Source organism: Uranotaenia lowii, chromosome 3, assembly GCF_029784155.1.
Source record: "Uranotaenia lowii strain MFRU-FL chromosome 3, ASM2978415v1, whole genome shotgun sequence".
NCBI classification, from domain to species: domain Eukaryota; kingdom Metazoa; phylum Arthropoda; class Insecta; order Diptera; family Culicidae; genus Uranotaenia; species Uranotaenia lowii.
Genome location: NC_073693.1, coordinates 21,887,980 through 22,032,158, shown reverse-complemented (window position 1 = coordinate 22,032,158; position 144,179 = coordinate 21,887,980). Strand labels below are relative to the sequence as shown.

Genomic DNA, 144,179 nt, shown 5'->3' with positions numbered 1-144,179 from the left:
ATCATAAACACTTCAATACTGATCGTGAATGGTGTTGATCTTTTGCAGATCATTCTCTGGGATCAATCATGACAGTCTAAAAGCATAGTACCCTAAACAAAAAATTAAGAACCAAATTAAACCAATTAGAAATCAAAACTTCTTCACCATTTCGTGGGATCAACAAACTCGTGTTCCAATCATATTGGTAATCATTCGAGTTCCCCGTAATGGCTTCATCAGTTCAGTTTGATCATCTTCCAAAAGTTTCAACTCCATCTCAGTACTCCCAGAACGTTGACACCCCTTTCGGCGAACAAGTTTGTCGTCATAAATTTAACGACCCATCATCGGACCCCTCGGCTGTGTATGTGGTGCCCTCTTCAGCTTAAATATTTTTAAAAAGGGCAGCAATCAAATTTTCGAACAAGATTAATTTCCTCGAAATGGTGACATAAAATACAGAAAAAAAAAGAAAACAACTTTTTATTATTATTGCGACGACGAGGACCCTCTAGCTAGAGCCGTGTTGTTGCGCGCTCGCAGTAATAAATGATCCAATGCGGTGAGAGTGCGACGAGCCGCCTGTCGAGGAAAAGTAAATAAAATTACATGATGAAATCGACTTCGGCGGACGAAGGCGCCACTTGCATGACAAATCGTAAATAAAAATAGAGTGTGTTTTTCTCGACAGCTCGCGCCGCGCTTCGCTTTAGTTTTTTTTTTATTTTTGGCGCACAGCTCCTCAAATTGACGTTTGTTCTCACTCGGATGTGTGAGTGTGTTTTCTTTTTTTTTTTCAAACGACACCGACGTTTTGGACCAAGTTTTAAGTAGAACTTGGCCGGCTGCCTGCCTGCCGGATAGGCAACGCGGAACGCTACTATTATTCTATCAAAACACAACGCAGGTATATATAGTAGTTCCTAATGCTAAATTAGATTGCGTATCATTTTTAATGAGTTATTAGTTCTACTCAGGTTGCGAATAATTTTCAGAAGTGGCCTCGTAACTATCATGGAGTTTCTTGTACCCAAAAATTATCACAAGGTAAATTAGATTCCATAGGCTTGATCGATTATAACGAAATTTGTTATCCTGTGATCTGTCCCTCTTTGAAACATTTCCTGGTCGAAATGCATCAACACAGTAAACTTGATTCTATATTCCTCATTGGCGCCTAAAATTGTATGCCCTTTCAGTGGAGGAGAAGACTCATAAAAAATTTTTTTTAACTCATGCATTTCTTTCCGTTCCATTATTTGGAGAAAGACCTAAAATAAGGTTGCCAGAAATTTTTCAACACGTATCCGGACGATTTTATGTAAAAACATTGCAAAATCCGGTCATTTGATTTCAAAGTTGACGACAAACAATGCGAGCAAATTTTCGGAAAACCCAGAAATAAATCAAGAAAAAAATATTGAATAAAAGAATTTCTCATCAAAACTCACCAACAGATTATAAATCGTATTTTAGGCTTCAAATAAACATTTTATGATTATTTTTATAGAACTTGGCCAAGAAATTTCGTTTTGGAAGCATAAATAAATTTTCCTTGTTTGTTTTTCCAAATAAAGTGGATAAATCTGGGCAACATCCGGGCATTTTTCGATGAAATCCGAACAACTGGGCCGGACCGGACTGTTCCCAAGTTTTGTATTAAATATTGTTAACCTAAATTAAGGTTGCCAGAATTTTTCCCACACGTATCCGGACCGTGCAAATTTGAACTATTTTATTTGTAACCTGGCTAAATCCGAGAATTTCATTCCAAAATTTTTAACCCTAAATTTGGACAATATCCGGACGCTTCTTTCTATCGTAACATATGGGCAGATTTAAGTTGTATTTTAGCCTTCCAAGAATCCGTTCAAAAATGACTCGATTTGAGTTTTTTGTTTAGTGTTGCAAATAAATGAAACATTCCGGGCGAAATTAGAACTATTTTCAATAAAATCGGGCATCCGGGCCGGACCGGGCTTTCCCCAAGTGTTGTTTCAAATATCCGGGCAAGTCTGGGTAAAACCAGGAAGCTTAGGGAAAGGTCTTAAATCATTCTACTAACCTTCCCTGGTTCAAAAATCTTGAATATGCCCAACTGATTGATAGGCAGACATACAAATAAATTTTAATATACATTGAAAGATATAAGATCGAATAAATAATTTATCCAAATTCGGGCAGAATTCGGACCGATCAGAAAATTTTGAAAGAGATCCGAAAACATACTTTTCAACTAATTTTCCAAAACTATGCTAACTAATTGCTATGCTAAACCCAACGCTTGTCGATTGATTATTGATCAAGTCCACAGCTTATTATTCGATTTTTCATCCATGAAAGTGGTTCAACAGATGTACAAGCTCGAATAAAAAAAATTAGAAAGCTGTGTAAAATTTCAAATGCTGTTATTTTAACAAGACGGCTTCAATTTGTTTCTAGATACAAAATACAATACCTTACTTGTTACTTGTGAACTGGTAAACTTGGTGAATTTATCTGGTTTATTTTGCTTCATTACTTTTACTAAAGAAGCTTTTTAACATCTTTGGAAAAGTCAGAGAAACCAATTATTTTGTTCAGTTGGCATTTTCACGTATCATATCTGTTTTTATAGAAGAAAATTTTGTTTTTCATGCTAGTTTGAAGCAAATAAAAAACAGCTTTAAGCTCAAAATTTTCGTTGGGACTTTACACACTTTTCAAGGCTTAGCTTGTACATCTGCTCATCTGTGGTGTTTCCAAAAAGCTTGGTTGATTTTATTGATTCAATTAACCATAATAGGGCGGACTTACACAGTAAACGAAAATTACCGAATTCGGTAATTTTTTTACCGAAATCCTAACATGTGTAAATCGTTAAACTGTTCGGTAATTTTTTCGGTAAAAAATAAACGAACATCGGTAAATCGACTCTTCATTTACCGATGTTCGTTTATTTTTTACCGAAAAAATTACCGAACAGTTTAACGATTTACACATGTTAGGATTTCGGTAAAAAAAATTACCGAACTCGGTAATTTTCGTTTACTGTGTAAGGAGTGTATTAAAAAAAATGCAACACTTTGTTTGGTGAATAACTTTTGAATGCATGAATGAAAATTGATGAAATTTTCAGCAAATCTGCTTAGTAATGTAATGTTCACATGTGCGAATTTTTTGTGACGTTCTGTCAGTGGTTTACAAAATAGCGTCCAATGAAGAAGTTTATCGACTTTAATTTTTGGGCACCATGTGCGCCATCTATAATGCATACTATGAACCACCATTTTTTTCCAGATCAAGGCTTATTTTGATAACGTTTTTTGTTTCTTTTAGCTTGACCTTCAAAATTACTTAAAATTTTGAATTTGGTAGAAGTTATTACAAATTTAGCCGTCTGTCTTCCTTTGGCACAAGAACAGCATATTTGACTTCCCAAGAAATCAAAAGTACCATAAAACAGATACAAAAAAGCATACTCAGCCCCATCATTGATATGAAGTACGTTCCATACAGCTCAAAATTTAAGTTTCTACTGATACTTTCAAGTTTCAAAACAAGTCTTAATGACATTCTATTCAGCTGCCAGCGCGCTTTTAATTCAGCTTCCAAAAAAATGTAATACGACTATAAAAATTCTCTCTCTATCTTGATTGCACCCTTGGCATCGGTTAATATCACCTTCTCTCGATTATTTACTATGTTATATCCTACTATCCCAAGCAACCAAAAGTTCGAATATCACTTAAGGAACGAACTAATAAGTTCATATATAGCTGTACAAAAGTTCTGTGGAACTTTTTTGCTGTTCAAAATGCTTTTTCGAGGTCCATGGAACTTCATTCTTTATCAAGTTCAGCCAATACTCAAAGAAAGCTCTAAAATACTGTCTCGGTTTCTGTTTCTACTTTTTGGGAACTTTAAAGTTTGTATGAAGAAAAACAATCTACTTGTTACGTACTTTCAATTTTTTCAAAATCAAGTAGCTATCAAAAGGGTTGCAAGTCTTTTTGTACAGCTCAATAGTTCGTAAAAAGTCCCTGTTGTACTATTTTGTAAACTTGAAAGTTTTTAATTAGTTCCAACGGGCGTTCAAAAGCAACTTCGCATTGGATTACCGGGAAAAACTTTGGAATTTTATCTCATCACCGGGAAACCGGGAAAAAACCGGGAATTTCGGCACATAACCGGGAAAATTCTTATGTTAGGAAAATTTTCACGGAGTTTCAAAATTATTTTTAAATTGATTTATGAATTTAAGAGCAGTTTTCGACAATCCCGATATACATTTACATGAGGTAACACTTATTTTCGTTCATTAGAAACAAACAAAGTTTAAATAGTTTTCCTAACTCATTGCGGAACAAATACGAGATTTTTTTTTGCTCTCAGCAAGTTTGCTATACTAACAAGCATATTTCAAATGTTCTAAATTTAATAATTATACTATAATCGACAAAACTTAACACACAACGTTTGTAACTTAATGATACTATGTTTGTATAAATTAGTCCAGTAGTTTCTGATAGATATATAGAGTGTCGACATTCGGTGTTTCTCGGCATAGATTTTTTCGCGGCCCTTATGATGTTACCTAAAACTTTTTATGTTCTCTACTTTACGACTACCAGTTTTAGTTTTCGGCTTCAAATGGTTCAGTATTCGATAAACACGTTTCATTAAATTATTTCATGCAAAAACCAATTATTTTGGTAGCGTTAGGTTTCTTTAAGCAGTGTTACATTTTTCTTACTAAAAAAATATCTATTTTTCAAGAAAAAGATATTTTTTTCAATTTTGTTGTTTTTGTTGCTCTATTTTTCGCGAAGCCTATATCGCAAATGTTTTGATTATTTTTACTTTTCCAACGTTAAATTTTTGCCTAAAGCTTCCTGAGCTGGATTTTATTGTAAAAATCCTGTCGAAATCTGAGGTCTCTAGTTCAGCCCTGTCTTATTTACAATTTTCAATATTTTCAATATAACTGCAGTAAGAAAGTAACTAAACATTTCCCTGCAATCGAATGATTTTAAGTTTTGTAAGACAAATTCCTATTCAAGTTGACAAGATGATTTAATATTATATTTCGATGTATTTTCTAAACATTTCTATATAAACTGTACAATTATTTTTCTACAACTCAACAAATTTTAGATAAACTGGAATATTTATAGTGGCTCAAAAGAACCTCAAAACAGTGAAAATTTAAAGATCGAGTCAGCTGAACCCTTTCTAGACAAATTGTTCGAATTGTGGAGCAAAACAATGAATATTCCAATTTCGTTGGATTTGTCTAAATATTTATGAAAACATGTCAATTTGATGCGAAAAGACAACGTGTTGAAAGACGTCGAAGTGTTTGTCATGATTTCATTCCGGTTAACAAGTTTATAAAAGAATTGTTAGACATTTTAGGCCTTTATCTTGAATTTTTTTATTCGCCTTGATTTTATATTCAAAAACGAGTGTAACAAATACCGAGAAAATCATCATTTTTAACCGGGAAAAAACCGGGAAAAACTTTGGAATTACAAAACGAAAAATCACTAGCAACCCTGCATTTAGTTCCGGAAGAACTTTTTAACAGCTTGAAAGTGGGAATTAAGTAGAAATAAAGAACCTGAAAGTCGTTTTAAAAAAAAATCGTCACATCGAGTAAAATCGTTGCCTACTCATGATGTTCATATAGGGCAACAAGTATGGATCTCGACTTTCAAGCGGTGAGCTCGGGTTCGAGGCTTGGTAAGAACATGTTTTTAAATGTAATGTGAGTTAGTAACAAATATGGTTGATTAATATGAATCAAATTAGTGGACTTGAGAAGGCAATTGAAAGAGCGGAAGAGTAATTTTTTAGATTTTTTATGCTGCTTATAAAGTGGATTTTGAAGCTGGTTAAAAGTTGTTTGACGATTTATGCGAACTTTTTGTCAACTTTAAAGTTCGTTTAACTACTTAAAAATTGAGCTGAAAAGAAGTTGTATTAGCATACTCGATTAAGCTGATCAAACCTGATAGAGGTATGTTATCCGAACTTTTGATTGCTTGGAATGTTACTATGTTATCGCATCAGAATGGTCACTCAAGTATCAACTTACTTATTGAAAAAAAAAGCTTGCCCGGCTTGGGGATCGAACCCCAACCTTCGTGGTGAGAATCGAACACGCTACCACGCCTAGATGTTGTCTAATTGAAACAAAACTCGACGTGGCGATATGATTTCGTTGTATACCTGCAGGCGCACCCGCCCATCCCGACAGCCTGCTAGCGAAGAAGAAAGGTTTATCTTCGTAACATTCAGGCGATCATTATCAACGAAATGTTTTTGGCTAGAAACATGCCAGGTGCTCGCTAAAGAGTTCGTTTTGCTGGCCATTACGAAATTTTTCAAACTCTCTCCTCGCTAGCGGTCCAAATATTTTGTCCTCGGCTTGACCACCGTATTTTGTTTATTTTACCAGCGGGCAGAATTTTTACCTCGAAGAAGTTAAGCCAGGCCTGTTCATCAGTCAGTTAGAAAAATTGATCTTTTTATGACTATCCCTATAGAAATTTTCGAATTGCGCTTGATAAAACTTCTCACATTCCTTAACCTCATTGAATAGTTAACCTTTGGTCGAATAGTTGATTTTTAGCTGTTTTTGGGTCTCTCACTGGGACGATACCTAAGGGTCCAGCGCCGATTGACCGGCGCATAGGGCTGAGATAAAAGATCTCCACTGCTGGCGATCCGGAGCCAGCGTCTTCACTTGCTGCCAGCCAAGGTTCTCGTCAACTGTGCGGATTTCAGCGGCTAGACTTCGCCGCCACGAGCTTTTGGGCCTGCCTCTTCTTCGATGCCCATCTGGATTCCAGTCAAGCGCCTCTTGCAAATCTCGTTTTCATCTCTTCGCAGCGTGTGCCCTATCCATCTCCACTTACGTTCCCAAATCTCGATTTCTAGCGCCTTTTGATGACACCGGCGATGGGACGATCCTGTCCTAAAAATTTTGTCAGTAAGATCCTTTATTGGACGCTATCTAAAAACCACTTGGCAGCTTGTGACCAAATTCTTTACACGTATACATTACATTACATTACATCATGTAGGTTCGAAATCGTATGCGAAATTTAACCGATTTCGTATCGATTTACATGGAGAAAAAAGTGTGGTATTTCCAACAATAATCCACTTATATTCAATCATATATCTGAATGATTCTCGATCAACTATAATTATGAAAATTTCAACAATACATATAATATACAATCTGATTTATTCCGTACATTTAACAAAATATATAACACACTTAACCATGGTTGTATGATTGATTTTGTGCATTCAACTATAAATATAATAGATTCAACTATAATGTACGATTGATGTTATACATTCAACAATAATTATAGTAGATTCAATAATATTAATATGATTGATTTGATTGTAAATATGAAAGATTCAATTATAATAATATGATTGATGCAGTTGTAAATATGGTAGATTCAACTATGATATTATGATTGATTTAATTTTAAATATGATGGATTCAATTATATTTCTATGATTGATTCAAAGAGGTGAACTATAAATATAATTTTTTAAACCTTTTATTTTAAACGGCTCAATCCAGTAAGTTTAAGGAGTCAAGATTAAATTTGTTTTTGCACTGTTTACATTTCTAGCTTAAACTAAATATTAGTAACAGATTGTGAAAAAGTCTACAGAACCAGATCGATAGCTTAAAAGAATAGGTAGAATTCGGAAAAGTAAGTTAAGGCCATCGTAGCCAACACATCTCTAACAGGTACATAAGGTTGCTTTCCTCGAGACCTATGTGAATTTGTTAATTGTGCTTTGGCGATCAAGTGGACCTCGCACGACCGAAACTATAAATAAATATCGTAAATTTAAATTCTGTTTGTATTGGAAATTATCATACCTTATGAATAATTTTATGGCTACGTTTTATTTTCTTTTAATTTATTATTTCTGCATTTTGCGAACTAGATCGTTTTATAAGCTGACCGAAAATCCCGATATCTACGTCCTGGTTCCTCCGCTGTTGTTCTTTTTGCATCTTGATGCATGGTTGCCCAGCAAATTGTGCGTCTTAACTAAACGGTTCCGGAAGACGTCCTTAGAAGTCGGTGCTTCCGCACCCGGCGAAGATTGACCTTGTGGAGGAAAAAAATTACTCAATATCATGAAATCAGTCTATCACTCGCTTTACCGACCTTACTGACTTACAAATACTAGTTTCCTGTTAGGAATCTGCCATGATCACGTAAAGGATCGTCGAGACCCACGTCGGTTTCTCGGGCAGTCAGAGTAGGTGTAACTTTCCAATTCCAGGAACTTTCAGCCTACTACACGACCGCTGCCAGAAACTGGTGGAGGAAAATGTTTCCCATCGCCGAAGAGCGCTTAAAGAGCGCTTAAAATTTAGCTGATAAACACTATAGTATTCAAGTATCACACAATCAATCATAAAAACATAGTTGAATTTACTATATTTATAGTGCAATACCTAGGATCAATCATGCATTTTTAATTGAATCTGTTGTATTTACGGTTGAATCAATTATACCACTACAGTTGAATATATCATATTTATTTTTAAATGTTAAAGGTCAACCAGAAATGTATAGTTGAATGTATTATATTTATTGTTGAATACCCAAAATCAATCATACAATTTTAGTTGAATTTATCATATTTACAGTGAAATCAATAATACCATTACAATTGAATCTATTATATTTTTAGTTAAATGATTTTAAGTTTTGTAAGACAAATTCCTATTCAAGTTGACAAGATGATTTAATATTATATTTCGATGTATTTTCTAAACATTTCTATATAAACTGTACAATTATTTTTCTACAACTCAACAAATTTTAGATAAACTGGAATATTTATAGTGGCTCAAAAGAACCTCAAAACAGTGAAAATTTAAAGATCGAGTCAGCTGAACCCTTTCTAGACAAATTGTTCGAATTGTGGAGCAAAACAATGAATATTCCAATTTCGTTGGATTTGTCTAAATATTTATGAAAACATGTCAATTTGATGCGAAAAGACAACGTGTTGAAAGACGTCGAAGTGTTTGTCATGATTTCATTCCGGTTAACAAGTTTATAAAAGAATTGTTAGACATTTTAGGCCTTTATCTTGAATTTTTTTATTCGCCTTGATTTTATATTCAAAAACGAGTGTAACAAATACCGAGAAAATCATCATTTTTAACCGGGAAAAAACCGGGAAAAACTTTGGAATTACAAAACGAAAAATCACTAGCAACCCTGCATTTAGTTCCGGAAGAACTTTTTAACAGCTTGAAAGTGGGAATTAAGTAGAAATAAAGAACCTGAAAGTCGTTTTAAAAAAAAATCGTCACATCGAGTAAAATCGTTGCCTACTCATGATGTTCATATAGGGCAACAAGTATGGATCTCGACTTTCAAGCGGTGAGCTCGGGTTCGAGGCTTGGTAAGAACATGTTTTTAAATGTAATGTGAGTTAGTAACAAATATGGTTGATTAATATGAATCAAATTAGTGGACTTGAGAAGGCAATTGAAAGAGCGGAAGAGTAATTTTTTAGATTTTTTATGCTGCTTATAAAGTGGATTTTGAAGCTGGTTAAAAGTTGTTTGACGATTTATGCGAACTTTTTGTCAACTTTAAAGTTCGTTTAACTACTTAAAAATTGAGCTGAAAAGAAGTTGTATTAGCATACTCGATTAAGCTGATCAAACCTGATAGAGGTATGTTATCCGAACTTTTGATTGCTTGGAATGTTACTATGTTATCGCATCAGAATGGTCACTCAAGTATCAACTTACTTATTGAAAAAAAAAGCTTGCCCGGCTTGGGGATCGAACCCCAACCTTCGTGGTGAGAATCGAACACGCTACCACGCCTAGATGTTGTCTAATTGAAACAAAACTCGACGTGGCGATATGATTTCGTTGTATACCTGCAGGCGCACCCGCCCATCCCGACAGCCTGCTAGCGAAGAAGAAAGGTTTATCTTCGTAACATTCAGGCGATCATTATCAACGAAATGTTTTTGGCTAGAAACATGCCAGGTGCTCGCTAAAGAGTTCGTTTTGCTGGCCATTACGAAATTTTTCAAACTCTCTCCTCGCTAGCGGTCCAAATATTTTGTCCTCGGCTTGACCACCGTATTTTGTTTATTTTACCAGCGGGCAGAATTTTTACCTCGAAGAAGTTAAGCCAGGCCTGTTCATCAGTCAGTTAGAAAAATTGATCTTTTTATGACTATCCCTATAGAAATTTTCGAATTGCGCTTGATAAAACTTCTCACATTCCTTAACCTCATTGAATAGTTAACCTTTGGTCGAATAGTTGATTTTTAGCTGTTTTTGGGTCTCTCACTGGGACGATACCTAAGGGTCCAGCGCCGATTGACCGGCGCATAGGGCTGAGATAAAAGATCTCCACTGCTGGCGATCCGGAGCCAGCGTCTTCACTTGCTGCCAGCCAAGGTTCTCGTCAACTGTGCGGATTTCAGCGGCTAGACTTCGCCGCCACGAGCTTTTGGGCCTGCCTCTTCTTCGATGCCCATCTGGATTCCAGTCAAGCGCCTCTTGCAAATCTCGTTTTCATCTCTTCGCAGCGTGTGCCCTATCCATCTCCACTTACGTTCCCAAATCTCGATTTCTAGCGCCTTTTGATGACACCGGCGATGGGACGATCCTGTCCTAAAAATTTTGTCAGTAAGATCCTTTATTGGACGCTATCTAAAAACCACTTGGCAGCTTGTGACCAAATTCTTTACACGTATACATTACATTACATTACATCATGTAGGTTCGAAATCGTATGCGAAATTTAACCGATTTCGTATCGATTTACATGGAGAAAAAAGTGTGGTATTTCCAACAATAATCCACTTATATTCAATCATATATCTGAATGATTCTCGATCAACTATAATTATGAAAATTTCAACAATACATATAATATACAATCTGATTTATTCCGTACATTTAACAAAATATATAACACACTTAACCATGGTTGTATGATTGATTTTGTGCATTCAACTATAAATATAATAGATTCAACTATAATGTACGATTGATGTTATACATTCAACAATAATTATAGTAGATTCAATAATATTAATATGATTGATTTGATTGTAAATATGAAAGATTCAATTATAATAATATGATTGATGCAGTTGTAAATATGGTAGATTCAACTATGATATTATGATTGATTTAATTTTAAATATGATGGATTCAATTATATTTCTATGATTGATTCAAAGAGGTGAACTATAAATATAATTTTTTAAACCTTTTATTTTAAACGGCTCAATCCAGTAAGTTTAAGGAGTCAAGATTAAATTTGTTTTTGCACTGTTTACATTTCTAGCTTAAACTAAATATTAGTAACAGATTGTGAAAAAGTCTACAGAACCAGATCGATAGCTTAAAAGAATAGGTAGAATTCGGAAAAGTAAGTTAAGGCCATCGTAGCCAACACATCTCTAACAGGTACATAAGGTTGCTTTCCTCGAGACCTATGTGAATTTGTTAATTGTGCTTTGGCGATCAAGTGGACCTCGCACGACCGAAACTATAAATAAATATCGTAAATTTAAATTCTGTTTGTATTGGAAATTATCATACCTTATGAATAATTTTATGGCTACGTTTTATTTTCTTTTAATTTATTATTTCTGCATTTTGCGAACTAGATCGTTTTATAAGCTGACCGAAAATCCCGATATCTACGTCCTGGTTCCTCCGCTGTTGTTCTTTTTGCATCTTGATGCATGGTTGCCCAGCAAATTGTGCGTCTTAACTAAACGGTTCCGGAAGACGTCCTTAGAAGTCGGTGCTTCCGCACCCGGCGAAGATTGACCTTGTGGAGGAAAAAAATTACTCAATATCATGAAATCAGTCTATCACTCGCTTTACCGACCTTACTGACTTACAAATACTAGTTTCCTGTTAGGAATCTGCCATGATCACGTAAAGGATCGTCGAGACCCACGTCGGTTTCTCGGGCAGTCAGAGTAGGTGTAACTTTCCAATTCCAGGAACTTTCAGCCTACTACACGACCGCTGCCAGAAACTGGTGGAGGAAAATGTTTCCCATCGCCGAAGAGCGCTTAAAGAGCGCTTAAAATTTAGCTGATAAACACTATAGTATTCAAGTATCACACAATCAATCATAAAAACATAGTTGAATTTACTATATTTATAGTGCAATACCTAGGATCAATCATGCATTTTTAATTGAATCTGTTGTATTTACGGTTGAATCAATTATACCACTACAGTTGAATATATCATATTTATTTTTAAATGTTAAAGGTCAACCAGAAATGTATAGTTGAATGTATTATATTTATTGTTGAATACCCAAAATCAATCATACAATTTTAGTTGAATTTATCATATTTACAGTGAAATCAATAATACCATTACAATTGAATCTATTATATTTTTAGTTAAATGTGAGAGGTCAACCAGGAATGTATAGTTGAATCTATTATATTTATAGTTCAACGCCTAGAATCAATCATACAAATGTAGTTGAAACTATCATTATAACAATTGAATCAATTAAACCATTACAGTTGATTCTACTATATTCATAGTTGATTGTGTAAGGTGCATCAGCAGTTTGTAGTGGAATCAAATATATTTATAGTTGAATGACTAAAATCAACCATATAATTGTAGTTGAAACTGTCATATTTAAGGTTGAATCAATTATACCATTACAGATGAATCCATTATATTCATAGTTGATTGCGTCAAGTCAATCATCAGTTTGTAGTTGAGTCTATTCTATTTATAGTTGGATGCGAAAAAATCAACTACGCTTTGATGATTGGTATAACCAGCTCAAATAATGAGAACAACTGTGGTCTTTTTCCTCCGTGTAGCGCTCGAATATTCTTTTTCGGAAACAATGCCAATGTTCACTATTCTGTTTTCGAGCAATCGAACAGAGGTTATGAAAATCCAACCGTAAACCGACCGAATTCGGATCGTTCTAAAGCGTGAATCTGCATGCCATTTTAAAAAATACAAATGAACTTGAAAAACATCCATGTTAACTCGTGGAACCAATAATTATGTTGATGCCAAAAAATTCACAAAAGAAACCGGATCTTGATACAGAGACAATGTGAATCAGTCTCCTCTCCCTTCAAGATACCAAAATAAACTAGTGATGCGCGAGCGCTCAAGAGCCGCTCATTTGAACCGGTTCTTCAAAAAGAACGAACGACCCGTGGCTCTTAAAAAAAGAGCCGCGGTTCAAAAATGAACCGTGACCCGCCGCTCAACACCGATTGAAATATTTAACCGCTACAATATGCAAGAGCGGAAAGTGGAGAGCCGTCCGTTCTTCGAATCAAACGAGTCACGGTTCGTTCGTTCTTTCCAAAAGAGCCGGTTCAAATAAACAGCTCTTGGTTGCTCTCCCATCACCAAACAAGCAACACAAACTGAAGAGCGGAGAACAGCAGAAATCCGTTCGTTCGCTCTCCCGAACCAAAAGAACCGAGGTGGGTGGTGGGTGGTTAAAAAAGAGCTACAGGACGGCTCGAAAAAAAAACCGAACAGAGCATCCGAGCCGAGCCGTTTATTTGATCAAATTGAACGGCTCTCCATACTCCGCTCTTGCCGTTCAGATTGTGAACCAGAGTTGAGCGAGTCGCGGTTCTTTTTTGAGCGGTTCTTTTTTGAGCGGTTCTTTTTTGAGCCGTTCTTTTTCGAGCCGTTCTTTTGCGAGCCGTTTTTCGACTCTTTTTGAACCACCACCCAGCACGGTTCCTTTGGTTCGAGAGAACGATCGAACGGCTTTCTGCTGTTCTTCGCTCCTCAGTCTATGTTACCTGTGATTTGATGGGCGAAGAACCAAAAGCTGCTAATTTGAAGCAAAAGCAGAAAAACACACAAAAGAGGGATGCGATGGATTCTTTGATTTTTCAGCCATATCTCGTGTTCCGTATACGTATTCGTATACAAAATAAACAAAATTCAGACACTCGAAAAATGTGAGCCTATAATGTAATTTTAACTTTAATTTGGGTAATGTGAGAAAGCTGCTAAAGTGTGCTAGAGATAAATGAACGAAAACTGAGGACTCCAGCGGACATGATTCTGTGTAATTGAACATGTTTTTTTTAATAACATTAAACATTAATCCCGAGTATATATTCGTAGTTGAAGTTTAATACGTAATGTTGCTTTGAATTTAGCACTTTTAAAAAAAGTAATTTATAATTTTCATTAAAATGCTAGATATTTTAAAATATTAATTACAATTTCATAATATTTATTCAATGTTCAAAAATATTTATGGAGTGAGTATGTCCACGTGGACATAACTCAAACTCCTACCCCCCTCTACACGAAAATTTCCAAACCAACCCCACCACGCCCTTCCCTTAGGTTAACCACGTGGTATGTGAACGGCTCCAGTGTTAGCCGCGTGACACGGTTCATTTTTGAGCCGTTCAAATGAACCGGCTCATTGAATTGAGCGAACGACTCTGAGCCGCTCATTGAAATGAGCCGTTTTGCCCACCTCTAAAATAAACTCAACGAAGCCGCATTACAACACCCCCTGGATTCTAAAACCATGGTTCATCAATCTCGGCAGTCAATTGAAGTCACCAACCAGTCAACCAACAACCAGTTGAAAGGTTACGCCACGATCAAGTATCATCCATTACCCCAACTCGTCCGTCGTCATTCTCTGCATCGATGACGACGTGATTTTTTAATTCATCGCCTATACAACAATTCCGAAGACCGCTCGCTCCGGCCAGCCTTCTTCCTTCAATAGGTAGAGCCGAAACCGAACCAGCATCTTCTGGGTTGATCTTGGTGGCTCGAAACTTTTTCTCCTGCTGCTGTTAGTGTCAATTTACCGCCGAACGAACGAAAGATTGAAGCCGCCGCGCCGTGTTTCTGCTTCAATTATGCGAACAAAAGAAGCTTGGGATGGGACTGGCGACGGCCCTGAGTACCGAACCAAGGCAACCAAACTACCGGCATGCCATTTGTTATCTTCCCCTGATCGGTTTTTGATTCCTGGAAATCATCAGGGAACGACCGCAGTCAGCCAGCAACAGCAGCAGCTTCGAGACGGAGATCGAACGGTGTGGTTCGTAAAAATCCCGATCTCATCTTGTAAGGTTTGGATGTTTCGATTTCGCTTGCTCTTCTCTTTTTACAACGCCACCGCAGGTTTCGAATTCCCTCAACCCAAGTGCCCGTGATACTCCTTCATCACCTAACACACCTAATCCGGTTTGATTCTCACCATCGTCATCTCATCATCATTGGTTCTTCGGTTATCGAAGCAGCTCTCAGATGAGTTCTGCTATTCGCTGATGCATCTTCGATTGATCAATCACTTTTGAAGGTGTGCACCGCAGACAGCACCCAATCAACCCGACTGATCGACTGGCTGGTGATTGGTTGAGAAAACTATCTACGAATGTTATTTGGGCTTTTTAACCTTACTTTACAGTAAGTTGTGAATTCAAAATTTCGTCATTTAAAAACAAATGAAATCGAAAGATTATTCTGCTTATAATGATAGAAAAACATTAAATACCTCTTAATTGAAGAGCTTCAAAATTGTTTTCACTAGCACGGACATCCATTTAACAGGACATGTTGGTGCGTGTACCGATTTTTCAAAAGAGAAAATATTTGGGGAAGTGTTGATGTGCACGTATTTTTGACTTACAGATTTCTCAGATCGGTAAATTAAACAGATTGAGCACTTTTTGAATGTAGAAACTCTTTTTTCTCGCTCGTTTATAATTCGATAAGTCGTAGGCAATGTAGCGATTCTCAGACCGTTCAAAGCGGGGGTGTGTTCAACAAAACAGTATTTTGTGCGACTGAGTTCTGCTGAATAATTGGTGTCAAAAACCAAAAAAAAAACTTAAAAGAGAATCGACAATAACTCTTCGCTCAAATGGAGCTACGAGGGTAGCCGAGTGCTGTCTTCCTGATCAGAGCAATTCGGTACCATTTCGCTAATAATTATCATTAGGTTCAACGAAACACAAGAAATAAATTGTGTCGTGTGATGGGTTGTGGTGTGTCTAGATCGTGGATTAGCGTAGATTCTAGATTTTTTTTTCTTCTGCTACAGCAAATGTTACATGTTGTTGTGGATTTTAATTGTCTTTCGCCGCAATGAGGCGTTCGATGGCAATTAAAATACTGCTTAGAGAATATGTAAACAAGCGCTTGTCAAATCGATCACCGGCGCGGCAGCCGGACTGTGCGTGCGTTAACCAAGAAAAAATAATTGAAAAAAAACCCACAAAACAGGACACTGTGCGATTCGGCTACTCAGTACGCACACATTGTAACAGACGGATTAAGATGTCGCCATCGATGCAATGGCGTGCCAGATTTGATTTATTTTCAGCTTCCGTGCTTCCTAGAACTCGTCGGCTGCTGCTCAATTTGGTGACGCGCCCAGCGCCACGCTCGATGATTCAGTTTATTTTGCTCCTTCCGAATCCCGCAATCAGTGCCAATTTTTGCAACTCAAGTCGACCACAAGTAGACGGCCGTTTGTCAGAGATCGGCGGCGGCGGCGTTTCCCGGCCATTGGCCAAACGAGCGCGAGATGCTCAGACTGCACCAAATTAAGTCCGCCAAAAGTGGGTCCTGCCAGGCGCTTTGAAAGTTGGTTGCACTTTGATGATTTCCTGCCATATTTTCGAAATGAACAATATCAAAAACAGCATCCCGTCATGCCTGGTCCGGTCTTGATTGGTCCCGATGTGGAATCAATTGACAAAAAAAACGACGCCGCTCAAGTGTGGTTTGGCAGCAACCACTAGGCGGTCCACCAGGCCCAGATGATTCACGATCTTCACAACAACTGACGTCACAACACAACACACAGCGGCGACTTCGCTTATGAGAGGATTGACAGAAACGATCGATGACGCAGATCTTGTTGTAAATATATGGTGGAAAAAGTTGTGCGAACGCCAACCAAATGTGATGATCACGTGGTTACTCGAATATTTTTCGCGCCGTAAACAAATCCAACGGTCGACGGTTTGAATGGGGAAATGTTTTCTTAAAATTGTTGACTTTTTTCAAATCCGTTAGCCAGGAGCTTTTTGTAGATCAGTGTACTGCTCCCATTTATGGAGGATAAAATGTTCCTCTCCATGTTTTAGAAAAATAATGTCATGGTTCATGTCCCAACTCTCAATAAGACTTTGGAAGAGTTCCTCGAGAGAAAGGACCATTTTCTGGAGTGGCCGGATCGTAATCAAGATCTGAATCTGAAATTTTAAATGTTATTTTTGATTCGCTGCCTACGAAATATCATCCGCGCTTGGTGGCCTGGCAACTGGATCTCAAACGTGGAACTACACTGCCGGTGTCATCAAAATCGAGATTCGAGAACGAAGTGGCGATGGATTGGGCACACGCTGCGAAGAGATGAAAATGAGATTTGCAGAGAGGTACTCGAATGGAATTCAGGAGGACATCGAAGGAGAGGCAGACCCAGAAACTCGTGGCGGCAAAGCCTAGTCGCCGGAGTAGTGGAGGCCTTTTACCAAGGCCCTATGCGCAGGAGAATCGACTTGGGATCATTAAAACCTTGAATAATTCATTTTATTGAATGCCAAACCAAATATTCGACACGTATTGAACAGGTAGACTACCCAAGTAATACAAATTAAGCCAACTAGCATTTGAAAGTTTAATTATGCTTTTATTATGGTATTTTATATGCAGCTAGTTTTATAACTGTGTATTTATTATGGTCATGAAAATGCTTAAATTTTTGATTCAACCATTTGTTTCCAGGTAGTTCTGAAAACACTAAAAAAGCTTTTACTGAACATACTGTTAAAGTTGCTTATAAAGAGTTCTGAATGCTCTATTAAAACTTTGATAAAACATAAATTAAGAAGTTTGTTTCAAGCTTTTCTTTACATTTTTTATAAAGGCACGCGGTGTTTGATTTTAAAACCGTAATAAAATTAAGAGACAGTTCTCGATCAAGATGTCAGAACAGGACACGCTCAGGCTATATTGCACATATTTGAATTGGAGCTTCACACATTTTTTATAAGTCATGTGTGTTATTTATGAGTTGAATAATAAAAAATTATAAAAATCTGAAGTATTTCAAATTACCGAAAGTGGTTAGAATGTCCCTACAATATTGAGTATTGAGTGAAAGAGCCCAACTAAATGGTAGTAGCAAAAATTTGATGCTTGACGCCATCATTAATCTGGCGGCTTCCGCTTTTCTTTTCAAAGCTTAAAATTACTGCCAATCTCATGAAACATCCACAATAAGGGTATTGGGAGAAAAGCCTAAAGTAGAAGAAGTCGAATTTGCTATCTGACTCCATCTTTAAATCCAACATGGTGGCGTCCGCTTAACTTCAAAAAGCTGAAAATAACTTAAATTTGTATGAAACTCCCAGCCAACAATTTGGTAGGTATATCAAAAGATATACATACATCTATGTCGATAATAACCATCGTACATGATGTTAGAAAAAAGCATATACCTACCAAAAGTGGAGGCGATATACGTACATATTTTGATGATTTTTTGGTTTACGACTTCGACAATTAATATACAATGTTATTACGATGATTGATTGACTTTGGTACGTTACGTTGCATTGGTGGTATGTTGTACGTTACATTATACCATTCGATTCATACACATTTACGATGATGGGATGATTAACAGTTCCAACCACACTTTATGCGATGTGTATTTTACCATTTTACGACTTGAAGCGATCTGATGATAAATTAACGATTTAAGTCACCCTTTATGCGAGGTGTGTTACGGTCTTATACGATGTTCAGAGATTTGGACATTGATTGACAGCTTAAGTTACACTCTATAGGAGGTGTGCTGTACTCTTGTACGATGTTCAGAGATTTGGAAATCGATTGACAGCTTAAGTTACACTCTATATGAGGTGTGCTGTACTCTTTAACGATGTGAAGTAATTTGATATTTGATTGATTGTTTAAGCGACAATTTGTGCGAGGTCTAATGTAGTCTTGTACGAAATGGAGCGTAAAAGGATATTTGCCCTCCTCTGTATGTAGCATGTTATGTGTAGTATTGTGATTCAAATACGATTCTGGAATAATGATACGCATGCTAATAAAATACAATTGAATTTAATTATTATTCACGTTTTAATTACCGAGTTCACAATTTTTTTTCCACATAAAAACTATCAATTAAAAAATCCAGCATCTGGCAAAGCACCCTTCTAGTAAAATTCTCGCTCATCCGGGGGTGATGCTTCGGATGAATTTAAATTACTTGTTCTGTTCTTCATTGCAACGTAGTCTAGTTTCTCTTCCACAAGCTCGGGACAACATGCGCGACTCCAGTAGTACCTGTCAGGACAAATTTAACTTTAGTATTATGGTCGATTCTCAAATCTGATTACCACTCACCTGATTCATTTTACTCCAGGGGAATTAAAACAATACTTCGACATCGATGAAAGCGAAAAGAATCTTCTTCCGGGCGATGAATCTCCGAGAATAACCGAAGCCGACATCCTCAGGGCTGACATGCTGGATCTAGCTTCAGCCTACTGCTGCATTTTTTGCGATGATGATTGCACAGTTAAATGCCGCTACTCATTATGTTACACTAAGTGACATTGAATCGCCCCTTTATGCGATGATTGTTTGCAATACTTAAAAGTGAGGATGAACGATGCTTATGTAAGATTCTTTACGACTCTGTCTGTAGTCAATTACGATTTCGATACAATATTAATTTATGTACGAGTAACATGCGCTATAAAATATCTTATGTGATTGTTATAAGATTTCATTTGACATCGGCCGTACTAAATACGACTTTATCCAACATATCGAAACTTTATCGCATTTCATTTGGTTTTTAACATCTTCTACGATGAATATACGACATTGTCCAATGTAAAGTGTATATATTTCCGATTCCGATTCGAGTCGCAAAAAAAATTATTCTAATTAATAGGATATGAAAATTTAAAAAATATTTTTAATATTTTTGAATTAAAATTTAACAGGTTTTAAGAATTAATTTTAGCAAATGAATAAAAGTTATAGATTTAAAGACTTTCAAAGCGAAAATGTTCTTTATCTCATTGAGGAAAATTCGCAACAAGGTATATTTCTATGAATATTAGGTACCCCTCCCTTCTCTCAATGGGGTGATAGGAAGGGGGGAGGGAGGCTACCTTACAATTTATCATACAACTCGAAAACTAATCAAGATATTGGAACCAAATTTGGCATGGGAAGGTATTTGGATACGAAAAATAATTCAATGGTTATTCGAGACCCCTCCCTCTTTCCAGTAGAAAGGGGGGGGGCCTCTTTCATAATTTTTTACATAACTCAAAAACTAATAAAGCAAATGGAACCAAATTTAGCATGGAAAGGTATTTGGATAAGAAAAATATTTCTATGATTATTTGAGACCCCTCCGTCTTTCCAGTAGGGAGATATTAAGGGGGGAGGGACCTCTTTTATAATTTTTACATAACTCAAAAACAAATTAAGCCAATGGAACCAAATTTGGCATGGGCGGGTATTTGGGAACGTGACATGTTCTAATGATTGTTTGAGACCCCTTCCTTCTTCCAGCGCGGAGTAAGGAAAGAAGAAGGGGAGTTTCATACAATTTTTACTGCATAACTCGAGAACTACAACCGCATATGAAACCAAATTTGGCGTGGAACGATATTTGGGTACGAGAAATGCTTCTATGAATATTTGGTATCCCTCACTCCTTCAAAGAAGTGGATGAAAAGGAGGGGAGAGGTCTTCCTTTCAATTTTCAGTATAATTAGAGAGCTGATCGAGAAAATTGAACCATATTTGGCATGTGAGGGTATTTGGAGACGAGAAATGTTTTAATAATAAATAGAAGCCCCACCTTTTCTCAGCGGAAAGTTATAAAGGGGGAAAAAGGGGCTTCCATACAAATTTTTTGCATAACTTGAGAATAAATCGTGCAAATGATACCAAATTTGGCATCATAAGGTATTTGAATACGAAAAATATTTTTAGGAATATTAAGTTTTCACCCCTTTCATTAAATGGGGAGAACGGAAGGGGGAAGGTACTTCCTTTCAAGTTTATGCATAACCCAATAAATTACAACGCAAATAAAACCAAATTTGGCATGGGATGGTATTTCAATACTAGAAATTTTCCTATGTGAAACAATTCCTTTCTTGCAGTAGGAGGATAGAATTGGAAATATAGGAAGGGAATCAGTTTTTTATCAGTTTTTAGAACATATCAAGCAAAAACAACCAGATTTCATAAGTTAGATTGTTTGCGTAAGATTAATTTGAGACCCTCCTTTTTCAGGGCGAAGCTTAAAGAAACAGATTAAAATTATCATATTTTTAACACAAATTCACAGATCAAGATTCAGAAAATTTGTTTAAGTCATCTTTGTATTGCAATTCGAAACTCCAGCTGTAGTTCTCATTTTAAAGCGGTTACTCATGAATTATGTTGTTATTTGATTTAAAATAATGCCAACAAAACAATAAAAATTTAAAAAGTTTCTGAAAATAACATTTGTTTTTGAAAGGTGTAGCAAAGCACACCGGGTCAGCTAGTTTGTCAATAAAAATGAATTTGTATTCCATTTTTTTAGTTTTTAAATTGTTTATAGAACCATCTTATTGAAAAATGACCACTTTTGTGAAAATTTATGTTTAAATGCTGAACGAGCATTTGAAACGAAATGTGATTTATTTTATAAGTCAACTCTGAAGCATCTTCTATTTATATAAAAATGGATTTCTGTCTGTCTGAAACTGAACTGATTTGCGTGAAACTTGGCAAGTGAGGGTATTAGAGGCAGGGGGAAGTTCCTATTATGGTTTGAGACCCCTCTCTCTTTCATGAAGTGGGGGAGGGACCTCCCAAACAATAGACAAATGTTTGCATAACTTGAAAACCATTCAAGCAGATGGTATCAAATTTGGCATGTGGTGATATTTGGAAACGAGGAATGTTTCTTCGAATATTAGGTACCCCTCCCTCCTTCCAGTGTGAAGATAGGAAGTGGGGAGTGGGCCTACCTTACAATTTTTTACTTAACTGGAGAACTAATGAAGATATTGGAACCAAATTTGGCATGGAAGGGCATTGGAACACAAGAAATGTTTCTATGGATGTTTTTGACTCCTCTCTTTTCCAGTGGGGTTAAAGGCAGGGAGGGTGGAGGGGCTTCTTTACATTTTTTATAGCATAACTTGAGAACTGTTCGAGCAAATGGAACCAAATTTGGATTGGAGGAGTAGATGGGGAACGGGAAAGGTTTCTATGAATATTTGATACCCTTCTCTTCTTTTTGTTGAGAGATGGAAAGGAGGGAGGGAGCTCCTTTAAATTTTCCAGCATTATTGGAAAACTTTTAAAGTATATGGATCTAAATTTGGCATGGGAAGGTATTTGAATACGAGAAATGTCTCTGTGATATTTTGAGAACCCTCTGTTCTTCCTGTGGGACAATTTTAAGGTGGGAGGGTGCTCTTTCACAATTTTTTTACATAACTCGAGTCTTGAGTACTTATCCGGTAAATGGAACCAAATTTCGCTTGGTAGGGTATTTTTTTTTTTACAATTTTTACAATTTTTCGCATAACTCGAGAACTAATCGAGCTAATGGAAACAAATTCGATATGGGAGGGCATTTGGAATCGATAAATAGTAATATGCGTATTCTAGACTCCTTTCTCCTTCAACTGGGAATAAAGTTAGGGAAGAGTAGAGCTCTCATAACTCATAACATAACTCACATAATTGTTTTGCATAAATCAAGAACCTATCAAACAAATGGAACAAATGGGAAATCATTTGGGTACGAGAAATGGTTCTATGATTATTTGAAACACCATATTTTTCCAGTGCGTACCTACATAAGGTATTTGAGTACAAAATATGTTCCTCTGGAATTTTACAGACCCCTCTGCCCTGCAGTGTGGAGAGGTGAGGGACGGAAAGGTTCCATTTAAATGTAGATGTATCGCTTAAAACTCATCAACCAAAAAAACCAAATTTTATATGAGAGTTCTTAATAAAGAAAAATTCCTTCTTCCAGCTTTTGCGGATGGTAAGGGGAAAGGGGTGCTTCATACAAAAAACAAAAAACAATTTAAATAAAATCTTAAAATTTCATTTATTTTTGGAAGGTGTTGCAACGCACACCGGGTCAGCTAGCTCCATATAAAAGCAACGGTCAAAGGTCCAAAAACTCGATTTTTGTCCAAATTTTTTTTCGAGATAACCTATGCTAAGGTTGCCAGAATTTTTTTTAGTTAAATGCGCGTATCCGGGCTTTTTTCAATAATATCCGGGCAACCGCGTCGGACTTGCTTTTTCAAATTTCGTGTTAAATATCCGGGCAACCGGATAAAACCGGGTAATCTGCCAACCTTAACCTATGCTATGCTATAGCTCAGTTGGCAGAATACTTGTCTGCGGAGCCGATGTCTATTAGCTCGAGCTGAAAAGTAAACATCAAACACAAATGTATCGGATAGGTTTCTTTAATGACTGTCTGCCATCGTTGATGTAAGGTCGCGAACAACATAAAAATGTAAAATCGAATATAATCGAAACAAAAAAAAGGCAATAGTTCGGTTTTTTTTGTACGGGATTTTCATCCTCTGGGATGATTCATCCCTAATAGTTCGGTAATTTTCACCAAACAACCGTTAAAGTTCACTGAAATGTCTGTAATTATCACCAAAATTCCGGTACAGTTTACCAAATATCTTTGAACCCTTCGGTGTTTTTTACAGAACGTTCGTTAATTTATACCGAATCCGGTATTTTTACCGGACAACCTGTATTTTTTACTAAATAATAATCGTTAAATTACATCAGGAAACTACCCTTTTGAAAATGGGTAATTTTGACTTCGGCGTTTCCACCAATTCGGTATTTTTTTACAGAACTTTCCGTAATCCATCCGTCGGTTCCGTCCGAACGTTCGCTTATTCATACTGAATCCGGTATTTTTACCGGACAATAATCGTTAAATTATATCGGGAAATAATCCTTTTGAAAGTGGTTAATTTTTAAGTTGGTTTAACCACGAACATATTACACTGAAGCAAAAACGTAGATGTTTTTGTTTTTATTCGATGCTAAAAATAGAGATGATAGTCTAATCTATTAATTTTTTTTTTTTTTTTTTTTGTACATTTAATCTATTAATTACCAGCTACCTACCTATATTATTTTTTTTATTTTCTAAAAGACTTAAAAAAATACGCATTAAAGGTTCCATCCTTAAAATTTAATGTTGTGTTAGGTCGCTCGGAGGTCATTAGGTACCAAGTTAGTGTAGCTATAGCTAGAGCTAGAGTTATTGGAGTGTGCTAAAACAACGCTCATTTATTTTGATTTCGTCGCCGCCGCGCGTTTTGCTCTATTTTTAGGCGGCTTGAATTAATAGCATCGAATCAAACACTTCTCTTAGCTTCGACCGAAACGTGTAAACACCACCACCCACCTCATCTGAAGCGAAGGAGGTCTGTGATCGGGATAGGTTTTTTTTTGTTGTTGGAAAAACAATAACAAGCTTGAGAACCAATCATAATTGGGTGAGAAATGACTCATGGCTGTGGTACAATAAATGGTAAGATTTTATCACTGATGCTGTCAGTTTGCGTTTTTTGCTGTCAGTTCGACAAAAAAGGCTACATATTTATCTCAAAAGTATCCTTAAAAATTATGTCGAAAAGTGGGAATCGTTCATCTCAAAATATCGAAGGGAACTGTCCGGGATTTATTACCCTCAGCTGTTGTCGTGCAGCAATGTGTTACAGAGTGTAAAGTTGCTCAAACTGAAATTATGTAAACAGACAAACCAACTGCCAAATGAGGTGTGTAACAAATGCAGCTAATCCTGTGCGACACACGTTCGTCATTTTCTGGTTGGTCGTCTACGGCCCGCTCTCGAAGTCTCGGAGGCAGGTCGAACCAGTCGAGGTTCCCAAAGAACCTCGTTCATTATGCTGCCCCGAAAAGCCGCAGCTGGCTCCGCGGGAATCAGGCAGACGGCCAAACTGGCTAGTCGACGGAACGAAACGGGACGCACGGATTACTGTAGACATGGTGAACGAGGCACATAAAGCGCGCACTTCTTACACACTATTTACGTGATTCTAAATAGCCGGACTCTGAGTGTGGTGTGGAGCTGTTTTGTTGCACCACAGGTATTTTGTTTGTGCATGGCATGACAGACATGGCGATCCTACACTGAAAGGCTTCGATAGTCGTGAACACGTGCAGAAATCGACGCCCCCAACCAGTTACTTGGTTTTTGTATTGGAGCTGTTCTCCAAACGGGAGGTCTGCGGGATTTGAGGGTAGGGCACGCAGGCGCTTGCAATAACTGTCAAATTCGAAGAAATGCACTGAAACAAATATGAACTCTGTAAAATTTAATACTCTTTGATGGCTTCAAACTTCAAAATTCTTCCTTTTGATTCGCCAACTGTCAGTGGATCTCTACTTATTGGGAAAAAGGTTTTTCTGAGATTTCTCTTTGACGCTAGACTTCATTTGCAAATCTGACCGCACTTGATGAAGCGGAAAGTTTAATTAGCATTCCGTCGGGTATGAAATTCGATAGATCGGACTCGATCTTCATTTCCACTAGACTCCGTGGCAAATCACAAGATGTTGCAGTACCAAGCAACGGGGCAATCTGATTCACTGACAAGTAGCTAACTCACATCATGTGCCCGGTCTGATTGACCACTGAATAACGGCTGGTCTACAATTTTAGCATTCCTTTTGCCAAGACGCTCCAGACTCAGATTTCCACCAGATCATCATAAACCGGACGACAATCCCAAACAACCCTATCTGCATATTCTCATCGATATCCGGTTACCACTTGGCTGTCCCTAACTCTAGCTAGCTAGCTGGCTAACCTGCCGTGCCACTTGTTCCTAGTTCCAAGTACAGCAACAGGTCTCCCGTCATCCATTATCAGGTATTTTTTCTTTCCTCCATTTCTTCCCACATCCTTCAAAGTGCTGGTCTGCCGGCAGAGACACATCGAAAAAAAAAAAGATTCCCCCGGTTTGTGTGTTGATTCATAATTAGTTTCTATTCCTCCCTTTCCCGTCGCGACAAACCTTGATTACCTATACCTTCCACGCCACACGGTCCGGTCGATCGTGCTTCTGTGAATGAATGTCTGGGATCCTGTGTAAGGGTCCCGGAATCCCGCTGCTACTAAGTAAGACCCTTCCCGATGTGCCCGCAATAGGACTCTTCAAATTTCTACCTGTATAAGCGCATTTTTTGCTTTCTCGGTAGGCAAACTGCTGACAAAATAAAAATAGGGGGAGTGAAATATGGCATACACAGTCGTCTTCTTCTTTTGAACACATACAGACTCAAGGTTTTTCTTTCCTTAGCTTCAACAAGTGTCTTTGTTGTCGTTAGACTTCTACTGAGAACTGCTTCCTGTAATTGCGTCAACAACAAGCTCTGCACGGAGGGAAAATTTCAAACTATTTAGAACGTAAGATTACAAATGAGAAAAAGTGACATAAATTACAAAAATGAGAAAAATAGCAAAAATGACAGAAATGACTAAAATGACTAAAAAAGCCCAAATGACTAAGATAACAAAAATGAAAAAAATGACAAAAGTAACAAAAAGGACAAAAATGACAAAAATTACAAGAATATATGAGAAAAATTACTAAAATGACTAAAATGGCAATAATGACAAAAATTACTAAAAAGCTTCAATGACTTAAATTACTTAAACGACAAAAATGACAAAAGTTACCAAAATGGCAAAAATGTCAAAAATGACAGAAATGACTAAAATGACAAAAATGACAAAAATGATAAAAATGACTAAAATGACTAAAATTACTAAAATGACTAAAATGACTAAAATGACTAAAATGACTAAAATGACTAAAATGACAAAAATTACTAAAATGATAAAAAATGACAAAAATGACAAAAATGACAAAAATGACAAAAATGACAAAAATGACAAAAATGATAAAAATGACTAAAATGACTAAAATTACTAAAATGACTAAAATGACAAAAATGAAAACACTGACAAAACTGACAAAAATGACAAAAATGACAAAAAGTCAAAAATGACAAAAATAACAGAAATGACAAAAATGACAAAAATGACAAAAATGGCAAAAATGACCAAAATGACAAAAATGACCAAAATGACAAAAATGATAAAAATGATAAAAATGACAAAAATGACAAAAATGATAAAAATGATAAAAATGACAAAAATGACAGAAATGACAAAAATGACAAAAATGACAAAAATAACGAAAATGACAAAAATGACAAAAATGACAACAATGGTACAAATTCCAAAAAAGACAAAACTGACAAAAATGAAGAAATTGACGAAAACGACAAAAATGACAAAAATGAAAAAAATGACAAAAATGACAAAAATTACCAAAATTACCAAAATTACCAAAATGACAAAAATGACCAAAATGACTAAAATAACAAAAATGACAAAAATGACAAAAATGACAAAAATGACAAAAAATTACAAAAATTACAAAAATGACAATAATGACAAAAATGACAAAAATGACAAAAATGACAAAAAGACAAAAATGAAAAACATGACAAAAATGTCAAAAATGACAAAAAGAAAAAAAAGACAAACATGACAAAAATGACAAAAATGACATAAATGACAAAAATGACAAAAATGACAAATATGACAAAAATAACAAAAATGACAAAATTGACAATAATGACAAAAATGACCAAGGAATATTTAAATAAGGTAGTGTCGAGAGCCATATTGGATTTTTTTTTGTGACGTCACAAAAACGACTGTATCGAGAATTTATATGCGAATGGCAGAAATTTCGAAGAAAAACATGTTTTAGAACGAAAATGAATTCCAATTTAATTTTGATTGTGTTGTAAGACTTCTATTTCACTATGTTATGAAATTTTCTGGTCCTTTGAAGATTGCATTTTGTTTTTTTTTTTCTCATTTTAATAATGAACGCAATGCCATCTTGAAGCTAAAACGTTCAAAAACGAAGAAAAAATCTACTTTAAAAGGTCTAGCTGGTAGTTATTGAGTGTTCAACTGATTGTCATGATTTTTATCTAATCGGTTTACCATATTCAATTCTTATGTAGAACAATTAACATTGTTAACTCGATTTACTAAAGTACCAATAAATAATTGTGGTTTTGTATAAAAGTTTGTTTTTTGATAACTTTTTTGTAATAAGGATCTTAAACTGCACTGACTTGATCATTTTCATGGAAGACTTTGAACTAATTTTAAAGTTTTGCAAATTTAGGTAGGGAAAATCCACCATTTTTTCTAACTTCGATGGTCTATTGCATACAAAAATTACTCGAAAATCCAACATTTTTCATACCGATCTTGAAGAGCAAGAATCATTCTGGAATAACAGCTATAAAAAGTGAAACATCTCCAGCAAATTCTTCAAATTATTAACGAAAAAGGCAAATTTCCTAGTAAATTAACAGATTTTTCGTGATTGTGACGTCGCAGTATGTACTAATACAAAAGCAGGGCTGCCTCGACACTACCTCCTTTAAATATTCCTTGAAAAATGACAAAAATGACAAAAATGGCAAAAATGAAAAAAAATGACAAAAATGACAAAAATGACAAAAATGACAAAAATGACAAAAATGACAAAAATGACAAAAATGACAAAAATGACAAAAATGACAAAAATGACAAAAATGACAAAAATGACAAAAATGACAAAAATGACAAAAATGACAAAAATGACAAAAATGACAAAAATGACAAAAATGACAAAAATGACAAAAATGGCAAAAATGACAAAAATGACAAAAATGACCAAAATGACAAAAATGACAAAAATGACAAAAATAACAAAAATGACAAAAAATGTCAACAATGGTACATATGCCAAAAAAGACAAAACTGACAAAAATGTAGAAATTGACAAAAATGACAAAAAAGACAAAATGACAAAAATGATAAAAATGACAAAAATTATAAAAATTACAAAAACTACAAAAATAACAAAAATGAAAAAATGACAAAACTTAAAAAAATTAGAAAAATTACAAAAATGAAAAAAAAATGAAAAAAAATGACAAAAATGACAAAAATGACAAAAATGACTAAAATGACAAAAATGACAAAAATGACAAAAATGACAAAAAATTACAAAACTTACAAAAAATACAAAAACTACAAAAATTACAAAAATTACAAAAATTACAAAAATTACAAAAACTACAAAAATTACAAAAATTACAAAAATTACAAAAATTACAAAAATGACAAAAAATGACAAAAATTACAAAAATTACAATAATGACAAAAATGTAAAAAAATGACAAAAAGACAAAAATGACAAACATGACAAAAATGTCAAAAATGATAAAAAGACAAAAAAGACCAACATGACAAAAATGACAAAAATGACAAAAATGACAAAAATGACAAAAATGACAAAAATGACAAAAATGACAAAAATGACAAAAATGACAAAAATGACAAAAATGACGAAAATGACAAAAATGACAAAAATGACAAAAATGACAAAAATGACATAAATGACAAAAATGACAAAAATGACAAAAATGACAAAAATGACAAAAATGACATAAATGACATAAATGATAAAAATTACGAAAATGACGAAAATGACAAAAATGACAAAAATGACAAAAATGATAAAAATGACAAAAATGACATAAATGACAAAAATGACAAAAATGACAAAAATGACAAAAATGACAAAAATGACAAAAATGACAAAAATGACAAAAATGACAAAAATGACAAAAATGACCAAAATTACAAAAATGACAAAATATGACAAAAATGACCAAAATTACAAAAATTACAAAATATGACAAAAATGACAAAAAGTGACAAAAGTGACAAAAATGACAAAAATGACAAAAATGACAAAGATGATAAAGATGACAAAAATGACTTAAATGACTAAAATGACAAAAATGACAAAAATGATAAAAATGAAAAAAGAAAATAAAAAAATGACAAAATTGACAAAAAATGACAATAATGACAATAATGATAAAAATGACAATAATAACAAAAATGAAAAAATGACAAAAATGACAAAAATGGCAAAATTTCAAAAAATGACAAAATTGACAAAAATGATAAATATAGTGAAAATGACAAAAATGACTAAATGACTTAAATTATAAAAAAAGAGGAAATTACACAAGGAGAGTAGAAAAATGACAAAAATGACAAAACTTTCAAAAAATGGCAAAACAAACAAATATGACAAAAATGACAAATATTACAAAAATTACAAAAATTACAAAAATGATAAAAATGATTAATATGACAAAAATTACAAAAATAATAAAAATGACTAAAATGAGGTAATCAAAAATTACAAAATATGATTCTAAAAGACATAACCTTTTAAGAATGCTTGATGTTACCAATTCTTTTTGAATTTTTCGGCTGATTTACTGAAATTTTAATCTTATCTAATTAAAAAAAAATCTGAAATTATCTTCTGTAAGAAAATGTCGATGTAATTAAAATATATTACAGATTTTTTATCAAAATTCTGTTGTTCATTTTCCTAAAATTTGAATAATTTTAGTGTGAATGCCAGAATGACGAATATTGAATCCCAGATGGGAGAAACGGTTCGATTTTCTCTCGATCACTAACAGAATTGGTCTTGAATTGTAAAAAAAATTAAACCAATTTCAAACCAAACTCTCAAATGAAGATAAAACTGAAAATAATGTTAAGAACTTACGTCATAAAAATATAAACTAATAATATTTTTTCTTTATTATTTTTCAGGTACGTATACTCACTCATTATTAACAGATGGATTTGCAGTTCGAGGTAAATTATAGATAACATTTCAACGAAATGAACCTGTCAGAGGACAGTTTTTCTGAGTGTGTAGCTCATAAAGAAGATATTTTATTTGAACAACTGTACTCATTTTGTGATGTGTTGTTGTCAAGCTACAAAAAGAACAGCATCCGATTCGTCTGTAGTCACCTGACTGAACTAATAAGTCTGTTGATTATCTTTTTTTGTTATTTAGACACCACAGGTTTCTTTCTGTGGGATAGAATTTGTACTTTTGTTGTAATAATCTACCTATCCAGTTTCCACAAGATATGGCAGCCGAATATGGCGTTTGTCTACTGTTAAAGCATGGATCACTACAAATCTGGACGCATTAAAACGGGTTTATCTCGGAGCTATATAAACGAAATAAAAATGTTTTGTACTTGAAATGTAGGGTTTTTATTGCACTTTAAAAGAAAAATAATAAAACAATTATTCCGATGTTGTTTTGATGAATTTTCGAACTTTTGGTTGAGTATCACTCATTATAGTTTGAACACTCTATTCGCTGACCTCAGCGGCCATTTTGTTCCACAATCTCTTCATCTCTGCTTCCCGAGTCGTCCTACCATTCTTCTTCATCTTCTGCTTGACAATTGCCCAAAATTTTTCGATAGAGCGGAATTGAGGGCAGTTGGGTGGGTTGATGTCCTTTTCGACAAAATCCACCCGTTGACCCAATACCACTGTAGAACCTCCTAGCTGTAGTGGCAGCTTGCCAAATCTGGCGAAAACTTAACTAGTCCTTTGTGAGATCTAATGTACGAAAAAAAAAGTTTTTCAGGCATTCCTCCTTGTAAATTTCGGAGTCCATGGTCTTGTTTTTCACAAAAACCGGAATTTTTCGTCCGCAGCTGCAAATACCTTGCCAGATCAAACACTTTCTTGCAAACTTATCAGCAAAAACGAATTTGAAGTTGCCGGGGACATCACCATGACCAGTGCAGTGCACCACTGCAGTGGCTTTACATAATTTTTGGCCAGAAAGCTGCCCAAAATCCATCTTCACGTACGTTTCGTCATCCATGAGGATGCATCCGTCGAACTTCGTTGGAATCTTCTTGTATAACTTGCGGGCACGTCCTTTGGCTACTAAATTCTGCTTCAATGTCCGGTTTGGTTGCTTACTGGTCCGATAGGATCGTATTCCTTCGCGTAGACGAATTCTGCTGACGGTGCACCGGTCGGCGTTGAATTTCTTGGCAATGTCATAGTCCGACTACCCTGTGTTTTCCTTGATCGTTCTCAACACCTTCAAATGCAGTTTCCGATCCTTAATTCCACTATGACGCTTGGTATGAACCTGCCGATCTATAGTACGCATCTCACGGAAACGTTTGAGAACGCTACACACGGTTGATTTGACCATTTTTAACGATTTCGCGATTTTTGAACCCGACCACGTCGGGTTTTTGACGTGGGTGTTCAAAATTTATTTTCATCTCGCGGCTTCCATCACGTGTAACTTTTTTGAAACAAAACGAATCGTAATGAAATTTTCAGCACTGGTAGAAAAAACATTCCTCTATAAAGTGCTGCCAAAACATTCCAGATCCGACAACTAGGAGCACTATGGTAAAATAAATAGTGCGTCCAGATTTGTAGTGATCCATGCTTTAGCAAATAACAGTTCACGTGTACGGAGAAGTAGAACAAACAATTCCCAAGATAGTTTTTTATAAATTTTTAATTAAATTATTAGTATAATGAATTCATAGGTATTTCCAGATCAATAAGGTATCCAACACAGGCATAAAAATAGACAGCAATACTACCCTAATCAAACCGCAACTGTTTGTGGGTTACGATCTCTTAACACGTGAAAAACCTTAAGTAATTTTCCATGCAGAATTAATCTGCAACATATTTCGTTACCCGGCACAGCAATCATGTAACGATATTAGTCGAAGATCAATAAATTATTTAGCAGAAAAAAAAACATGCATCTAGTTATACACCATTCCCATGTTTTTTTTTTGCTCTCTCTCGATCGCTACGGGTAGCTACAGGCTTAAGCCTTCTATCTAGAGGAGGCCCGTTTACAAACGGTACTCTGGTTGATCGTTAATGTAGACATTGTGTTCCAACCTGAGTGCATTTGAATCAGCATAAACGCTAGGCTGCATCATGGCTTATGTTGACTGGATTGCTGAAAAAAAAAACACAGCACACACAAACCAACCAGCTGTCAATTCACAACTCCGATCCTAACCGTGGCTGAAGCTGGAAGAGAATCTATTCTACAATTAAAATCAGGTTTCACAATCCATATCTCGAACATGGGCCCCTGTAAGCGCTCTGGGTTTCAGATTCTGTCTTCCCCAGACACAGTCAGACCTATGTATGTACCTACTCTTGCTAGGGTAGATGAGTGTAACTGCAACAAAAACAAGTCTGGTATTGAGAAAAAAACCGCCATGCGTCCACTACACTTTAGTAGAATGACCGTTTGCTGCCAGTTGTGGGTAGTGGAAAGATCAGTTACCGTCACAAGTCCAAGGGGGACCCAAGGGTGTCTCCAAAAGTCCCCCCCATCTTATTATGGTCCCAGGCACATTAAAAGTATCAACGAGGTTCGAGTCTGGGAAAATATTAGGTAGAGGGCAGCCATGCCAAGGCGGATAAACGAATTGGCGCAATCGATCAGGTGGGTTGCTCGTGGCCCCTTGAAGTTCTGAACTGGTACCAGACTCAAAAGTGGAACCTTAAACACGGTACACCCACAACGGAGAAAATTCAAATTCTGGTTCAGAATACTACTTTGAAAAAGGTCAATAAAAAGTCAGAGTGTATGATTGCTTATGCTTCACTCGAACGACAAGCGTGTATCGGTCACACCGTTATTAACGATTGTTTCTGAGATGGAAGCTTTTCTTGATCTGACATTCTAAATTTCGCAAAACTTGGTGACTCATCAACCAAACAAAATGTGTGTAACGGGTGTTAAAAAAAAATGAGTATTTTTTCAATCACATATAAAAAAATTGTTATTTTTTTTTCATCGATTTCGGTCTTTTTTATTAATAACATCATGTATTTTCTTCAAAAAAATGTCAGTGAATGTTTGAGTAAGGGCCGTGGTCTGATGTTCGACGCAACTTTGTCGCGATGCTCTCACAAGAACGTTGTACGGCACTTACGTCCATATTCCGGATACAATTCTGGATTCTTGTAGTCAGTTGCTTCGTGTCCTTGGCCCTCCAATTGTTTTTATACACTAGGGCACTGAGTGAGCCAAAGAAATCCTCTATTGGGAGGCACTGGGGCAAGTTTGTTGGGTTACGATCGTTTTGGACAGCGGAAAATAGCTTTCGTCATCCAGAACGAATAACGTCCCGCGGTATTTTTTGGTCATCCACCGACACTGTGATTTAACCGTCTCAATCTGCTCCTCCGTGTACTCCGGCGACCTCGTCTTCTTCCTGCAGACGATTCCTTCCATCTTGAGGGTATGATGGATCAATACGTGGGAGCAGCCATATTTCCGACCGGCGTCACGCAGGCTGGTTGCGTCCTTGTTGTCAAACAGCTTCTTTAACGATGTCTTCCTCTGCTTCGTCATTATCGTCACCGGACGACCACTTCCGACCTTCTGCTCCACGTTCAGGGAACCCAGGATACGATATACCGTACTGACAGGTACATTTTCTTCCTTAAAATGTGCCACCGTGAACTTTTTTCCTTGCTGGAAATGCGTTTCGTAGAGCCGTACAATGAATTCGCGGAGCACGTGCTGTTTCGACGCTATCTTTGCTTTGACTAAATTCAAACTAGCAAAACCAAACACGCCTACTGTTTCTGGGAGCCCAAAGAGCAATTTTCTTGGAGAAAGAAATTTTACGCTCTTTATTTGAGTTACTGAAAGGTATTGAAAACATTCTCATTTTTTATTTAACACCCGTTACTTGAGTAAACAATTTTGATGTTCAGGATTAACTTCAAACAATATTGTCTGATTCTGAGTTCGGAACAAGAATAATAATTTTGAATTTTATGACTTCATATTCTGAATTACGATGCTAAAGTAAATTTAAAATTTAAATCCCCAAATGGGGCTCGGGCACCAAGTTTGTGACAGACGCTTGCCGAGCTTATTTTCAACTATTCGGCCAAACGAACGGTCGAATATTCTATTTATTTAATTTTTAATGAAAGAAAAATAAAAGCGATTACAGTGAAAACCCGATTTTATCACCCCCATGATGAGTTTTAGAGTGATGAATCGGGGAGAGTGATAAAATCGGGAGATTTTGAAAAAATGATTTTAATCCGTCATTATCTAATAAATTACTGCAAAAAACGTATATTATCCCAATTGAACAGTGTTGAGGTTTTGTAGTAGATATTCCCTTTTTGACATACTACTAGTTATAGGACCTTTTTTACATCAAAACATCATACAATATTGGTTTTACTCATCTTTAAACACCTTGTTTCGACCGGTGGTATCAGAAAAATTAAATGATCTTTAATGGTTCAAATCCTAATAATCTAATTATTTCTTTTGGTTATAATTTACTGAAGATAAGATTCAAAGCTTCCGTTTGAATCGAAATAAAAAAAAAGAAAATTTATGTGCCTGTCACATATTTCGTCTCTAAAAATGCTTGGATGACTCGAATGATTTTCCTAAACTGGTTCCTCCAGGACTTCGTACCAGCAGTACGCAAATTTTCAGCTTGGAGTGAAATAAAGCGTACAGTAATCCAGTAGTCATGGGAGAAAATTGGAATTATTTTAAATAACGAACTCGAAGATGTTGTTCCCTTGATCCATTTGATTGATGTTAACAACCGCGATGAAACTATTTTGCCACAGGACCCTGAGGAGGGATATGTAAGTAAAGATTTTACGGATGAAGAAATTCTGAACATGACGCTGGATGATCAGTCAGCATTAAACGAGCCCCTCGAATCATTGGAGCCATTCAAAATTTGGGATGTAGTACCAGACTCAGAATCAGCGGCATCTACCCCAAATGATTCATGTAAAATTTCAAGAAACATAATTGATGTTGAAGCTGTACGTATGTTGGACAACATAGTTGATTGGGCTGGTGCTTTAGATCTCTCTATAGATGATGTCATCTTCTTGCAACGTATCAGAGAGATTGCTTTGAAGAAAGCTCAAACAAATAAAACCAGCTTTAAGATTACTTGAATATGTTCTTTCATAACATTATATTTAGTTATAACTGTATTCAACAACTTTGATTTAGTTTAAAATTGTAATAACAAAAAACCTGTTTAAAACTAGACTTTTTTGTATGAAAATCTTGATACGTCCCTGATCAATCAACTTCACTTTCAATATCGATGTCATCAGTTCTGTCCTTTCAGAATGATTTCAACCCTAAGATGTTCAAAGGAAATGAAAAAAGGCGATATTTAGTATTTTTGCATTGAATTAAAAAATGATGACAAAATCGGGTGAAAAAATGAGACAAAATCGGGGGTAGACAAAATTGGGGGCAGACAAAATCGGTGTGTGACAAAATCGGGTTTTCACTGTATTTCATATTCCTCATATTTCTGTTATTGTAATAACATTCATGTTTTGAGTCAATTATTTTCAACCAAGATCTTTTTCAAAATGTCACTAATAACTTAAAGATAACTTGTCGCTTCTTGAGCGTTTATCACCAAAGAGATTTAATGCCTGTAAAATGTCGAAACATCGAATATCGAATTAGATGAAGATCGAATCTGAGTAAGATATCTGCAAAATAGTTGTTAAAACAACGATGAACTCTAAGCTTAAGCTTGTCATACTTACTACTACACGTAAGCAGGCGATTCAGGAACATTTTTGAAAAATTTGTAAAAAAGGGCAAATCTGTACAAAATCTAGGCGTTATTTGAAAACTTACAAGAGAAAAAATAAAGACAGTTACTTGAAATTTGAAGTTTTAATTGAATCACATTTATGTTCATTGTGAGTTTTTTTAAGTCGTCTTTGAACACAAGATCAACAAATTTTCAAAGAGAAATTTGAGTTTTTCATTTGATTTAGCAAATAATCTGAATGAATCCGTCCAGATTTGACTTTTCTCGAATTCTTTATTGGATTTATGGCCAAGCCAGGATAAATCAAGGAAATCTGAAATAAACAATAGATAATCAAAGTACAACGCGGAACTTGTCAGCACTCTCATGTACGATTTACAGTGAAAAATACACGGAAACACAGAATGTTTTCCTCAAAACCATAAGTTTTTTTTATGATTGTGTAGCTTTTTCATCATTACTTTTGGATATTTTATCAATTATCCAAAAGATTTGAAAAATTTTAAAAGTCTTATATAGATTAAATTTTCAAAGTAAATGTTCGGCCTATTCGGTGAACCGAATATTCGGCTTAACGGTTTTTGGGCGGTATCCGGCACCAAATATTCGGTATCTACATCTCTACTTAGTTGTTTTTTTCAAACAGAAGAAACTTAAAAATATTAGGAGTTGAGATGGTTACCAGCTCTGAGGTTTCAAAAGCTACACGAGATATAAGACCTAAAGTGAGACTTGATACCCAAGATAAGACCTGAGACATGAGGCAAGTGACCTGCAACATCAGAACTGGAATCTAAGGCTTAAAAATTAGACTTGAGAAATGAGAACCAATTCCTGATGTCGCATGCCTCTTTTCTCATATCTCAGATATTATGTCTCATGTATCTGGTTTCAGGTTTCATGTCGTATGTTTCTGGTCTCAAGATCTCATGTCTCAGGACTCAGGTTTAATATCTCAGATCTCATGTATCACGTCTCATGTCCCAGGTAACATGTCTCAAGTTTCAGGTCTCATATCTCAAATCTCAGATCTCAAGGCTCAGGTTACATGCAAGGTTGCCGAAATCACAGAAAAATCGATCATTTCACAGAATTTTGAGCCAATTTCCATCACAGAATCTGTGTCATAGAACACAGAATTTTAGAAATATTCATAAGTTTCACAGAATTTTAAAATTTTGGACGTTTTTTTTTATTTAATTTTTATTTGTAAGTATGAACCTTCCACTCCCACCGGCGTGTAAGAGATTCCCTTTTCTAGGCCTCAGGGCGGCACGCTTACAATCAAAATCGCAGGGAGCTTCCAGAATGCACTCAGAAAAAACCCCAAAATTGCACTTCTCGACAATATTGTTTTTATTTATTGTATGCACTGCACGGATTTTTACAAAAAAGGGCACGATACCTGGAGGGCCAAGCCCTTTGTGGATGCTGCCGATCCTGGTAAGAGGTGTCGGTAAGGCTGACGTAGACGCGTCAGCTAGTGGACTAACCGATGACGATGGCGGACCCTTTTCCTCCAATACAGCGTCGATCCGGCTTGGTTTAGTTAGACAGTGGCCTTTCAAGTCACGGGTGGTCCACTGTCTTGGGTCAATCGTGGAGTTCGGGGATGTACAATCGACCGGTACTTCCGATCGTGAGTTAACCGTGGTCGTGGCGGTTATTCCCGTCGCTATTGGTGGAAGAATCGAATTCCGTCCACTCTATACTGTGTCCCAAATAAAGGGGTCCTGTATTAAGAAATACTGACGTTAGCGCGCGTCCTTTTTGGCGAGAGCAAAATGGCGGATGAGCGGCGGTTGGCTTACCTGGTGTCTGGCTGTTATTTGCACTTTTAAATTTTCTATTTGCTTGTGTGTACACTGCGGTGGTTTTTAGCAAAGTGAGCCAGCACCAGGAAGCCGCATTTGACCGGCCTTGAACCGCGAGTTTCGGTCGATGCTCTCGCTTCGCGATCGCTCGTCGTTCGTGGTATCGTCGGGGCGTCGCTGTCGATCGTGTGAATACCCGGAAGCATCAACTATCCAAGTTGGCCCTCTGGTTGTGAGATGACAAACCAATCTGGCTGCATGCTGTTGACGTTGTTGCGCAGTCGTTCGTTGCTTCGAAGGCGGATTTTTGGGGAAAAACTTCACACACACTAGTCACTCACTGCGATATTCTACTGATTTTTGCAAAAAACTACGTTAAACCGCGATAAATCTCTACCACCTCGATGGAAGTGTTATCTGACGCTTACATATTGTGAATATGAATTTTGAATAATTATCTTTGAATTGGATAAAAATGATAATATTGATAATTTTAATTGATTTTTCCTAAGTAAAATGCAAAAAAGACACAATTTGACATTATTTTTGAATGAAATTAATGGAAAAAGTATCACAGAAAACCGCCACAGAATTTTTGGGTAAAATCACAGGAAGTCAAAATTTTTTTTCGTCAAAACACAAATATTTTTTCGATAACCTTGGCCTATGTGCCATGTCCCAAATTTCTTGTCTGTTATCGATTAGCACAGATCTTTCGACTGTTTTTCGCAATTACAACCTATTTCACCCAGATTTCGGTATTCAATATGCTTTTTATACACGGAAAATATCATCCGTTTCAAAAAGGGCTTCAGGATTTTTAAAAATATTTATAGATTTCATAAGCAAGCCACACGGTAGCACGCTTTAAAAAATTTTCCTCGAGAGCCCCTAGCACACATGGCTGGTTTAAACAGCACTATCGTTACCTGTCACCTGAGAACTAAGGGTTATACTGAGGCGACAAGCGTTGTCGAACCAACTTCTTGTGCACGCGACACAACTGCTCTCATTTACTCCTCATGGCAAAAGTGCAGACCTGACATACTGAGCGCTTTGGAAAGCACGACAATACAGATGCCAGGGTGTTTTTTGGCGCGACAAGATAAAAATCCAATAGGAATATTTTATTTCTCGGTTCTAAACAGTGATTTAGGGTTTTAAGCACATCTCAATCACAGATCAATCCATATTTGTGATAATAAATTAAATAATATTCTAATCGGTGAGAAAATTCTCATGAATTCTTAGCTTGCAGAAAAATAGCAAGGAAATTTTACTGTTGTAATTCCGGCATTCTCGCAATCCGGATCATGATCTGATGAGCTCTCAATGGCTCCCAAAGAAAGGAGACGATTCCAAGCATTATCAGATGTAGAAAAGTGATTTTTCGTAGTGAAATTCAAAGTGCCAGTATATGGCATACCAATGCATGCTTTGCTTTGCTTTCTTATTGAAACGCGGAACGCAACGCGTCGCTTGTCGCTCCAGCATAACATCAGTCTAAGGTTGATGTCATGCTGAGGCGACAAGCATCGCTTTGCGTTCTAAGTTCCAATAAGAAAGCAATGCAACGCCTTGGTATGCCATACTGGCGCGCCATGTCGCTTTGAAATTCACTACAAATTATTCACATCTGATAATGCTTGGAATCGTCTCCTTTTTTTCGGGAGCCATTAAAAACTCATCAGATCATGACACGGATTGCAAGAATGCTATTGTGCTTAAAACTCAAAATCACTGCTTCAAACCGAGAAAAAAAAATCCCATTGGATTTTCTAATTGTCGCGCTACAAAACATCCTGGCAACAGCTTTGTCGCGCTTTTCAAAGTGCTCAGTATGACAGGTCTACGCTTTTTCCATGGAGATTTAATGAGAGCAGGTATGACGTGTGAGAACGTCGCAAATCAACGCGCTGCTTGTCGCCTGAGTATGACATCAGCCTAATACACAAGGTTGCGCATTGAAACCAAAACTTCTCCAAGCTTCGTATTTTGTGTGAGACGTTTGAAGATTGGCGCGTTATCAAAATGGAGTACTAAATATGACGGCCGTGTTAGATTAATGTCCCTCTCTGTGAAAGGTTCAAATAGTGCTTGCATTGGTCTACGTTGAACTTCATCTGTGCCTCTAGTAGTCTTTGTCTTTTGTAGTTGATCAGCCACTGTTGTAAGTTAACCTCGGCATCGGCGTTGAAGTTCCCGACCATCTAATCAACGGATCATGCTTCTGAGGTTCTCAAGCCTTGTAAGCCGTGATCAAATGCGCTATCCCTTTCGTTAGTTTGTCCCTTACTTCGGGGCGGTCGATTTCTGATGGCTAGCGTGTCTGGTTTGTAATCAGATGATCGTGGATCGAATCCCGCCGCCTCCAACTAGGTGAAGGAAAGTTTTTAAGTTCACGGACGTTAAAATAAACACACACAACAGAAAATGTAATAAACGAAGAAACAAAAATGGAATTGTAAACTCTACTGAGTATAAAAGAATGAAAAATATTTCTATGGAGTATAAAAGAATGTAAACTCTAAGGAGTATAAACAGAAACGTTGGTCATATAGTCTCTGTAACTGGACCATAATACGCGGCAAGTTTAGGCAGTTTCAACTGTGCTAAAAATAGCATCGGCGAATAGAATCAGAAGAAGTAGAACTTACATCTTTGTGGATGTTGGACATTAGCGTGCCCCAAATGCCCCGATATTTGAAAAAGTTATGCGCTGCAGGCTTAAATTGGTTCTAGGCCTAGTACAAGGTCTCATGCCAAATTTGGGCCAGATCGGATCACGGGAAGGGGTCGCTCAACGAGACTAAAGTTTGTATGGGATTTTGGGACAGTTTGTCCGGGAGGAGTCTTCGGATGAAATACTTGTCATAGTTTAGGCTTTAAGAAAACCCGTTTTCAAAAGAAATAGGTCGAAGGGGACTAAAGTTATTCATGAAAAACTGGATTTTCGTGTTCCTCTCAAACAAAATGTCCCAAAATTCCATACAAACTTTAGGGTCGTTGAGCGACCCCTTCCCGTGATCCGATCTGGCCCAAATTTGGCATGAGACCTTGTTCTAGGCCTAGTATCAATTTGAGCTTGCAGCGCATAACAATTCACAAGCTTGAAATTTCTCATACAAATTTGGGGCAGTCTATTGGACATGCTCTTGATTTGTTGTTGTGGCCTGTTAAAGGGTTTTAAATAAGGTCTAATTCCTCCTAATAGGTTCCTTCCTTAGAACCTAATAGGTTCTAAATCCTCTAAACTAATTCCGGTCGTGTTTCTTCACTTAATTTTGGCAATAATCACCCTTAAAAACTTTTCGTACCACTTCCCAAAGCTAAAAATAATTTCAACCTTATTGCAATTATGTTCCACTCAGAGTTCAAGCCGCTGAACCAAGAAAATTGCAACTCGGCTCCGGAACACTGATTAGGATGTGTTTGGTTGACGTTATCCACTAGAGGTGTTCTGACGAGAGGAACTTTCAGCGTCGATCCGGTGCCGGATGGTGTCGTTTGAGGTTGATCATCTGCCTGGACAACTTTCAGTTTTAAGCTACTGAAATTCGGATGGTAGATTTTATGGTATCAGTACCAATTTTTGCTGTTGCTCATAAGATCCGTACGGTGTTAGTTAAGGTTGAGGCGTAGATAATGGTTAATTAATTGCTGTCTTTCAGAGAAGTGTTATCCCAGTTTGAAAACTATTCCCGAAAATCGAGCAACATCGGACACGAATGGACCAAACAGATTGAAAAGCTGCATTTTTTCCGATAGGGTAAGAAAGCTGTCAATTTTTATCCAAGCAAGAGTCATGTCGATGATATTTATAGTCATTGGTTTAAAGGGTGAAACGGTCAAAATTTGGTCAAGGGAAAATTGTGTAAATCGGTGAAATTGTTTATTTAAAAAATCAAATTAAATTTCTTTTTCAAGCTTAATTAGTATAAAATTCAGGAAAAATATTCAGTTCGACTTCCGCTTTTCCAAATCCGAATTGCCGAGCCTTACGCTTAACCCCTGCCATCAGATTTTGAACAGCCACCTTGTCCATCTTCTTCGCCGCAGAAAGCCAGTTTGCCTTGAACTGCTGCTCGTCCTTAGCAGTTTTTTGGTCTTCTTTAGGTTCCGCTTGACAATAGCCCAGTATTTCTCAATTGGGCGGAGCCCTGGCGTATTGGAAGGGTTCTTGTCCTTGGGAACCACCTGCACGCTGTTGGCGGCGTACCACTCCATGGCCTTTTTACCGTAATGGCAAGATGCCAAATCCGGACAAAACAGTATGGAACAACCGTGTTTCTCCAGGAAAGGCAGCAGACATTTATTCGAACACTCTTTCACGTAAATTTCTTGGTTGATAGTCCCGGAAGCTATGAAAATGCTGCTTTTCAAGCCACAGGTACAGATGGCTTGCCAAACCAGATATTTCTTCGCGAACTTTGACAGTTTCATGTGCTCGAAAATATCTGCTATCTTTCCTCTTGCTTTGCCGTATAAAACTCCTGTCCCGGAAGCTGTTTGTAGTCGGCTTTGACGTAGGTTTCGCCGTCCATTACCACGCAGTCAAACTTCGTCAGCATCGTGGTGTACAGCCTCCGGGATCGCGCTTTGGCCGTCGTATTTTGTTTATCATCGCGATTTGGAGTCACTACCTTCTTGTAAGTCGATAGTCCGGCTCGTCTTTTAGCTCGATGCACGGTTGTAGACGATACACCCAGCTTATTTGCGGCATGATGTTAGAGATGTTAGGGTTTCTCTTGAAACTACCGGCAACTATCTTTGTCGTCTCAGCGGCTTCCGGTTTTCGATTTCCCCCCGATCCAGACTTCCTGGCTGTCGACAAACGTTCCCCAAACACTTTAATTACATTTGTAACGGTTGATTTGGCAACTTTTAGCGATTTTGCCAGCTTTGCGTGCGAGTAGCTCGGATTTTCGCGGTGCGCGAACAAAATTTTGATACGCTGCTCTTCTTCCTTGGACGGCATTTTGACAACTGAAGAGTGAATTCCAAAATCAAAATAGGAGCAACATTCTACACACACACACACCTTCAAAATGAGGGGTGTTCAGGTTTTTTAAATGCAAAATTGAAAGAAATATGTCAAGTTGATATTGACCAAATTTTGACCGTATCACCCTTTACCTATAGAGTATTTCCTGAGACAGATTGTGGTAGGGTAGCTTTTTGTTTTTGTTTTGAAAAATGTGAACACCAACTAGTCGCCATTTTGATCTTTGATGATAAGCACTGTTCAATGCTTTCTTTTAAAAACTTCTTTAATTAAAAGCATAAAAAAACCTTCATGTCTCAACTAGTTATGAATTTACAAATCATTAAACAAAGAATTTATATGCTCCTCACCAAGATGTGCTTGCAAAACCACTCCAATTGCATTGCCAATATCATATCGTTACTATCTGGTCATTGAACATACGTAATGTTGTTGTTATGTTTACCCTACCACAATATGCCGAGAAAATGTAAACATGAGGAATCAGCTGTTCGTCTGACAAGTGGGGAAATGCCTTATTGGCTAATTTTCAAAACAAAAACAATGACTTCGGATTTTCCAAAAAAAATTCTGTTGCCATTTCGTTTTTGCAGAATCATCCCCAAAATATACACCAGAGCGATGACCAAATGCCGACACTGTATCAGCAGCACAACTCCGTCTTGGTAGATTGGAGCAGATAACGGGGAGCTGTCAAAAAATACTTTGACATGTTGACAATGCATCATCTGTGTTAAACCCCGGCTTTTTGTTTGCGCGGATCGCGCTCGAATATGGTCTTGACTTCGAAAAGGATTGTTTGTACAAGGTCTTCAAGTCGCCTGTAGATATAGGTACATATGTTGATGTACTGATAGAGCGCATCGTCGTTCGCCTGGTTTGTTATCACTCGACCCGTTCGTGTAACGCTACAGAGTTACAGAGGAGTGAATAAAGTAGGTAGGTACCTGATTTGATTCGCGCGATACTCAAAAAAACACAACAACACAATATTCCAGCGCTTAGAGCTGAGTTCATTTTCCCAAAATAGAGATGTTGTAAAAGCGGAAAATTTGTTTTGCTGCCGGCAAGAACACAGTCGGCAGTAGTCTGTCAGGCAGGAGGCAGTCAGTGTTTCGCTAGTTAGCCGGAAGAAGGTGCCGCTGCTGTTGTTGTTTTGCTTTCCGACCGCGATATCAGAACCATATGCGTGGATGATTTATGGGAGATGTGCGCGCTCTGCTCTTGTACTAGGCAGGCAGGCAGGCAGGCACGAGCATCAAGTTCGGTTCTGTTGATGAACCGGGAGGCTGTCTGTCTGGGCTTGAGATAAGATAAAATTCCCCTCAGATTTTGTGCCAATTAAATAACCTCCAGTAACGGTGTATTTTAGACTCACGGCAAAAACGCGAAGCGCGTGACTTGAAACCCCCTTTTTTTCAAGGGATCGTTTCCGAGTGAAGTTTGGCGAATTTTCATCTACAAATCTCTGCGTTTGTGTATTCCAGGCAGCTGCCAAATCGAGTATAGGTTACATCAGCGAAGCAGCCAGACCAGACATCTCAGGTTGAGTAATCTTGACAGCCTGTGTGCTCAAGCTGTGGGTTGATCAACGCCAGTTTGTTCCTACGCCTACTAGATTTGTTGACGTAGCCAAGTTTGAATCTTTAACTTCCCGATCTGGAATTGTAAATTGTTTTATTAATAACCAAAACAAGAATTAACGCATCTATCAAGCACTTTTTAACATAACTAAACACCGAGTGTAACCGATTTATTATCGAGCAAATAAAAGTAGTGCAATTACAAAAGCTTCATCAAACAATTCCACTCTAATAGGGATCAATTGTACACGAAAAAAGAGAAACCGTAAAAGCTTCGGCCGTTGTTTCTCGTCTCGTCTCCTTCATTATGTATTTACTTTATTCGGAACCATTTGCGAGCCATTAGAGGCAGATAAGTGAATGTTATCGATGTATCGTGATTGAAGCAAGAAGGAAAAAAAACAAAAACACCATCGATTGATATCGGTGGTCAGGTGCAGGTAGATCATAAAGCGCTCGAAAAAGTATATAAATTTGATCGGAAAATCGGAGGCTGATCAATCGCGAATCGGTGATTGGTGAAGATGAATGAGGGCCACGCACTAGCTGTTTTACTGACTCGTGAAATCGAACGAAATCAAAACAAAAGAGAGGCATCATGTCTTAACTCTAAGCACAGCGCACACGCCATTAGTCCATTAGTAGCCGTTCAGGTAGTAGGTGATAATTGATCTTTTTTGAAGTTTGATTGGCATGAAGCTACCCTAAAGAGATGGTTCGAAATCTATCATGACGACAGCTGCCTTTAAGAGATGGTTTATCATGAAATCTATCATGACAAACAAATTTTGCTGGCTTTGATCGACATCAGATTTTGGGAAATCTATCTAACTTCAACTAGAATCCATCCACCTTATTTTTCTTTTAGAGGTTGAATATTTTCCTTGCAGAAACATAGAAACAGTATTGAACCATTAATTTTTTTAGTCCGATATATAGTTCTTTGGACAGAATTCAGTGATCGAATATTCCGACCACTTTTGTCATAGAAATTTATACCATCATTCCACCCACCAATGTTGGTTATTTGGAAAGTATATTCCGAAATCAAAATTTAAAAATCAAGTAATAAAATCCATAATCTGAATCTGTAAATCAGTCTGAAATTTGACGTTAAAAAAACTGAAACTCTTTCTTATTTTTGTTTTTTATACCAAAAATAAGTTCTAAGGCGTGAAACCGCTCCGTATTCGAAACACTTTTAGACCGGTTGACATAGAAACTTCAAAAAGCTATGTTTATGCAGAAAGATGAACACCCACAAATCAGACTCTCCAATAATGAACTTTCTTGGGGGAGGAATTATCGGTATAAGATTCTATGCCAGACCGGCATAAACAAGCTTTCTAATAACTGGCATTGTCCTGCAGTGCGTTTTTTGGTAATCTGCAATCAATGACAGAAGGACTACGACAAAAAACTTTCATTTGCTAACCGACTAAGATGGTGCAGTGGATAAGATACCGGACTGGCAAACCGAGATGATGTGTTGCAAAGAGTTCGATTCCCATTATATACTTTTTTTTTGGGATAAATTTTCCAATTGAATGAAAATCCTCTTTTTTTTTGCTTTTCATATTTCCTTTGGTTTAAGAATCGCACTCCACTAGCTGAAAAAGGAAATTTCAACCTTGTGTTTACAAATTCGAGCAGAAAATTTACTAACCCAGTCAGAAAAAACAGACCCCGAAAAAGGTCTTGTAGACCACCAAAGAAAAAGTTTGATTTTCATTGTTCTAGCATGTAAACATTGTTGTAAGTTATCAACATTATAATGACACTCGAGCGGATGACAATCACGCTGAGCTTAGCACATGTGTATCAATGGGAAGTACTTAAGATTGTGTATCAGGCTGGTGCTAATACACCACACACTCCAGCGAGACAGTGTCATTGCCCGGTTGATCTCAAGAGTTTAATACACCAACAATACTCTTAAAAAAGTCAATTCAATTCAGCCACACTGCCAAACAAAGGTTTGCCAAGAAATACAATATAAAAATGTTTTCGAAAAATCATCCTTTCCAACCATTTTTTTTTAAATTTTCAAGTGGTCGTTTAGGATGTCAAAAAATTTATAAATTTCGAAAATTAACAAAATTACCCCAATTAATATTTTAAAATTATCAAATATTGCCTTTATTGGCAATGATGCCAAAATTTCAAAAAATAAAAAAATGACACCAACTCGTCAAAAGTAACAAAACTCCAAATTGACCAACTTGGCAACTCTGCCAAAATTTCCAACTTGAAAAACTAAATAAAAAATGGCAATTCATTAAAAATTTCCAAAGATGTCAAAAATGACAAAATCGACCAAATTGACAACACTGTAAAAATTTCCTAGTCTGAAACAAATTTAAAATTTGGGCAAAAATTGTGTAGATTAACTTAATTAATAAAGGTGCCGAAATTAGCATAATCGATCAAATTAGCAACATTTTCCAAACTTAAAAAAATCGAAATTGTTAAAGTTGAAAAAAAAATAATTTAACAACATTTGACAACATTTGACAACACTTCGTAAATTTCAAAAATTGACAACACTACATAATTTAAAAAAAATCCCGATTTAAATTTCAAAGGAAAATAAGATAAAAAATTAAGGAATTCGCAAAGAAAAACAAAACTGGCAACCTTTCCAAAATTGCAGGAAGGCGAATTTCATAAAAATTGTTAATAAATACAAAATTTACTTATCAATGGAAAGCACTTAAGATTGTGTATCAAGCAGGTGCTAATACACCACACACTCCAGCGAGACAGTGTCATTGTCCGGTGGATCTCAAGAGTTTATGCACTGAATACACCAAACAATACTCCTGAAAAAAAGTTAATTTAATTCAGGCGCACTGCCAACCAAAAGTTTGCCACTTAAAAACGTTAATCAAACGGATGTCAAAAATTTCGAAAAATTGACAAAACTATCCAAATAAATATTTCAAAATGGTCAAGAAATGCATAAATTGGCAAAGATGTTAAAATTAAAAAAAAAATAACAAATTGTCAAAATTATAAAAATTGCAAATGGACCACTGCCGAAAATTCCCAACTTGAAAAACTAAAAAATTTGCACTCAATTGTCTAGATCAAAAATTTTCAAGCAGCCGAAATTGACAAAATCAACCAAATTGACAACACTGGTAAAATTTCCAAGCTTGAAAAAAAATTAAAAATTTACAAAATGGGCAAAAATTGTGTAGATTAACTTAAATAACAAAGGTGCCAAAATTAGCACAATCGATCAAATTAGCAACACGGCAACAATTTACAAACTTAAAAAAATCGAAATTGTTAAAGTTGAAAAAAATCAAAATTAACAACTTTTGACAACATTGCGTAAATTTCCAAAATTGACAACATCACAAAATTGACAAAATTTCACGAATTGGTAAAATTGAAAATAAAAATAAATATTCCATCCGAAATTTGTTGTTCGTTGTATATATATGTAGATATAAAATTAACGAGTTTGCAAAAAAAACCCAATTGGCAACCTTTCCAAAACGGCTAAAAGCCGAATTTCACAAAATTGTTAAAAAAATTAAAGTCAAACAAAAAAGAATAAAATTTCAAAAAACATCGTTGATTTAGTTGACGAAATTTGAAACAAAAATTGACATCCTTGCCAGAAAAAAAACCAATACAAAAAGAATAGCTAAAATTGACAAAACTGCTAAAATTGAACCAAAATGACCAAATCAACCAAGTTCAAATTAATTGAAAAAAATTTAAAAAAAGGTTTAAATTTTTTCATAGTTTCGAAACATTAACTGAAATCATTAATACTTTCAAATGTGTAAAAATTGATCAGTTTGTCAATTTTGTGAAAAACTAACAATTCTCGTGCTTTCAATTTCTATACAATTATGAACGTTACTGTAGATATAAAATTTACGAATTTGCAAAAAACAAAACAAAATTGGTAACCTTTCCAGAACGGCTTAAAGCCGAATTTCACAATATTGTTAAAAAGTACAAAGTCAAACAAAAAAGAATAAAATTGCAAAAAATCATCGTTGATTTAGTTGACGAGATTTGAAACAAAAATTGACATCCTTGCCAGAAAAAAACCAATATAAAAAGAATAGCTAAAATTGACAAAACTGCTAAAATTGAACCAAAATTATCAAATCAAACAAGTTCAAATTAATTGAAAAAATTTAAAAAAAAGTTTGAATTTTTTTCATAGTTTTGAAAAATTAACTGAAGTCATTAAAATTGTCAAATGTGTAAAAATTGATCAGTTTGTCAAAACTAATAATACTGAAAGAATTGTCAAAAAAGACTTAAATCATCATTGTATGTGTTGTATGTGTGTTAATACTAAAATAATTGACAAATTTGTTAAAATAGTGTTGTGAGCCTACTTGGTTGAATGATTCAACTGAATCAAAGCAATCGAAAAATTAAAACGAATCTTTCGATTGCATTGATTCAGTTTAAATTGTCTAAAGTTCTTAAATTGATAAAAAAAAGTTTCAAAAATGTATAAAAATGGAAAATATTCAGGATTTTTTTAATTTCTTTTTATTTTTTATTGACCGATTCAAAATAGTTGTAAGATTTTCCAGTATTAAAAAAGTGGAATAATTGCCAGAAATTACAAAATTTCCAACAGTGACAAAGTGATTGAGGGTAATTACAATAAACGGTTCAGAAAATAGTTACCTTTTTCTAGGTGAATTGTACCGATTTGTTTAGCTCAATCCAGGTCAGTTTCACCTCGCTACAAGGTAAGTTTTACCTCGACAAGGTATTCTGCTCAATTCAGGTTAACTCCATCTTGCTACGTAGTAAGCTTTACCTTTTTCGGATTTACCTTTTTTATACGTGAATTCTACCTTTTTTGTCAGCTCGATTCATTTAAACTTTACCTCGTTGTGAGGTGAGTTTCATCTCGACGAGTTAAAAGTAACCATTTTAAATTTCACCTTTCTATCCCGGTCAACTTCACCTATTTATTATTTTCCGTGTAGTTTACCGTCGGGCAACACACTGAAAAAAATCCAATGCAAACATTGCACAGGTAGGAACTGTTTTACAATTTTATTCGAATCTTATCGAAGCAAAATTTACCAGATGAATTTAATGTTTTTTAATCAGGATTTCGATTGAAATCGCCTATAAAAACAGCCCCAATAAAGAGAACTTGTGCGGTCAACTCGCGGGCTGTTAAAATCCAAGAAATTAGACACTTCAAACTCGGTTGTAATCCCCTGCACTAATCCCTGCCTGTCAACGGACGGCATTGTTGGTTCGCGTATGTTACTGATAAATGCACATGCCACAGAAGTGTTGTTGTCGTCGTCGTTGATACTTGTCCTCCTCTAGCGGCAGGCACTTGAAGAAATCGGTAAAAGTTGAAGAAAGCTTTCCGATATGATTTACTCATTGCAGACAGACGGCAAAAGAATGGCGACCATCAACACACGACATCTACCAGGGTGAAACCATCAACCAGAGTTAACAACACCAGTGAATTAATTCGCTGACAGCTCGTGAAATAGTACAAGAGATTAGCTCGATTTGATTGTTCGGTCCTTTGTTTTTTTAGATGCGCAACGACAGAGGAATGTTTTTCTTTGATTGCACTGGACCAAATAATCTGAACACAACATAATACCAATGTAATACCTTGAGAGTTGTCAAACAAATCTGTGTTCAATCTACTGTTTCAGTTATGTTAAACTATTGCTTTAGATAAACGAAAAATGTTGCAAAAGAATCAGTTGAAATTTGCCAGTAAATTTGTTTCAGTGAATCAACTTCACTCAAACACACTAAAAGCAAACAACCCAAGATATTGGCATATTTCTCCCAAATCTATCACCTCTCCCTGCCTACAAAAAACAATGCCTTTAATATCAATATTTTTTGTTGGATGCGGTCAGTCTGACAAAAACATTGTTTAGACTCGTTCGCGGAGACGTTCCGGTTCCCGTTATCAGTTAAAACATGTCATCCACTAAGCTACGTGTCCGAAAGGTGTACACGCAGAAATAATCGCTCAATTTGTGTCCCGCATCATCTGTTGAGGTTGAGCTTGAGGAGAGGAATCTCAACAAACAACAAACAACAAACATAGAGCTATAGAGTGAGTTTACTACGGGTGCAGCGCGATTGTTGTTTACACCTTTTATTTACCTCCACTCAAGGGAGACGAACAAAGCCTAAAATATATCGGGGTAACTACCACTCACCCGAAGCGGCGGAAAAGTGAATCGCGGGACACGATCACGCGAAACCTCAAGGTCATTCGTGTTTCGTTCGACGATGTCGGTTTTGGTAGGTTTGGCTTTGGCTTAGCTTAGCCCGCGTCTCGCAACACCGCTTGCCTCGCCAAACCGATCGAGAACGACCGGATGGCCGATGGTGGTGAGAGTGAAAATCGTGCGAACCGTACACTCAAAAAAAAAACAACAACAACAAAAAAGACCCCGCGAATTGCGGGTGAATGTGGAACGACGATGACGCAGCGAGGAGGAAACTCAGTGCTGTGTGGCACACACATTTGGCAAAGTTAATTCATTTTATGGCAACTTCCTGTTTTTTAAATATTTATAGCTTTGGGATCGTGTGGCGATTTTCGGGGAGGCAGGGTTTTGTGTTGTGTGAACAAACTGAGCCGATCGACGCACCGTTCATCCATCGCAAAGTTGGGCAGTGTGGGAAAAAACCGTTTGGATGACGACGACGACGACGACTCCGGGTGAAGTCGCACCCAGATGTGGAGGATTTGGGAAAAAGACTGGAAATGAGTCGTCTGCAAAGGCATTTCCGGATGGGACTAAATGATGGCCGATTTTGTACTTTTTTGTCTATTGAGGATTTGAGGGCATGGGATGAATTGAGTTCGCTTGGGAAATTTCGAATTTCCTTTGGCAGACATTTCGAGAAACAGTATCGGTGCTAATTCTGCGAAGCGCAAGTCGTTAGATGGCTCAAAGTTATCCTAACTTGGGTAGAAGCACCAGTCGGGAACGGATGGGCTTCAATCTCTAAGTACTACTGAAAGCAGACGAAGCAATTGCTATTAGGACACGTGCCGCGCCTAATAAACATCATTTCGATATTAAAGTTTAGGAGGTATAAACAAACTCAAACCTTATACAAAGAAATTATACCATGATAAAAACAATTCTTGGCTAATCTACATTGAAACTTTTAAAAGATAAGAAAATTAGGAAGGTTATCAACAAAGGTCATTGCGATCACCACACCTAAGCCCAACTTAGGTCAGGCGTATAGGATAGGATAGAATAGAAGGGCAACTTGAAAAAATGTGAAAACCTCATGAAATAAGTTGAATGAACAGCCTAAGAAGAATATCTCAAGCTCAATATAAAAAAGAATAACCATAAAAAGAGTTAGGAGGACAAATTGATGAGAATGAAAATTTATACGAATTGAGAGGACAGTTTTGAAGAAAAGACGAGGACAGCAAAACGAGAGAACAGGTTGCCAGTTTAAAATAAATTTCCATTTTTCGATTTCATAGGACAGCTTGGTGTTAACGAACGAAGTGGATTGAGAAGATATCTTGAAATAAATTTTAAAAATAAGGTAACTATGAAGCTCGTTGAGAGGATACTTTGGTGAGAATAAAAACCAAGGCCGTGTGAATGGGGGGGGGGGGGCTTAGGAGTTAACTCCTCTTCCCTCTCCCCCATGGAGTTTTTTTCCAAGAAATATTTTCAGATCAAGAAATGAATTTACAATAATAACGGAAATTTCTAGATTCCAAAAAAATATTAAAAATAAGTGTAAACAAACTTGTCAGAAAATTGGCTTGCCTTCGGCGAAATTTAGTCTTTAATCACTCTAGGCCTAAGACATTTCATGTCACAACACTTTATAATGTTCACGAATTGAAACTTATTTTTTACTGTAAGTTTAGAATTGCAATTTAATAATCCTATTGTATTGAAACTCAAACCTTGACACATAAAAACCCTACCTTGAAAATGGGTTTTTAGTAAGAATTGTAACTGAATTAAATAGTTCAAAATTTGGAACCAAACATTTAAACTTCAAAATTCATGAATCGTAATACTAATTTTACACTTCAATAAGTTGGAAGCCATGTGACAGGTATTCAATACACACTATAATCAATAGGAGTAGCAAAATAAAATGTTAAGCGAATATGAAATATTCTTCAAGAAACCAATTTCAGCCTCAACTTTTTTTTTGTTCTTCTCAATGCTCTACTACACATTCACATTCAAGGGTTTTGATAAATTACACGAAGCCACAGAATTGTCATTTTTCTAAGGTGCAAAGAACTGAGGAACTTATTATGATTAATTTGGGTGCCCTGAATCCAAATACAGACCCCGTTCGATTTTGGCAACACGCCCGTACATTTTATGTTGCCAAAATCGAATGTTGCCAAAATCGAACGGTTTTTTTTATCTCAACTTTTTTTTAGTTTTTTTTACAAAATAACTGTTATTATTATCAAACACGTTATTTTTGGTCAATTTTCGACCATTTGTAGTCATTTTTTAATTTTTTTAGCATGTTTTTGAAGCATTTTCCACTTTTCTTGTTTTGTTTATAAAATGTTAGTTTTCATTTGTCATATTTGCTGTTTTTGTCGTTCTTCATCATTTTTTAGTTGTTTTTTTTTGTCATTTTCAATCTTTTGCTTGAATTTGTTTTTTAACTGTTTTAATTTTTCATCTTTTTGTCATTTTTGAGTACTTTATAATTTTTTAAAAAAAACTTTTGTTTTCATTGTTGCATTTTTTTTTTTAGTCTGTATGTAATTTGTTTTTTCTCCTATCAGATTTTATTCTTAAAATAAATTTGGAAAATAAGTAAAAAACATTTTAGAAATTTCTGCATTTCCTTAAAAATTTATAGTAAAGGTTTTAAACCAATTATCAACTTTCCTTAAAACCGCAAGTACTTTAAACTTCTGTGAAAAGAGTTATAGATGATTTCTATTCGTTAAATACGGGAATTTTAACGATTTTTAATTTTTTTTACCCAATTGAACTTTAGATATTTTTTAAAGTAAACAGAAAATCGTTTTCGCGGGATTTAACACATTTGTTAAATGAAATAAAACCTATGTTCCATTAAGTCAGTAATTCTGGTGATGATATGGTTACAAATTTTAGAAAACTGTAGAATTTAACTTTTTAAGATCATTTTTCATTATCTGCATAAAAAAGTTATTCCTATTCAATAACGGTAGTATAAACAGGAAGTATAAACAAATTCAAAATCGTTTTTTTATAAAGTTTTGTTAGTTCATCAGTTATCAATTATTGATTTCACTTAAAACTTAACTCAACTTAATTTTAAAACACATACACATCATGCCACCAAAACTAGAGATGACAGACAAAATCTGACAGAAGATTCGATTTCGGGACGCTAAAATATATAAAATTTTTTAAACATATGCTTCAAAATGGTGTTTCCTTGAGAAGCCAATTCAATTCTTTCAAAAAGTTTTTTAAATAGTAAAATGTTTTTATCGAATAAATTTACTTCTCAATGATTGAAAAAACTTACCTTTTTCATCTTCATATTTTGTTTTAATTTTCAGAAAAAAATAGCAAATTTTATAGAATCCTTTGTTTTAGTTTTACCGCATCCCGATCAGAAGAGAAAAACAAAATTATATCAAGATAAGATATTTTGATACTCAATTTTTTCTATCAAAATGAGTTATAATTCAGTACTCGTAGGATATTAAAATATCTCAAATTATATCAAAATATCTATACGATCATAGCTAAATTATATCAGTTGTTGATATGCTCACATAAAGATTATATCTGGTTCAGATAGCATAGTTTGACATTTGGCAGAACAAATCCTATCAAAATTATATCTTATCAAGATATGAATGCTTCGAGAAAAAATTCTAGTGGAATGTCACTAACCCACACTCTTCGCTAAAATCATGCTTCATTTTTAGTATCCCAAAAATTTGATTCAATTTTATGAATCTGCTGAGCGAAACTCATCAAAGTACGGTTAGGGCCGTTGACTTCGATGTCCGTGTTTCATATAAAGTTGTATGCATATCAAAATGAGATATTATAATAATATTTTATAAGAATTTGAAACAAATTCTTTATTATAGCAAATGAATTCAATCCTATTCAAGAATGTCCATCAAAATAAGATATAACCCAGATTTAAGAAACTTATTGTCGATAACTTTGAGTACACAATTGTAACTGAATAAGATACAAATATCTCTTTGCGATATGTTTGAGTTGTTATTTTGATATGCTCTCCTGATCGGGATGTTTTAGCCAATTTAAAAAAAATGTAATGTTTTGAATAAAATTGTCTTTTTTTTTCAATCCTGAATTATTGTGTTTTGTAAAAATAATAAATAATAGTTTTTACATTTTGTCCTTTCTAGGACCCAATATTCCAATAGACGGCGAAAAAATATTCAGAGTTTCAAATTTTTACAACAAAACCTGCCTCGAAAATAGAAAATGTTTTATTTATTTTTATTATTTTAAATCACCTTTCTTGAATTGATCATAAAATTTTTAAATCTATAGAAAGTTTGAAAAATGATTTGATGTAGCAGCAGTAAAGCTAAATTTTTATGCGCAATGTTAACTAAATTAGTATATGCTCCGTGCTTTCAATATTTACAACAAAACTGGGAATTCTGAATTTATTTGAATTTATTATTATCAGTTCCTTGTTGATCATTCAAGAAATCATTCTTTACCTAACCATTATTAACCTTTACCATTATCAGTTTAAGCTTCCAATGAAGAATTGAACATGTTGTGTTATAACACCTTCAATTGAATTTCGAAAACCCCCTCCATCGAAGGGTCTTTCGCACGGGCCTGATGAAAACTCAAGCGAGTTCAGTGGGCAGATTAAAATAAATGTATTAACACGTTCGTGTATCAATATCTATTGAACTAATTTCAACAAACTTCACCTCATTTTTTTAAACACTGGTTTTTTAAACTTTGATTTAAGTGTCAAATCAAAGAAACTCTGATAATATGATACTAAGTTTGTACAATTTGGTCCTGTAGTTTATGATATAAAGATTGTGGAATTTCGGTGTTTCTCGGCGTAATTTTCTCAGCGATCCTCAATGTGTTAATAACCTTTTGTGTTATCTAGTTTCCGACAACCAGTGCTAGTTTTCGACGTGTTTGATTTACATGTTTTAATAAATTATTTTATGCGAAAAGATTGTAATTTGGTTTTAAGCTAATTTTACTGATGAAAGGACGAATTTTCAATATTAAAAGGATATTGTGTTATCTTTAAATTTTGTTTCAAGTTTTCTGAGCTGGCAAATAATTTTATTATTAAATTGTTTCCAAAAAAATTCTTGTCGAAATAATATCTTAAATTCTAACAATACAAGTTCAGCCCAGTCTTATTAATGACTAGCTGATTTTACCCGGCCTTGCTCGGGTTCGCATAAAATATAAATCAAAATGAGTCGTTTGACTTTTCAAAATTTTGGAAGCTTTATATTCGTCATAATTAAAAAATTTGGCGCATGTTTAGTCATGTACAGTTTTAGTCTTTTTAAATTTTTTTTTTGAGATTGTTCACTGTGTTTATCGTTTCCATATTTAAGAAAAACTTATGGGTGTGAGGTTTGAATTTAAATGCATTCAAAATAATTTCCCTTGAATGCTTATTCATCCTATCACGAAAAACATTTTTTCCCCACCCTTTTCAAGGAAGCTTGAATGGATTTGGCCTTATTTTTTTTATCTCCAAATGATAATTTTTCTTATATCTTTCCTTTCCCTCATCTAATAAAAATTTCTTTCGGAGTTGATCCCTCTTTTCAAAATGAACGATTTTCCTGTACAATGGAATATTTAAGTTTCTGTGCTTAGAAATTTCTAAAAAGACTTCCGAATCTGATTTTATGAGTACTTTTCCTTGAATGCTGAATGTTCCACAAACAGTTTTTGAAGTTATCAAAAACAAATCATCTCTAAACCTGAAGTTACCATTATAATGTTGAGAGAAAGGTTTTATTTAAATTAAATATCAATGTTTCTATTCTTGGGCTTAAACAACCCATTAATTTGGGTGAAGGGTGATCACTGTTAAAGTTCTTAGATATCATGTGTTTGAATTCGCAGTACTAAACGGTTCTACCATAAGTTTTCTCAAAATTGGATGATAGAATTGAACACATTGATGACCAAAAATTATTCAAAAGTGACCAATTTAATTGAATTGTATAATTCTAAAAATCTCAGATTTGTTATATTTATTATCTTATCCATTTTCATCAAGATATTTTTATATCTCATCTATTTTCTAATTCCCCGTTTAAGGGGGGAGTAGGGTCTAACGGGTAAAAAAAACACCATTTTCACGATTTTTTTAGAGCTATCGTTCAAACAAATGTATTCAAATTTTTTGCATTATACAAAGCATTGTTAAAAGAACATTTATTATTTTTTTCGTAGAAAAATATTGAAAAATGAGCCGGTGACGGAGCACTTTCGAGGATGCCTTTTAGAAAACAGGATTTGCGGTGGACACTGTATCTCAGCACAGAATCATCTGAAGTCAAAAAATCAGAGAAAAATATTTTTAATAGATATTTTTCTAGACCCCAACGATTTTATTTAATTTAAAAAAAAATATTATGAAATTTTTGTGACAGTTTGAAGTAAAAACTACGATTTCTCAAGAAAAAATCCGCCATTTTTTATCTGTAAAATCTCCCCAAAGTAAAAAAACAAAAAAAGAAAATCGTTAGGGTTTGGTATTTTATATTTACAAAATATGTTCCAAATTTGAAAAGAATCGGTGAAGTAGTTTTCAAATGACGATGTCCACTGACTTTAAAAATGTGCTTTCGAGAAAAACGCGTTTGAAGTTTCTGCTCTAGAATTCTTACAGTATTAGATAAGAGGAGATAAAAGCCTATAATTTCTACAGTTTTGCTTCGATTGACTTGAAAATGTGCCACAAAATTCTTAAAATGTTTTACAATAAGAAAAAAAATCGATTTTTGAAAGTGTTAGACCCTACTTTCCCCTTATATTCCCCGACGGCTATCAACGCGTTGAAATCGAAGCATTCAACTTATAGATCAGAATCTTATTATTTTTTCTTTCTTTGTGTGGGATTCCAAAAATATGTTAATTCTTAGATGCTATAGTTTATTAAAAAATGTTCATTCGTTTTTCAGCATTGATTCCTAATAGTTATTCAGCTGAAGAAGACAATTCTTTGTTCACTGATCAGTTCACTGTACATTCTTGTAGTCTCCCAAATCCCCTTGGCGGCGGTAGAGAGCACTTTGAAAACCACTACAATTCAAGTTAATATATTTCTAACAGGTTTATTGTATTTTTTAATGCACAATGTAGACTCATTATTTCATCCAAATATATCCACGTGCTTTGAACAGTAGAAGGACAAAAAAAACCGCCAAAGTTTCCCCTTTCAAATCCTTAATGCTCAGCAAGCTTTGATTTGCTGTCCAGTACACGTGAACTCTGAATGGTCATTTCTAATGCCTGGCCCATGGAGATGGTGAAAAAAACCCCGCCAAAGGAAACGAAAATCTGTTAGCAAAATGTGTGCCATGACTTTTGGTTTGTGTGAATAAAACCGAAAGTTGTATGGGAGGGTCCCTTTTCTTAGGTGGGAGGGGCTCATAACTATTACTAAAACCTTACCCTGGTTCAACTACATCTCTGTGCCAAATTTCAGGCTGATCGGTTCAGCGGTGTGGATTTCTATAAGGTGCATACAAACAAACAAACATATATAGTCCAACTCATCTTTATATATTAGATTTTCTCTATGTTCACGAATATTTCATTCAAATGACAAGGGCATTACTTTTTTTTGAATATTTTTTTTTCCGAAACATGTCTTGGCATTTGTTCAATTTGTAAAGCTGATTTGATATATTTTTGTACAAGCTATACATTTTTTTTCATTAACTACTCAAGAGAAACTGAAATTTTCATAGTGGCTCAAAAGAACCTCAAAACCAACCTTTAACAACCTTTAGCCGCCGCCGTGACCTAGAGGGTAGCGTTCAAGTCTCCTAAGCTGTCGGTCATGAGATCGATTCCCGGTCATGTCATACATAGTACACATTCTGTGGGTTGATGGTTTTAGCGCTTGTAAGATGCTAGCCATCATATCCTCGAAAGATGTACGCTTAATGTTAAGAGGAATCTCTTCGAGGCAGGCTTCATTATGCTCATATTGACCAAAAGGAGACAGTGAACTTTTTCGCTCCGAATAATTGTGAGTCTTTTTTTTAATGAACATTTCATCCTCTGCTGCTGAGAGAGCGGGGAGAAATTTTTTCTCTAACGCCCAGTAAGCGCGTCCTCTCAGAAATCGACAGAGCATGCAACAAATTGAGAGTTGAGTCACCGAACTTAGAATAAAACGGTTAACTTTGGCGACACTCCAAGAACTCAAATATTTTCACTCGGTTTGTCTTGCCGAGATACCTAGAGGCAACAAATACGAATGCGTACATGCGAAATCAGTTTGAATCGTACACTCGTACGGTGTGGTCGCATTTTGTCCCCGTGTCCCGTGTGTGCTTTCAATCGTAGCTGTCGACTTCTCAGGCAGGCGAACACGCGTCTCGAAGGGAAACATACAAACACGATTCGGATTGTGTTCGTGTGTTTCTCTGGAGGGCGTGTCTTAGCTTAATTCGTGGTACTCACCCAAGGCACGCGTATGGTGTGTTCCTCTCTAACGATGTGATGATGCAAAATCGCCAGAGAGATCGTTACGATCCCTCTGGCGATTTGAGTTACCTCTCTGCCGATTCATGTTTACTGGGCGAGTGATAAATCTTCTACTGCGAAAGAGCACTGTTGGAGTGTGACTCTGAAAACATTTAATCAGTGCTACTTTTGATCAGTGAAATGAATTGCGATCGTTGATTTCTCAGCCAGTTACTGAGAAGCTGATGAAAATTTCTCCTAGCGAGAATGAAATTGGGTGACTGTGTGATTGAAATGCTCTCCAACAAAATGTGGGCTGCTTGATCGTTTTAAGTGTGAGAAAGCATATTTCTCCCAGGCGTTTGACAAGGAGATGAGAAAAACAGAGCCAAAATCAAGAGAATCGAAGAAGCCTGCTTCGAGGAAACGTCAAGTTTCATTGAGATCCTGTTTGTGTTTGTGTTCGTTTTCAAAACCATTAAAACATAAAAATTAACACGTTAACTTGGATTGATTTTGCAAAATTATTGAAATTGTTGAGCAAAACAACGAATGGATGCCAATTTTGTTGGATGTCGTCGAAGTTTTTGAAACGATTTCATACCGGTTAACCAATTTTTGGAAACAATTGTTAGTCATTTTAGGGAAAAAAAAATAATTGGCCAAAATTCGATTTTCTGCTGAATCAAAGCAATCGAAAGAATAATTTTAATTCAACCACGGTGCAACTGTGCGGTGTAAGAAAAGTTCAGATACCGGTATTTCGCGAGCCACTTACTATCTTCTTCAGTGAGCGTTTTCGACTTTCTGGGCCTTTGGGACTTCAAAAATCTCCTAAGGGGGGACCCAAGGAAAATTTTTGAGTCCATTCTGCACAAAAATTAATGTTTAGATTTTCCTGATTTCCTACGGTCCTCCCTTAGGTCCCAAAGGTTCCAAAAGTCGATTTTTGCAAAAAAAAAAAAATCGGAATAACATATTGCGACCAGATTTCGACGTTTTATGCCATTTTTTAGATGCATCAAAATTGGCATTTTAATTTTTTCGATTCCCTTAGGTGATTTTTTAGGGTTAAAAATCGATACTTTGAGAGCTTTGAGGCACCCTTAAATCAAGTCCGATTGATTTTTTGTACAGGTCAGTTTTATTGGGCCAATCTATACAAAATGTATATGGTCAGTTTTCAAAATTCGATAATGGAATTTTTTCAATACATCAATAGCCACCCTAATATCCAGTTTACAAAATTTGTAGCTGTTTTTTAATTCTCAAAAAATTTAAAAACGCGCAGTTATTTTAGCATTTCTGAGATGCTAATCCACATATACCTGTACAATATGACCCATGAAAAAAATGCTAAAATGTTTAGGATTCTGTTCTGGGTTGTTTCTGATGATATTTGTGTAATATTTTTGTTATCTCCTTGATGGATCATGTCCACGGAAAACGGGTAGTGAAAAGCCACGTTCTGCACGCACTGTAAAAGTGATAACATTAAGACATTAGTAACATTAGAACATTAGTAAAAAACAATTAAAATTTTCGATAAATTGGCACATATTGGAAAAAAGTTTACATGACACAAACTTGCATACAGTCTACCAAACCGAAAATTCGAGTTATTTTGAATCGAAAACTATAGAAAAATCTCGGATGCAAAAGGTGATACAATTCCCATTTTATACTGTTCGACTTTCGCTCTTCCAACTGTTTGAATTTTCGAAGAATTAATCAAATTTTCATCCGTCTCAGAAATTTTAAACGTCGTAGGGGAGATGAAGGCATAACGAGCACCCAGGGCATAATGAGCACTACGCTTTTCTACGAAAGTACGTATTTTCTTAAATAAATTTTCATGAGGATTTGTTTCGTACTTCCTACAGTATTAATTTTTCACAAAAAAAGGAATCTCCTTATCATCTTTACAGAGATATTTAAAAAAAACTAGCTTGGTTCTCAAGTTACGAAAATATTATAATTTTTGAGCACCACGAAATAAGCTCTTATGATCTTAAAATAACCTTGACCTATAATGTACGCACTGCAACATGATGTACACATTGTTTCTCAATTTTTACCATCATAAAATTTTTGATTTTTCACTTTTATCAATTTTAAAACACGTTTTTACTTAAATTTGTTGACTAGGGGCATATAGAGCACCATATTATCGAGGCATAATGAGCATTTTCTGCCGTAGAATCTAGCAGCGAATTAAAATTGATTTATAGCGCCACACCTTGACTAGTTTTCATCCGACGATTTAGCCTATTGGTAAGGTGTCGGAGAGGTAATCAAAAGACTAGAGTTAGATTTCTGTTCGAGGTGATTTTTTTCCATTTACAATTCATGATCGATTTTTTTATTGTTACATTATACGGCTAGTAGCATCATCCTCCGAACAAAGCACATAATGTATGAGCGTGCGTGAATTGTTTGTATTCTACAAACAGACCTAGATTTATTTGTTATTGCTTTGTTTGAGGAATCTACGACTCACCTGACTTCATCGAATTGAATTAGCTGCTAGATTCCCCGGCAGAAAACGCACATCTTGCCCTGATTAATCTTGCCCCTCATACTGCCTCAGGGGGGGTTCTCATTATGCCTCCACAGTGGCTGGTTTTCAGCTTTTGGCAAAATTTTTTAAAATGCATTTTTTAACGTTTTCATCTAGTTTTTCACGTTTCAGCCTGTTAGAGAATAGGCTTTTCAAGTGTCTGAACACGAAACAATAATGTAACCTCCATATTATAGCTATTTTCTATGGTTAAATAACCGTTTTCCTTAAAGTGGCCATTATGCCCCCATCTCCCCTACACAGGGGAAAACTATGTAAAAAAGTGATCAAAATTGTTTACGCCAAAACGGAGCGTTTTAGACCCATAGTGTCTTCGGGACATTTTACCTACACTCGAAGCACTTTAAAATAAGCTTTTGATAAAAATAATTAAATCACCTAGCAGTGAGATAGAAAAATTATTTTTTTTGTAATTTTCATTTTAGAGCAGTTATGTCTTCGGCAAGTTTTTAGATTCTAAAAAATGTAGCAATTTTGTTGAAGACGTCAAAATCGTAGAAGCTAACTCATAAAAGGGCTCAAAATAAAACGCTTCGTTTTGGCGTAAACAATTTTGATCACTTTTTTTACATCGTTTTCCCCTATGTGCGTCGTTACAGTCCACGGAGTATCAATTTGACACTCCTGACTAAAACCAATATATCTCTCTTGCTTCGGAAAAGACTGTAGATCAGCTACGGAATGCTCGAAAAAATTTCACTCAGTTTCCAAGAAAGCTGAAGTTGGAAGCTATACCTTGCACACAAGGATATATTTAAATTTAAGATCATGACCACAGAAAATGTTGGAAAGCGGTGTAAAATCCGAACTTTTCAGTCAATGAAACGTCAAATTTGTTTAAGTCATACCACATAAATTTTGGAAAGAGGATTGAAGAGTTGATGGAATTTGGCACATTTTTGCCTTTTTGGATTGTCAAAATACAAAACACAGAATTTTCAATGGAAGCTGTTTTTCGAACCTTTTGTCAATTTGCAATTTCTTGGGTTTTCTAAGACTTAAATTCAACTTTGCACTGGAATTTGATTTTCATTTGTTAATAATAGCACCCATTTTCCAGAAATTGAGTTTTTGCGCTGTTCTCTCGCATTTTATAATGATAAAAAAAAAATGACTGAAGAGTTTCATAACCTGAGCATAAGACTTCAAAAATTTGCTTTTGTGCAGCCTCATCCGTTTGTGTGTCAATAGTAGCCAAAATTTTGGCCCAAACAACTTTCGCTGCAATAAAATCGTCTTGAGTAAGTTTTGTGGTAGTAAAATTTGACCTATTTTGTCTCTACTGGATTTTTTTTTTCAACTTTATAAGTGAATTAACTATACCTTGACCCATCAATGCACACCGGGTTCAATTTCCCCCTCGAGCCATCACATTGCTCCTGCGAGTAGTATTTAGTTAGTCATCGGGATTTCCCCAAGTTCGTTTAAGCTCTTTTTTTTTGCTACCGGAATGAAACCTTCCAAGTGTTGACCATCGGCACGTTTCCCTGGTGACAACCAGCGTGTTCACTAGGAAAGGGGTCGTCCATTAAACACGCCACCAGTCTAGTTGTGTAAATGAACAACTCATGAATCGAAAAAAATGCTAAAAATTTTATGTTTTAGCGAGGTTCTTTGGAAGTTGTTAACGTTTAAGAACATGGAAATTTTGAATAGGAATTTTAAAGGATGCTCTTCTGCAACAATCGCCGCTAGTATTCTTGTACTGCGAGTCTCCATTTTACCAGTAAAACTATGCCATATTTAACATGTCCTCTTTCGTTCTTCCTTTTTTCAGTCACAACGCGCGGACGACCACGTGGGAGGATCCGCGTATCACGGCCATGCAAGAGAGTCTATTCCAGCAGCAGTCGAGCGTCGAGACGCTATTCAACACGGGGTCCCAAACGTTGCTCAGTCCCACGATTTCGTCGCCGACGCCCACCCCCACCAATAATGGTAAGTCTTGAACACTCGATTGCTTATTTCGAGGGGGGGTCTAGGGAAATCGTTTTTCTTCCTCCTGCCTGATACCAGTTGCCAAAGGTGTTCTTCCCATCAAGTGCAACCGGATATAGACGGAATAAGAGGAGGGTTTCGTGAGGGGATGGAACTCTTTCACCGGATGGTTCCGATTTTCCGAGAACAATGCGATGGAATGTTGTTTTGTAGTTTTGTTGCGTGTTCCCTTAGTAATACTAAACGTTTCATGAACCAACTTGAAAAAAAAAAAATAAAAACAACCAATTGGATTTCCCGACATCAAATGACTAATACCTGTTACCGATCTAAGAAATATTCAGAACAAGTCGTCATCATAATTTGTAAATAATTGACGGAGTCCCACTTGAAAATTACCTTTCACCAACAGAAAACTGTAAATTGTCAACAAAAGTACGAAGAAATCCAGCCGTGTTCATAAGTCTGTGGGAAACGTCACTCAAATGTACATAAATCACCAGCCTGAAATTTTACACCATACATCCTGTGTTAGTTCGTGGAAATTTACGATAACTTAAATCCACTACGTAAAGCAAACGTAAACAGAGAAGAAGCCCTTTGTGTAATGCTGACGCCATTCATAAAAACCCAAACCGACTCCGAGTCGTTATCGAGCTTTATCACTCATTCAGAGATACCTTATCAGCCCTCGGCTATAGTTTGCTTCCTTCTGCCTTCAACAGGACGATGATCGATGACGGGCGGAGTGTTTTTTTTGATTCGTCGTAAACTAATACTAGTTACCTTGCTTCAACAACATCGAGACCGGAAAACGAAAAGTCCAAAGGTCTCTTTAGTCAGTCAGTCACGTTACGAAATTGTACCTCCATAGTGTATAGGCCCTTTTTACTACCGCAAATCGATTGTGTGTGCCGCGACGCGAAGGCCGTGCTTCTTCGTTCCCGGTTTGACAAACCACCCGGTCGATTCCTTTGAAAATTCAGTGGTTCTAAAAAAAAAAATCATATACATAAAAGTTCTTTTTAAACAAATTTTCAATGTTAAAATTGACGAAAAAGATAAAAATGACAAAACAAGCAATAAAAAATGACAAAAATGACAAAAAATACAAAATGAAAAAAAAACACAAAAATCACAAAAATGACAAAAATGACTAAAATGACAAAAATGACAAAAATGACAAAAATGACAAAAAGAATAAAAATGACAAAAATTACAAAAATGAAAAAAGATGTAAAAAATGACAAAAATCACAAAAATGACAAATATGACAAAAATCACTAAAATGACAAATATGACAAAAATAACAAATATGACAAATATGACAAATATGACAAATATGACAAATATGACAAATATGACAAATATGACAAATATGACAAATATGACAAATATGACAAATATGACAAATATGACAAAAATGACAAAAATGACAAAAATGACAAAAATGACAAAAATGACAAAAATGACAAAAATGACAAAAATGACAAAAATGACAAAAATGACAAAAATGACAAAAATGACAAAAATGACAAAAATGACAAAAATGACAAAAATGACAAAAATGACAAAAATGACAAAAATGACAAAAATGACAAAAATGACAAAAATGACAAAAATGACAAAAATGACAAAAATGACAAAAATGACAAAAATGACAAAAATGACAAAAATGACAAAAATGACAAAAATGACAAAAATGACAAAAATGACAAAAATGACAAAAATGACAAAAATGACAAAAATGACAAAAATGACAAAAATGACAAAAATGACAAAAATGACAAAAATGACAAAAATGACAAAAATGACAAAAATGACAAAAATGACAAAAATGACAAAAATGACAAAAATGAAAAAAATGACAAAAATGACAAAAATGACAAAAATGACAAAAATGACAAAAATGACAAAAATGACAAAAATGACAAAAATGACAAAAATGACAAAAATGACAAAAATGACAAAAATGACAAAAATGACAAAAATGACAAAAATGACAAAAATGACAAAAATGACAAAAATGACAAAAATGACAAAAATGACAAAAATGACAAAAATGACAAAAATGACAAAAATGACAAAAATGACAAAAATGACAAAAATGACAAAAATGACAAAAATGACAAAAATGACAAAAATGACAAAAATGACAAAAATGACAAAAATGACAAAAATGACAAAAATGACAAAAATGACAAAAATGACAAAAATGACAAAAATGACAAAAATGACAAAAATGACAAAAATGACAAAAATGACAAAAATGACAAAAATGACAAAAATGACAAAAATGACAAAAATGACAAAAATGACAAAAATGACAAAAATGACAAAAATGACAAAAATGACAAAAATGACAAAAATGACAAAAATGACAAAAATGACAAAAATGACAAAAATGACAAAAATGACAAAAATGACAAAAATGACAAAAATGACAAAAATGACAAAAATGACAAAAATGACAAAAATGACAAAAATGACAAAAATGACAAAAATGACAAAAATGACAAAAACGACAAAAACGACAAAAATAACAAAAATGACAAAAATGACAAAAATGACAAAAATGACAAAAATGACAAAAATGACAAAAATCACAAAAATCACAAAAATGACAAAAATGACAAAAATGACAAAAATGACAAAAATGACAAAAATGACAAAAATGACAAAAATGACAAAAATGACAAAAATGACAAAAATGACAAAAATGACAAAAATGACAAAAATGACAAAAATGACAAAAACGACAAAAACGACAAAAATGACAAAAATGACAAAAATGACAAAAATGACAAAAATGACAAAATGACTAAAATGACAAAAATGACAAAAATGACAAAAATGACAAAAATGACAAAAATGACAAAAATGACAAAAATGACAAAAATGACAAAAATGACAAAAATGACAAAAATGACAAAAATGACAAAAATGACAAAAATGACAAAAATGACAAAAATGACAAAAATGACAAAAATGACAAAAATGACAAAAATGACAAAAATGACAAAAATGACAAAAATGACAAAAATGACAAAAATGACAAAAATTACAAAAATTACAAAAATTACAAAAATTACAAAAATTACAAAAATTACAAAAATTACAAAAATTACAAAAATTACAAAAATTACAAAAATTACAAAAATTACAAAAATTACAAAAATTACAAAAATTACAAAAATTACAAAAATTACAAAAATGACAAAAATGACAAAAATGACAAAAATTACAAAAATGACAAAAATGACAAAAATTACAAAAATTACAAAAATGACAAAAATGACAAAAATTACAAAAATGACAAAAATTACAAAAATTACAAAAATCACAAAATTTAAAAAAAATTACAAAAATGACAAAAACGACAAAAATGACAAAAATTACAAAAATTACAAAAGTGACAAAAATTTCAAAAATTTCAAAAATGACAAAATTGACAAAAATGACAAAAATGACAAAAATGACAAAAATGACAAAAATGACAAAAATGACAAAAATGACAAAAATGACAAAAATGACAAAAATGACAAAAATGACAAAAATGACAAAAATGACAAAAATGATAAAAATGACAAAAATGACAAAAATGACAAAAATGACAAAAATGACAAAAATGACAAAAATGACAAAAATGACAAAAATGACAAAAACGACAAAAATGACAAAAATGACAAAAATGACAAAAATGAAAAAACTGACAAAAATGACAAAAATGACAAAAATGACTAAAGTGACAAAAATGACAAAAATGACAAAAATGACAAAAATGATAAAATTGACAAAAATGACAAAATGACAGCAATGACAAAAATGACAAAAATGACAAAATTAACAAAAATGACAAAAATGACAAAAATGACAAAAATGACAAAAATGACAAAAATGACAAAAATGACAAAAATGACAAAAATGACAAAAATGACAAAAATGACAAAAATGACAAAAATGACAAAAATGACAAAAATGACAAAAATGACAAAAATGACAAAAATGACAAAAATGACAAAAATGACAAAAATGACAAAAATGACAAAAATGACAAAAATGACAAAAATGACAAAAATGACAAAAATGACAAAAATGACAAAAATGACAAAAATGACAAAAATGAAAAAAATGACAAAAATGACAAAAATGACAAAAATGACAAAAATGACAAAAATGACAAAAATGACAAAAATGACAAAAATGACAAAAATGACAAAAATGACAAAAATGACAAAAATGACAAAAATGACAAAAATGACAAAAATGACAAAAATGACAAAAATGACAAAAATGACAAAAATGACAAAAATGACAAAAATGACAAAAATGACAAAAATGACAAAAATGACAAAAATGACAAAAATGACAAAAATGACAAAAATGACAAAAATGACAAAAATGACAAAAATGACAAAAATGACAAAAATGACAAAAATGACAAAAATGACAAAAATGACAAAAATGACAAAAATAACAAAAATGACAAAAATGACAAAAATGACAAAAATGACAAAAATGACAAAAATCACAAAAATGACAAAAATGACAAAAATGACAAAAATGACAAAAATGACAAAAATGACAAAAATGACAAAAATGACAAAAATGACAAAAATGACAAAAATGACAAAAATGACAAAAATGACAAAAATGACAAAAATGACAAAAATGACAAAAACGACAAAAACGACAAAAATGACAAAAATGACAAAAATGACAAAAATGACAAAAATGACAAAATGACTAAAATGACAAAAATGACAAAAATGACAAAAATGACAAAAATGACAAAAATGACAAAAATGACAAAAATGACAAAAATGACAAAAATGACAAAAATGACAAAAATGACAAAAATGACAAAAATGACAAAAATGACAAAAATGACAAAAATGACAAAAATGACAAAAATGACAAAAATGACAAAAATGACAAAAATGACAAAAATGACAAAAATGACAAAAATGACAAAAATGACAAAAATGACAAAAATGACAAAAATGACAAAAATGACAAAAATGACAAAAATGACAAAAATGACAAAAATGACAAAAATGACAAAAATGACAAAAATTACAAAAATTACAAAAATTACAAAAATTACAAAAATTACAAAAATTACAAAAATTACAAAAATTACAAAAATTACAAAAATTACAAAAATTACAAAAATTACAAAAATTACAAAAATTACAAAAATTACAAAAATTACAAAAATGACAAAAATGACAAAAATTACAAAAATTACAAAAATTACAAAAATTACAAAAATGACAAAAATGACAAAAATTACAAAAATGACAAAAATTACAAAAATTACAAAAATCACAAAATTTAAAAAAAATTACAAAAATGACAAAAACGACAAAAATGACAAAAATTACAAAAATTACAAAAGTGACAAAAATTTCAAAAATTTCAAAAATGACAAAATTGACAAAAATGACAAAAATGACAAAAATGACAAAAATGACAAAAATGACAAAAATGACAAAAATGACAAAAATGACAAAAATGACAAAAATGACAAAAATGACAAAAATGACAAAAATGACAAAAATGACAAAAATGACAAAAATGACAAAAATGACAAAAACGACAAAAATGACAAAAATGACAAAAATGACAAAAATGACAAAAATGAAAAAACTGACAAAAATGACAAAAATGACAAAAATGACTAAAGTGACAAAAATGACAAAAATGACAAAAATGACAAAAATGATAAAATTGACAAAATGACAGCAATGACAAAAATGACAAAAATGACAAAATTAACAAAAATGACAAAAATGACAAAAATGACAAAAATGACAAAAATGACAAAAATGACAAAAATGACAAAAATGACAAAAATGACAAAAATGACAAAAATGACAAAAATGACAAAAATGACAAAAATGACAAAAATGACAAAAATGACAAAAATGACAAAAATGACAAAAATGACAAAAATGACAAAAATGACAAAAATGACAAAAATGACAAAAATGACAAAAATGACAAAAATGACAAAAATGACAAAAATGACAAAAATGACAAAAATGACAAAAATGACAAAAATGACAAAAATGACAAAAATGACAAAAATGACAAAAATGACAAAAATGACAAAAATGACAAAAATGACAAAAATGACAAAAATGACAAAAATGACAAAAATGACAAAAATGACAAAAATGTCAAAAATGCGAAAATGTTAATAATTACAAAAATTACAAAAAGTACAAAAATTACCAAAATTACAAGAATGACGAAAATGGCAAAAGTGATCGAGACACGGAAATTACAAACATAAACTATAACAGAAAGACAAAAATGACACAATTGGTTAAAATGCCCGAAATGTAAAAAACCACAACATCAGAAATCACTTTAACGTAATTACTTAAACGACAAAAATGATCAAAAATGAAATAAATCCAATTGACCAAAATCACCAAAAGACATTTTTTTCAAAAATCACAATTGTTACAATTTTTTTCATATTGTAAAAAAAGGGTAAAATCCACCTTTTACAGTTTTTAAAATTTTTGGTTTTGGGAACCACTGCCCTGAGGCGGTGAACAAGGACGGGAAAACCAAATAGAAAACAAAACACGACTGCTTGATAAGCGAAACGGTAAATCGAACCGCAGCTAGCAAATCTCGATTGAGGTGGTCACAAAATGTTCCTCCATTTGTTTACTGATTGGATCCGGTCATCATCATCGCTCTTTCGCTAGCCCCATATTGGGCGAGCACAGCCCTAAGTGTCTCAATAAAAGCAACAATAATAATAATAATAATAATAATAATAATAATATCCCACAAACAACTTGGCGCCTCCATTCGACGCAGTAACTTGGCGCAGAAAACGAATTTCGACTTTCGTCGATTCATTCATAAATCCTTATCGGCCGGATCGACTTGTGATGATTATGGGCTTTCGAAGCTCCGTTTTTCCCAAGAATAAATGCTGAGCGAGCAGCTGATTGGTCACACAATTTTATCAGGGTGAATCAAAAACAAATTTTTTGTTCTACACTTTTCCACCGTTTGTACTGTTAAATTTTTTTCTCCATGTATTGAAAACTAATTGATGAGTAATGTTCTGACCAATTACGCAGTTGTCCAACAAACAGTTAATGAATTCCTTCTAAGAAGCCTCAGTAGGGCACCATTGATAAAAACGGTAATCGAACCGGAAGATTTCCAAACTCGGCCACGGGGCGAATTCGATTTTGGGATCCCTATGGTGAACAACTAATCAGCGCGACGATGAAAGAACTAAGCAGCGCGCCGAGTTTTGTACGTAAACAAAGCGCGAAGAAAAATTCGTAAACAAGGCAATAATTTATTCTAGCTTAAAGCCTAACCTTTTTCAAACGAACTAAAATCTGGCAGTTAGCAGAAAAAAAATCACTAACAATTTGTTACATTGACCAGCACCTGCCTACATGTTGGCATTCAGTTTCATTCATTGATGCTTTCGGAACCATACAGACAGCACAACAACACATCCATATGGAAATCGACAGATCTAATACATGGGACGCGCGGTGTGATGGGAAAGTTAAAGTGAGCGTCCAACATTTCACGCGCACGGCGATCAACACGACCTGCAGAGAGGAGTTATCAAGCGTGAAATTGACGATTCACGTACAGCTGAAGTTCGTTCGTCTCGTCCCATCTCTTCCACAGCACATTTTTAGCTGGAAGAATATGGAAATTTTTTTAAATATGTAGAGCTTGTTAATTCATCTTTCATTATTTTGAGCCAACTTACGCATTTTCACAATTATAAATTTGAATGCTATTATTGATTAAAAAAAAGAGTATAATTCATAAAATTTATCTGGTGTGACGTAAACAATTTTGACGGTTCATTGATTGAAAAGTACAGTTTTACATCACTTTTTTACATTCGTTGTGGTTATGATCGTATTTTTTTTAAAATATATCCACATATCAAAGTATAGCGTCTAACTAAAGCTTAGTTCTTTTAGAAATGGGACACTTTCTTTTGCTGATAGCTCATTTACTAGTAATTGCACATTCAAAATTTGCATTTTGCTGCCTGTGAAAAGTACTATCAGTCCTATTTTTTCTCCAAATTTTAAATTTACGTGTTTTTGAGATATTAACGATGCAAGAGAAAAAGAAAGTAAAATTTTGCACAATTTCCTTGTTTTGTATAAAATATAATGATTTACTAAAATTCTGCTCCTGCGGAAAAGTACAACAATTTTTAAAACGAAAGCTTTGGTTTTCGCTGTTTTAAAAGCCAAAAAAGAGTTATCTTGTATATACCCTTCGCAACCTATGATCTATACTAGCCGATTATTATTTAAGTTCAATCTCATGATGGTTTTACTTCGTAATTGACAGATTTTACCAGCAGAAATTCCATTCAAACGCTGGCTCAAAAATAATCAAGTTTTGTTAATTTCGAAACAGCTGTATCCACTAAATTGCCCTTAGTTTCTTCAAAAAGAGAAGTATTGGACTATCAGAAATTGAAGGGGGAGGATGCAGCCACCTTAAATACAGATTAGACGAAGTCTACATTGGAAAAAGTGATCAATATAATGACTAAAAAAAGTGTGCGCCGGCCGATGGGAGATAACAAAAATAAAATAGACATTTTTCACACAAAAACCGATAAATAATTTTTTTAAAAAATTTTCCAGAATTGTCAGAAGATTACCTTTATTTCCTTCATAGAAAGTATTTCGATCAAACGAATGGTTTTTGAGATATACGCATTCGTAACTGTCCCATTTCCAAAAAAAAAAAAACTTTCTTGGAAACTAAGCGAATGATTTTTTGCAAATGAACAGTACGTTTATTTTTTATTTATTTACATAGTATTCCGTCTCACGACATAACTTGACGAACATAATTCCTAAAATTCACTCGGTTCATAGCAACCGTTCTCCAAATGAACAGTACGAAAACTTCTATAACCTTTTTCTCAGAAGTCAAATTTACTCGCGACAAAGCCGTAGGAACGTGGGGATCCAAAATATGTCAAGCAAAGGTTTCTTCTTTTCTGAGCTCAAATTTTAAATTTCTATCAAATATTGATGAACGACTAAAGTGAATCAATAGTAAAAATCTGGAATCGTAACTACGGCCAAAACCTCGAAATCTTATCCCACATCCATAATTCTTCTATAGATTTTCTAAAATTTTCTCACTTTTTGATAGATATTCAAAGACTGTACTCGAAAAATGCTATTAAACGTTATTCACAAATAAAAGTTGGTGCATGAATTTTGAGTACAGTCCTTAGTCTCGAAAATCGAATTTTCAATAAGATTAGACTCACAACGGTTTTTTGACAAAGCATATCCAATTAAACTGGCTGATGTGTTTCGGTGAAAAAAAACTACTTTTCGAGATTTTAAGTAAACAATTCCCAAATTTGCCAGAATATCGCCAAGACTTTGGGTTCTAAACTTTGAAATAGAATGCCCGATTTTCGCAAAGTTTTTCGATAAGATAGCCCGCATTTTCCCTGCCCGGATAAGTGTGGAAAAATAATGGTTGAGCTTAGGTTTGTATCATTTCCGATGTTCTGGTTTTTTTTTATCTAAATTTGTTGCATATGACCAGATTGTGGAATTGGTATCCAATTAATTATTCTTGATTTTCAGTTGGTTCATCATTGGGACAAAATCCTGATTCGAATCTTGATTTTGCATTTAAAACTTAAATAAGATTCAATTTCTATGTTCAAAACTCATCATTCCGGAATTTTGAAAGAAAAAATCTATATAGGTATATAAAAAGTAATTTCTGTGGATTTGTTTGTTTGTTTGTTTGTTCGTTTGTTTGTTTGTCCTCTATAGACTCAGCCGTCTTAAGAGCTAGAATGCTGAAATTTGCCATGAATGCTCATTAAGACCAGGAATGATGAAAAATGTTTTCAAATTTTCGGATAAACCCTTCTGAAGGGGTTCGTCCATACAAGACAACTATTGTTTTCGCGATATTGACGTTAGTTTTCGTCGAATTGTGATGAAAATTAGCACATTAGGGTTTTCAGAGATGACCAATTGATTTCAGGTATTCAATTTCGGGTCAGGGGTCGGCAAAAGGGGTCGTCCATATCAACTGTTTAATGATTTTGTGATGTTGGCGTTATTTTACATCGCATTGAGATGAAAATTTTCACATAGGAGTTTTAAGTAACAAACAATCAATTCCAGGTATCAAATGTGGAGTCAGGGGTCAGCCAAAGGGGTCATCCATATTAATTATTTGCTGTTTTGCGATATTATCGTGATTATGCATCAGATTCAGATGAAAATTGGTACACGAGAGTTTTAAAGGAAGGGAAATCGATTTTAGATAACGAATTCAGTAAAAGGGGTTGGCAAAAGGGGTCGTCCATATAACTTTTCGATATTTCTGTGATATTGACGTTATTGTACATCGGATAGTGATAAAAATTTGCACATAGGAGTGAATAAGGACAATAAGTTGATTCCAATTATCCAAATCTTGGTCAGGGGTCGGCCAAAGGGGTCGTCCACTGTTTTTGCGATATTGCGATGGTCACTGTTTTTGCGATATTGACGTTACTAGGGTAACGGACCAATTTTGGACCGCTTTGGGAAGTGGCTATGCTATTTTCTGAAATAAAAAAGTACATGTTACAATTTTCGACTGCTTTATCCGTTCATTACGAAGATCAAGGCTTTTTCTATCGAAACATATAGTCGTTTGTTGCAATATATCAAGATTTCAGCCTAAAAACTCGTTTCTTTGATCATTACTCAGGTCGGTATTTTGGACCACCAGGTTTCTATTTTGGACCACCCTTTGGACCTATTTTGGACCACCCTTAATCTGAATTAGTTTTTTTTCTAAATTTTGCTTTATTTACAACCGCGATTGATGCGCAATTATAACAATGATTCAGTTAATCTCTACCTTTCCTATTCTTGTAGTCAATTTTTGATTGTTCACGTTAATTCATTCCATTTTTTCCTTAGCCTCTATTTCGGTACACTTGTTTGTTGAATAGTTCCTACTACAACCATCTGTTATTTTTAAACAATTTCTACTGCTTTTAAACAGTAGTTTTTGATAAGAATAGAGTAAAAACAGAAAAATTCCCCAGTTCTATAGTGTGTTTCAAATGTATTGAAAATTCCGACAGCATACTACAATCTCGACGAAATTTGTTCTGCAGTGTTTAATACTGACCAGTTGACTTATTTTTAGGATCGATTTTAGAACGCAAATCTCCTTCACGCGACCCGATGATAAGTCTGACATCATCAACTGCGCAACATTAATTGATGCATTTTGAGTTCCAAAACTTCAGTGGATTTGGTTTGGCCTTGGTACTGTAGAACATATTTATTAAAAAAATATATATACGAGAATTATGCGATATTTTTAACCATCTTAAAGCCAGATTTTTTCTCGCTTTAAAATTCTCAAAAATTCTGTTTTGAAACAACTTTTGTTCCACAATAAAAAATTTCGTTGGAGTAAATTCTTCAACACTTTTTTTTAGAAATTGCATAACCTTAGGGGCTAAAAAACTAGATTTTTAGTACTTTTTCGCTTGTAATATTTACGAATTTCAACAATTTGAATCATGTTAAGACTCTCATAGCTATGGTTGATATTATTTCCTGAAATTGTTCTACTATGAACTGAGATATTTCAACTGCTGTTACATATTTGCGATTAGTTGTCGGTTTTTTTTCTCTAAACCCCTACTTTAGACGGGGTTTACATTTCGTCTCTTCTACCTAACCAAGTAGTGAAGCTGCATTACATGTAGGTTCACTATAACAAAAAAAAAATTCTCGAAAATAAACCCTGTATGGTTGAAACTTTTTGACCAAACTGTCAATAATTTTTCATGAAGCATAAAAAATAAAGACTTAATTAAAAAAAGTTGCATATTTTTAAGCTTCTTTAAGCTGTAGCTTTCGACAACTGCTTACCAAACAGTTGTTATTAATAATGATTGTAAGATTAAAGATTACGTAGTTTAAAACATAGTCACAAAAAGTAAGTTAAAACAATGATTGGCTTGGTTTTATGCCGATTGAAGTGAACATCGTCTATTTTGGGTTTGGGCTTTAGAGAGTTGATTAAATAAAATAATGTCAAAATACAAATTTTCTACATATCAAACGATTGAAATAGTGTGAATTATACTATTCATATCGCCGTACTACGTTGTATTACGTTCAAGAACATTTAACAGCAAGTTCAATACTCAGGTTATGTTGGGTGGTCCAAAATAAGTCCCTAAGGAATTAAGTAGGACCTATTTTCGACATGGGTCAAATCGCTAATAAAACAAGTTTTTTTGGTTCTTCGGGCTTGCAAACTAGTTTTCATGTGTTTTGTCATAGGTGTGAACATGTTTATGGTTGTTAAATTCATCACAGCTTGGCAGAAAACTTCTTGGAAGTTGACTCCAATACTGACACGTCCTCCTGAAATGGGCTTGATTTGGTCCAACCGTTCAAAATCAAAACTTCTTTTTCAATTTTCTAAATCTTATCAGCTTATTTAAATGAAAGCTTAGATATGATTAGAATCATAAGAAGTAGCTTTAACTATATTTGATCAAAATTTTCATGGTTAACATGATTTATGAGAGAAAAATTGGAAAAAAGCTGCAAGGTGGTCCAAAATAGGTACCCGGTCCAAAATAAGTCCGTTACCCTATACATTGGATTGAGATGAAAATCGGGACACGGAAGTTTTAAGGGATGAGCTACTGATTCCAATCATCCAATTTTGGGATAGGGGTCGGAAAAAGGGGTCGTCCATACTACTTTTTCACTGTTTTAGCGATACTGACGTTATTGTACATTGGATTGCAATAAAAATTAACGCATGTGGGTTTTAAAAGACGGGCAGTTGATTTCAGGTATAAAATTTTTGTAAAAGGAGTCGACCAAAAGGGTCGTCCTATTACCTGTTTACTGTTTTCCTTGCGATTTTTAAGTTAGTATACACACCGGATTGAGATGAAAATTGACACACGGGAGTTTTAAGGGACGAACAATTGATTCCAATTATCTTTTTTCGGGGCATGGATCGGCGAAAGGGGTCTTCCGTATCATCTGTTCACAGTTATAGCAACAATGACGTTATTATAAATCGGATTAAGATGAAAATTTGCACATAGAAGTTTTCAGGGATGGATCATCGATTTCATATTTGGTGTAAAGGGTCTGCAAAAGGGGTCATTCATATCAACTTGGGGTTTTAAAATACGAGCGATTATATGGATGTTAAATTTAGTGCACGGGGGTTTTTTGAGGTAAGACGAATCGATCCGTATTGTGAAATTATGAATTAAAAGTTCATGCATAGGATCAATAGAGAACATTTGCGCAAAGTTATTTATTGAGAATTTTGGGTATTCAATTTCGGACAATCATGATAAGAAAAAGCGTCATTCTCATGAACCACCAACAGTTTTCGCGACATTTGTGAAAATTATACGGGTAAACGCACGAATTGAAGAGCGGGGTTTAGAAAGAAACAAATACGTTTTTAATAGGGGCGGTTTTACAACTTTTCAATAAGAATGCTGTTACTGAAAATATATTTTTTATTCAGTTTAGAGAATATTTTACTTTGTTTGAAAAACATCATCTTATTTTACCAAATTTTTATAATTGCTTGCGAAACGAAGTTCGTACGGGATCAGCCAGTTTTGAATAAAAATCTTTTTTTAAGATTTGGATTTGCAATGTTCACTCTAAATTCTAAATTCTTATGCAGAATTGAAAGTTTCATAATGGTGATCCAGAATTGAAATATCATTCGGAATTTTCATTCAGATTCACTAGATGAATAACAAATAAATAATTGAAGAAAAAAATCATATGGAAAATTGAAGTTTAAATAAGGGATTTCTGGTTAAAAATTCTGCCTGTCCTGTTTGGAATGTAGATTCAGAAATCGATTTCAAATTAGTAATTTATAGTTTCTATTCATGTTCAAAATTAAAAATCTGAATTCCACTTTATAATTTTTTTTTGTTCACAGAATATTAATCATGAAATAAATTATTATTGACGATAATTTATTGTCGTTAAACTAGCTTGTAATCTTCAGGCTCAGGAAAATTCAGATAGAAATATATTTTATTGCTTTGTTGCTTAACCCTCATCCGCACTAGATTTCGTTACCCTTATCAGACTAAGAAGTGTCAATTTGACACTCCAAGCTAAAATCGTTATAACTCTTTTCATATCTAACCGATTACAACGAAACTTATATCACTAGAAACTTTGTAATGCCAGTAAAATATGTTCAGAACATTTTCAAGAAGACTTGCAAACGCGAACTATAATCAATAGAATATTTCAAACCAAAAAACACACGACACGCATCATTATTTCGTGAATTTTGCTCTGCTCTCTGGCTAAATCACCTCCCACCGTCGGACTTGGAGAGCAAACAAACACGTTCTGCTTGTGGTTCTAGACATTCAGGAATGATTTTACGTTTATAATTTTCATATTTTTGTGAAATCTCACAGCGTACATTTTTGCACCTCATTAGAATGTAGATTAAATTTCCTTTCCAATGGATATAATTTTGATCAGCACTGAAAATCCGGGTACAACCTGACGGTGGACCACAAAAACAGATGAATTTGTAAAAAAATCGCGCGAAGTAGTGAACTTTGAAAAATTCCAGTAAATTCAATTTTTGTTGCATCAAAAATCTAAAGACACCAAAATGTTAGAATTAGAATATATTTGGTAGTCACTCTACCATCGCTCAAACAGGTTTTACTAGCAATCGAATGAAAAGTAGGTTTTTCAGACCACTTTTTTTAAACTTTTTGTGACCCTTTCATAAAAAAAATTTAAAAAATATTTCTTGTCTTCATGATGTAGACATTAACTTCAGCTTTCATATGCATAAGGCAAATATTTTTTGGACGTGTAGAATATGAACTACAGCAGTTTTCCTGAGGCATGTTTTTCGGATTTTTTTTTCTTTCATGCTGAATAACGAGAAAACTAGTAGCTTTAGCCATATATAATGTTCTAAACATAGTTTACTGACATTACAAGGTTTCTATTGATATAAATTTTACATGAAATCTTATATATAAAAATGGAGGCGTTTTCTTTGTAACAACATCACGTATGAATGGTCGGTCGAAATGAAGTGAAATTTGGTATCCGAGGGTTTTTTGGGTCAGAGATGGTTTGTATAATAGTTTCAAGAATCTCACTTTTCATGAAAGGGGGGTCCCCATACAAAATTATCTCTTCACATCTTCTTATATATAAAAATGGAGGCGTTTTCTTTGTAACAACATCACGTATGAATGGTCGGTCGAAATGAAGTGAAATTTGGTATCCGAGGGTTTTTTGGGTCAGAGATGGTTTGTATAATAGTTTCAAGAATCTCACTTTTCATGAAAGGGGGGTCCCCATACAAAATTATCTCTTCACATCTTCTGATATATAAAAATGGAGGCGTTTTCTTTGTAACAACATCACGTATGAATGGTCGGTCGAAATGAAGTGAAATTTGGTATCCGAGGGTTTTTTGGGTCAGAGATGGTTTGTATAATAGTTTCAAGAATCTCACTTTTTATGAAAGGGTGGTCCCCATACAAAATTATCTCTTCACATTTTATATATAAAAATGGAGGCGTTTTCTTTGTAACAACATCACGTATGAATGGTCGGTCGAAATGAAGTGAAATTTGGTATCCGAGGGTTTTTTGGGTCAGAGATGGTTTGTATAATAGTTTCAAGAATCTCACTTTTCATGAAAGGGGGGTCCCCATACAAAATTATCTCTTCACATCTTATATATAAAAATGGAGGCGTTTTCTTTGTAACAACATCACGTATGAATGGTCGGTCGAAATGAAGTGAAATTTGGTATCCGAGGGTTTTTTGGGTCAGAGATGGTTTGTATAATAGTTTCAAGAATCTCACTTTTCATGAAAGGGGGGTCCCCATACAAAATTATCTCTTCACATCTTCTGATATATAAAAATGGAGGCGTTTTCTTTGTAACAACATCACGTATGAATGGTCGGTCGAAATGAAGTGAAATTTGGTATCCGAGGGTTTTTTGGGTCAGAGATGGTTTGTATAATAGTTTCAAGAATCTCACTTTTCATGAAAGGGGGGTCCCCATACAAAATTATCTCTTCACATCTTATATATAAAAATGGAGGCGTTTTCTTTGTAACAACATCACGTATGAATGGTCGGTCGAAATGAAGTGAAATTTGGTATCCGAGGGTTTTTTGGGTCAGAGATGGTTTGTATAATAGTTTCAAGAATCTCACTTTTCATGAAAGGGGGGTCCCCATACAAAATTATCTCTTCACATCTTCTTATATATAAAAATGGAGGCGTTTTCTTTGTAACAACATCACGTATGAATGGTCGGTCGAAATGAAGTGAAATTTGGTATCCGAGGGTTTTTTGGGTCAGAGATGGTTTGTATAATAGTTTCAAGAATCTCACTTTTCATGAAAGGGGGGTCCCCATACAAAATTATCTCTTCACATCTTATATATAAAAATGGAGGCGTTTTCTTTGTAACAACATCACGTATGTATGGTCGGTCGAAATGAAGTGAAATTTGGTATCCGAGGGTTTTTTGGGTCAGAGATGGTTTGTATAATAGTTTCAAGAATCTCACTTTTTATGGAAGGTGGTCCCAATACAAATTCAACTTTATTTGTTACGATTTCCATAAGAATCGATTCGCGAGCACGATTAATTTAAGAGCGTGTAGATGAAATCAAATATTTATTACGATTTATACATAAGAAGGTAAAACGAAGTTTACCGGGTCAGCTAGTTAATTATAATTCAAACGACTTAGATAGATTTTACTTTTGGAGTGTCAAATTGACACTCTGGACTGGATTTCGTTTGTTGGATAATTTTTTCAGCAGTACGCAATATCGATTCTAGCTAGAGTGCGCATCGATCGCTTTTGATGAAAATGCCACCCAACTTTCTAAGGAAAATAGGCAATTTCGACGATAGAGTCGGGCTAAACAGATAAATTATTCCTACATTGAATTTTTTTGTCAAATTTTGCAGGGTTCACAATACCGATGATAGGTAGCAAAATTAGACAGAAAATGATCGGATTTTGGTTCAAAGTGTCATGTCAGTGTGATCAGTGATAAGAAGGATCATTTTTAAAAACTTTGAGCTTGACAATATTGTCAAAAGAAAATAATTATTTTTTTTTAAACTTCAAAATGTTATATTAAAGCTTGAACCAGAGCTTGCAGGAAGGCTATTCAGCTTTTTATGGTGCTGATAAAAACATCATATCCTGTACAATTTTCCTTCTTTGAACTTTTTTTTGAAGAATTAAACACTCGTACATTGATCAGCTTCCAGCAGTTAATCATTGATGAAGCTAGAAGATCTTTCGAGTATCTTCTGGTGAAGGCGATGATGATGATTGCAAATGGCGCTGAAATTGATGATAGACTGACTTTTGTTCAATCAGAGAAAGAGAATCGGGAGAGATAAATAGAGTTACTAGGAAAACCAGAGAGTTTTTGACTAGTCTCAGTCTCATTCTCAAGAGCTTAGCCAGGCTAACCCTCCAGCTCATCATCGAGCGAGAAACCCTCTCACTCCTCACCCTATATGAGAGCGGCGGCTTGTTATGGTGTTTCTTGCTGGTGCTAGTGGGTATACTAAATGGTAACCGGACGTACTTGCACCTACATTCGGATCTTCGCTTCTCTAGCCTAATGATAATTGGATCCACGCTATTGATGCTGATGACGGCGACGATGATTCCGATGTTCGTTTCGTCGTTTGGAAAAAAATTACCACCACGGATAATCGGGAGAGAGTAGGTCAGCAGACATTGGCCTCATCCACCACTACTCTTCCACACCATCATCGGTTTACTATCTCTACTAGTTAGTCAGATCCGGTCGCAGTCTTCTGTGTGTTTGGATTTTTTTTTAGTAGGTAGGGAGGGTATGGAAAAATATGAATGAATCGGTTCCATTACTACTACACAACTTCATTGATGTTTTTGGACACGACTAGTGGATGGAAGAAGCGGATCGAAGGTAGGGTGGGTGGGATCAATACGAAATTACAAAAGGGTGCAGTGGGAAACCAACGCATTTATTCATCAATAAGGCATCCATAATGCGTTTCACGTTTATTACAGTTTGAACGTGAACTTCGGAACACTGTAAATTGATTGACCATAAAAGTGGTTCAAGTATTTTTCTATTTTGTTAGAATTTAAGATACCATCTTTGACTTTATAAAGCGTTTTTTTTTTTTGAATATGTTTTATTGTTTAAGCGCAAATGTAAATAATCACCTTATGAGTTACTCCATTCATCAGCTTAAATGGTTCTTATGTTATATGTTTGCACACAATTTCATTTCATCGCACACACACAAACACACACATACCTTTTGTTCCACCATCGCGCGAGACCATCCCCCCAGGCCCTCCCTTAAAAGTACTAACCAAACTAGCAAGGAATCTTATTTTTTACTGTCTTTTCAGTGGTATTTTCAGATTCGATTGAAATGTCGAACGATTCGCCTGCTCCACCTCCTCCAGCTCCTCCAGCATCAGCAAACGTAAACAACAACAACAACAACCCTGGCCCCGTTCCCGTCCCCGGAAACAATAACAGCAGCAACAATGGCAGCAGTTTACCACCACCCAGCAACAACGGCAACATCCCGATGCTGAACAGCGGCACCCCGATCGGTCCACTTCCGGACGGCTGGGAGGAAGGAATCACGCCCAAAGGCGAACGGTATTACATCAACCACGTCACGAGGACGACCACCTGGAGGGATCCCCGATTGTGTAGGTGTTTCCGTAAATCTTTGTCACGCCACCACCTGTCATCCTCCTCCTCCAGTAGAGAGCTCTCCTCTGTGTAGGCAAAAGTTAGAACCGCAAAGTGTGGAACCACCACCCCAATTCTCTTCAAAATCTGTCATCTGCCATCTGAATCTGAAATCTACCAACGCCACCAACACCATTCGGAAAAGCCACTAGAAAATATAGTATTCTTACGTAGTAGTAGTGACGTCATCTATGGATCTTCTCATACTAACTATTGCTCCGGCTATCCAATTCCAATTTGGTATTGTAGAAACAACTGTTTTACTAACCTCGTAACAATTCTAACGGCAAATTTTCCTATGCTTTTTTTACCTTGGAGTATCACGCTTATTTGCAACACTGTTTCCTTTGTATGGTATTTCTTCTAGCTACTCAATCTTCTATAGTTTTGGGGTTAGTTTTTCAATTAACGGCTTCTGTTGTTTTTAGAGGATCAATCTTAATGTACGGGTGGAGTTAAGAGAAAATTTATGAACTACAGCATCCCTTTAATAATGTACTACGGAAGTGCCTAGTTGATTCTATCAACAGTTGAAAAATTGGAAAACGTAACCATACCACAAACGCATTCCTTTAACTGAAATCAAAAGACAACTTTAATCATGGCTTCTGACTGCCATTACGAACATTCAATTTAGCGACTAGATAAAATAACAATTGAGAACCATTATTTGAAAAACTAAAAAATATAATATTATGAGTAAAAGATACTGGGTAAAAACCTTGCTTTCTGGTGTACACAATGTTTGAAAGAGCACTATGGGGTCAAGAAAATATACCATAGGAGAAAAAAGTTATGAATGAAAAAATTGTTTTAACTGTAAAATCATTACAATGTCGTCTTCCAAAATCACCTTTATGTAGACTAGATTTGGAAATTGGTCCACCAGTCACTATTTTCCTTGATAAAATAGGTACAACTAACTTTTTTTTCGCCTACGGTAGATTTTCTCGGTCCCATACAAACTTTTTCAAACCAGAAAACGATATTTCCAATTCTCCTTTGAATTAAACTTGGCTGGAACGGCATGCACGCGATTATCAGATTGTTATTCCAAAATCTTAGCAGAAATATAAGCATTTCCGTGCTTTGATGACAGAAATTTTCCAAAAAAACATGAAATCTTTTTTAAACAGGAAAGTTTTCGAGTCAAATTCAGTCAGACTTATTGACCTGTATCTTTAGTGGGGTGATTCCTGACCAAAAATGTAGATTGAACTCAACAGTTTTGTTGAGATTCGTCTCATCGAAGCAATCGATGAGATGAATAGCAACACACGCATGATGTTGTATATAATGAATAAACAATTAGTAATCGTAACCATGGACATGGTTTAGTGTTTAAGCAGGCGCTAACGGCTTCCACGGAATTCCGGCGACAAACCAAATGAGAGTTGACGGGTTGAGATCCAAGCTCGAGTTTGAACTTTTTTCACGCACACACATGCACCAGCGCAAATTGCATTGTTGTAAACAATATAAACATAAACATTGTGTGAGTGAAGTTATGCTTGATTTTCTAAGTATTAGTTTGATGATGTGCATCCACTCAAAGCTTTAATGCAAAGCTGCAATGCTTGTGTGGAAAGCTGCACAGCTTGGATCCCATCTCGCAGGGCGGCAGCACCATTAACATTGTGTAGGTGACTCCAACGATTTGTTCGAAAAAACAACAGCCCGACTATTTTGATACTTGGAGATCTTTGGTTTAAGGTAGCGAATTAGATAGAAAAAAAGAATTCCAAGTTCTACCAGCAAGAAGTACAGATCTCTCCTTTCAACTACCCAAAGTGTTTCCAACAACAGGCTATGGGCCCAGCACAAGTTGAAAGGAGGAAGGAGAAGCTGAATCAACAGTGGCAGGAAGTGCCAGCGTCGAAGGAAGGACAACGAGCCGAAACCCGGAAGGACAACGAACCAGAAATTATTGGGAGGTCATCGAGGCAGGAACCAGAGCCACTGGAAGGTCATCGGTGCAGAGCCATATGGAGGTCGTTGAGCCGGGGCCACTGGATGGTCGGCAAGCCGGAGACCGTGGAAGGTTGTCGGACCAGGTGCCAACTGGAAGATCATCGGATCGGGAAGCCAGTAAGCAGAGCGTCGAGACGAAACCAACAAACACGTCGGACCGGAGCCACTGGGAGATCGTCGGACCGGTGCCATGGAAGATCGTCGGACCGGTGCCTTGGAAGGTCACTGGACAACGAAGCAGTCGTCGGGCCAGATTCACTAGTAGGGCGTCGTACCGAAAGCCATGGAAGGTTGGCGGGCCGGTATCATGGAATGTCGTCAAGTCAGAAACCAGGTGGTGGTCGTCGAACCAGGAGTCACTGATAGACTTGCGAGCGGGGTACCACGGAAGGTCGTCAAGCCGGTGCCATGGAAGGTCATCGGACAGAAACGCCAAGCGGAGGTCGACGAGTCGCAAGGCGAAAGTTTCGAGCCGCATTAAGGAGACTGCAACGAGCCGGAAGCCAAAAGTAAGGTCGTCGAGCTGCAACAGGGGCGAGAGCGTCGTGCAATGAAGGCAACGATGAGGTCCGGTGGGGTGTGAAAGTAGAGCAACCCCATCTTCAAGGGGAGCCGCCGGGGGCAGTAAGCAGACTACAGTGTGTATGTTGAGGAGGAGTGTTGAGATTTGTCTCATCGTAGTAATCGATGAGACGAATAACAACATACACATCAACAAACAAACAAAGAAACAAACCATTGTAACTATGGTTTCCTATTAATATCTAGGGAACAGGCTAGTATAAAAAGAACGTGAAATTAGAAATTAAAGTATTCCAAATTTTACCTCCAAGCAGAACAAGTCTCTCCTTTCCACTGCCCAAATTGCTGCATTAACAAATTTCCATTCGATTAACCGAAGCTTTTTGGACAGGATAAGCGTACAACTTTGAAATATGAGGGCTAGCATCTTACAAACGCTTAAACCGCCGACAGCAGTCGTACATGGACTCCAGGATGTAAGCTATTTCGATATTATGTTCAATGGCTTAGAAGTCGCTGCCTGTAAAAGTTGTGGACCTTCTCAAGAAACGTTTTAATTTCAGCTAGCTTAGGACATACGTTGAAGCTCGCAAAGTTCTCGATCCCTGCACAAGTAATCATTTACCACCTGAGCTGCTAACTAGAGAAAGTCTCGTAGTTTAAAGTCGTAAAACAAAAACAGTGGGTATAATACTGTTCACACAAGAACTTCGTTAAAACATGATTGGTAAGCTGAGATCCCAACCCTCGAAAGGTCTAGAACTAATACGTCAACATACGCTGCAGGAACCAGAGCCACTGAAAGGTCGAACCATTGGAAGATCGTTTTTTCGGGACGATTGAAAGGTCGACGAACCGGGAGCCAGACGGGAGGTTGCTGTGCCATTTTCGTCGGACCAGAGCCACTGGGAGGTCTTCAAATCATGAGCCAGGCGGTGGTCGTCGGAGCCACTGGAGGACTTACGAGCGGGGTGGAGGTCGTCGGGCTGGAGCCACTAGGAAGGCGTCATGCCCCAGTAAAGTCGTCGATTTTTGCCTCACCAATGGCACGACGAACTTCCGCCGAGTCCCGGCTTGCCGACCATGATGATGTCTCGTGTTTCCTTGCTTGTCGACGACCTTCCGCGGTAGGCTTGACAAGAGAGACTCTTGCTATGTTTGTAGTAAACTGTTCAAACCAATATTTGTCCGCCTATGCCTCTTCTGTGAATAGACGAAAGAACCGCGCTCAATGACAATATTTATCCGTCTATGCCTCTTCTGTGAATAGACGAAAGAACCGCGCTCAATGACTACTTCAGGAAGTTTGATGCACATGATCTTCAGTTAAGTTTTGACGAACGTAGACCACGTGAATCAGTTGTTCACTTCGTTGTTTGTAACGTAGAATCTAGATGACGTACAAGGAAATATACCGGCTCGTTTGCTGGTGAAAAAATGATATGATTTAAACGTGAAGACAATGTTCCGAAAAACACTCGGAAGAAACGCTCATGATACGTTTCCAGTTGGAAAAATTCAAAGCCGAATGATGCTGCTTCCCTAGAGAGTCGGTTCGGCAGAGCGACAATGCGAGGTCAATGTAAACAAGATTCTAAAGCGAGAGCTGATTCGCATCAAAGTCGATCATTCAAGCTCACTTCTGGGCACTGTTGAAAACGTTTCAGTGTCTCTCATGAGAATTGAGTGATTTTCGGAACATTGCGTGAAGACGAACCTGGATCAGTCATTAGCGTTGAAGGTACAGTTTTCGATTGATTTTAGACCTAAGGGTAAGGAGAATGAGCAGCTATGCCAAGTAGAACCTCAATCACTTCATCTGAGATATCGCAAGCAAGCTCACAATATTGTCAAGCTATAACTGAAGGAAGAAAGCTAACGGAATTCGCGAAAAAACTTCAAGGCCCTGAAGTGGTATGGCACAAAAAACGTCTAGGATGTGTTCACTGACATAAACCCTCGAACACAATCGTTAGAGATTCGACATTCACACTTATCTGGCGTTCTGCGTCGATGAGGAAAGTAATCAATGAACGTGGACGTGAAGGCAGTGAACATTTTTCTCTGTTCGGTTTACAGGGTTGCCAGATGCAATAAGTTTTTTTGGAACAAGATATTTAATGTATGCTAGAGAACAGATTGAAACGTAGAAAAGCAATTTTTTTTCCTTTGTTAATTGCGCTCTCATTCAGACATTAAAATCGTTTAACTACTCCTATTTTACCCGGATTAGTAGTTTGTTTAGCTTTTTATTCATTGTGATTAATCAATTTAAAGAAATATCTATCACATTCGTTTTAATTTTGACCAATGAAAAAGTGGATCAGATTTTCTAATTCGGTGTTTCTATTTTCCCTTTCTCCTGCAGCTAACCAAGATTGGGCGGTTCAGGAGCAGACGGTGAGGTTGTACAACCTGCAGCTGGAGCGGGAACGCCTCCGAAAGCGGCAACAAGAAATCAAATCACACGTGAGTATTTAGAAAAAAAAATTTAGTTTTTTTATTTGTTTTTACATATTTTTTTCTTATTTAACAGATGGGCGAAGATCCGTTCCTGTCGCAGCTGACGGACCACTCGCGCCAAGAATCCGGCGACAGTGGACTGAGCGAATCGTCGATATCGCAATCGATGACCCACACGCCCGACTTCCTCTCCAGCATAGACGACAGCATGGATGGGCTCAGTAGTAAGTTTTGGAGCAAAAATTTGTTGGATCCCTGTTAGAAGAAAGTTAACGTTCATTTATTTCTTTTTAGTGACAGACAACACAATGGACACAATCACATTTGGAGATAATTTAGAAACTCCAGACGAATTTATGGTAAGTAGCAAGGTGTCTTTTCAACTAGAAAAGTATTTTTGATAAAATTCAAATTATGGCAGCGATTATGAATCAGAATGCCGTTTGCCGATTCCTATTTTGAATCTGAATCGTGATTACGATTAGTATTATAGTAGTATTATAAAGTAGTATTATAAAAGAGATTAATCGCGTGCCGCGATTTTTATACTTTGAAACACTCTCTAGAGTCACTCTTCATTGGAACTCTCTGGAGCCACTATGGAATTCATCATAAAAGTATCACGTAGACCACATTATGTTTGGAAAAACTTAGCTTTTTATTAACTTAAATTAATTAAATTAAAACTCTAAAGTCGGAACTTATAGCAGTTCTTAAATCTAAACATATGTAGCAAATTATGTGATAATACCATTTTCCCTATTTTCTATTTGTAGCTCGACGATCCTTTGCTGCTGGAGAAGATCGACGCCGTCAGCAATCTGAATCTTATAGATCCCTCCAGTAATAAGCCGGACAACACGTTGTACGATATAATATAAGAGGCAGAGTGATGATTAGGTAGTAGAACAAGTAAGAAAGCAGCGAGTGCATTCACCTATGTAACTTGCAGAAAAACGGAGAGTAATTAGTTAAAATATTATAAAATGATTGATGAATAACCATCAAAACTGGAAATGAAACCGAAAGCAAAAACTTACTGGAAAACTTCGGTCCTTTACTATCATACGAAACATACTGATCTACAAGAAGGGAAAGAAGAAAAACAAATAAGTACATATGTGTGGTTGATGGACTTAGAAAAAAATCAAGTGATAAGATTTGCAATTTCCGGGGATGACGAGCTTTCGTCGAAGTATGAACTAAACTGAAACAAAAAAAATGCCCACATGCAAATATCTACTTAATGTTAAGAAGATCAATTATTGCAACAAAGCTCAACCACTCTCAATCCAACGCCCGAAACCCCCAACGATTGAGTAAAAGCTAGAAGAAGAGCTAAAAAAACTGGAAACGTAATTTTATTCAAAAATAAGTGTGTTGTATGAAAACCACCCAACAGGAACAACTCCTTTCGGGAAGAAAGATTGTAGACATCTGAACTTGAACTTTTCCCTCTTCTAGGACTCTACCTATATATTATTGCAAGTCGCGAAAAATGCTTTGCGAACGCAATCATCAAGTGCCTTATAAAGTACGACTCGGATGGGTAGATTCCCCCATAAAGTTTTTCTTAAATCTGACTACATATCGCCGGGGGAATCGACATCAGAAAAAAATCCCCGTTTGGGTCGTACGCAAAGTCGTATCTGTGAAAACTCGAGCTCGAGCAACAACGAGCGAGTTCTAAAACATTTATATTTTCCTCTATGGCGAGTGAAATCAGATGCAATAGTAAGTAGGGTTTTTCTCTTTTTGGTCAAGTGAAAGTTTAGCGATTTTTTCCGTCTTATTAAGTTTCGTTTTGAAAGATTTTACAAATTTTATAAACCACATTGTTAGGAGCTAAAAAAATGTAATTTAATTGAAGAAAAAAGCTACACTTTCGCAGTGCATTTTTATAGAATGCGTTGATGGAAAATCAAAATAATGTTAGGAGGGAAAAAACCCGAAAGAATAACTACTTAACACTCAAAAACAAAAGTGCCTTCAAGGAAGCAAAACGGAAAATTTCCTAAACTGCTTTTACTAGTAGCTAATAAAATTATTAAAAAAAAGGAGCAAAGCAGCAATATGTGAAGTGTTTGGAAAATGTGTGAATTTCAAAGCATAGCATATTCTGCAGCTGATTCACGGGGCAGCTCTGTCAGAAACATTGAAACAGCTCATCATCATAAGAAGATCATCCATATTCGATAATAATCAAAAGTAAAAACAAATTGTATTAGAGAAATTATATCTAATGTAAGCGAACATACAAGTAGTAAGGTATTACAGAGGATTTAAAACAAGCTAAAAATTATGAAAAAACATTTAAAGAACACTAGCACATAAGGAAAATGATCGAAAACAATATCAAAAGGGGAGAAAAGAAAAGGAACACACTCTACCCGAACGACAAAAGCAAATAAAATCTCGATTCAGTTGGTGTTTCCAGACGACGACAAAAACTCATTTCGTCACACTACACGATGGTCCTAATAAACCGAAACTGAAAACATTTGTCTAGGGAGTCATATTAAATATCTTTTATTATAATTACTTATTCATATGGAAAGCAATCGATTGATTACAGTAAGAAAATTTCAACCTTTAACATCCTTCATCTTTATTTTCAAACGGAAAATTTATTCTCTAGCAATAAATGATTATTCTATTCGTATTTCTAGAAATCAACTTTTACGCGCTCATCTTTCAGTCAAAATCAACTGTCATTTCGCTGCAGCCTATACAGCATCGTATTAATAATTTCTATATTAAAGTAAAGCATATAAGCCGATAATGGTTTATCTCAGACCATGGCTCAACACATGTGGCATACAAAATTAGTAATTTTAGTAACATTTTTTTTTGTATTGGCAACTAGTTATAATAAGCTATATTTAAAGTATCCTAGCCAAAACCGGAAAAGATCGAAACAAAAAAAAAGGTTGAGAAACAGCACAAATTAAGTTACAAAAAGAAGATTGAAAAAAAAATTGAAACAACAACAAGAACACCACAAAGAATCGAAATATATTTGCTTGAATTCAGTCGGAGAGTAGTCGTTCCGAAATTGGAACCCTCGCGTGATCATTTTTCTTTCAAACAAAAATGGGACACCGTTTAATTTGTCCCCTCAGCAAACGACCGATGAGCAGCCTTATTTGAAAACATGAAAATACTTCAAAGTGTAACAAAATTGCTTTTATAAGTGGCTCAGTTCAGCGGTACCCTTCCAGTGTGAGCCGTCCCGGAAATGCATTTTAAATGTTTTAATTCCCTCCTTTTCCCATTTAAAACAAAAAATCTAAGAACTTGAACCGTTTTTTGTTCCCCCAAAAATGGAGGGGTGCCGTCTAAATTGTGGCTTAAATTTTTCGACCAACAGCTTTGCTGAGAAAGAATTCAAATCCATCGTCGTCCACGTGCTAAGCGCAATATGCTATGTGATCTCTCTCGAAAAGAGCACATTTTCTAAACCAAGCTGTTATTGAATCTATAGCCGTCCACTTACAGAAAATTAATAATGCGTGAAAAGATTCGCCGCAATTCACATCTCAAGAAACATGGAATTTTGTAACCACAACGCAAACACATTGTACTGTAAAACTATAATGAAACGTGATAAGTTGTGTTAGGTTTAGATTTGCAAATGACAATAACAGAGAAGGTTAAATGAAAAAAAAACCATATACTTTCAACAACTTTGAAGCAATAATACCGCCGTCATCAAGCAATATTTGTGAGAAAATATGATCCGCGTTGATGAAAATGTGAACCGTCATAACTGATTGTGCAGACAGGTCTTAAAATCTAGCTTTCGCATTGGGAGTGAAACAAAAAGAAAATCAAACTCTTCTAATAGTCGCGGTACTACTAAAAGATCAAAAATATAGTGAAAATACGGTCACCTATTTCTCTACCGTCGATCGTAGAGAATTAGTGTTGACACACAGGACAGGAGCACTTTTCGGGCGCGAAAGTTTTGAGGCCTAAATATCGTTGAAAACGATTGTATACCGATTGGCATAAAGTCATTTGGCATAAAGCCGTTTGGCATAACGCCGTTTGGCATAAAAGTCGTTTGGCATAAAGTCGTTTGGCATAATGGCCATTTGGCATAATGGTCGTTTGGCATAATGGTCGTTTGGCATAATGGCCGTTTGGCATAAAATGATAAATAAAAATTTCGAGGAAGCCTACTCACGCTTCGCGTTCGAACTAAAATAAAATATGGTCCTTACGCTTCGCGTTGCGGACCGGGCTAGGGGATTGCCCTAGCTTTGGGTAAACCTAGAAACACGGGGCCTTCCTAGGGCTTTGAATAAACCTAGAAAGACGTGGCCGTCCTAAAATGATGGATCAAAATTTCGAGGAAGCCTCCTCACGCTTCGCGTTCGAACTAAAATGAAGTATGGTCCTTACGCTTCGCGTTGCGGACCGGGCTAGGGGATTGTCCCTAGCTTTGGGTAAACCTAGAAACACGGGGCCTTCCTAGGGCTTTGAATAAACCTAGAAAGACGTGGCCGTCCTAAAATGATGGATCAAAATTTCGAGGAAGCCTCCTCACGCTTCGCGTTCGAACTAAAATGAAGTATGGTCCTTACGCTTCGCGTTGCGGACCGGGCTAGGGGATTGTCCCTAGCTTTGGGTAAACCTAGAAACACGGGGCCTTCCTAGGGCTTTGAATAAACCTAGAAAGACGTGGCCGTCCTAAAATGATGGATCAAAATTTCGAGGAAGCCTCCTCACGCTTCGCGTTCGAACTAAAATGAAGTATGGTCCTTACGCTTTGCGTTGCGGACCGGGCTAGGGGATTGTCCCTAGCTTTGGGTAAACCTAGAAACACGGGACCTTCCTAGGGATTTGATTTAACCTAGAAAATCGGTAAATTGAGAAAAAACTTATGTATTTTAATGTTTAGCAACATTTTGTGTTACCTTATAAATTTTTATATTTTTATGCCAAACGGCCATTATGCCAAACGGACATTATGCCAAATGACCATTATGCCAAACGTCCATTATGCCAAACGGCCATTATGCCAAACGACTTTATGCCAAACGACTTTTATGCCAAACGACGTTATGCCAAACGGCTTTATGCCAAATGACTTTAGGCCAAACGGCGTAGGACCGTTGAAAACTGAAAAAGCAAATAACCAACTCAAAAAATACATCGGCCACGTGTGCGTGTGGAGTTTTTATTCACATCTTCGGCGCCGTCGCCAGCATTATAAATAACTATTAGGGCCAAGCAAGCAAACAAGTGATCTTCAATTTTGTTTTGTTTTGTTCAATCCCAATGAAATGAAACTGAATTCAAGAAATATATTGAGATTAGAAACAGAAAAGGGTTTTTTTTTTCATTTATTATCCGAAAACAAGTTTTATTTCCGTTTAATCAAGTGATCACAGTCTGGAATGTATGCGCTCGTTTTCCCAATATGCGCATTTAGGAACACTTCCCCCTATTCAAAACTGCTGTTATAAAACTAATCTGAATTTTAAAATTGAGACATGTTTAATTTGAACCAAATTTGAGTTCTTTTGCGGAAGCGTGTCAAGAATTATTTTTCCCGAGCTCCGACAAAATAAAAAGTACGCAGCCAGACGTGTTGCCAGTTGCCGCGGTTCGGATAATTTCATTCAAAAACGTCAAACGCCATTTCGGCATTCATGTTTTGGTTGCCGTCGTCGTCACGCGAGAACGAATTCGGAATCTGTGCGCGGCGCGGGTGTGTTGATTTTTTCCGTCGTCGGTTCGTCGCGATTATTAATTGAATTCGATCGGTTTCGGTCTACCCGGTGTTTTTCGAGGGGACCGGTCTCCGTTTGGAAGTTTGGTTTGTTATTGTTTCTTTATGATCGGATTCATTCAGTGAAAACGCAAAATTTACCCTCTACGGTACAGTGAAAGAAGAAAAAGAAGCACAAAGATTGCTTCTGCTGCTCTGCTGGTGATTCTTGTTCGAGCAATTTCATAAATTATGGTGTGATAACCAAAAGTCTATACTCTGCGGGGGTGGAGAACTAATATGTCTGCCTGGAAGCGAACCAACACAATTGCGACATACCAAATATTTGAAACGAATCTCTGTTTGAAATAACTTCTAGGTGTTCTTGCTCTGAATAATCTGTATATTTACGCTAACGTAATCAAATTCTCCAGCTTATGGTTCCGTATTTCAGATAATCTGTTTATTGAAGTCTCATCAATCTATCAATCCAGACTAATCCTTTTAAAACTTCAATGAATTGTTTCAGCCAAATAATTGAACTTTCTGTAATTACGCGTTATTCAGTCACAAATCTAAGCACGAATTTCCTTGATTCGTGAAATTAATAATAATTTACGCTAACGGCATCAAATTAAATTCTCCAGCTTATGCTTCCTCATTTCAGATAGTCTGTTTATTCTATCAATCCAGACTTATCCTTGAAAAACTGAAATAATTTGTTTCGTCCGAATCAATGAACCTTTTGGGATTAGGCGTTATTCAGTCACAAATCTAATTATTGAGATTTCTGGTTATAAGGGCATCTGTATTCGTGGTCTATTCTTGGGTCTAATTTATACAAGAATTGAACCAAAGAAATAAGACCCGATCCAATGAAAATACTGGCAACTGCACTCGTGTTCCATTAACTGCCAAACGATTTAGAACTGCGTCAAATTGGATCCAAATCTAATCAGTTTTGGATCAATCCTTATACCAGCCCTAAAAAAAGTTGGGTTGAAACTGGTATAATAGGTCACCAGTGCGGTTGCTCGGGTCGGAATTTGGGTCTAAACCGGCTGTTTGGACAACGGATACAGGTGCTCTAAGGAAAATGTCATATAGAGTTGTTTTTGACATTTCTTACGCACACTTGCTGAGCGTGTACAGATGAGACGGGACAATTAACCTCAAAAGCTCTCGGTACAAAAAACGGGCACACATTGTTGTTTTTGAGGTTGATTGTCCCAAAACTGATAAGTGTTGGTGAAACAACCTACATAATATCACGAACACTACCAGCGGCAAATAGGACTATAGCAGATTGAAACTTCTGTTCCTCACATCACATAGAATAAAACTTCTACTGTTAGGAAATTGATTGAGACCTCTGTTTGTGAAAAACATGCTAAGCAGGTTGAGCAGTTATAGAACAGTTATAGAAAGTTAATATTTCTAGATAGCTTAAAATTTTAATGTGAGAAATAAGCAATAGAAAAATGATTGAGACTTCTGCTCACACTCTGCTTAAATACCTACACTGTCGGCCAAAAGTTTGGGTTCACCCCTTCAAAAACATGAACATTTTTATCGGCCATATCTCAGCCATCTTATGACATTTTGCAATTCTTTAGAACTCATTCGAAAGATCGTGAGCAAAACCTTCTTTGTATGTATTTGACAAAAAGTATGTGTTAGGTTACCTAAACTTAGCTTAAAATTGGGAAATTTTCTAAGAACTGCAATTAAAAATTCAAAGATGGTCATCTCAGGGTGGGGTGGATCAAATTTCAAAATTCGTGTTGCATTCGATTTTTTTTTTCATATATGAAGTACACTTATACTTAAGTTATTTCAGATCGGATTGGTTTATTTGCAACCTTATAAATTGCACTTTATTTGGAAGGCTTAGCTAAAAAATATACCACAGATGGTTACCACCAGAACATTCAATTAGTATTTCATAAGTAAGTGCAGATTATAAGCTTTGAAACAAGCCAAACCAATCTGCAATACCTTGGAAGACAACTAAGTTATGGTCAAAACAAATTTGCAGTTTTTTAACGGTCGGACTATTTGGTGAAAATTATCAGAAAATGATCAAGCTTTAGCTAAAGGTAGCTGAAGTTAATCTTCAAAAATATTTCAACTAAATATCCATAAAGCAAGTTCAACTCATTAGCTTCCTAATCAGCTTACCAGATAGACAATACGTTGTTTGATAACAGGACTACGCGTGAAATAGATAGAAATGCATGTTTTAGAAGACTGATCCCAAACTTTTGGCCGTTACACCAAATTACTAATTTTTTGCACAAAATTAAACAAATGTGTTTTGATAAGTATGAAAAAAGGATTCGAATGCACTCGAATTTTGAAATTTGGTCCCCCCACCCTGAGATGATCGGGTTTGAATTTAAAGTGCAGTTTTTGGAAAATGTCCTAACTTTAAGCTAAGTTTGGGTTATATAAACTTAACATATACTTTTTCTCAAAAATATACAAATAAGGTTTTGCCCACGATCTTTCGAATGAGATCTAAAGAATTGCAATATGTCATAAGATGGCTGAGATACAGCATAAAACATTTTCATGTTTTTTAAGTGGTGATCCCAAACTTTTGGCCGGCAGTGTATGTTAGGCAACAATGAAGAAAACGGATAGAGATTTCTTCTTGTGGATTGAAAGATTAAATTTTGCTTAGATGAGTAATGAAAGTGGATTGAAACTTCAGCCAGTTGATGATGACGGAAGCAATTTGAGCCCAAGGTTCTTAGATACACTAGGTTCTCCGACTTTCATAGTAAGTAGGCGAGGAGTGAGCGGGGCTCTCAATGAGTTTGTTTATTTTTTGCTCAGCTTTTCTGGGGTTTGTTGGTAAACAAACTTCATGAGTTCCGTATAGTTGCATAGCCTACATAGCCAAAATGGCTGATTCGGCAATTCGTTATTCGGGAACACCTCCTGAATATATACCCACCTTGTTTGAGCCTACTGCTTGTAAAAAAAAAGTAAAATGGATTAAGACTTCTTCTGTTTGAAAGCCATTTAAAACAGATTGAGATTCATATGCTTATGAGAAATAATCACAGTGAATGGACATTTATGTTAGTTAAAATGCTTAAATGGTGATACGGTCAAAATTTGGTCAAGGGAAAACGCGTGTAAGTCGATGGAATCGTTTATTTAAAAAATCAAATTAAATTTCTTTTTCAAGTTTAATTAGTAGGGGAGAGTGGGGTATCGTGAGCCATGGGGAAACGTGGGCCACTTTTAATATCTCAGATGTGTGTTGAGATAAAAATCTCAAACCAACTGTCATCGTCGTCGCTTTGCGTGAGCATATATTCCTATATGTTGTTGACTGAAATACGCATCATATGCTTCTTTTATTTATCAAGCTAAAAAAAGTTTGAAAAATTTACTTACATAATTAAAAAAAACACTCGCTAATTTCATCGATGGGGAACCTAAAGTGCATAACAAAAATATGCTCATACGCTCATGATCTTAGTTTTGTCATGATCTTTCACGTGGAAAAGGAATTTTCGATGGAACATCAATAAGTCACACAAACGCAACCAATTTGCAAATCATAGCTTGTGGGAAATCGTGGGCCACACATCTTGAATCACCTATATTTTTATGTTTTTATACACATTCAGAACTCAAAATACGATTTACCTATTTGCAAAGTTTTCTTATGCCAGATGAAGAGTTATGAAAAGTATTTTGTCCATCCTATACAAGAAATTTTGCCAAAACGTTCGCGAGCCAGGTTTTGGAATCTATGCGATCATACACAGCTCTCTTTTTTATTTGATCATCTGAAATTGCTTTTAAATAACGAAATGAATTAGGAAATCACGGTTTTGGGTCAACTCATAAACTTTGTATGTTATTTGGTTAATTTGGATTTGGTGGCCCACGATTCCCCACCATTTTTCAAAATTCAAAAAAATATAGCTTTTTTCAAACAGTCAGAATTTGGGAAAAATAACTTATTAAAAATTAAAAAAAAACCTTATGACACCTTGAAAATGTAGAAAACCATACCAATTTTTATTTTCATTTTATCTTTTATAATAAAGAAGTTATGGAACAACGAAAAAAAGTGGCCCATGATTCCCCACTCTCCCATATAGAATTCAGGAAAAATATTCAGTTAGGCTTCCGCTTTTCCAAATCCGAATTGCCGGGCCTTACGTTTAACCCCTGCCATCAGATTTTGTACAGCCACCTTGTCCACCTTCTTCGCCGCAGAAAGCCAGTTTGCCTTGAACTGCTGCTCGTCCTTAGCAGTTTTTTGGTCTTCTTTAGGTTCCACTTGACAATAGCCCAGTATTTCTCAATTGGGCGGAGCTCTGGCGTGTGGAGAGGGTTCTTATCCTTGGGAATCACCTGCACGTTGTTGGTGGCCTTTTTACCGGAATGGCAAGATGCCAAATCCGGCCAAAACAGTACGGAACAACCGTGTATCTTCAGGAAAGGCAGCAGACGTTTATTCAAACACTCTTTCACGTAAATTTCTAGGTTGACAGTCCCGGAAGCTATGAAAATGTTGCTTTTCAAGCCACAGGTACAGATGGCTTGCCAAACCAGATATTTCTTCGCGAACTTTGACAGTTTCATGTGCTTGAAAATATCTGCTACCTTTCCCCTTCCTTTTGCCGTATAAATCTCCTGTCCCGGAAGCTGCTTGTAGTCGGCTTTGACGTAGGTTTCGTCGTCCATTACCACGCAGTCAAACTTCGTCAGCATCGTCGTGTAAAGCCTCATCGCGATTTGGAGTCACTACCTTCTTGTAAGTCGATAGTCCGGCTCGTTTTTTGGCTCGATGCACGGTTGTAGACGATACACCCAGCTTATTTGCGGCATCTCGGAGAGAAAGGTTAGGGTTTCGCTTGAAACTACCGGCAACTCTCTTTGTCGTCTCAGCGGCTTCCGGTTTTCGATTTCCCCCCGATCCAGACTTCCTGGCTGTCGACAAACCTTCCCCAAACACTTTAATTACATTTGTAACGGTTGATTTGGCAACTTTTAGCGATTTTGCCAGCTTTGCGTGTGGGTAGCTCGGATTTTCGCGATGCGCGAGCAAAATTTTCATACGCTGCTCTTCTTTCTTGGACGGACAACTGCAGAGTGAATTCCAAAATCAAAATAGGAGCAACATTCTACACACAAACACACCTTCAAAATGAGGGGTGTTCAGGTTTTTTAAATGCAAAATTGAAAGAAATTCGCCAAGTTGATATTGACTCATTTTACTGATTTTGCTAAACGTAAAAACTTATGCTACACAAATAACACACGACGTATTACAGGACACGACACTTAACGTTTTTACTAACGGAAAAAGGAATTAAATTTACCTTTTTTGTCGACCGGTTTCGGGATTGTGAAGTTGATATTGACCAAATTTTGACCGTATCACCCTTTATGTGAGCTGAAAATAACAAAAGTGAAATTAGATTTGAACTTGGGAGGGGTTTGTCATATGGGATTTAGACTTCTGCTTAAAATAATTGACTGGAAATAATTGGAACTTCTCTTGATTGTAAAAAAAATGGAAGCAATTGACACTTCTGGTGGTGAGAAAACTTGAGTATCAATTTGAGATGTCTTCTTAAGTGGAAATGTATCAGTAGATTGAGATTTCTGCTACACGAAATGACGCAGAAGCTGATTGTGACTTCTGCTTGTAGAAAAACCGTTCTAGCGGAATTAATCTTCTAGTTAGAAAAACAGTTACAGTGGATTGAGACTTCTGAAGGTTTAAAAAGTTTAAAACTATTATTTTTGAGAAAACTTTTACATACGTTTAAGATTTCTGCTATTAGTTTAAAATAGCAGAAGCTTTGTTAGCATTGAGACCTTTACTTGTGAGAAAACTGTTTAGTGGACTGGAACTGCTGCTTGGAGAAACCTCCAGAGTCAATTACCTCTTTCAGTTGTAAAAAAATGGAACCAATTGACACTTTATATAATGAGAAAAATTTTATCCGGCTCGAAGGACCAGTTTCAGTAACAGTTTCTGATTAGGTAGTAATTGGAAATCTATGTTTAACTGGTGATAACTCAAAATTTTCCCCAAAATAACTAAATTCGGAATCCAGAGGAAGAAAAGGTTCACCCCTCATTCTTTTCTAAAGTACCACAATCAGTAGCCCCACCTTTTTTCTCCCGGTACGGCGACGAGCGCCGGTATCAAAACAGCAACAAAACGGATCACCCCAGCCAGCCATACATATTCATGTACCGGTGTCGATGCTCTCCTTTCTGAGACTTTATGATGACGGTACTCGGTACCTAGTTCTTGCCAGTGCAAAAATTAAAGCACAAAGTTCCAACAACAAAACAACGCGATAGAAGAAAAAGCACACATTGCATTGCATATGGTTAGGTTGGGGGAGAAATGGAGACCAAAATATAAGTAGAACATGGAGAGCGAAATCCTTCTTGCTTCTCTGAGAACGAACTGAACGTTCATTCAGGCCAGGCTAGTCCACAATCCAAGTGATACCACCGAGTAAGCGAGTACTCGACTGGACCGGGTTGCTAACTCAACAACACACAGACCAGTCAGTCAGTTCAGTGGGGAAGTTTGGAAGTACGAGCAGCCATTCGATAGTCGGCGGTCTCGTTTCGTTCAAGTTCAGAGTAGTACTTCAACGTCAACCCACCCCAGAGCTACGGGTTTACAATTCAATATCATCGTGCGTGTAATCACTGTTCATACATTGGACTTAAATTTTTTGTTTCCCTTGTAGGTTTTTGAGTTTCTTATCCCATACTCATACAAGAGATGATGACAAACGAGTGAAGACCAAAAATAAGACAGACTGATTTCCCTAAAAGGTCTCGCTCACCCAGCAACTCCTAATTAGTGCCACCGGGCTCTACCTGCCCTTTCCCTGGAACCGCTTTGTGGGGGTGCAACCACATCTAGCTACCTGCTCCTCAAGAAAAAAAAAATCAGGGAAAGAAGTGCAGTAAACTGGTTGAATCCCCAATGAGACATTCGTCTGCCAAATTTGGACAGTGGCTGCTGCATATCAGAAAGTGCTGCATTGAGTTGTCATTTAAAAATGATTCCAAGTTCAATTGCATGTAGATAATGCCATCGAAGAGAGAAGATTAAACCGTGATGGATAAATGATAACCTTCAGGATAGGTACCGAAACATTTATCTTATGGCCTTGACCAGACTACCAGCCAGATTACTAGTGCTATAGTTAAACACCTTTGAAGAGCACACAGAACGAGAGAGACCGTTCCTTATTTCAATGTGTTGGCGGATGTTTGTTGATCATAATTTATTCAAATTGGCCTTGAAGCTCTGGCGGAAGAAGCTCACAAAAACACCAGCAGCAGCAGCAGATGCAGCTAGCTCTAGGCATGAATTCCACCAGCATTAGCTGCAGAGTGTGTTGTTAGCCAAAAGATGTGGAAATTCCTCAAAGGACAACTGAACCTTTAATCGGTTTTCAGATTTTTTTTTTCGTTTCGTCCATTTGTGTGTTGTATCGTTCTTGAAAGTAGCTAGCCAGCAGCAGACATCGGCCGGCAGCTTGCCAAGGAATATTCCGAAGAACAAAAACTGCCCGTGTGAAGAAGTAGCAAAGCAAAAGGGAGAAAAAAAATCATTCTTGCATATTTTTACGTCATTGCTCCATGCATATATTTTAGAGTATAGTATTGTATGTACCCCTACATACGTTTCACGATGCAGATGGTGGTAATGAACGCGAGTAGTGAGTGCATATTTATTTATATTACGACGGCAGTCTGAAGTTGTATGTAGCCTCTACTGCTGCTAGCTAGACGACAGAAGTGTGTTGGGGATGTTACTGCTGTGATGACAAGTACTACAACACAAGAGATGAACAAACGTGTGTATAGTAGATTCATATGGTTATTTTATGTTAAAATTGATATCGTTCGACAGGCAGGGGGTGGCGGTGAGCAGCACCACGACCAGAGCGGGGAGATGTGCGGCTGCTGTTGCTGGAATAGTTCCATTTGATAGAGCAGATCTACCTTTAAAAGTTATAAAAGTGTGCTGAACCAATCTAATGGAAAATAAGGATTTATGAAAGCCTAAAAGTGCCAACCACAAAAAAAGTGTTTAAAAGTTGAATAAAATTTCTGCAAAAGTCAGTAGTAGTTCTGTTGCCCCCAAAAAAAGGCAGAGAGCGATCGGTTATCAGCAGTGCGAACTGAAACAGGAAGTGACCGATACAGCAGCGACCAGCAACGAAAAATGTCTTCCAAAAAGTGAGTAACATGTTCATGTATATAGAATAACACAAATTTAAAGTACAGTTACCCATTCTCTAATATTACATGATAAGTAATTATTGGGTTAATGATGCAGTTCCAATTAAGTTCTTTCAATATGTAGAATTAAACATCTTAAAGAACTCTACTATGCATAATAATTCGATTTAAAACCTTTTCCAAAAGATTTTGAGAAGAATAGTTTAAAACTTCATAGGATTTGCAAAAATTTGACGATATTAGAAATGATCCCGTGTAAATTTACAATTATTTTTTATTTTTAGATGAAAAAAAGAGAAAAATGACAAAAATGAAAAAATGACAGAAATGACAAAAATGACAAAAATGAAAAAAAACAAAAGTTACAAAAATGACAAAATGACAAAAATGACAAAGATGACAAAAAGACGAAAATGGCAAAATGACAAAGATGTCAAAAAGACGAAAATGGCAAAAACGGCAGAAATTACAAAAAAAAACAAAAATGACAAAAATGACGAAAATGACAGAAATGACAAAAATTACTAAAATGATAAGAATGACAAAAAAGACAAAAATAAAAAAAAAACGGCAAAAAATGACAAAAAATATCAAAAATGGCATAAATGACAAAAATAACAAAAATCACAAAAAACGACAAAAATAACAAAAATTACAAAAATGTCAAAAAATGAAAAAAAAATGACAAAAATTACCAAAATCAAAAAAATCATAAAAATGACATAAATAACAAGAAAGACAAAATGACAAAAATGAAAAAATTGACAAAAATGATAAAAATGAAAAAAATGACAAAATTGTCCAAAATGACAAATATGACAAATTTGAAAAAAATTACAAAAATGACAAAAATGACAAAAATGACAAAAATGACAAAAGTGACAAAAATGACAAAAATGACCAAAATGACACAAATGGCAAAAAATGACAAAAATGACAAAAAATTACAAAAAATGACAAAAATGACACAACTGACAAAAATGACTATAATGACATGAATTACAAAAATGACAAAAATGGCCTAAATTATCAAAATGACTAAAATGACAAAATGGTCCAAAATGACAAATATGACAAATTTGACAAAAATGACAAAAGTAACAAAAATGACAAAAATAAGTAAGATGACAAAAATGACCAAAATGACTAAAGTAATAAAAGTGATAAAGATGAAAAACAAAATTCTAAAAGTGAAAAAAACCAAAATGACAAAAACGACAAAATTGACAAAAATGACCAGAATAACAAAAATCACAGAAATGATAAAAATGACAAAAATGGCAGGAATGACAAAATTGGCAAAAGTGACAAAAATGAAAAAATGGACAATAATGACAAAAGTGACAAAACTGACAACAATCACAAAAATCACAAAAATAACAAAAATGACAAAAACGACAAAAATGACAAAAATGACAAAAATGACAAAAATGACAAAAATGACAAAAATGACAAAAATGACAAGAATGACAAAAATTACTAAAATTACTAAAATGACAAAAATGACAAAAATGACAAAAATGACAAAAATGACAAAAATGACAAAAATGACAAAAATGACAAAAATGACAAAAATGACAAAAATGACAAAAATGACAAAAATGACAAAAATGACAAAAATGACAAAAATGACAAAAATGACAAAAATGACAAAAATGACAAAAATGACAAAAATGACAAAAATGACAAAAATGACAAAAATGACAAAAATGACAAAAATGACAAAAATGACAAAAATGACAAAAATGACAAAAATGACAAAAATGACAAAAATGACAAAAATGACAAAAATGACAAAAATGACAAAAATGACAAAAATGACAAAAATGACAAAAATGACAAAAATGACAAAAATGACAATAATGACAATAATGACAATAATGACAATAATGACAATAATGACAAAAATGACAAAAATGACAAAAATTAACGAAAATGACAAAAATGGCAATGGCAAAAGTGACAAAAGGGACAAAAATGACAAAAATGACAAAAATGACAAAAATGACAAAAATGACAAAAATGACAAAAATAATGACAAAATGACAAAAATGACAAAAATGACAAAATTGACAAAAATGACAAAAACGCTAAAAATTACAAAATGACAATTACAAAAATGGCAAAAATGTCAAAATTGATAAAATTGACAAAAATGTCAAAATTGACAAAAATGACAAAAATAAAAAAAATTACAAAAAATGAAACAAATGACGAAATCGAACAAAAATGACAAAAATGACAAAATTGTCAAAATTGACAAAAATTACAAATATGACAAAAATGACAAAAGTTACAAAAAATGAAAAAATTTCGAAAATGACAAAAATGACAAAAATGACAAATATGACAAAAATGAAAAAAATGACAAAAATGACAGAAATCTCAAAAATCACAAAAATTACAAAATTGGCAAAAATGACAAAAATAACAAAAATGACGAAAATGACAAAAAAGACAAAATTGACAGAAATGACTTCAATGACAAAAATTACAAATATGATAAAAATGTCAAAAGTTACAAAAATGCGAAAATGACAAAAATCACAAAAATGACAAATATGACAAAACTGACAAAAATGAAAAAAAAAAAACAAAAATGATAGAAATCTCAAAAATCACAAAAATTACAAAATTGACAAAGATGACAAAAATGACAAAAATGACAAAAATTATAGAAATGACAAAAATAACAAAAATGGCCAAAATGACCGAAATGACCAAATTGACAAAAATGATAAAAATCACTTAAATGACAATAATAAAAAAAAATGACAAAAATGACATAATTGACAAAAATGACAAAAACGAAAACAAAAAGAAAAAAATGAATAATTGGACAAAAATGTCAAAATGACAAAAAGGACAAAAATGACAAAAATGACAAAAATGACGAAAGTGACAAAAATGACAAAACTGACAAAAATGACAAAAAGTAACAAAAATGACAAAAATTACAAAAATGACAAAAATGACATAAGTGACAAAAGTGACAAAAATTACAAAACTGACAAAAATCACAAAAATGACCAAATTGACAAAAATGACAAAAATGACAAAAATGACAAAAATGAGTAAAATGACAAAAATGACAAAAATGACAAAAATGACAAAAATGACAAAAGTGACAAAAATGGCAAAAGTGACAAAAATGGCAAAAATGACAGAAATCTTAAAAATGACAGAAATCTAAAAAATGACAAAAATTACAGAAAGCTCAAAAATGACAAAAATTACAAAAAATTCAAAAATAAGAAAAATGACAAAAATAACTTAAATGACAAAAATGACAAAAATGACAAAAATGACAAAAATGACAAAAATGACAAAAATGACAAAAATGACAAAAATGACAAAAATGACAAAAATGACAAAAATGACAAAATTGACAAAAATGACAAAAACGCTAAAAATTACAAAAATGACAATTACAAAAATGGCAAAAATGTCAAAATTGATAAAATTGACAAAAATGACAAAATTGACAAAAATGACAAAAATAAAAAAAATGACAAAAATTACAAAAAATGAAACAAATGACGAAATCGAACAAAAATGACAAAAATGACAAAATTGTCAAAATTGACAAAAATTACAAATATGACAAAAATGACAAAAGTTACAAAAAATGAAAAATTTCGAAAATGACAAAAATGACAAATATGACAAAAATGACAAAAATGACAGAAATCTCAAAAATCACAAAAATTACAAAATTTAAAACGATCGAAAAAGCATCCAAATGATATCAATTTAAAAGAGATGCTAATTCACATAAATAAAAAATTGAGTTCAAAAAAACAAGAATGTAAAAGGCTCTATTACGAGCGCTTATTAAATAATTCACCACATTCAAAGCTCTGGAGAAACATTAATACGCTCTTAGGTAAATCTAAAACGACTTCCTCAATTAACCTTTCAGATGAAAGAGGTGTTATAACCAATGGTACACAGATTTGTGAGAAATTTAACAAACACTTTTCCACAATTGGAAAGAACCTGGCTGAAAAGATTCCAGTAAATACTGAAAATGATCATTTGACTCAAATCGAACAGGTAGAAAATACAATATTCTTACGGCCCGCTAGTGTAAACGAGGTTCGACTTGTAATTTTTTCACTTAAAAATAAAAAGGGTCATGGACCAGATGGTTTCCCTGTTAATGTCTTGAAAAATAACCACGAAACATTCTCGCACATACTTACACAATACTTTAATAAAATTTTGGAGTCAGGAGTTTTCCCGAACTGTCTAAAAATTGCGAAAGTCATCCCTGTTTTTAAGGCTGGCGATTTGCTTGACGTCAATAACTATCGCCCTATCTCGACTTTAAGCGTTTTTAGTAAAGTGTTCGAGAAGCTTCTTGTTAATAGAATTGTAGACTTTCTAAATCAGAACAATATACTTTATAAACTGCAATATGGATTTAGATCAGGTTCGAGCACTCAAATTGCCATCTCAGAATTAGTTGACTCCATCATATGTAAAATAGAGTCAAAAAATATTGTTGGGGCACTATTTTTGGATCTCAAAAAAGCCTTCGATACTCTAAATCATGACATATTATTGTCCAAACTGTATAAATACGGGATAAGAGGAACAGCAAATAATATCCTTCGTAGCTACTTAGAAGGTCGCAAGCAGTTTGTGGCTATTGAAAACACAAGAAGCGAATTAAGAAATATTGATATCGGTGTACCACAAGGGAGTAATATCGGGCCATTACTTTTCCTTTTATATGTCAATGATTTATGTAACCTTCAACTTAAAGGCACAGCACGTTTATTTGCCGATGATACAGCAATTTTTTATTCTGAAACTTCACCTGATATTATAATTCAGCACATTGAAGACGACCTAAAACTGCTTTCAAAATATTTCAATTCAAACCTACTTTCACTAAATTATACTAAAACAAAATACATGTTGTTTCGTTCTTCGCATAAAAAGCTACTTCGTACTAATGACCCAGCTATGAATGGAAATACTATTGAGAGAGTTAGTTATTTTAAATACTTGGGAATTTACTTAGATGAAACTCTCTCATGGAATCGTCACATTGAACACTTGGAAAAAAAAATTACTCCTCTTTGCGGTGTTCTTTGGAAACTGAGAAATTTTGTTCCACAACATGTTCTCTTTAAATTTTATTTTGCGTTTATCCACTCTCAATTAAACTACCTTATTATGATATGGGGAAGAGCCTCCTTGTCCCACTTACAGAAACTTCAAACGCTCCAGAATAGATGCTTGAAAAACATCTTAAAGCTCCCTTTGTTATTCCCTACCCTTCAGCTTTACTCTTTAAGAACGCATAACGTTCTTCCAATATCTGAACTCTGTGATTTGCAAACTGTTGTATATGTCTATGATAATCTACACTCAATTGAAAATATTCAAAACCTCCATTTTACTACGGGGTTGCGAACTCATAACACTCGCCAGTCAGATTTCTTGCAACGAAGCCGATCCACAACATCATTAGGGCAAAAAAGAATTTCATTTATTGGACCTACTAAATACAACACCTTACCAACGGATATTAAAAACATAACCAATCGTTCCATGTTCAAAACCAAAGTGATACAGCTTTTGAAAGAAAAATTGAACCATTAAAACAGTCGATCATCAACCAGTCTTTGTTTTGTTTACCTTTTGTACTTTTGTAGCGTTAATATCTAATATTATTTTTCTTAAAAATCTTGTAGTTTGTATTTTATCTTATAAAATTATTGAACATAACATAATAAAATTAGCAATAAATAAATAGTATATTAGTAAATATCGAATAATGAATCTCTTCAAAGGAAATTATTTTCCATTGAGATTTCATATTGTAGTCAATTTAGTTAAATAATACATTTCCTCGCACGACATTATAAATATTTGTGTTCTCAGCATGATTAAAATTTGCTCGCGTTTACTCTTATTATCATTTTGCTGCCAGACATGCTGAGAACAGTAGCGTCCATTACCAGGGGGCTCAATTGAGCCTTTTGGTGTGGGGGAGTGTGGTGGGCCGCTACAAAAAAAAAAAAAAATTGGCAAAAATGACAAAAATAACAAAAATGACGAAAATGACAAAAAAGACAAAATTGACAGAAATGACTTCAATGACAAAAATTACAAATATGATAAAAATGTCAAAAGTTACAAAAATGCGAAAATGACAAAAATCACAAAAATGACAAATATGACAAAACTGACAAAAATGAAAAAAAAAAAAACAAAAATGATAGAAATCTCAAAAATCACAAAAATTACAAAATTGACAAAGATGACAAAAATGACAAAAATGACAAAAATTATAGAAATGACAAAAATAACAAAAATGCCCAAAATGACCGAAATGACCAAATTGACAAAAATGATAAAAATCACTTAAATGACAATAATAAAAAAAAATGACAAAAATGACATAATTGACAAAAATGACAAAAACGAAAACAAAAAGAAAAAAATGAATAATTGGACAAAAATGTCAAAATGACAAAAAGGACAAAAATGACAAAAATGACGATAGTGACAAAAATGACAAAACTGACAAAAATGACAATAATGACAAAAAGTAACAAAAATGACAAAAATGACAAAAATGACAAAAATGACAAAAATGACAAAAATGACATAAGTGACAAAAGTGACAAAAATTACAAAACTGACAAAAATCACAAAAATGACCAAATTGACAAAAATGACAAAAATGACAAAAATGACAAAAATGAGTAAAATGACAAAAATTACAAAAATGACAAAAATGACAAAAGTGACAAAAATGACAAAAGTGACAAAAATGGCAAAAATGACAGAAATCTTAAAAATGACAGAAATCTAAAAAATGCCAAAAATTACAGAAAGCTCAAAAATGACAAAAATTACAAAAAATTCAAAAATAAGAAAAATGACAAAAATAACTTAAATGACAAAAATGACAAAAATGACAAAAATGACAAAAATGACAAAAATGACAAAAATGACAAAAATGACAAAAATGACAAAAGTGACAAAATAGACAAAAATGTCAAAAATGACAAAAATGGCGAAAATGACAAAAATGACTAAAATGACAAAAGTGAAAAAAAAAGACAAAAATGACAAAAAAACTAAAAAGACAAAAATTACAAAAAATGACAAAAATGACAAAATCGACAAAACTGACAAAAATGACAAGAATGACAAAAATGACAAAAATAACAAAATTTATTATAATTTCTTAAATTCCAAAAATGACAAAAATAACATTAATGACAAAAATGAAAAAAAAAAGACAAAAATTACCAAAATAACCAAAATGACAATATTGACAAAAATTACAAAAATAGGAAGAATCACAAAAATGGTATATCCGAAAAAATAACATTTATTACAAAAATGAAAAAGGACATAAATTAAAATAATTCGAATGGTCGAAATGATTGAAAGGACAAAATTGACGAGAACAATGAAATTGCAAAAATACAAAAATCAACAATATTAATAATTAAAATTTTTGCGAAAATAACACGTACTGTAAAAACGCAAAAATGATTCAAATGAAAAATCCATTAAAGAAAGATAGATATGGAAGAAATTAGAAAATAATTGCAACATAAATAATCCCCACCCGAACACGAAGTGTGTGTAGAAGGGCAAAAGGCTTAAAAATTCCACGGCATGTTGGAACCTATTGTGGGTTTCCGTATATCATACGGAAAACCTAATATGCCTAGCATAACCGTTCACCGTCTGATTTTCTTCCTGTTCAGGGACTGTTCTGTTGTCCGGGCGAGGAAAACAAAAATGTTCCGGACAGGTACAGGACAATCACCGAGATAGAAGCCCAGCTGAGGTGGCAAAAAATAGCTCTACACAAACAGCCCCGGGGAACAAACAACAAACTTCGACGACGACGACCACGAGCAAAATTCGTATTCAGTTTGTCAGTCAGTCAGCCGCGAGGATTAAAAATAGACACTTGGAAATAATCGATAAAATCATCCTGCTGCCCACCGTCAGCAAATGCGCCCGATGGAATGTAACAGTTTTTACGGTTGTTTATTTTTTTCAACACCGTAAGAAAGTCGAAGGACTCGCTTGAACTAGTTCACATATTTACTCCACAGCAATTCTCCGTTATTCCAACAGGGTTGCAATTTTATTTAAAAGTTTGATGTTTAAGGAATACATAGGCCCAAAATAATTACCCTGTGGAACTTCGATGGCAAATATTATATTTTTCTAAAAATATTCTTCTGCTAAATGAAAAAAGTTTCTGAATGTTCTGCCTAAAAGCAAGAAGGGAAATTCTTGTTCTTTTTTCAAAAACAATCATAGGTGGGTATTAAAACGCCAACTTATCGTTTGCGTTTCCAATACCCGCAAAAAATAACGGCCACAACCCGTAATTAGATAATGAGTAAGACATGGATGGACGGATGGAACCTTTTCCCTGGTGACCTTCTAACTCTAGGCCGCTATTTAGTTCTAGGAAACCTTACTTAGCCTGCAGAGGCAATGCCCTTTTTGCACCGACGATAATGAACAAACAAAATTGTGAGAATCTCTCACACCAGTTCGGCCATCTTTGAATTGAGAAGACGCCTTTTTCCTCAGCTCCGTATTTTTCTTTGAGAAAATTTTAAAATACAGCAGTGGATTACGACTAAATCTGAAATAAGTATTCACCAGAACTCCCTTGCTTTGAAGACAGTGTTTTTAGTCCTCACAGCACTGAAACAAGTGTAAAGTTTCCCGATAATCGTTTGCTCCGCCGCCATTTTGGCGAGTGGAAGATGGACGAAGAGAAGATGAATCCCGATCCGCCAGATATTGCAGCAGAAACAGGCAGTTCTAGCACAGGCGCTGTTAAGAAAACGACCCAGCAGCAAGATGTACGACTCAGAAAACCACCTCAAAACTACGACTATAGAGCGGAAGACCCAGCTCCCTTCAGGGTGTACGTCGAAATAGATAAGGAGAAACAAGGCAAAGATAAGTCTATCAACCGAATTGGTGTGGGACGCATGTTGAAAAGAATTTTCGCAACGGAACATTGCATTACGGAAATCAAACATGTAGGCAAAGCCAAGGTATTAGTCTATTTCAACAGTCACATCGCAGCCAATCGCGTTATTCGCAGCGACTACCCAGCGTCGCTCGGGTACAAATGCTATGTACCACGCCATCTTGTTTCGGTTACTGGAGTCATATCCGATATCCCAGTTGACGTCACCATTGCAGAAATTCAACAGGAGCTGTTCTCCCATGTACCGATATTGGAAATATACCGTCTCAACCGTTTTGTAGACAAGGCACCTATCCCAACAACAAATGTAAGTATTACATTTCGAACAAACCAGCTTCCCACCTCAGTCAAATTATACTCTTGCGCGATGATTGTTAAGCCATACGTACGTAAAGCAATATTATGTCTTAACTGCCTACGATATAACCATAAAACAGCTGACTGTCGAAGCTCACGCAGATGTATTCGTTGCGGAGTTCATCACGAAAACGCATCTGAGTTCGACCAATGCAACCTACAGATCAAATGCATGTATTGCAAAACAAATCACGGAACTGATGATATGGACTGTCCGGAACGTATCAAGCAGAACGCAATCAAGACTGCCATGGCTAAAAGTGGACTAACTTATGCCGAAGCACGCGAAAAATTCTCCATCGGTACCACTAACCGTTTCGATGCTCTGACAACTTTTTCCGACGAACCGACCCCAGCCGTGAGTTTCGCTAACGTCTTGAGAAGACAATCGGAACCAAAACCCAGCCAAGCCACCCGACGCAGACCAGCCAGCCCACAAGTCAACCTGGAAACCAGAGAAACCTTTAGAAAAAGACCGAAAAGCACCTGTGACCCTGAGACTACCGGAACGGCCCTGAACAATCCCCATAAGGTAAGCGATTCAGAATCTTGGAAAACTAAATTTGAAGAAGTTGAGAAGAGGAAGAAGATCACCGAAACACAACAAAAGAATCTGCTTTAAACTTGAAACCGAAACATGTATAACCACAGCAGAAATATTTGCAATACTTGTTGCTCTGGAACATCTGGATGCAGGCAACATCTTCAATGGGGTGATTTACACCGACTCACTATCGGCCTGTCAGATTATCAAGTCCACTCTCAGATGTAGCTCAAGGAACCAAATAGTTCAACCAGAGGTGCAAAGAGATCCCATCATGAAACATGCAGTGCCGATTCTAACAGCCCGACGTCAGCTCCGAAAAAATCATCTTGCAAAGTTGCAGACTGATTCTATTTCCCTTACGTGCAGAGCGTCGAACGTGTCTGCAAGTAAAAGTCGCGATGACTGCACGTTACGAAAATTTCAAACTTGCAAGCCCGAAGATAAAATCCCTTGAGCCGAACAGAAAGAATCATTTCCGAAGATAGCTACAGTCTGCAAGTTGCTTGCATGCAGCGCGATGATGCGATGTACGTTTGCAAATTTGCAAGTTGCAACTTACAAGTTACAGGACGGTGGACTCGTTCTTGTGCGGTTGGATTCGTTCCACTAACCTAGGACCGACCGAACCGAGTTCATGGAGAAAGAAAGTGATAGGCCGAAGAGCCACAGCCACCGACCATCAATTCAGTTGCCGTTCAGCCATCGAAGCGTGCGTGTGTAGCGTATGTACATGGCTGTCTGCAAAACACTCGGCGCGCCGCCGTACTACAGAAGTAAGGACATGTTGGAGTTGTTGTTGTTGTTGGTGCCTTCGTGCTCGTTTCGTTTCCTTCTAAGACGGATTCGAAAGGAAGTGGTGCCCAAATTTTATTTGAGTTTTCAATGATCATTCTAGGGTGTTTAAGATAAATCATCAAAGCAAATAAAAACTAGTTTGTTTTGATTATAACTTTGTCATCTTACAAGTTATTTATGAATACAAAAGTGTTAATAAAAGCTTATCTTAAAAATGTTGGAAAATCATCTTTATTGTTTTATAACACAGCTGCGGCCCGAAAAATTCAATCCATTCTCCATGGATAGGATCACTTGATAAAATAGAATCACATATTAAAGATTCAGTATTGAGAGCAGGGTTGCCAACATTCACAAATTCAAGGAGCTTGAAAAGAAAAATCAAAGAAAATCAGGTTAACATAAAATGATCGAGCTGAGTGCCTTTTTTGGTCACCGTTGTAAAATGAAATGGAGTTGATACACATTACCGTTCATAGTTCTATTAAATAAGCTAAGTGCTCACTGTCACTTCAACCTTTAAACGCGATGTTATTTGATTTCATGCCATTAATTCATATTTCGTATCAAAGCGTTTTTTTAATGTGATTCAGCGTTTTTCAAATATGTGATTCAGCAGTTGTTTGAAAATCTACTTTTTTGGACTTGTTTTATTTAAATTTTGATATTTGAGATACTTATCAAAGCCTTTTGCAAAAATTCTTCATAGTAGTTCTCGCGAAGTTAAACTTAAAAGTGGCAGATTTCAAAAGTTCGTTACGAAAGATATGCAAACAGTTTAAAAAACTTGAATAAAAAATTCCGATTTGTATGAAAATGTTCATTCATGTTAATCCTTTAGTCAATTTATTTTGATAAAAAGTACATAAGTTGCTGACTTTGAAACATAAATCAATAATTTATTCAGTTTCCATACTTCTTATTTTGAAGATTATGCAATTGACTGATTGATGGGCGAAAGCGTGATATGTTTAACCGTGAAACGTCCAGCTTTTTATAAGCAGTTTCGTAATATCTGAGATAAATAGCAACCGTTGAGTAAGATTTTTAAAATTTAAGTTTCTACGAAGACTGCAAGTAATTTTGGCTTTGAAGTAAAAGAAATTTTTTCTTCCTTCTGTTGAGACGAAATTCTGATGAAATTTTATACCAAAATGAATTATAGATATTTTTCAAAGTATAACTTAAAACGCTTTACAGTCTTCAGCAAAGAAGTAAAAAATAATATATAGACAGTTATTGATTTATCATAGCACTGATTTTTAAAAGCCTTATCAGTAATACTGGATGCGATAGACAAAATCTGACCAAAAATTCGAGTTCAGGACGCGAAATTAATTAAAACCAAGTTATAAAACTTTGACAGAAGATTCGAATCAAACAGTGTGTGAAGTTTTTGAGTTCAAGGTTGGAATGACGACGAGCAAGCACTGAATTTCTATTGAGTTTTGTACCGATCTGTAAAAACTTTCTGTAAAAACTGTAGATAACTTGGTAAAGATGACGTGATTCTTATACATGTCTAAGCAAATGAAACTGAATTCTCAAATTGAAATTCACACAATTTAATCTGTGATCCTACTAATCAAGTGATCCTGCCTTTGGAGAATCGATTGAATTTTTCGGAACGAAACTTTAAAGAATTTTAAGGCAGCTCTGTTATAAAACAATATAGATGATTTTCCAACAGTGTTTGGATCAGTTTTAATTAACAACTTTGTGTTTATAAATAACTTGTAAAATGACAAAGTTATAATCAAAACAAATTTGCTTGTATTTGCTTTGATGATTTATATCAATCACCCTGGTATGATAATTGAAAATTCAAATAAAATTTGGGCACCACTTCCTTTCGAATCCGTCTTAGAAGAAAACGAAACGAACACGAAGGCACCAACAACAACAACTTCAACATATCCTTGCTCTTGTCGTACGGCATGCCGCTTCGCTGGCTGAACGGCAACTGAATGGATAGTCGACGGCACCTCGGCCTATCATTTTCTTACACCATGCCATGGATTCGGTTCGGTTTTAGGTTGGGTTGGGATGGATCAAATCGAACCGCACAAGAACGGGTCTACGGTTCTGCCTGTAACTTGCAAGTTTGCAAACGTACATCGCATCATCGCGCTGCATGCAAGCAACTTGCAGACTGTAGCTATCTTCGGAAATGATTCTTTCTGTTCGGCTCAAGGGATTTTATCTTCGGGCTTGCAAGTTTGCAACTGTTCCTAACTTCGGAGAATCGTTTGTAATTTTCGGAACGTGCAGTCAAAGGATTTTACCGCGCGGTTGGCTTTTACTTGCAGACACGTTCGACGTTCTGCACATAAGGGAGAAAGAATCAGTCTGCAACTTTGCAAGACGATTCTTTCGTGGCTGACGTCGGTCTGTTAGAATCGGCTAAAAGTCGTGCGCTGCATGCTACATGTAGGGATCTCTTTGCACCTCTGAGTTCAACAAATTATTAACACCGCTTACGGGCTGGGTACCACCATCCAATGGATACCTAGCCACATATCACTAGGCGGAAATGATACGGCAGATACTTTGGCAAAGCTCGGTACAACATCTGCAGACGTTTACAAAAATGGTATCTTCATGAAGGATGCGATCAACATATTCTGTAAGCAAAAACTAATCTCAACACAAGCGTGGTACTTGGATTATAGTAAAAAGCAAGGAGAACCAGGAAAATACTTCCAAGCGATACAGAACTCTTTCGAAGAATTTCCATGGTACAAGAATAAAAAACTCACCAATTGGGAAATACGGACTATGAACCGTATTTTATCTGGACACAACTACTCTAGATATTGGCTAGCAAAATGGAGAATAACTGACGATGCTAATTGCGAATTATGCCAGACACCCGAAACCGCAGAACACGTAATCCTTCTCTGCAAGAAATTCGACGCTACCAGAACAAAATATTCTTTCGTTGCGAAATTCCCAACACTAATCGAACTATGCAAAACGCAAGACTTATCCATCTACCAGGAAGTAACAAACTTCTTAAAAGAAATTAAATCGGAGTTATGAACCAGGACGATCCCGCCCGACTGCGAGGTAGTTTCCACTGGTCGTACTTCAACAGAGCTGCTGGGTATATGGTCATCGCTACCGGTCCCATCCCCTTGTTGATTAAAATAATCAACGACCAGAAAAAAGAAGAAGAAGAGAATCTCTCACGTGGAATGGGGAGAAGTTTTCAATTTTTCAAACTAGATAAGTGGGATAATCTGGCAAAATTGCATCCCGTTTAGTCTCTCATTATAAATTGGTCTTTCAATTTACTTTTTTGTAGTTTTTAGATCAGAGCTTTGCTATATACAAATATACTTAATATTATGTAAGTCGATTTTTATCAGAATTTGAACAACAATTACAATATATCATACAATACTCGAAGCTGTATTGAAGCATACTTTATGTGAAAGGAACTATTCAAAGCTGTTTTCAAACCTTTCTACGTTGAAAGCTGTCCTCAGTTGTTATTCGCATAAGGCTTTTGGCTTTTAACTGAAACATATTCGCTGCGCTGGAAATTGCTCGGAGCGATCTTCAGACCAAACGACAGACGCGTGAATTCATACTTGTTGAAAATGCACTTATATAATTATTGTTGATGCTCAAAGTTGCGCGGTGCTTTGAGCCCCGAGGTTTATATTGAAGGGAAAGATCAGTCCTCGAGTCACCAAAAAGGAGAGGTTGATGTATTAAACCCCGAGTCATTTCGAGGAGAGGTCAGATTTCGAGTCGTTAGAAAAGAGATAAGTCCTCGATTTGTCAAGGGAAAGAGTATGCGTATTACACAAGAATCATTGCAAGGAGAGGTTTGATTTTGAAACGTCAGACTCAAGCTTTGAGTCGTTTAGAGAAGAGGTTTGTAAGTGAACTTCGGGTCATTACGAGAAGATATCCAGGGTTGCTAGCGAACCGGGAAAACCGGGAAAAACTTTGGAATTTCATCGTGCCACCGGGAAACCGGGAAAAAAATCGGGAATTTCGGCAACTCACCGGGAAAATGGTCATGTTTTAAAATTTTAGTGGTCTAGAAATGCAACTAAACAATTTGTATTTGATAAAAATCCACTGATTTATAAGAAACCAGTTGAAGCACCAGTTCGTAGTTTTCTCGAGTAAGTTTCAATATGGAACTATGGACATTTTGGTACCAATACTTCAATACAAAAGTGATATTTTTCCTAATTTCCTTGGTCTAGTCAGGGAAACGACTCTAGCTTACAGAGGTTTTACACTCTCACTTAAAGAGGTTTTGTGCTTTAAAAGCTTTGGACTTGGTTGGGGTTACGCCTCTTTTTCACCAGAAAAAGATAATGGGGTTTCAATGTTTTTGTATATTTCGTTTGAATTTTCCTGAGGAACGGAGCATTATATCGCAAGTGTAAATTTTTTTAATTTTTTCTATGTAAAACTTTTGCTTAAAGTTTCCTACGCTGAATATATGTCTTATGTGAAAATTGTATCGAAAACAAGCTCCTGTCGAAATTTAAGATCTCTACCCTGATACAAAATAAAATCTTATATTCTTACAAACAAACAAAAAATCTTACAAACAGTTAAAAGTTTGAGGCCCTTCACATTGATTTTTTTTATTCAACATGATTTTATATTTAAAAAACGAATATAATAAATAAAAAAATCATCATTTATAACCGGGAAAAAATCTGGGAAAAACCGGGGAAAACTTTGGAATTTCAAAACGAAAAATCGCTAGCAACCCTGGATATCGGTTCTCCAGTCGTTAAAGGCCTTGAGTCGTGAAGAGGAAAGATATTGCTTAAAGCGGCTTAAAGGATAGTTGAACGACAGTTCAAGGTAGCATCCAAGGTATGCGTGTTAACCAAGAGTCATTGCGAGGAAAGATAAGAACTTGAGTCGTGTTGAGGAGAGATATGTGTGTGTTAATCTCGTGGCATTGCTAGGAGAGGTTAGATTTCGAATCGTCAGACTCTTAGATTTGAGTCGTTTAGAGAAAAGGTTTGTGCATGAACCTCGGGTCATTATGAGGAGATGTCGGTTTTCGAGTCGTTAAAGGCCTTGAGTCGTAAAAAAGAGGGATATTGCTTAAAGCGGCTTAAAGGATAGTTGAACGACAGTTCAAGGTCAGAGACCACAGATGGAGTTTAGGGAGTAGGAGGAGGTAGACGTGGAGTATACCATTACCAAGAGTAACAAACTGGGGAGACGGGGTGGCTCGCCGTGCCTTTTAGTGCAATCCGTAAACTAGGATATTTCACCTGGGCGACCAACTAATAAACAGAAGGGTATCGTGAGATCCGGTTGGATCAGCACACAAATAGCTTTCTTGAAGACTCCCCCACTCCAAACCAAGCAAATTGAAGTCACTGATGACGAAAATATTGTCCTAAGAATGAGTAACAATGCATATTTAAGAAAACCTAAAGAGGAAGGTTTTACGAAAGTTGCATTCCGTGTACGATAAGGAGGTTATAATAAAAAAACATCAACCAAAAGCATCCGATACCTGGGATTGATGCAGATCCGCTAAAACTCGAGCTGTTGTGGGAGTTAGAGTTGAAATCCTATGTAGGTAGCTAAAAAGGCCTAGGAAGAGACATGAAGTTATCAGTAGATAATCGCAGAAGTCCAATGGCTGATGAGTTCCGACCCCATAAAGGGCCGGGATAACTGTTATGTTGTTATAGGAGAAGAATCTCTGGTAAACGAACACTGAATACAGGAAAGTTGCTGTTTTCAAAGGTAATTTGTCTGTAATCGCCATCTGGAGAGTCTTGTTGCAACAATCGAGCTCAGAGCCAGGAAGACTGGAGACGTCGTCTGTAATGAGCGTGACTATGTCGAAGTGATTCGGGACTCAGTATGATTACTCACTGTCGACCTCGTAGTACACTTAATCACCAGGCACTCAATCGAGTAACTGAGACAGTCCGACGAGTGTTGAAGATATTATCCAGATTGCCATGGACCCTGGCGAGGTCAGCTTAGATATTGGCAAACATAGTTCTTTGTTGTACATCGCGCAATACGTTTCGATAACACACTTTAACTCGTCTTAGTTAATTTTTCGCAAAGCCATTGCCCTGCTTTGGGTTCAAAGTGACTTACAAGACAAAGGTTTCAACATGGATTGCCTGGTGTTTCATGGATTGCTTGACCTCTAACACAATAGGCGACTATACGAAGGTACCGAGCACAATACTGGTTCGAATTTCCACAACACAAATGTAGATCACTGACTTTCACTCAATCGTTAACGGTTAAGGAAGAAGAGGAGCGGAACTTGCTAGCACATTTCATCAATATTTTTGATGATGCCTTGAAAATATGCTGGATCATTCTTCAGGCCGAAGGATATACGTACGTTCATATTCGCCATACATGCAACCGGTTTTCCAAGTGTATTGCCTTTGATGACGCGCTGAAGGAATGCTGGAGCATTTTTCAAGCCAAACGGCACATCGGTAAATTCATACCTGAATTCATACTCACTTTGAGTTGCATTTTTTTAACGTATGGTATGTATGTTTGTTATCCACCATGGGTGCTCGGATTCACCGCAGTTTCAACCTTAGTATGGGCCCGCATGTATTATTTAGATTATTTAGTTCGCCAAATCTCCAATGCAGCGTACACTATACCCGGACCCCATAGCTTCGTTTTAACTGTTATGGGTATATTTTGAAAGAACGAGTCAATCAGATGGACTGGTTGACTACAGGTATTCCTGCAATCCGTGTATATACCTGGCCAGTTGGCAACTGATTGAACATTCTTATTATATAAGAGGAAACACATTTTACCTGTCGGCCACCTTTCGGCAATCGAGCCCAGTACGCCTGGTATACCAAAACCAGACTCGCGCCAGCCTATCTGCTAGACCAAATCGGCGCTTCTTTGAGTTGTATTATTAATAACGTTACAAAAATCATAGCTAGAGCCAATCTATGTACGTATGGGAGTACGTGGGTAGTAAAAGGACATCCAATAACATTTATCTTCATTTATCTACATTTATCTTATCACAAAAAGGTTGTTTAGGAGTATTTAGCCATAGCAAAATGTAGGGGCCGTTTTAGGTAAAGTTGGTACCTGTAGACGTTACCTGTTGAGATTTTGGTGTTCTGGTGCCTAGGAAACCAGTCCTTGTAAGTGACCCTCGAATGCGGTCAGCCAGATCAGTGAGTATGCAAGCTAGTTGGGTTTGTCATTGGAAGTAACCGTGTCCTCCGGCATACCTGACTCGATTTCCTGAAGTGCGCTTTGCTCTACTTCTCCACTCTACTTCTCTTGCTTCTACTGCTCCAGCATTTCTTCAGTGAGTTCTCAACTTCAATATATGCAACTTAAAGTTATTATGAATAAACCAGTAGGCCGTTTGGCTTGAAGAATGCTCCAGCATTTCTTCAGCGAGTTATCAACGGCAATACACTTGAAAAAGAGACGAGATGAATGTATGTATGCTCTTTGGCCTGAAGAATGACCCATCATATTTTCAAGGCATCATCCTCAATCATTTATTTAGAAAATGTGCTAACGTATAAATTGAAAATGTTTATAAATTATGTTATTCCGGTCCGGTGTTATAACAACAATATTTTTTCATTTGGGTCCGGCGAACTTGTACCAAGAACGCTGCTAGGAACAGGCCTAAAGGTCAGCATGGTCTAGCGGTACATCTTGAGTTCTTATCTCCGAGTTCTGAGTCACCAAGTTCGATCAGGTTAGAGGCGTGGGGTATTGATCGGGACGAGTGATCTGGATATCTAGCTTTGATGTTCGGATGTTCGGTACACAAAGGTCAATGTTTCCGAAATCCTTACGATTAGCCCGTAACAACACCCATTCATCAATAGTTGTCCGTTCAAATACCTAACTCTTGAGCTTTGGATCACTAGCCGTTGTTATTGTAAAGAATATGAATAGGTTACCTAATTTTTAGGGTAATCTCATTTACGAAAACTAACGTAACAAGGCGATAGCATAAAATAGAATCATAATCATAGAAGGTACCCTAAAATTGTCAGGATTGTGTCTTAATTTTTTTCTTATATGAGAATATTGATGAATGCTTTCAAATTGTGAAAAATAAATGACCCACAGATAAACATTCAAACCTTCGAGCCATCTTCTAATTCAACTTCTATCAACACTTACAGCGAACTGAAAAAACTCTCGGAGGAGAGCTTGACGCGCCAGCCGGAGGAGGTTTTCGACATCATCTGCAAACTGGGCGAGGGCAGCTATGGGTCGGTGTACAAGGCGCTGCACAAGGAGAGCGAGCAGGTTCTCGCCATCAAGCAGGTGCCGGTCGATACGGATCTGCAGGAAATCATCAAAGAGATCTCGATCATGCAGCAGTGCGATTCACCATACGTGGTCAAGTACTATGGGAGCTACTTCAAGAACACGGACCTGTGGATCGTGATGGAGTATTGCGGGGCGGGCAGTGTGTCAGATATTATGCGATTACGCAAGAAGACCCTGTCCGAAGACGAGATTGCCACCATTCTGATCGATACGCTTAAGGGGTTGGAGTATCTGCATCTGAGGAGGAAAATTCATCGGGATATCAAAGCGGGTAACATCTTGCTGAATTCGGAAGGTCACGCGAAGCTGGCGGACTTCGGAGTGGCGGGTCAGCTGACCGATACGATGGCAAAACGAAATACTGTGATCGGAACGCCATTCTGGATGGCACCAGAGGTGATCGAAGAAATCGGGTACGACTGTGTGGCCGATATCTGGTCCCTGGGAATCACAGCTTTGGAAATGGCCGAGGGAAAACCTCCCTATGGTGACATTCATCCCATGAGAGCTATTTTCATGATCCCCACCAAACCACCTCCATCGTTTCGGGATCCGGACATCTGGAGTCCGGAGTTCATCGATTTTGTTAGTCTGTGCCTGGTGAAGAATCCCGAGGAACGAGCGACGGCCACCGATCTGTTAACGCATGAGTTCATAAGTAATTTCTTAATCAAATTTCATAGTTTTTCCAGTTGTATTCTAATAAGTTTTATTTCTTTCCAGGAAACGCCAAGCCATGCAGTATTCTTAGTCAAATGATAGCGGAAGCTAAGGAAATTAGGGAAAATCAAAGCTATAGACACGCGGCAGCAATTAGTCAAGCCAACAAACAGCTGCAGAACAATAACAATAATCTCAACAACAGTCAGGACGCGGATTCGGACGAGGACGATGTGAACTCACGAACGATGAAAGAGTTCCCGGCCGATTGCGGTACGTTGGTACCGGGCCGAGACGATGGCGACGGAACGATGATTGCCCACACGGATTGCGGAACGTTGGTACCTGACAGTGCCACCATGGTGGAACTACAATCCAATCTAGGGACGATGGTCATCAACTCGGACTCGGAGGAATCCACGATGAAAAGTGAGTTTAGTTAATTCAAATTTGATTGGTCATCTATAAATGTTTCTCCCATTTTAGGGCACGACACAAATCCGGACAAACCAAAGTATCGACCTCTTTTCTTAGATCACTTTGACAAAAAAGAATCGTCCAACTTCGTCTCCAAACCTAGCAATCAGATAAACTACGACGACGACAGTTCCTCACCGGAAGATGGTCAGGATGGATCTCCTCAGCAACCTCAAGCGCAGACTCCAACCAAGCAGCAACAACAGCAACAGCAGCAACCCTCGGCCCCGCCTTTGACCCAGAGCCTCGAGGAGCAGCAGATGAACGAAGAACGGCAACGGTTCCAGTCGCATCTGCAACTACAGCTGAATCAGATCTCCGCCGTCAGTCCCAATATGCCGGTGCATCCGGTGCAGTATCAGCAGCAGCAACAGTCTCCGATGGCCATGACTCCGGATGGGATGGGTGGAGGTGGCGGTGGCGGTGGCATGGAAGCCCACAATCGGAATTTCAACAATAGGATTAATCTCATCGACAGTGAATATGATTCGGTGAGTAACTGAGATTCGTTGCCTTTCCATGGGCTTTCGGATATTTCGGGCGAGGAACATTGCCTTAAGACAAATTTGTTGTCTTCGTTTATAAGTCAATTTCAACTAGATGAAAAAGTGCGTCAATTTTCATGTGGCTGTCGGACGCAAAGTATAGGAAGCTCTAAATATTAACTAGACGTACTACCAGCCTGTAGACTTCCGATTGTTAGTTCGGGCAAAATATGAGAACGTGTTGTCAAACAGAATGCAACCTGCACTTAACTACGCACTATTCTGGTGCAGGGAGGAGCGACTAAACACAAACCCTTTAAATTTTTTTTAATTAATCTATCTGGTCTCTTGTTGTTATTGTTTGACTAAGCTTAGTGAGAACTTTAAAAAAAAATCACTTATTCAAACACTAAATATCAATCTTGGCCGACTCGATGAAATCTACTATGTTTTTCATAACATCCAAGTTCATGTTTTTTAGGATAGTCTGAAGATCGGGAATCATCCCTTCGGATTTAATAGTTTGCTACATATTTCTGAGTTGACCCTGCTGCAGGCGAATATAAGATGGACCGGTGTTGTTGGTCAATGATGTTATTGCGAAGGAGGTGTGAAGTGATACGAGAGTTATTACATATCAGTTTTGATAAAATAACCACCTCCCGCTGGGTTAAGTTATATCCAGAGAACCATGGTATTGTGGTAGAAGGTTATGACAAAATCTACCTTTAATGCCGCTGTCCCAAGAGATTTGCCATGCTTCCAAAGCACGCACTTTGCACGGATATTTGAGATCGATGCCGGATAATGTGTAACTAAGTACGAAACCACATTGTCCAGCTGCTTTGGCTGCTTGAACTGCAGCTTCATTCATTGGAATATTTTTCTGTGCCGGAGGCCGGAACCCAGAGGAAAGTAACGGTTGAACCAAGATTTTCTACCATTTGAACCGTCGTTATCACTTCAAACCATAAGTACGGCGTATACGGCGCAGACAATTTTGCAATTCTGAAGGCTTTTTAAACATCTCAGGCTATCCGTTATGATAACATACTTGCCTACAGAGGATTCTATTAAACTTCTCACCGCACGCAGGAGCGCCAAAAACTCGATGAAAAAATATTGATAGTTTAAGTGGTGTGACCTGGCATAGGGGTTACCGTGATCAAACACCTTTCCAAAATTACTGTGATAGCATTCACTAATAGACGAAAAATTACACTAAAACCTCTAACATTAGACGGGGAAGTGCTCAACGATAGGGACGTGGGGCAGGGGTGTTCGGACCTAGACTCAGGATCTCAATTCCTATGGGAAACTGGCCTACAGTATTTCAGCAGAAGTTCAAGCAATTCTAGAATGCACTTTAGCCTGTTTGAAAAGAGGATATTCTCTGACAGCCAGGCCGATCTTGGGCACTTAGTACGTTCAAGTGCTACTCCTATCTAGTATGGGAGTGTATTGTTGCACTGAGAAACCTTGCCATAAGGAACAGAGTATTTTTCTTCTGGGTACCAGGCCACTGCGGTATCAAAGGAAACGAAGAAGCAGACCAGCTAGCAAGGGAAGGATCTCAGGGCCTGTTAATTGGGCCTGAGCTTTTCTGTGGAGTATCGTAGAGTGTCTTGACTATGGAGCTTAAGAACTGCTTCCAATTGGAGAACAGCAGAGGGAGCAGCTCAGGCGAAAAGATTCATTCAAACAAGCGCACGACTCTCAAAAAACATGTTGAACTTAAGTAAGCACGAATAAGGTACTTACACAGGTCTATTGACGGGACATTAGGTTGTATGAAAAAAACCTAGCAATTGCTTTTGCTTAACCAAATCGGGCAGTCTAGTAGTCACTTGAAGCAATTGCTGCGGTTGCTTTGAATAAAGTTTGTTTTGACAGCTGTTTTCTCTGACTGAATCTTTTACTTTTAGAACAAGCTAGTTTGGTATGAATAAAGGCCAAATCTGAAGCAATTGCTCGACAAAGCTCCAAGCAATTGCTTTATTTTCTTAGCATGCTCAGTAGCAGACTTTTCCAATAATAAAAATTCTTTAACAACGTCAGGAATTCATTAAATTAGCAATATTAAACTTCAATACAATTCAAAAAAGCATTTTCAACATGGATAAAGAAAAGTCGAAGTGATAAACCAACTTTTTTCATATTCCTGCCGTTGTATGAAATGATTCGTCTAAGATGAAACCAAACAAATCAATTAGTAAATATTCCAAATTAAAAAATTCTGGCTATAGTGGAAGAAGTCCCAATCGGCTTGAAGTTGGAAGAAAATTGTAATAATTTAAAACATAATTCAGATCTCTCATATTTATATTATTTTTTTATAATTCTAAGATTAAGAAAAAAGATGCAAGATGCGCGCCTATTGCCTATTTTTTATACATCTCATTGTTCCGATTCGAATACGTGTGAAAGAGCTTATGATAAATATTAAAGTTAGGCCATTTTTTGTTTGACAATATTCGAATATGTATTCGTTTTTCTTTAAACATCAACATACACGCATTTGCCAAAAATTTTCCGATCGTTCTAAGACTTCAGTACACATCTGCTAAGCAAATGTTTATTCATACCAAACTAAGCAAATGCTTTGAGCTTTTGCTTTGCTTGATTTCGAGTTAAGTAAAAGCTACTGAAGCAATTGCTAAACCTTATTCTTAACACTTATTGGCTAACAAAACATCATCTCAAAAGGATAAACCAAAAAAAAATATCTATGACAAATAATGGTCGACCGTACCCACCAAAATATGCTCTGATCGTGGACTTCTTCTTTCATTTTTGGCAAGCAGCAGGTCACAATATACACCTCAATGAGAGCCATTGGTTTTTCAGATTATCTTAGGTGGAAAATCCATCCCAAACGACTCATTTCGGGTATTACAAAACGGATAACGTGCCCCTTCCAAGCCTACCCCTTTCCTGAGATTCAACAGAACACCGAAGTGATAAGTGACCTATTTTTTTGTGTCTGTTGGAAGAGACTATCGAATTCTTGATTGAAGCACTTGGAATGACTTCATTACTGTTTTATATACAGTATGCAAAAAAAGTTTATCCACCCCCAGCGAAAAACTAGTTTTATTCAAAAAAACCCTACGGAAAATTAAAACACAGTTAATTGTTGTTCAGTTTATTATTTTTTATGTGAAAACAAAGTCAATTCATTCAAGTTCCAAATAAACAACATATTCTGTTGCATTTGAGATATGATGTTAAAAAAAAAGATAAAAAATAACGCAAAAAAAGTTTATCCACCCCTCTGGCTCAAATAGCTTTAGTACTTCGTGTGACCTCCTTTGGCTTCAATAACTGTTTGACAACGTCGTGGCATCGATTCAACAAGCTTAGCAGTTGTTTCCGGGGTGATTTTGTCCCATCCAGTTGAGATTACTTACCGCAATTGCTGGAGGCTTGTTGATTTTTGCTTCTGAACCTTAATTTTCAAAAATTGACCAGAGATGCTCGATCGAATTAAGGTCGGGAGACTGTGCTGGCCACTCCATAACCTAGATACGCTTTTCTTTGAACCATTGCGAAACCAGCTTTGAGGTGTGTTTCGGATCTCCTCTTGTTGGAATGTATATCTGCGCCCCAAATTTAGCTTTTGTGCAGACGCTGGTAGTTTCCGCTTCATATCCAAATAAACCTCCTTGGTCATGACTCCATCGATGAATTCAAGTTCTCCAACGCCGGATGTAGCCATAGATCCCCACATCATGACTCTACCTGCAAATGAAAATTAAAGTTATGCTCAGTTGGCTGAAAAATCAATGTATGTTAAGTAACGCACCACCGCCATGCTCAACTGTAGGCCGCAAACACTCCTTTTTTAAACTTTCACCGGTTCGCCGCCATTTTCTTGTGATACCATCAGACCCAAATAGCATTACTTTCGACTCATCTGACCAAATCACCTTACTCCTGTCATCACTGGTCCATGAAATGTGGTCCAGGGCCCACTTCAATCTTTTTTTGATATTTTTTGCGGACAACCATGGCTTCTTAAGCGCTACTCTGCCCTTAAGACCTTTCTTATGAAGACGATTTCGCACGGATTGTGATGTCAGTTGAATGGAAAATTCGCTTTCAATCTGTTTCGCAATTTTCGGAGCTGAGAGTCTCCGGTCTCGCTCTGCCTTCTTCATGATAGCTCTGCCAATTCGGCCTGTAGTCTTTGAAGGACTACCCGATCGCTTAGCTGGTGGGATTGAACCACGCTGTTTGTACACCTGAACAATCCTAGCAACCGTATCTTTATTAAGCTGGACAATATCGGCAATATTACGGTAGCTTTTGCCGGTTTTGTGATATTCAACAATCAAATTTCGGATGCTGATCGGAATTTGTGCTTATTTGGGCATTTTGCAACCAATAACTTCCAATTTTGAACACAAAACACGAAACGAAAACTCCAAGAGCGCTAAATGACAGCTAGACACAATGTTTACATTCAAGAAAGCTGCAGGCCACACACTAAAACTTTGTAAAACACACTTAAATCGTAGTATCCATTTAAGGGTGGATAAACTTTTTTTGCGTATTTTTTACCCTTTTTCATAATTTATCACATAAAACCCCGAGAAAAGATATAAACGCCGTATTTTCAATGGCAATATAATAAATAAACATAAAATGATAAATTGTGGAGGAACATTCATGATATCAACTTGATATTCGCCAGAAAAACATTAAAATTGTAAATTTGTGAGGTGGGTGAATAAACTTTTTTTGCATACTGTACTTACAAACAAAACCATCCCATTTTTACATTACTAATTGCTTACTTATTATGTTTATACCTAAATAGTGTGTGTTGTTATTTATTTCATCGATTGCAACGATGAGACGAATCTCAACACTTCTTCTCAACACACACATTAGAAGCTTCACAACCGAATCTGGCGACTTTTTTGAGGTTGGGAGTGCTCCTCTTCAACAGCACGCATCGGTTTGCTATTGTAACCGTCCTTATTCCTCGACGGCCTCAAAGTAGCTTCCGACGAACTTCCATTTGGCTTCTAATCTGATGGCCTTCCATGATCCCTGATCAAACGATCTCCATCTGGCTCCGATCCGTAGACCTTTCAGCTGGCTTCTGGTCTCGACACATCTTCCTGTTGCTCGAAGCTTTCCTTGCGCCAAGACGTTTCTGAGGCTCGACTCCTCCCAGTGGTTCCAGCTCGACGATCTTCGTTTGGCTTACCGGTCCGGCGACCTTTCAGTGGCCTTGGTCTGCGACCTCCTCATGGCTTGGGTCCGACGACCTTTCAGTTGGCTTTTAGTCTCGAACCCGACAGCCGAAAAAAACGGAAGATTATACTAGTAGAGTGCGTTCGATCCCATGATTCAAGCGTCAATGTGAAGGCAAGATCTGTGAGACTAGCCACTAGTCAGTCGGTAGGCTTCCCAGAGATTCCCTAAACAATCCCTAGAATCGGCAAGCTTACTGAATCAAAATGCAAAATGCAGAGAATGTTCGGAGAAAGAAAAAATTCCACCTTCTAGCTTAACACATTATTGTTTTGAGTTGCACAATCCAAGCTTGGTTTTTCGCCCACCACCCTTATCACTTAACAAAATAGGGTTGTATCTGACTGTTTGCTGTTACCACCTGGATCGAATCTTCGTTGACGTTCAATCTCGGGTTTGAAGAGGTCAGAGCCTTGCACCGACGCGGCGATTTTGTAATGGCGTCCTCGGTGAAACGACTCTTGTAGAAGCGTGAGTTGTTGTAGAAGCGAACAATCGCACGGTAAGTTGTGGCGCACCTGGCCCCACCTTGGGTGCTGAACCAGGCACGAAGTTGTTGTTGATCTGATCCGGAGTTGGCGGTGGGAGTTCAACCCAAACCAGCGACGGATGCGATGCGGCAGGTTCAACGGCTGATTCAAATCCGGATGTCGGAAGATTTAAATCTCCAAGGCCGCCGATATAACCTCCAAACAGCGGCGTGCAGACGGGTGTAACGGTGGATTCAAATTGAATTGACGGCGATGAATCAGAGTTGGAAATCTATCCAAGAATAGCGGGGTCCCAAGTGTAACTAGGATCCAACGATAAGTAATGGGGTTTATCGGCGAGAGCAAAATGGCAGATTTTACCTGATGTCCAAATATTTTGGCTCTTGGTTTTGTAACGAGTTTTTATTTGGTCCACTGTTGTTTCGCCAGAGTTTGAATCCAAAATGCCGATGGGCGTTATTATCGGCAGGTTTTGAACTCCAGCCGGTCATTGCTCTCGCCTCGCGCCTTTTCTTGCCTCGTTTAATCTGGTTGTTTCGCCGTTTCACCTACTCGCTTCGGTCTCTGGTTGTGAGTAGTGGAACCGGTAGTGATGGCTGCGTGCTTTTCGCCTTCTGGTGAATGGTCTCGCCTTCCAGAAGAATAGTTCAACCCCCAGAAATACTTACTGCATATGATAAACTACAATCTACGAACAAAATCGCTGAGACCTTTTTCGGGAGACTAGCAACGCTTACAGATCTAATGCGTGGTGGAAGCTATGAGTAAGCCACCTGCGTGGGTAATCCCACCTCCGGGAAGTGTCCGAGTAGTGTCGTTTTCCACGGTTGAAGCCTTGAAGCTTTTGAGATAAGATTCTCCGTACTACACAATGTGGGGAATGGGGAATATGACTGTTTAATAATACCCTTCGAGGACGTCTTCTTCGGAAAACATCCGAGTTGAATTGCTTAATCCCGGGCCTATGCTGTAACAGGCGCGAGTACAAAATCATTGACACTCGAGCAGCACTCGACGGGCAGCAGACCGGTCCTTGATTCAATATGAGGACAGGTTTGGCTTTGAGTTGCTAGAGTAAAGGTCAGACCTTGATTCGTTCTGATGAAGCCAAGTTCTTAATACATGGCTTACCAACTACGAGATATCCCCTTTTTTTTTTGCTTGACGCGTGTGCGCTTTACTCAGAAGCATACCTCAAATATGATACTTTTTATATAGAAACCTAATTCGACAAAATTGTTAACAACACATTCGTTAACTCAGACACTAAATGTGTGAATTTGGTTCAGTGGTTTCTGAGACAGAACGCTAAATTTTGGTGTTTTCGGGCTTAGATTTCTTTGTTATCCTTAAGAGCTGTTAAGAGCTGTTAAGAGCTCACAAGTTTCGAGATCGATTATCTGAAAAAGATGTGTTCAAAATTTCTGCTCCTCTTTCGCAGAGGGAAGTCTCGTGTCCAAGTTGAGGAATAACTCGAAAAACAAGTTTGTTACCTTAAAAATTTGAATACATCGACTTATCGCCAACAAAATTTTCCTCTCTCTTCCAGCTAAAATTCCTCAACTACGAACAGCTGGAGCAGCGCCTAGCCAGCATCGACAAGGAAATGGAGAAGGAACTGGCGGAAACGAACAAACGGTACCACGCCAAGCGGAAACCCATAATCGATGCCATCGAAGCCAAACAACAGAAGCGGCAACAGAAGCTGGAAGAGTTCTAGGGATTCTTCCGGCAGCAGCAGCAGCAACAACAACAGGTAGGTTGGCTAGGGTGGCGGCGGCCAGGGCTCTTGGAGAGAATGACGATGGCCAGAATGGCTGGGATTGGGTCGCATTTTTATCTGTTTCTGTTGTCGGTTCTACTAGATCTGTTTAGGAATGAACTTTCCCCAGAGTAACTTTTATTTAGCTTAACGTCACTGTGACGTTTGCTTTTACTTTGAATATGTTGAATCTCAATTCAACCTGTGTTAAAGTTTCGATTGCAAATCCCAGTCCTATCAGAACTGTTCTATTGTTTCTTTTTCCAAGAGAAGCCTACGTTCAATTCACCTGTTCGATTTTTTAATAGCAAAAAAGTTGATTATTTATGCTGAAAGTGTAGATTCGTTCGAATTTAATAGAGTTCCAAACAAAATCGCTGAGTATGGCGTTAACTATTATTTATCAAATCACGGGGGATCGAAACTCCTAAAGTATGCTTGAAACCTTACTCACACAATGAAGTATGTTTGATAGCAACCAAGTTTATAGTTTCCTTTTTTTTTAATTCTCGGATCTCGTCAGGTTCCGCCCCCAGAATGTGCAAACCACTTTGAGAGAGATAAAAAGATTTTCCACAAAATCAAAAAAATATGTTTTGACTGTCGACTCTAAAATTAAAAAAAAAACCCATCAACTTTGGATGCCAAATTCAAATCTAATCTTTGGAAAGTATGAACACAATTAAAGAAACTTATCAACCACATTATTATTGGTGCTGCTGTTCGGCTTACTAGTATACCAACCTAAGCATTTCCTAGAAACAATTTAGTCGTTATTTCTTTCTACTTTTACTTATCAAATCACAGGTAGTATCTATATCAGCAAAATTGAAGGCGAAAAATCAGCTCGATGTACAGAAAACAAAAAAAGTAAAGACCTCAACTAATAAACGTAACCCAGGACGACAAAGTACAGTTTACAATACACAACAACAGCAAGCCTAATAAAACAGTTTGTATATTTATCGATTCGTATAAAAATATAAATATCTAGATACAGTAACCTTTTGCTAGCGAGGTCTTAAAATAACTCTCACATCAAATTGTTACGAGTCAAAATGTGAAGAGAGGTAAAAGTGCATTATTTCTGTTTTGAAAAAGAAAAACCCCGGATAAATTCCAATCGGGAGCCGGTGCCTCAAGTTCGAGAGTTACTTGTAGGTATTTTACGGGGGACATATTGTAGAGCTTTCGTAGTATCCAAGAGAAATAAGAAAAAGTCAACCGTGTAAAAAAGTAAAAACAAATACTACTACCGGAAGTATGAATGAGAGATGAGGATAATCAATCAGTAAAAAAGAGACAGGTTTTAAATAAAAATTAATTATGAATTTAATTTGTTGAGCGAGTTGTCCAGCTTTGTTGACTATGGATTCTTCGAAAGTGCCGTTTGATTGAAGTGCGTTACTAAAATATGATTCTTTGACAATATTCAGCTACAATTATTTATTTTTACGTGTTTAAAAGTTGAAGAGATTAAAAAATCCAAATTTGATACGTTTTGAAACCATATTTTTTAAAACGGTTGTGAAACAAGTGAGATACAACGGGTTTAGTTGATACTCACAAATAGACGGATTAGAGCTAAGAATATTTCTAGAACCTTCAATATCCTTTTTTCAATAATAGTTCCATTTTTGAAAAAAAGTAAATTTAAGGTTAAAGTAAATTTTAGATAACATTTAAAAAAAAAAAACCTTTCACGAAGATTTGAAAAATGTGCATTAGTGTAGCCAATTTCAGCTCAACAGGAATTGATTAAAAGGCACGCCTTAAATTTCGATTTTTATTTTTCAAAATGACCTTTTAACTATTCAAATGCTGATGCTGAGCCAAATCGCCACATTTTCAGAGGTTTACAAAAAATCTGATAAAATATAAAGTAGAAGTGATATCTACAAAATTTTGAAAGATGTGTTGTATTTTCAAAAAAAATCTGTTACTTTGTTGGGTTTATAGCACATTTTTGAGGAATTGGCTTGTCAAATAAATCATGACTCGTTCTATTCCTAATGTTATTCATTTGAATTTTTATAAGAGCAAGGGAAAAGTGGTAGAAATTTTGACACTTACGGCACATTTTGAAAATTTTGCCATGTAAAAACCCAGCAAACATAACATCGCATTAGAAATGTCAGCTCAACTCGTTAACAATGTTAATGCGAATCGTAATTCCTACCAAACCAAGTAAATGATCGTAAAAATGGTTAGTTAAAGTCTACCAACTCGTATATGACAAAAGTCCGCCATGTTTGCAAATTTGTCTCTCGCGTGCGGGATTCGAATGAGAAAACAACCTTGTTGTTCTCTTTGCGATAAGCAGTGCAACCAGATTTCTAAAAATCAGAGGGTGCATTTGGATAAACTGGCCAATGAGAGAAGCAGCAAATATTGTCGCTGGCAACGGTTTGCTTGCATTGAGAGCAAAACTTGCGCTCTCTCGTATACTGTCAGGATGTGCGGTAAAAGGTGTTGTATATCGTCCAATTTTTACAACTCTTATCGCTTAAACCAGAAGTTAAAAATATGTATGTATATTGCCTCCACTTTAGTACGTAAATGCTGTTTTTTCGAGTTATATAAGATGGTTTTATAATGTATATGAAACGTATAGCAAAGTTTATTGAGAAATATACCTACAAAAATGTTTGCTGGGAACATTTTCAAGATCTGTGGCCTTCTTTTTTTTAACAACACGTGTTATATTTTCGCATGCTGTGATGCAAAAATAGCAATATTTCTATCACATACGGCTGAAATTGAAACAGTGTTGTAAAAAAAATACAACGCCCCAAGATCTTGAAAACATTTTTGCATGGTAAAATTTTCAAAATGTCAAAATGGAATGGTTCGACCGCCATGTGAATGCACATGTGTCGAACGGACAAAAAATTAAGCATGTTTTTGCTTTGTTGTCAAGCTTCTATTTGAAATGCTCTTAGCTCTTTTCACCACCTTAGAATTTTCTTCTGATATTTCTATCCGTCTTTCATTTCAACTCTTTAACCCTCACCGATAAAGCCGCAAATTAATTTCATAAAACAAATTCACGGTGATTTCTCTTCTTAAATTTATTTTTGTTTTTTTTTTATTCTGGTAATATCTTTTATTTCTGTCATGTTAGGCTTTGTGGAATCTCGATATCAGTAGTCTTTGCGCTCCCACCATACAGACAGTGTATGCGAGCCAAACTCAACCAACGATGTTGAGCAATCTCTAGCACAACTGACCTATGAAGAATCTAGCCAGCAATCGGGTCAGTTGGGTGGCAGTCTGGATTTGGACCTGAAAAAGGGTCCAGAACCGGGACTCCGCAGGCTTATTCATTTTTCTGTCTTTTATTAGTCACTTTAGATCTTTGTGATTTTTTTTATTTCTGTTTCTTTTCTTTATTTTTAAAGTTTTTATCATTTTCAAGAGTATCATTTTTGTCATTCTTATTGTTTATTTTCTAGTTGTTGCTTTTTTCAATTCAATTTTATCAACTTGTTATTTTTATCTTTTTAATAAATATTTTTTTAAATTTCTTTTTTGTTTTTTATCTCGCCTTTTTTCATTCCTATTAGGTATATTTTTGAGTTTATTTTTTTTTTAAATAATTGTAAATTTTTATTTTGAATATTATTTTTATGTTGTTCTACAAAAAATTATTTTTTCTTTTAAACTTATGCTTTTTTTATGATATTTTAGCGTTTTTGTTAATCTTCTCATTTTTGAAATTCTATTAAATCATTTTTCGGAGTTGCAATTTTAATTTTTTTTTTCTGCCATTTTGGTTATTCTTGATGTTAAGTTATGTTTCAGTTGTTTTATCATTTTCGTTATTTTTGTCATTGTGTCATATTCGTCAGTTTTGTCATTAGTGTAAAATTCGTTATTTTTGTCATTTCCGCCATTTTGTCATTTGTGTCATTTTGAAAATTTTATGTTTTGTTCCCTTAAAATAGTTCCGTAAAAGCTTGAATAAGAACAAAAATTTATAAGTCAGTGAAATAATAAAATTTTAATTCGAATAACACAACTAAACAGGCTTAAGTCATTATTTAGACTCTTATGAGACTTATGAGAGTAACCGCACACCAAAATTGAAAAACAGTTTTTGAAATAGCTGATTTATTCCAATACGATTTTGTAAATTTCTTTTAAAAATTGTTCATTAGGAGCACATTAGGTGTTTTTTGCATACTTTCTTGAATATCTCACATATACATACATTAAAATATCGTGGTAAAAATACCAAGATTAATTACCTTTCAGTGTAGTGTGTGTTCATGTACATTCTATACAGCCCAATGTCGTTTGAAGTACTATATAAAGAGAACGCTATCCACCGCTCATTAATTTTTAAAGAGAAATCTAAATTTTTGTTTTAATCTGTTTTGTCTTTGGTTTAATTACCGTACAGCCTAATGACTTAAAGACTACGATATTCTGATTAACTCTTAATTAAAACGACGTTTACACATATCAAAATCAAACAAATGATACATTGAATTAAGAAGTTCACAAAACTTGTCAATAGGGCGAGGTATTGAGTCCGGTATTTAGTCCAGAAATGGGACTACGACACCTATCACACTGAAATTCAAATTTCACTTCCCAAAAATTAAAGTTCTCGTAAAACATGCTCTCAAATACTTGCTTAACTTTTTAAGGAAGTTTATAACTTTTTACTGAGCTTTAAATTTGAGTTCTTAATAATTCTTCCTAGTCTAAGTATGTTATTCCCAAGCAACCTATTTCCTGGAACTATCTAACACATTGCGCCATTGTCGTAGTCCCAATTCTGGACTAAACACCGAAATCTTCCGTATGTGAAACGCGTCACTTCGAATCGAAACTCGTTTACAAACTGACGAACCGTCATTCGCTCCAATCAAAAATCTTTTCCATTCTTCCCTTATGAATCTAATAGTGTATTTTTCTCCTAGCATACCACTACAGGTAATCATGCGATAGTGTTTCATTGCCACAGTTTATTACAACATTAACATCACTATCCGAGTGTGCGTTGTTTTGTTAAGTTCGTTCGATCATTTAGAATCCGGGCAGTTACAAACGTGTGTATTTTAAAAACTATTCATTTGATCGAAAAACTTTCTATGGAAGAAATGAAGGTGTTAATATGACATTTAATGTAAAAATATTAAAGAAAAAATATTTATCAATGATTTCAAGAAATATTCTAACTTTTTCATTAAATCTTTTTTATCTTTGCACACTTTTTTCAGTCATGTATTGATTTTTTTTTACCACAGAAGTAAAACCTTTGCAAAATCATGATATTTTACACAAACTCACCTGGAAAAAGCAATTGGAATCTGGTTGGAACTATTTCATGAGTAGACATCTCGAAGAATTTGATCTCTTAAATCCGGTTTTAACATAATTTTTTTTATCCATCAGAACACATCTGTCATATTGCGTAAAAACCGGATGCACAGATTGCGATCTTTGGAACTGATCATTATTAGTTATTTACGTGAGCATCCTAGAGTGGCTCCTTATACTTCGTAAACATTTGGTCTGAAAAAACTATGAAAAATCAACAGTTCATGAGCTTTCAAGTCAACAATGAAGAATTTTCGAGGCGCAATATGCGTAAAAAGAGCGAATTTGTGCAAAATTATTTTTACCATGTCTTTTTGCATCGTAAATATCTCAAACACACATTAACTAAAAAATCTATCAAAAATAGCTCTATTAACGGAGATATCACCGAAACAAAGTGCCCGGATACTAAATGATCGTAGTCTTAGCAACCTATTTCCTGGAACTATCTACCTCAGAGCGTATCTTAACACTAGAAAGACCGCACCAGTCAAAATGACTGGTTGGACCCTTTGTTTGTTGAATATCTTGACCGTTCGAGTAATCGAGTAGTTTTAGGTGATAAATATGTTTTATATTTTCATATGTGATGAAAGAAATTAGAGAAACATGAACTATCAAAGAACGAAAGAACATAAGCCGTAAATATCATGAAAATTTCGAAAAAGATACAACGGCTCACCGACAGGACTTGAACCTGCAATCTCCGCTTCGGTACAACGGCGCGTTAGCCAATTCCACCACGGTGAACGTGATGGAACCGGCGAACACGAGCAATCGAGCTCTGCCGATCAACTGCTGGACCTTCTATCGAAACACCATGTATATCCCGCATGTTCTTTCGTTCTTTGATAGTTCATGTTTCTCTAATTTCTTTATCACATATGAAAATGTGATCATTTTCAGGTACAAAGATGTACCAAGCGATTTCATAACATCAGTATTGATTTCAACAGAGCAACACCTCCCTGTGTAACTGGTCTGCTCGGAACCTTGAGCGGCACTGATTGCTTCTTCATCTGACCGTCAGGGATGTCAACCTTCCAGATTTTGTCTGGATCTTCCAGACTTTTTTACCTCCGGCCAGACTTTTTTTTTGGTATCCAGACTTCCAGATTTTAAGTATTTCTTCCAGACAATTCCAGACATTTTTTGATTGACAAAGTTTTTTTTCAAAATTTTAATCTATTTTGGCATTATTGACTACTTTAACTGACTGAGGTGGAGTAGAGTTGTTCGAGCTCACTTCGCTCTTATCAACAGCCCGGTGGGTTTTGTTCCCACCGAATGACTCTGACCAAGTTTGAATCATAATCGTCCTAAATCGGACGAAAACTGTCTAGAATTTGAAAAAATTCAGCAGCTATGTTGTTATACATATATTGTGAAATTGCAAAAGAAGTTGAAAAACAGTTTTAGACGTTTTATAGCCATTGAAAAAGTAGACATTGACTAATTCAACGTCGCAATCTACACACAAAAAAAAGCATAGTAAAATTACTAAATCCGTGGTTTAAACGAACAACAGGCGACCATATTTTTGAGTCAAATATGTTTTGTTGTTTATAATACCTTACGCATAGCTATTTTACCATGTGCTCAATTTGGCTGCGCATAGTAAATTCGACTGCGTTTTAGTAAAATTGTCAATGAAATGATGCATTGTTTTACTTCGTCCCTAGTTAAATTAATATGTTTCATGATGAAACTAGTATGTGTTATAATAAAGATTAGGAGGAGCGAGGAGCTTGATATAAATAGTAAAATTACTATGTATGTTTGTTTGTTTATTTGCATGCATGCATTATGACATTATTTGATACATGAAAATTCACACTTCCGACACACGTCGGTCAATGTTAGTGTGTTCTCCCGATGCTCTGGAATGATTTTCAAAGTTATCTAACTATAAAGCAGCTCAAAATTAGTTTTTTTACAAACGGGTTTGATGATTAATGATCCTGAATTAGTGTAAACAACAAGAATGTTTACCATAGTAAAATTATCATACGCACTTATGTTTTTGAGTCAAATATGTTTTGTTTTCAAAAGTACGATGTGCGTAGTATTTTGTTGATATGAATTGGTGCAACAATGTCAAAATTACTATGCGGACGGTAGTTGTGATAGAAATTATGATGAAATTATCATGACCATAGTATTTCCGACAACAAACATTGACAGTTATCGAAAATTACCAGGTACATAGTAATTTCAATATTGTTTCATGCGCATTTTCACAAAATCGATGTTAAACTTTTCGTGGTTGAAAATACTATAGCGCTGAAATGGTAAAATTATCATGACAGCGTCTTTGGAATGACCACTCAATTTTTTTCCGTGTAGGCTCTGCTAAACTTGGCTGAGATTTCTCAAAATGGTGTTAGTTGTCTTTAATGAAAACTTTAATCTGAATAGTTATCTAAAAGTGAAATCAGAATATTGATATTCTGAATACATACACATTGAAACCTACGATGTCTTGTTAAAAATCGTATGTACTCAAGTTATGTTATTTAATGTATGTATGTATGTATGTAGATAATCCACCATGGGTGCACGGATTCACCGCAGTTTCGCCAACGTATGCGCTAAATTGCATTCTTTAGATTATAAGTTCGGCCAATCTTCAATGCAAATTTGCACATACCCGACACCATGGCTTCGTGTGAACTGTCATGTAATGAGTGAATTTCGTGTATGTGTATGTCTTATTTGTAGAACGAGCAAACAGTTTCGCAACCGTATAAAATTCATAACATTCTCAGTGTTATGAATCTTCGACAGGTATTCCGCATGCGTGTAGATACCTGCCCAGCTGGCAACTGATTGAACGTTCTTATATCATATAATCAATGAATGACATAGTTATACAACAGAATAACCTCACCTTTATACCAAACTTACCTCAAGGCACACTAAGCTTACCTTTAGCTGTAACCGACCTTAATCAATATCATAGCCATATTTATTTCCATCTGATCTCGTTGCCGCACTTCATTACTAACCCCACATTCACTCATGTTTACTCTTCACATATTTTTGCTCTTTTTTTGGCATCTCATTCAATTGGCAAATTCTTTCCAGAGCTATTCTTTTAGCCACTGTGCTCAATTTCCTTCCTCTGTTGACTTTTTTTCACTGAACACCTTTTTTTTTGCCTTCTTTCTTGCCAATTCATTTTCTTCACCATCAATTCTCTTACACTCACAATAGGTGACGGAAGCGAGAAGCGACCTTATCACTTCTTAAGAATAACCCCGAACGATTTATAAAAAATAAAGGTGCTATTTAATCTGCATCTCTTTGCTCTAATGCAAAACAATCACCCAAACTGGGTAGTGACTCCATTGCCCATACTGCAAATATTAGCTTCTTCTCTCTTTCTTTCAATGTAGGTAAAAACTTTTACCCTACATGCTTTAGCATCTAAACTTGTTGGCACTTAGCGATTCACTTTTTCTCACTGCCTTATCATAGCAGGCTATGAAATTTTTCTCTTTTTACTGCTGACGTGAAACAAGCTTTTCAGCTATCCTTCACTGTGATAAACATTTAAATGTATTTCCTGATGGCTGCTTTTCGTTGCTCACACTTACAACAACTGTTACTCCCTCTTCACGACCCTCCACCCAAGCCCGCCCAATCACCCACTACATTCGCTCTGAATAAATTACACTTTGTTCAAAATCCGCATAATCCAATATTTTAGATCATTGCGTATATGCATACCGCAAGCGAAATTTGGATTTACCGCATTTTTCGGCGATCATTTTTTTCTTTCTCAATCTTTTTCCCTCCCACCTGGCTTTCACGCCAAGCGGAACTTAACCTCAGCGAGCCGACACACAGTATTCTCCGCCGTTTGATTTATGCTTACACGAAAACCCCTTGGCTGGCTTCCTCTGGTTAATTCTCATCTTTGAACATTATAATGCTTCGCCAATGCCATTGCACAACACCTTGATCGGCATTACATCTATTCCTGAAACAAGAATCACTTCTCTTTCCTTATTTTTTCACTATAAAATATTATAACTTTATACAGATGACCAGATTTGTAATTTCACCCTATTCTAGCCCTTACATGCATACCGAAATTTTCCACCATAACCGCAGTAGGCCGCGCAACGCTTTGCAGCAGAGAAAAAAAAAACAAACAAACGAGACCACAACTACCATAATTTTTCGTTTGGTTTCCAGTTTCGCGTAGCTTTTTCTTAAGTCTTCATCATTCTTTATGCACGATTGGTACACTTTATATGCAAAATCCTCTTCCGGGAATACTGCTTAAAAAAAGGTAGCATTTCTGACCTGCCAAATCATAAACCACAGCCACTGCTCGCCGTAAAGAAAGCAAAAATTTCTTTCACTGACCATTCAATTTCTACAGAATTTCGCTGGTTATATACTTGTGAAATAATGTAATGGATTCATATCACTTCAGAATATCAATTAAATGCACTTTACAACACATAGTAACGCATCGGACAATAATTTCACAAGCATTAAAGAGAACGCGACGACTCGTAGGGAGCGCAAAAAGTGCATCTTCAACATGTATGCAAGTGCGAAAAAAAAATGTTGATATTCCTACCGCTACTCATGCCAAACTCACTCAAGTTATGTTATTTAATGTTACAAAAATTATCTCGACAAGCCTTGTTGGACAAATGCTCGACACGAAGATTTAAATAATTTGCTTTTTATATTTACAGTGTTTTTCGGTAATCTATAACTTCCGGTCAAAATGCCCTAGAATCCACTGCATGGTTCGCATTCAAGTTATTTTATACACAAATTAATTCACGCTGTGAAAATATACTTCAAAAGTCTTCAACTTTTACAATTTCTCCTCCGAGGAAAAATTCTAAATCCATTTTTTAACCTTAATTTTTTGCATTACTTGATAGAAAGGTTTTAACAATGAAAAAAGGTTTTTCAATATTACCAATCTAGATATGACTGTATGCAATCAGAAAGGAACAAAATCTTTAACTTTATTTTTTTCCGATTTGGATCCCGATAACTTTTAATTTATAATAACAATAATAACAATTTATAACAATGAATCTGCGATTTGAAATAACAATTTCTAAATGAACCTGGATTCCGGAATATAAATTGCTAAACAGATGGTTTATATTCTGAACTTTTAATTTTTGATATAACGTATTATTTTAAAATTTTAGTATTGAAATAAGCTTCTCAACAACTGGGTAGGGAGGATAGAAATTCGCTGCATCATTTTTCATAGCCAAACATTGAGATAGTGGTTGATGTGTTTCGATTTCAAGGATTTGTGATGTCCATTACCAACCAAATGCATTCTTATTTTTGAAAAATCATTTATTTTGGCAGAAATTAAACCAATAACTGGATAGAGCTGTTGAAACTTTGCATTTTGGAACCGACAAAAGCTCAACGTGATATCATTTTTCAAATTTTCTAAAAGGAATGATAAACCTTAATACAATAACCCAAAGAAAATAAAAGAATCAATGTTAGCACTGGTCGGTGAAATGATCAGAAAAATTTGATGTTCGGGCGTTTTTTTCGTTTTTCGATTCTATTCTCCCCGACTAGCTGTTGTTGTTGTTGTTGTTGTTGTACATTTATTTAAAGAGGATTTTCAGTCTTCAACTTTTACCCTCCCCCGACTAGCTCAACACTACAATGTTTCAGACATTTATACCCATTTCCAGACATTTCGGCCCAATTGTTCCAGACATTTTTTGAAAATAGGTGGCAACCCTGCTGACCGTAAGTTGCGGCAAACCCGAAGCAATCGACCATGTGCTCGCTCGGCTAAAATCCCGAGTCGATGGGTGGGGTTAGAGAAACAAAAGAGATCAATAGAGGGAAAGATCACATGCGGGATATACATGGTGTTTCGATAGAAGGTCCAGCAGTTGATCGGCAGAGCTCGATTGCTCGTGTTCGCCGGTTCCATCACGTTCACCGTGGTGGAATTGGCTAACGCGCCGTTGTACCGAAGCGGAGATTGCAGGTTCAAGTCCTGTCGGTGAGCCGTTGTATCTTTTTCGAAATTTTCATGATATTTACGGCTTATGTTCTTTCGTTCTTTGATAGTTCATGTTTCTCTAATTTCTTTCATCACATGTGAAAATGTGATCATTTTCAGGTACAAAGATGTACCAAGCGATTTCATAACATCAGTATTGATATGTTTTATACTAAACTAGAAATTGTAAAATAATTATGAATTGTGTACGCATTTATTCAAATTTGAAGACATCAGCTATGAAACTGAATAATTTCAATGATATTTCAATATGGGTGCACGGAATATTTTTTACATGTTGGTTATCCACAATGGGTGCACGGATTCACCGCAGTTTCTGCCCAAGTATGTATTCACATGCATTCTAAGATTATTAGGTTCGACCAATTTCCAATGCAAGTTCACTTACAGGTTTTCCAGCACCCGTGTATATACCTGGCCAGCTGTCAACTGATTGAACATTCTTATTGAACATTCTTATTATATGAGGAAACACATCTTACCTGTCGACAACTTATGGGGTTTGAACCCAAGAGTTTTCTTGCCGATACCGGGAATCGAACCCAGCACGCCTGGCATACCTAGACCAGACTCGCGCCAACCTATTTGATAGACCACATCGGCGCTAAGATATTTCAAATAGTTAAATAGTTTTCAAATTGCTTCAGAACACAAAATATTTTTGAGTTGAATATGATAGGTATTTGAAATGCAATATTGGTCAATCGAAAAACTTTTAAGGAAAAACAAATCAACGTGTACATTTGACAATGTTGATTCATTATTTTTATTTTCACTGTTTTCCGTCGCACGACATAACTTGATGCATATAATTCCTAAAATTCACTAGGTCCATGGTAACCGTTTTCCAATTTCTTGGATGTTGATCAGATTTTATCAGATAAATATACGATTGCAAAAACCTTTTTTTTCAATAATAAATAAATACATGTTTTATTTCAAGATATAATTAAAATATTTCTTTTCCAGGAATGAAAAAAAAACGGAACTAAAAATAAAAATCGTTATTTAAATCATTATGTCTCAACAAAAAAGACAAGGTTCCGACTTTGGTTCAGTTGAGATTTTTAAACATGCTTTTTAAAAATTTGCAAAAAGTCCAATATTTGATTGAATCGCGGTAAATCCGTGCGCCCATAGTGAAAAACCATGTATTTAACACAAATTTTCATTTGAATCTATAAAAGACTTTATTCTCAACCTTTAGCATGCAAAAAAATTGATTTTGGATGAATGGCGGTGAATCCGTGCTCCCATGGTAAATTGCTCTAATTATAGAAAAAATATGCCTCAAAACCTACAATATCAGGTATAATTTATAGGCAACGTGTTGAAAAATTTCAGAGCGATGGATGCTAGACAATATCTACTAAAACAAAATTGAAGTGAAACTGTGCACTAGACTGGCCCATAACCAAAAAAATCCTTATATTCCACGCGGCACCCCTTAGATTGGTGCCTTTAGGTGAAAAAATGATTTTCTGAAAATTTCAGGTCATTTGGCAGAAGCACGAGCTGGCGCAAAGGACTTGAATTTTTTATGGAGATTTTCGGCAAAATGTATGAAAAATCGACATACTTTCACTCCTTGTGTTCTAAAATATGTTTCCAGTATGCTAGAAAGCTCAGAATTTCAGGAATTGTAGTTTAAACATTGACAAACAAGTTTGTAGAAGATTGTGACGTGATACGAGCTGACTGAGATGAGTTATCCGCAATTGAATGTGTGATTTTTTTTTCACATTGCTTTGATATATCGTGAACGGTGTATGGGCTAATAATCGCACTCAATTGATCGCATCGTCACACAATGCAGCAGTTGGTAGTTTTTCAAACTTTCTTTCAACTTTTTGCAAAAACATTTGATATAAAATAAGTTACAACTTTGCGGAGGACACAAACTTTCTATCTGTTATTCTCATTGTGTGACAATGCGATCAAGTTAGTACTAATAATCCACCTATACGCCGATATGAAATGCAAAAAAAAATCACACATTGAACTGCGGATAACTCATCACATCCAACTCGTATTGCGATACAGTCTTTTACAAAGTTGTTTGTCATTGTTTGAACTACAATTTCTGAAATTCTGAGCTTTCTAGCCTACTGGAAACATATTTTAGAACACAAAGAGTGAAAGTATGTCGATTTTCATACATTTTGACGAAAATCTCCATACAAATTTCAAGTCCTTTGCGCCAGCTCGTGCTTTTGCCAAATGACCTGAAACTTTCAGAAAGTAATTTTTTCACCTGAAGGCACCTATCTAGGGGTTGCCGTGTTGAAAAAAATGTTGTAAAAATCACCCCATACAAATTTGGGCCAGTCTACTGTGCACCCATGGTCAATACCCACAACCATCTAACATAGGCTTGCCAGATACTTTCAGAAAAAAGCGGGACATTTCACGAAAAAAAGCGGGACACAGCCGAAAAAAGCGGGACACTCAAGAAAATCTTTAAAAAGCTTAATTT

At 35.8% G+C, this 144,179-nt stretch overlaps 2 protein-coding genes across 8 annotated transcripts; both read left to right on the top strand.

Annotated features, from left to right (window-relative positions):
• The first annotated feature begins 30,905 nt into the window (after positions 1–30,905).
• Positions 30,906–91,777, top strand: LOC129750629 (transcriptional coactivator yorkie-like). The gene is made up of 7 exons (XM_055745625.1): positions 30,906–30,917; positions 64,181–64,341; positions 82,876–83,187; positions 88,092–88,192; positions 88,260–88,410; positions 88,481–88,545; positions 88,963–91,777. Exons 2-7 carry the CDS (start codon positions 64,227–64,229, stop codon positions 89,065–89,067), a joined length of 849 nt encoding a protein of 282 aa, XP_055601600.1. The 5' UTR covers positions 30,906–30,917; positions 64,181–64,226; the 3' UTR covers positions 89,068–91,777.
• Positions 91,778–93,857: 2,080 nt separating this feature from the next.
• On the top strand, positions 93,858–131,662 carry LOC129750621 (serine/threonine-protein kinase 3). Of its 7 annotated transcripts, XM_055745615.1 has the most exons (7): positions 100,414–100,653; positions 101,836–102,164; positions 121,036–121,844; positions 121,910–122,275; positions 122,333–122,814; positions 130,114–130,320; positions 130,850–131,662. In XM_055745615.1, exons 2-6 carry the CDS (start codon positions 102,151–102,153, stop codon positions 130,282–130,284), a joined length of 1,842 nt encoding a protein of 613 aa, XP_055601590.1. In that variant the 5' UTR covers positions 100,414–100,653; positions 101,836–102,150; the 3' UTR covers positions 130,285–130,320; positions 130,850–131,662. The 7 variants fall into 7 exon arrangements, with proteins under 7 accessions (XP_055601587.1, XP_055601586.1, XP_055601590.1 ...); XM_055745612.1 differs by lacking the exon at positions 100,414–100,653 and adding an exon at positions 93,858–94,013 and having other exon boundaries at positions 130,114–131,662; XM_055745611.1 differs by lacking the exon at positions 100,414–100,653 and adding an exon at positions 93,865–94,075 and having other exon boundaries at positions 130,114–131,662.
• Positions 131,663–144,179: the final 12,517 nt, after the last annotated feature.

Bases quoted from the DNA above. Each gene is read 5' to 3' on its own strand.
- LOC129750621 (XM_055745612.1), top strand. The intron at 121,845-121,909 runs GTAATTTCTTAA...ATTTCTTTCCAG, and splicing joins GTTAACGCATGAGTTCATAA to GAAACGCCAAGCCATGCAGT. The intron at 122,815-130,113 runs GTGAGTAACTGA...TCTCTCTTCCAG, and splicing joins TCGACAGTGAATATGATTCG to CTAAAATTCCTCAACTACGA.
- LOC129750629 (XM_055745625.1), top strand. From the start codon at position 64,227: ATGCAAGAGAGTCTATTCCAGCAGCAGTCGAGCGTCGAGACGCTATTC. The intron at 83,188-88,091 runs GTAGGTGTTTCC...TTTCTCCTGCAG, and splicing joins CTGGAGGGATCCCCGATTGT to CTAACCAAGATTGGGCGGTT. The intron at 88,193-88,259 runs GTGAGTATTTAG...CTTATTTAACAG, and splicing joins AACAAGAAATCAAATCACAC to ATGGGCGAAGATCCGTTCCT.